Here is a 122,303-nt window from a genome sequence, read left to right as displayed (position 1 = left end):
AAAGAGTCAGATGCTGAAACAGCAGAGCCACCCAGGCGCCCCAATCTCATCAGTTCTGAAGGCTGGTAGGAAGACATTCCTCAAACACATTTGGATGAGATGTTAGATTTCATATGGACTTTGGGCAGAAAATAATTCTGTATAAATTGTTTTGCCCATGTCCTTAAACTACCCTTACTTCACAAAGACCTGAATCAAGATGGGATTGAGATGGTTTGGGCTTTTCTTTGTTTTTACACAGCTCAAAGTGCCAAGCAGGACTCGAGTTTACCAAAAATCTGTTTGTCAGTGAACTTTTTCTATGACTGTCTCCTGGGTAAAGTGGACCAAAAGCTATCAGTAAATATTTACTAAATATTTGAAATACTACTCTGCTAATTTTAAATATTGAAAAAGAAATTTTCAGAGTAGAAGAGCTCCAGACTACCTAGCTGCTCTCTAAATCCTTAGGAATACCTGCAGAAGGTAAAGAATTTGTTGTTTCAGTTGTGTGGGTCTAACAACAAAATATTCTTTAGAGTCGGTATCTTCCGCACAGTTTGTCTTGTCTCTTTTTTTCCCTTAAGATATATTTATTTATGGGAGGGGGAGGAAGGGAGAGAGAATCTCAAGCAGACTCCCTGCTGAGTGCAGAGCCTAGCCGGGGCTTGATCCGAGGACCCTGAGACCATGACATGAGCCAAAACCCAGAGTTGGACGCTCAGCAGACTGAGCCCCTCCCCGGCGCCCCATCAGTTTGTCTTTTCCAATCGCCGTGCACATCACCGTATGCTCTTACAGGGAAAGCTGCTTGTCGGCTTTAGCTGACCTGTAGGCTTTTACATCCTAGGCGCCCACTGCAGACAGCGATGATTCGAGACGGCCTCATCTTCTGGCTGATTGATATTCTGAAGGACCCCGATTGCCTCTCGGACTACACACTGGAGTACTCGGTGGCCTTGCTCATGAACCTCTGCCTCAGGAGTGCAGGTCTCACAATCCCCTGTCCCTGGGCCCTCTGGCTTTGGTGTGGGGGAGGGAAGGGGAGGCCAGAGAGCCTGCCCCTCGAACCTGGAGGACTACCCAGCCTGATGCGGTGTGTCTTTAGTCTCCCTAACAGAAAACTGAAGCAGAAGTAGAGTGTAAAACATTTCCAACTAGTTATACAGCTGTTGAATCCCTGAAGCCAGATACCATTCTGGCCTTGGAAAAGAACATTTTCTCTGTATGCAGTGCCTGGATGAAGAGGAAATTAAGTTAGTTTACATTTTTCTTCATCTTCATTGTCTTATTCAAAGGTGGGAAGTTAAGGATTACGATCTATTGTATCCAAGGACAGAGAAATATTTTTCCAAGATTCTACAGGGCTAAGCTGGTGGCAGAGCGAGGATGTCAGCCTGTTCTCCACGCTTCTCACCACAGCCAGCTCTCCCACTTCACTCCCCCATGCGCATCTAGTCGTTTGCTCAATAAAGGGAGTGATCGCAGCTTTTCTAGAGGTTCTGTCCCGTGTACATGATTGGTTACCTGAGATGGAGGAAGCTTCTTTAGAAGAGGTGCCAAGTCCAGCCTGTGGCTCACCTTGGTCTGGGCAGCCCAAGTTTGGGGAGAAGCAGCTTATGTGGTTGAATAGCTCAGGAGTATTTGTGAAAAGCTTCTTTTCCTTTGGCTGCTTTGTAATCCAAACCATTCATGTGTTGTTGACTGAGTAAATGTGATTTCAACGTTTTCTTAGAGAACAGCATAGGTACGTATCTTAACATTTACCAGGTTCTAACCAGCTTTTCTTAGTATCATCAATTTATGATTTATTTGCAGTGGTTGTTATGATGTTTGAATTGGCTAGAATACCTGTGTGGTGTTTGCGATGGTGGTCTGTGCACCTGGGCAGCCGGGCACTGCTCTGTGATAGCCCAGGCTTCCACTGACCATCCTGAATAGCTCTGGGCTCTCAGAGCCACCATTGACTGAGCGCTGGGAATGCACGGCCTACACTGAGTCCCTTCCTTCCCTGAGAAGTCCCAGGAGGAAGAAACGGGGCCCACATTGACCAAATGACTCAGCCAGGGTCACACAGTTCATAAGCAGAGGAGCCAAGGTTTGAATTCAAGTCTGCCTGACCTGAAACGGTGCTTCTGCGTTTAGACGTGTCACGTTTTGTTTTATTGTTTCTTCTAAAGGGAAGAACATGTGTGCCAAAGTGGCGGGCCTGGTGCTGAAAGTTCTCTCGGATCTGCTTGGCCATGAGAACCACGAGGTACTAAGCCAGCGCTGCCAGCCCCGGGCTTGGGGGAGGCTGGCCCTGCTAGTCAGTGCACCCCCTCCTCCAGGTTCTGGAACTGGGAAGCTGGAGGTTGATTCCTGACCCCCATTTCCTATTGCCCTGCTGTCACTGGTCTGTGCCAGCTCCCTCCCAGGCCTTATTCTCCTTCTTGTCGCCTGCCCTGCTTCATTTTTCCCCCACGTTGACAGTCCCTGCGGTGGCACATGGCCTGCAAATTTAGTTACTGTTGTGTGTTGCATGTGTCATTGTGTCAATAGTATTGAGCTCTAGATCTCATTCTTTTCTTACCTTTTCACTGTGTTTTTGGAAATTTCCTGTGTTGCCTTGTATACATCTCATTCCTTAATCTTGCCGCTGCAGAAACAGCCCCTGTTCACGGCCCTCCCCTCAAGTCCCCTAGGCTTGTCCAGCTGCCTCCCTCCCTCAGCTGCCATAGGGGTCCTCAGTGACATCACCATGCTGGACCCCCAAGGGCCCCTGGGGTGCAGACATGCACGTCACCGCTGGCTTGCCCCGAGTGTCAGTGTTGGGTTGGGGGTCCTGCCACTCTGTCCCGCACAATGACTGTACCGGCTTCTGCTCTCCCCCATGTCCTCCCCAGCATGGTGGGATTTTCTGTGGTCTAGCCTGTGGGCCACAAGCCCTTTTAAAATAAAGTAGAGGTCTTGATAAACTAACTAACAGGATCTTCGAAATGGTGTGAGTATGCGGTCACCAGCTCTCTCCAGATGCCTGTACAGAAACCGTGGCATCACTTTGCACGTGAAGCCAAAGTCTCAACAGAAGCCTGACCTCTTTAGCCAGATCAGGTGCAGCAATGTCTTAGCAGGACAGGACTGAGGGCCACTGGGTCAGAGCGAGGCACTTAGCTGCGGACAGCTCCCCTTCTGTCCATCTCTCGCATATCTTCCATCCCCCAGGCCCACCAGCTCGGTGACCCGGGTGGCTTCAGCAAGTGAAGGGTTGGTGGTTGTTATGGTGTGTGCCATGCTTTTTATGTTTTTTAAATTAAGAACTCTTAACTACTTCTAGACTCTGTTTCCCATTTTATTCAACTAAAGCAATTGGAGCCTATACATAGGAAATATATTTAGTCTCTAATAGTAATGTTGGTTTTAAGTGTTGGAACCAGTATGTTACCTCTGAGGACAGAATAGACTGGAGGATTTAAATCTTGTCATAATTGTTACAAATGTATCTGCTTTGAAGATGAGTTAGAAAATCTACCTGAATGTATGTTAGAGCCTAGAAATTTGTTCACTTCACAAATAAATGCTACATACATGTGTCCTGTGTGAGGGAGTCATGATCACGAAAGACGAAAACCAGGAGCCATAAAGAAAAAGATGCACATATTTGACTCAGTGAACATTAAATTATTTTTATATGGAAATAGAGGCCATAGTAAGAGTCAATGGACAAATAATATAGCCTGAGGAGATATTTGCACATAGGATAAAAGTTTAATATCCATTATATATGAAGAGCTCCTATAAATTGATAAGTAAAAGACGTAAGAAAAGGATAGAGTACACACATGGGCTGTTCACAGAACAGTAAATCTTGATGACCTATAGACAAAGGCAAGATGTTTAATTTTGCTAATAGTCAGGAAAATAAAAGTAAGAACAACCATAAGATGCCTTTTTTCTCTTTACCCATTAGATTGGCAAAAATTAAGGGATAATAAAGTTCAGTGCTGGAAAAGAATGATGGGAATGGACCCTCCTCCATTAATGTGGAGAGTGTCACACAAAATCTACTCAAAGGGGAGTGCTCATTTATCCAGCACCTGCCATGTTCTGTGTCCTGTACGGCTTGATGTCAGGGTTACCTATGTGAGGAAAACATGGGGAGACATAAGTATAAATGCAAACATAGACTGAATCCAGTATGACAGCAGAGGGATATACAGGAGGCAGAGCAGGGTGTATGGTGTGGTGGAGAGCCCTGTAAGTAGGGTCAGATCAGTCTATACAGTGTAAACCTTATGGTGGCAGGAAGGGAAGGGCAGGGGGACATGATATTGAGGCCAGACCTTGAAGGAGCCTGTGTGCTGCACTAATAAGTTAGGACTTTCCAGGTAGGCTCTAGGGAAGGTTTCTGAGGTGTAGGAAGAGGGATGATTTGGCCCATGTTGTAGAATTATGGCAATGATATGATTGTTGGACTACGGTGTGAACATCAAAGAAAGAAGCCCTTTTGGAGATTCAGTGTCACCTAGGTCATGGATGATATCTGAGCAAGGACAGTGGCACTGTGTGTGGGAAAGAAGGGTTCCTATCAGAGGCAGCTTGGCGACTGAACCCTGGAAAGCAAAGGCGAGAGCAATCGATAATGACTCCAGCAGTGGTAGAAGCCTGAGTGATCAGCATGATGTTAGTTAAGTGGTGAAATAACAAGAGTGAGCTTTGAGAGCCAGTAATGAACTTGACTTTGAACTCTTAATTGTAGCTGTCACTGGGACATGCAAATGGAGATACCAGTCATTTGGAAACATGCATCCTGGAGCTCAGGAAGATGGGAAGGCTCACTCTCCTCATTAGCCAAATGATTCTTGAGTGGGGTGTTTGATCACGGAGTTGTACTGAATTTGAGAACTTGCAAATGACTGTTTTTTCTCCCTTTAAAGATACAGCCATATGTGAATGGAGCTCTGTACAGCATACTTTCTATTCCATCCATTCGTGAGGAAGCAAGAGCAATGGTAAGAATAAGGGCTTGAGCAGTTTGTAAGCTTCAGTGAGTGGTGCTGTTTGGAAGCCGTTAGAACAGGGAGCTCCTAGACCTGGCTCCGGGCCCCTTGGGCTGCGTGGCTCGCACAGCTTTGTGAACTCCTCGAAACGGTACGCCAGATACACATTTGCAGTTTTCTGGGGGAGAGAATCTGTAGCTTTTTTCAGATTCTTAAAGGATTCCTAACTCCTAAATCGAAAGAACTCCGGTATTAGAGGGGCACCTGGGTGGCTCAGTCAGTTAAGCGTCTGCCTTCTGCTCAGGTCATGATCCCAGAGTCCCAGTATTGAGCCCTACATCGGTCTCTCTACTCCCCTGACTCTCCCCCTTCTCATGCTCTCTCTCACTCTCTCTCAAATTAAAAAAAAAAAAAAAAAAAAAGTCTTAAAAAAATAAAGAACTACAGTGTTAGAGCGCGCTGGGATGGCTCAGTCGGTTGCGTGTCTGACTTTTGATCAGCTCCGGTCATGATCTCGCTCATGAGCCCATGTAGGGCTCCCTGCCCTGGGTGTGGAGCTTGAATAAGAGTCTGTCTCTCCCTCTGCCCCTGCCCTTGCTCTTGCTCATTCACTCGCTCGCTCGCTCTCTCTGGCAACAACAACAAAAAAACTACAGTGTTAAAAAGTTCCCAACAGGCTTATTTGGAAAGTTACAGACATTTTTAATGGTTCATTTTAATTTGGGGCTTTGGGAAAGCCTATCGATTTTATAGTAGGAGAAGCCTAGCAGGAAAATGGTGAAATGGAGTAAATCCCCACTGAAATGCATCCCCGGGATTCCTGGAGGGCCTGGGGCAGCTGTGAGAACCGGTGCTGGCCAGACACTTAACCCGTAGGCGCTCTGACAGCTGCTGAACGGGACAGAAACCCTACTAAAGATGATAGAACATCTATCTTGGTTGGCAAATAGTGAATTCAGTGTTTAATGTGTTTACATTAGTGTTTATATTGGAAGCATAAAACAAGCTTCAGGCGGTTAGCATCTTTGGTGATGACAAGTGTTTCTAGATCTAATCAGCAAAAGCGCTGGAGTTTTGTCCTTTTCCTGGTAATATGAAACCAGGTTAACAGGTTAAATGCTATGATGAAGAGATTAAATGTATTTCCACAGTCAAAACACAGGCCAAATTCAGTTGGATACCAATGAAACATGTTCCTTCACTTGATTTCGCTTACTCAGAAGAATTGCTAAATCTCCTAATTAGTCATCTAAAATCACATCAGCAGTTATGCCAGAGAGAAAAACTTAAATCAGAAAAATTCTTTGTGGTCACAGTAAACAATGGAACTTCATTGCCTATTGCTTTAAAAATAAATAAATAAAATCTGCTATCTCAATACAGAATGGGGAAAATAAACTTGAATAAGTTCTGCATTGTGGTCATTCCAGTGACAGGAATTGTCAACCAAGTCAGAAACAAGGAAGAAGACATGTAGGCTGAAGAAAAAGAAGGAACAGAGGTGATATGGATCAAGCAGCATGGAAGGCAGCATTGGAGGAAGGACATCTGGGGTGAGAGGCAGAGAAGGCAGGAAGCAACGGCAGTAAACAGACAGGGACCGCGTGGGGAGGGGAGACTCAGGGTTGTAGGATGTGAGAGTGTGACCCTTAGACCACAGAGAAAAGACCAGACCACAGAGAAAAAATGTGAAGGAAAGGGACAGTGCCTCAGAGACCTGGGAGATGATACCCAGAGGTCTCACACTTACGTAACTGGAGTCCCAGAAGAGGAGACAAGAGGAGAATATGACGTTACAAGAACTCTGTTTTTGCAACTGTGTAAAACATTTGTGTGCTGGTGGAAAGTGACCAAGAATACCTAAAAATTATATCAGTACCAAATGCTATTATGGTGGTCTCAAAATAATACCCCCCAAAGTGGAGAAAACGGTAAATGGGTGCACTGAGCCCCATTTGAACTTGAAGAGACTGCCAAGATCTGGGGTGAGAGAGCAGTTTAAGATTTTATTTATTTATTTGACAGAGATCACAAGCAGGCAGAGAGGCAGGCAGAGAGAGAGGAGGAAGCAGGCTCCCTGCTGAGCAGAGAGCCCGATGCGGGACTCGATCCCAGGACCCTGAGATCATGACCTGAGCCAAAGGCAGTGGCTTAACCCACTGAGCCACCCAGGCGCCCCGAGAAAGCAGTTTAGATCAGTAGGGCTGCCCTCGTGCCTACCCCAGAGCCTCTGGCATCCAGGGCTGGAGCAGTTGTCGGCCATGAAGCTCTTCTGTGGGGTTTAGACCCCAGCCAAACATTCTGCCCTGGGCTAGAGCAGACTGCTGCCCTCTTGGCACCCTCTTCCTCAATCCAACGTCTATCCAGAGTTGTTCATCCCTTCCAGACCACTCCTCTGGGTCTCCTCTGTGCGCTTATCTCTGCCCACCAGTTCAGTGTTACTGTTCTCAAAGATGATGCTGTCCTAAGCCTCTCCCTCTTTGTCACTTGCAACCTTGTTTATTCCCTTGGCTTCAGCCACCAGATCTCTCTTCCGAGCCACAAAACCCTTCCAAACACAGCAAGCACAATCTTAACCATTTATTGAGCATCTATTGTGTGCCAGCCGCTGGACTAAAGGCTGTTTTTTTAGGTATAACTCATGAACAGTGAAATGCACAGGCCTTCCATACAGAGGTCAGTGCATTAGACAAACATACACCTGTATAACTGATGCCTAATATACATTCTTTTTTTTAAAAAAAAGATTTTATTTATTTATTTGACAGAGAGAGATCACAAGTAGGCAGAGAGGCAGGCAGAGGGAGAGGGAGAAGCAGGCTCCCCGCTGAGCAAAGAGCCTGATGCGGGGCTCAATCCCAGGACCCTGAGATCATGACCTCAGCTGAAGGCAGAGGCTTAACCCACTGAGCCACCCAGGCGCCCCTACATTCTTTATCTTTTAAAAATGTCACATTAACTGGAGTTGCCACCCTTATTTTATAGTTGAGAACTATAGTTGAGGACTGAGCAAAACTAAGCAATTTGACCAAGGTCACACAGTTAGTTCATGAGGGAGCTCAGATACCTTCTATCTTAACCTTAACTTTCTAGAAGGTAATGCTCTGCTCTAGACAATGGGAATTCTCCGGGTTCAAAACTGCACTTGGCCCTTCTTTGATTCAGTTAGAGCTATTGATTCCAAACAGGCCTACATTAAAGGAGGGAAATAGTGCTCATCACCAAGAAGTCCAGGCATCAGCTTCAGGCAGAGCTTGATCAGAGTTCCCGTGTTAGTAGACCCATTTCTCTCTGCTTCCTGTGTTTTGGGGTCATTATGAGATACACGTTCCCCTTGTAGTGGCAAGAAGCCACACCAGCTCCAGCCACAAAACCTCCTTCACATCCCTCAAGGAAAGAGGAAGGAGGGGGGCCAGACACCTGTGCTCCAGTCAGTGACTTACCTCTACACTTCTGTGCAATTCTCTTAGTCAACATTGAATATTCTGACTTAAGCATTTTATAATAAAGTAAATAATGTACATTATGGTGACCTTGTAATTATTTTGATAGAAAAAGAACGATAGCTGTTTAAAAAGATTCTGCTTATTCATCTACTTCTCTACACATATAGTTTTACTTTTGATTTTGTCCCTAAAATCCAGAAGGAAGAGTATAAAGAAATCATAAGAAAGGAACCACCTCCCAAAACAACATAGTGCCCAAACTAAAGGGAATACTTATTTACACAGTAAAATTTTACAGGTGGTTTTTTTTTTTTCCACTTATTATCAGAGTGTAGTTGACATACAGTGTAATATTTGTTTCAGGTATACAATATAGTGATTCAACAAATTTATATGTTACCCAGCGCTCATCAAGATAAGGACAGCCACCATCTGTCACCATACAACGTCATTATAGCATTATTGATTATATTGTACTTTTTTTTTTTCCTAATCTTCATGACTATTTCCTTATTCTCTAACTGGAAGTCCGTACCTCTTAATCCCCTTCACCTATTTCACCCTTCCCTCTACCCACCTCCTCCTGACAACCCTCAATTCTCCGTACAATCGGCTTTTCTGTTGGCCAAATGTTTTATAATTAGGTTGGATAGTCAACCAAGAGGAAAATAATTCCACTGTGAATTGTAAAAAGAACAAAAAGAATGTTAATACTGAGCAGAGGAATTTTTATTGTGTCTATTCCTTCCCCCTCCCCCAAATAAAGGTTTTTAGTTTGGTTTGGTTTGGTTCTGATTAGGTGAAACTATTCCATTGGAAACTACTTTCACCCCATTTAAAAAAAAAAAAAAACCTGGGATATTAACTCTTACTCTCTCCAATGCCCATAGGGAATGGAGGACATCCTTCGCTGCTTCATCAAGGAAGGCAATGCTGAAATGGTCCGTCAGATCGAATTCATAATCAAGCAGCTTAATTCAGGTCTGTTCAATGCAAGAATCTGTGATTTATCTTTTGCAACTTTAACATGGGCTAAAAAGTTGCATGGGCTTTCTTAGAAGGCTTGTGTCCTGGAATTCATTCATGAAGCTGTAAGGGAGCCGGGGAGACCCAAGTGAACCCATGAAAGAAAGTTCGACCAGATAGTCAAGGCCAGTCTGTCCCAAGACCAGCAATCTCTCATCACACTTCAGGCTTATAGGCAACAGAAAGAATTCAAAAGCAATCACAAACGCCCTGCTCTAACCTTATGTTCTCTTTATGTGCACGTCCTCCTTTATTCTTCCCCCACCTTATAAGGCTTCCCTGGGGTCCCAGTGTCCGATAAGGAAAACAAACATCAGTCTCCCTAGCTCCGCTGCAGAAAAGGTCATTCTCCCGCATGCATTCATTCTTTGAAGAAAAATGTATATTGCCTACTGGCTCCATGGGAGGATATGATCCTCTTTCTCTCTGGCTTCCTCCAATGCCATGACAACCTACATCCCATAGTAAGCAGGAAAGGAAGGTGCAGGAAGGCTTGGATGGGACCAGGTTGGAGGGGAAGCTCTTTCTGGGGACCCCTGACACCTAGCCTGGCAGAAAGGACATTAGAGGCTTCCAAACAACAGGAAGCAGGTGGGAGAGCAGCCAATGAGGTGTGAAGCCTTGGCTCCCTTCAGGCTAGGGCCCATCTCCATTTGAACATCCTCTCCTGTGGCTCTTACAGAGCAAATGTGATTCATCCCAAATTCAGGTGAGCAAGGAATAGAACTTTATTTTCTGCAACAGAAAATAAAGTTTTGATTTTTTTTTAAGTTTTATTTATTTGTGAGAGAGCATGAGTGGAGGGAGGGGCAGAAGGAGTGGGAGAGAGAGAATCTTCCAGCAGACTCACTGCTGAGCACTGAGCCTGGCACAGGGCTCGATCCCAGGACCCTGAGATGACCTGAGGTGAAGTCAAGAGTCAGATGCTTAACTTAACCATCTGGGCCACCCAGGTGCCCCTGCAGTAGCTTCATTTCTGACTTCGAGCCCCAGTTCTGCCAGGCAGGCATATTTACAAAATAACACTAAAGAAAACCTGAACCTCAGTCGGGATTTGGGTAGGCAAACCTCCTTTGGGTAGGCAACAGTTTGGAAAGCGGGGTAAGGCAGCGAACATTGGTCCCTTTCTGCTCTGTGCTCATCAGCCATGCTGAGACCACCGTCCCAGGCCAGGGTTCCTCTGCGGCCTCAGGGTCACATCTGGGCTGCAAATCTTCTTCAGGGCTGACTCCGTGTTTCAGTATGTCAAGACACAGCCACTTCCATTTCTTTGTCAGTCTTCCCTCCTTCCTGGCAGCCCAGATACAGGGGAGGTCCCCCGTGCTCTCTGGCAAAACCGGCTCTTTCTCTTACGTAAATCCAGCCCTTGAGCCAGCATGCTGACGAGTGTGAAGAGGGAGGGTCATTTGGCACTTCCATGAGAGCTGTGCTTTGCCAAGAAGTTACTGCGGGGAGAGCTCAAGCTTTATAGACTTGGGTGTCCAGGAAAGGCCTGAGATACACCTGCTCTGTCAGTAAGTTCCAGTTTAAATAAAGAGTGTCAAAAGTACCAATCTTTTGATCTCAAGCACTTGAGTTATTCTGTATTCATGGGACAGTGGCCAGTCCCCAGAGACGATTACCTAGGGAGTCTGCTACTTTGAAACGAAATTAGAAAGTCCCTGAACATTCGGATGGAGGAGCAGACACACACTCACATACCTTGGGCTATGTGTCATGAGCAAGGAGTCAGACTGGACGAATGTACCAGCATGGTGAGGAAAGCTGGAGAGGGTCGGGCTGGAGTTCCCACCTAGTCCAGGCTTCGCCCTAAAGTGGACAGCAGCAGGAAAGTATGAATTAACAGCGTACTAGTTTAAGATATGTGAAATGGCATTGCCACAATCTTTATTTTTTGACTCTCTTAGCTTAGTATCCACTTGTAACATGTAAGTGGGTTTTCAGACATTCAAGCCCATCTCAGTTCTCTAGCACTATTGTCTTATAAAGTTTTAAGGTTTCCAAATACAAAACTTCTAGTATATTGTAGGAACCTCACCCCACAGGTGGGGAAGGACTGCTCTGGGGAAGCTTAGGGGAAAGCTGACCTGACAAGAAGAGATGACCGCCAGCAGCGACAGCAGGGAGGTTTGTCCCGAATACCAGCCCTCCACAAGGGGTCTGGCAGGGACAAACCAGTCATTGAAGAGAGGACGGGGCTGGGGCAGAGTCAGCTTCACCAACCGGGCCCGCCCCATGAGGAGACTAGCAGCTCCCCCACCATACCCCTTCATTCCCAGAGTGGGGGTGGCTGGGTTGTGCCGGAGCCCGGCAAGCCGTGCGGGAGGTGAGCAATGCGGGAGACTGGGCTGTTGCCCCCGTTGTGCCCGAGAGAAGAGCTGAGGTTTACAAGGTTCTCCAGTTCTCGGGACTGGATTGTTCTGGGAAGATGTTGCCTCAGATCCAATGGGCTCGGGGGAGCGGGTGTGTCCAACCCAGCCTGTGGCCTCGCAAAATGTCAAAGATTCTCTGTAAAAATGTGGGAGAGGGGGCACCTGGGTGGCTCAGTGGTTTAAAGCCTCTGCCTTCTGCTCAGGTCATGATCCCAGGGTCCTGGGATCGAGCCCCACGTCAGGCTCTCTGCTTAGTGAGGAGCCTGCCTCCTCCTCTCTCTCTGCCTGCCTCTCTGCCTACTTGTGATCTCTGTCTGTCAAATAAATAAATAAAAGTCTTTTTTAAAAATGTGGGAGAGGGCATTTCTGTATTTGCAAAGGTTTATAACTGATGAATAAGCCGCAAGCCCATTTTGAAAGGCACTTGCCTGATAGGTGTTTACCACAGCGGGGCAGAATCATGCTCCTTGCAGGGCGGGAGAGGAAGTTAGTGACCCAGCATTGGCTCCATTGCAGGAGGACGTGACTATACCCCATCTGCAAAGGGCTTTCCTTGACCACGGTGGGCCCGTGATGGGCAGGGAGGTGTGCGGGCCTCTCTGAGGTAGGAACAGGAGCCTGCATGCTGCCGTCCATGGTCCAGCGTATCAGTGGAGCCCTTCCCTTCAGAATGAGGGTCATGTCAAGGACGATAGGGTGTTACATATTCTCTCCTGTGAAATGGTTTGGGGGTTCAGCCTGGGTGAATCTGCCACCTTCATAGTATACTGAGCGACCTCTTCGAGAATCGCCTTTACCTCCTCTTTCCTCCAACTTCTATTTGACTTCCCAGCCTCTTCTCTCAGGCTTTCGTTACTTTTACATCATCTATTCAGTAAGTGAGTGATCATAAGGGAGATCCGGAGATCCATAAGGAATAAAGGGAGGAGTAAGCCCAGCACTTTGTTCTCCAAGGACTCACAATTCCCAGACAGTCCATAGGCCATTCATACATTGGGAAATACTGATTACCCCAAAGTGGCAAGCACTATCAGAGTACTGTCTGCCACAGTACCATATAGTACTTTCATCTACCACAGTACTGTGCTGTCTAGTACTATCTACCATAGTACCATCTAGTACTACCATCTACCACAATACTGTCTATTACTACTGTCTACCACAGTGCTGTCTAGTACTGCTGTCTACCACAGTGCTTTTAGTACTGTCTACCACAGTACTATCTGCTACTACTGTCTACCACAGTACTGTCTAGTACCATCTAGTACTACTATTATAGTGCTGTCTGGTAACACTATCTACCACAGTGCCATCTAGTACTGCTGTCTATCACAGTGCTGTCTAGTACTATCTACTGTAGTACCATCTAGTCCTATAGTCTACCACAGTACTAATACTACTGTTGACCACAGTACTGTCTACTACACTGTCTACCACTGTCTACACTGTCTACCACTGTCTACACTGTCTACTACTACTATCTACTATAATACTATCTAATATTGCTGTCTACCACAGTGCTATCTAGTATTATCTACCATAGTACCATCTAGTACTACCATCTACCACAATACTGTCTACTACTACTGTCTACCACAGTGCTGTGTGCTACTACTGTCTACCACAGTTCTGTCTAGTACTACTGTCTAGTACTACACTAGTACAGTGCTATCTAGAGAAAATGCTGAGTGTGTTCAGCAGAGAGAAAGAAGTAACTGCTCATTGAGGGATCAGAGAAGTCTTCATGGAGGAGAAGGTAACCAAATGTCTATGTAATACCTGCTGTGTACGTGGCCCTGGGCCAGATGGTATAGTCCCTGGGCCAGGTGGTGTGTAGTTATAAAATTCCCCCACCCACCCTGGGAAGTAGGTGGCCTGATACCTATTTCACTGATGAAGAAACAGAGGCTTATTCTTTCTCTGATTCCAGTGTGCTGTTATCCCCTTTATAAACTCTTCTACAGCCCATAGTGAATCATGGGAGCCTTCGGGAATCCTGCCTGCCATGGCTACTCTCCCGGCCTCGGTGGACAAATCATGGATTTAGAAATAGACTCAAGTCAAATCCCAACTCTGTCACTTGTGGGAATGTGACCATAAACAAATCCCTTATCCCCTCTATGCCTGTCTTTGCTGTGTGCTATAGAATGGGGATTAGAGTCAACAAAATCTTTGTAAGGAGTAAATAAACAACACAAGGCACAGTATCCAGCATGGTGCCTAGCAGTATTCGTTGACTTTCTTTCTTCTAAATTCTTCTCAAATTTGTATGCTAGCTTTTAACCTTTCTCATGCCACTGGCCATGCGTACTGGTACAAAGGGGGAGAGAGATTTAAGTTGCCTGAGATGATCCGAGTCTGTGGCTGTGTGGGCACCAGGAACCTGCCCGATTGTTCTGGTACCTCCTCATTCTCTTCTCTGTAGCAGCTGGAAGGGTTCTCGTGGCCAAGGCTCCGTGCTGTGTTTGCAGTTATTCATTCGTTTATTTTTTCTTTATTTAGAAGAGCTACTGGATGGTGTTCTTGAGTCTGACGATGATGAAGATGAAGATGATGAAGTAAGTAGGAGGCTCTTGACACCACATGAAAAACTTGGCCCAGACTACTGAGCTCTTCCTTGCCTTGAAGAGTTAGTCCAGAAAGGGAGATTTCAATCCTTGCTGCCTCATTTCTCGCAGCTCTGGGGGTTGGCTAGAACTCGGCTGGGTGGGTGTCTGCTGGTCTCACATAGGATGTCCTGGGGCTGCTTTCTGTGTCCAAGCTGGCCTCGCGTCCTCCATGGCCTCTCCACGTGGCCTGTCATCACTCAGCGGTCTCACCCACACTTCCTTCCCAGTTGGTGGCAAAGCTTCAGATCCTCTCCAGGCTCAGCGGTGTCAGAGCATCACTCCTTCCAGGTCCTGCTCAGGGCACATCCCTGGGGGATGGCAGTTAGACCCCACCAAGGCAAGGGTTCGAGATGGGAGCACTCACAGGTGGCTGCCCCTTGGGTGGGCTCGCTGCAGCCAGCACACAGACGCCGTGCTCCACAGCACTTGGGTGTCATGGGAAGTTCATAGACAACAGTTCTTCAGTGTGAATCTTGTGCCTCGAAGGGGCGTGAGCCTCCACTGGTCTTCCCCGTGGTTGGGAGTGCTGGGTGCAGAGGCTCCCTGTGAGAACCTCTAGGGTCAAAGGTTTGGTTCACTGGACTCCTTTAATTGCATTGTTTTCATATGGGTTTCCACAACTGTGACAAATCTGCTTGCCTGGTGTTTTAAAGCGCAAAGTTTCAGAACCAAAGTGGGCGAGTCTCATGAAGTAGTGTAGAAAATGGGGACTCCTACACTATAGACGGGTTTCCCAGCTGACAAGCTTTTTCCTTGTTTTTCCTTCAGACCTTGAAAAAACATGCACATGGCCCTCTCCAGTTCTCTGTAGGAGTGATTGGCTTACAGTCCTTCAATTAGTCCTGAAGTGAATGTGTGGAGGCTAGGTTTCTCCTCAGAGCTGTGGTCCCTCGGTCCCAAAGGTGTACAAAAGCCAGACTTTGTCCATCGGTGGCACCAGCTGGGGAAGAGAGTTCAGTTAGGAGCCCTCCACCAAAGTGGACAGTGGCCCGAAGGTCTGCCAGGGACAGTCCCTCACACAGGCAGTTTCCTGCCTGCCACTTTCTTCCTGACCTATAGGTGGCAGCAGCTGGTGCTCATGCTCAGTCCCCCTTTGTCCGGCAAGTGCAGCTCTGGACCTTGGCAGGGGGCTCCTGGCCAGCACCTTCTCTGGACACCCTTTCCACTCCTTACTTTGGGAAGGGAGGCCCAGAGAGGGGAGGGGACCAGCCTCAGGTCACACAAAGTCGTTGGCAGTAAAACTTGGTTTAGGACGGGGATTGGCAGGCTTTTTCTGCAAAGAGAAAAGTAGTAAATACTTTAGGCTTTGTAGGCTGCTGGGGTCTCTGTTCCAACCACTCAGCTCAGCAGTTGTAACACAGAGTAGCCATCAGCAATACACAAATGGACGAATGCAGCTGTGTTCCCAGAAAATTTTATTTATGGACACTAAAATTTGAATTCCAGTTGATTCTTACGCTTCACTAAACATTTGTTTTCAAATGTTTAAAGACGTAAAAATTACTCTCAGTTTGCTGGCCTTTCAAAAGCAGGCATAAAGGAGGGCACGTGATATAATGAGCACTGGGAGTCATGCAACTGATGAATCAGTCACTGACCTCTATTCTGAAACTAATACTACACTGTATGTTAATTAAGAATTTAAATAAAATAAAATTCGAAAAAAAACCAAAAGCATCTTGGCCTGTGGGCCATTGTTTGCCAGCTTCCAGAGGGAGCCCAGCTCCCCAACTCAGTCTTCTCAGGGCTGTGATAAGACCCCTGGTTTGTGTCTGGCCCTTCAGTACTGTTTTAAATTTTATTTTGAGTTACTGTCTTAATTATTTAATTCCAGTGAGTTTTTGTCGTTATGTCCAAAAGTTCCCCTCAAGATCTACTTTTCCTCCTCTTATGTTACCTCCTTGGGGTTTTGTGTTTGCTTTGGATTTTTTGTTTGTCTTGTTGCTGTTAACCCCTTTGTATTGTGAAGAAAAATTCATTTGATTCAACTATTCTGTTAATGATGGGAATTCAACTTTGGGAAATATCCCTGTGGAAACAATTATAGTCTACTAAAAATGAAGGAATATAGAGATCTTTTATTTATTTATTTATTTATTTATTTATTTATTTAAATATTTTATTTTTAAGTAATCTCTACACCCAGCGTGGGACTCGAACTCACAACACTGAGATCAAGAGTTGCATGTTCCACTAAGTCCGCCAGTGCTCCTTTTAATTGTCTGGACTTTTGGCTATCCTGTGCAGACTTTTATTTTAAGAGGCTAGTGTTTGAAAGTATTTGTTGTGATAACTAGAATTTTCAGAAGATTATAGGAGGAGTGTAGTCAGGAGATTGTAAGGAAAGGATCCAGCATTTGGGGCAGAACTTGACGCTTTGTGCTGAACTCTGGTCCACAGGTGCTGGACTTTGCCTCCCCTGTGACCCTGACAGCCCCACTGCAGAGATTAGCAAGGGCACCCTGGGGAAAGCTGAGCTGTCTGTGTTTCACTCAGCCTTCATCAAGGGTCAGTGTGACTTTTTAAATTGGAAAGAGAAAGGAAAGTGAAAGATGCCCAGACTTAGACTGTCGCTGTAGCGTGGCCACCACCTCCCAAACAAAATTATTTTCAAAGCCTCTGATCATATGTCATTTTGCTTAGCCATGTAAAATATTTTTTAATTTATTATTTAAACCCAAAACACAGATAAAGAGCCAGTGTTTTCAGGAAGCTGCTCAATGCTTCTCAAAATAAAATGTCTCTACTGGGGTGTGGCCAGAAGCCACATGGAGTTATGCTCATTTTGCCTTCTGTTGAGTTAACATTTGTGACTTGTGACTTGTGACTGCGGCCCTGGGTCCTGCCCCCCTAGAAACTCAAGAGAACCCCCATATGCAAAATCCAATTTTTCTCTCTTATTTCTAAAAATATAATGACTTGTCCTGATGTGCTGACGCTCAGTGAAGTCTGCTCTACATACATTTATATGCCAAAATAAAAAAGTGTAGAGTTAGAAACGTTTTTCCAACTTCAAGATTGTCTAGGGTATAATGTCACATAGGAAAAGGAAATCACAAAGTGAGGTGAGCACTATAATTCAGTTTCAGAAAAAAGACCCATAAATACACACCCTGATGAATGATGTGTGTGCCTCTGTATATGCGTAGCAGAAGGGCATGGAAAGTTACGAGCTCTCTTTGTTGACCCTGGCAACTACCTTGGGGGGGGGTAGGAGGAGGAAATGGAGGCGGGGGTGGCGGCGAGGCCTGGGTCAGCCAGAGAGAGCTGCCTGTGAAGTGACAAGTGAGCAGAGGGCGGCTGCTGAGCCCTTCTGAAGACGGATGGGGCAAAAGCCAAATTGAGTAGTTGGGGAGCAGGTGGGAAGTGGGAGAAGGTAGCCGGTGAGTATGTGCAGCTCTTCCCACAAATCCAGTTGTAAGCAAGACAGAGAGTGGGGTAGCGGCTAAGCAGGGCAGTTTTGTTCTGTTCTCCTCTAATCTGGGAGAGACCCAAGCAGGCTGAAATGCTGCTGAGAAGGGATCCAGCTGGGAGGGGAGAGAGGCAGGAAGACAGACAAAGGGTGGCATCAGAAGGACAGGGGTTTTCATTATTTTCACAATTGCTTCTTGTGCTCTCATGGCCCACAAGCCCCCAGACCTATTTAAACCTCCAGAGAAACAAAACCATCCTTAGATAAGCTTGGACGATACAGACAAGAATAGGCAGGTGACCATGACAGTGTAAGGGTTTGAACACATCTCACCATTAGACAATAATACAGTTTATTTTAGTATTAAGTGTATGTCATGTGTTCCCCCAAGAGCTGCCAGTAAATCACAGCGCTCAGAAACTGTGTTTCTACCACAAACGGCTTGTTTCCTTACGACAGTTTAGGGTGAGGTGTCCAGCTTATAAATGGAAAAGAAAGGCTTTCCTGTGCTGTTTGAGAAGACGGATTTTAAGACAAATATTCTCCCCTCTTAACAAAACAGGTGTACGTGCCAGGTGAGATCAGCCACCTGGTAAAGAGAAATTTACTCGCTGGTTGCCACGTAAGTGACAATCAAATACTCAGCAATTTCCTTCTCTGGAGATTTCTCAAACATAAGAGTCATTCGTTTATTTAGTCAACAAATATTTGAGCGCTTTGAAATAACATTATTCTAGGAAGTAATGGGGAGGGGATACAAAAGAAATCTAAAAGAATATAGGTGGCTTATAATACCTCCAAGAGTTTAAAATTTGGTTAAGCGAGAACATCGCTGGTGTGGTACGTGTGCTCACTTGTCTGCTCACAACAAGCCTGCGAGAGCTACTCTTCCTGGTCCCATTTCACAGATGGAGAAACAGAGGAAATCCATTAGCAAGGGCACCCCGGGGTTCGCACTACTAATAAGTAAGCAAAGGAGCTTGGAATTAAACCCAACTGGGCTGACTCGCCAGTCCACGCCATTAACCACTGCCTGGTTTTGTCTCTCATGAGACAGATGTGAATATGGAGAAACAGTTAACAAATGATAGAAAACGAGTATATGATACGGGAAGTACGTACAAATTCCGAGTACTGCGAGAGTCCTGGAACATGACTGTCTCAACAGGCCTTCCTAAGCCTAGGATGAAAGGGGAGAGGACTGGTTGGATGAAGAGGAGGGTACAGTCAGGAAAGCAGGAGAGGCATCTTCCAGGGAAGAGAGCATCATCTTACCATTTACTGCTCCTATAACCCACAACAGTGTGTGTATGTGCTTTCTTATTTTCCTTGTAAGATACATACACACATAGGGATACCTGGGTGGCTCAGTTGGTTAAGTGTCTGCCTTGGGCTCAGGTCATGACCTCAAGGTCCTGGGATCGAGCCCCGCATTGGGCTTCTTGCTCAGAGAGGAGTCTGCTCGCCCTGCTTGTGCTTTCTCTCTGTCAAATAAATAAGTAAAATCTTAAAAAAAAAAAAAAAGTATATATATATATATATATATACACAGTATACATGTAGGTGCAAATGTCCATGTATGTTTTCATCGATACTGGTTTTACAAAATGAGATAGCATAGATACAGATGCAAACACACACATACACAGTGTTGCCTTTTTTTCCTGTTAATATTTTCTGGAAATCCCTCTCTAAGTCAGCCAGCAGAACAAACTGATTCTTTTAAATGCCATACATAAATGTACAGTTTTCTAGACTTTTGCTTTGTCAGACAATCCTGCGTCAATATCTTTGTAAAGATACAAAGATGGTATCTTTGTACTTATGCACTTATGTACCCAGTGCTTTTATTTATATGGGCTTTTGTTGCTGGGTTGCAGTGTATTTGTGTTTTCAATCATAATAGATTTTTCCAGATTGTTCTTCAAAAAGGCTATAACAGTTCAGATTTCAATAAGAGTGGGGGAGGAGACTTTTCCCTCCATCTCCAACCAGTCGTGAGTGAAATCACTCTATTTTTGCTATTCTCTCAGTGAAAAAGTGCTGTCTCGTTATCTTAATTTGCATCTCCGCTGCATAGTATGAGTGTCTTTTATGTTCATTTTATTGGGTATTTGGATTGGCCATGCTGTAATTTCCTATTCATGGCCTTTCCCCATTTTTAAAATCGGGTTTGTCTTTCCATGTCACTTTCTGTGAATTCCCTGTTTACTACAGGTACAGGTCCTTTTTCACCTTCATTGCCCAAAACTGGAAGACGCATCTTTTATTCATTGCCGTATTTTTATTTATATCTTTTGCTAAAACTCTTTTGAATTTTTAAAAAGCTAAATAAATTGACTTCTTTTACAGTTTCTGGGTCTCTGTCCTGATTAAGGTTTCCCTGAACCTTAAATGTTATGTGTAGTCTCCTGGATTTTTTCCTAAGACTTTATTTTTTCATTTAAATTTTAATTATTAAATATGTATTTTTTTATTTTGGTTTGGTTTTTTAAAAAATGTTATTTAGATAGAGAGAGAGAGAGAATGAGAGAGCGCAGGAGCGGAGGGAGGAGCAGAGGAAGAGGGAAAGGGAGAAGGAATCTCCAGCAGACTCCCCACTGAAAAGGGAGTGGGACAATGCAGAGCTCAGTCCCACAATCCTGAGATCATGCATGACCTGAGGCAAATTCAAGGGTCAGACTGCTTAACCACCCAAGCCACCCAGGTGCCCTGACTGTTTCTTAAGTAAACTAAATATATCTCCAATATGGAAGTCAAACTCATAACACTGAGATCAAGAGTCTCGTGCTCCTCTGACTGAGCCAGCCAGCCACCCCAATTTTTAAATATTACATAGAAAAATGTATATAATATTTATGTGAGGCTTGAAGTAACTTCTGAAATTTTAGGTTTCAGAACATTTTTACATGGTTAAAAATTACTGAAGGGACACCTCAATAGCACAAGCAAGGGGAGTGGCACTCCCCTTGATTGTTTTCATATTTTAAACAACTCGAGTTTCTGAGGCAGAGGGAGAAGGTGAAACAGGGTCCCTGCTGAGTAAGGGGCCCAATGTGGGACTTGATCCCAGGACCCTGGGATCACGGCCTGAGCTGAAGGCAGATGCTTAAGGAACTCAGCAACCCAGGTGCCCCCAAATAGGATTTTTTTTTTTTAGATTTTACTTTATTTGAGAGAATGCAAGCAGAGCAAGCAAGAGAGAACATGGAGGGGAGGAGCAGAGGGAGAGGCAGAAGCAGAGTCCCCACTGAACAGGGAGCCTGATGCCAGGCTCCATCCCAGAACCCTGGGACCATCACCTGAGCTGAAGGCAGCCCTTAACTGACTGAGCCACCCGGGAGCCCCAGATATTTTTATAAAAAATATTACTTTCCCGGGACACCTGGGTGGCTCAGTGGGTTAAAGCCTCTGCTTTCAGCTCAGGGTCATGGTCTCAGGGTCCTGGGATCGAGCCCTATGTCGGGCTCTCTGCTCAGCAGGGAACCTGCTTCTTCCTCTCTCTCTGCCTGCCTCTCTGCCTACTTGTGATCTTTGTCTGTCAAATAAATAAATAAAATCTTTAAAAAAAAATATTACTTCCCCAAAAAATGTATTAAGAAGAGTGTAGCATTGTATTTTATTTTTGCAAATCTCTTTAATGTCTGGATTAGAAAATGGTTGGATTCTCAAATCCTCTTCTGGATTCCGTCTGTTGAAATATGTTATAGTTGAAAGGGATAGAGTATTTTTAGTAGCCTTTTTGCATAGACATTTTTTTCTTTGATACTACTTCAAAATTGGACAGGTGATAGTTTGTTAAAGGTTAGTTGCAACATAAATTCAAACACTAATACCAACAAATCTTTTTTATTTTTTTAAAATCTGTTAGTCTCTTTTGCATTTTGTTAATCTTATTTTCTGATTGTTCATTACTAGTGTATAGAAATACAATTGATTTTTATCTGTGACCTAAAACCTTACTGAACTCTTTTATTACCTCCAAGAAGCTTTGTTTTCTTTTGTTTCGTGATGGGTTCCTTAGGATTTTCTGCACACAATACCATGTCATCTGTGAATACAGATGATTTTATTTCTTCCTTTCCAGTCTAGATGTCTTTTATATTCTTTTTTTGCCTAAATTGCCCAGGCTACAACTTCTAGTACAGTGTTGAATACAAGTGGTTAGAGGGGACACCTTTGTCATTTTCCTGATCTTAGGGGGAAAGATTTCTGTCTTTTCTGTCGATTTCTGTCCAGTGGGATGTTAGTTGTAAATTCCTCACAGAGGCTCATTCTCAGGCTGAGACACTGCCCTTCTTTTCAGAGTTCGTCAAGTGTTGGGTTTTGCCAAATCTTTTTCCACGTTAAGATGATCGTGTGAGGTTTTTTTTCTTTCTTTCTGTTAACACAGTGAATGACATTGATTGTTTTCTTATTTTAAACAACTCGAGTTTCTGAGAAAAATCCTGCTTTATCTTGATTGATAATCCATCCCTTTTATATGTTGCTGTATTTGGTTTGCTAGTATTTTGTTGAGGATTTTTATATGTATATTCATAATAAATATTGGGCTACAGTTTGACTTCTCTTATGATGTCTTTAGTTTTTAATATTCACTTGAAATATAGATGACATACAATATCATACTTGTTTAAGGTATACAACGTAGTGATCAACAATTATATACACCTCTTGCTCTAGTTTTATATCAGGATAATACTGGCCTCATAATGTGAGTTGGAACATGTTCCTTCTATTTTCGGAAGAGTTTGTGAAGGGCTAGTATTAATTCTTCTTTAAACAAATGTTAGGCTTCACCAGTACAGCCTTCTGGACCTGGGTTTTTCTTTGTGGGAAGTTTTTTTTTATTACTGATTTGATCTCTTCACTTGTTATAGGTCTGTCTATCCAGATTTTTTTTTTTTTACTTCTTGTTGAATCACTTTCTATAATTTGTGTCTTTCTAGGAATTTGTTCACTCTGTCCAAGACATCTGATTTGTTGATTTGTGTACAGCTGTTCATAGTATTGCCTTCTGAACATTTATCTTTCTATGAGGTCAGAAATGTCCCACCTTTCATTCCTGATTTTAGTAATTTGAGTCTTCTCTCTTTTTCTTGGTCAGCACTGTGGACTGAATAGCGTCCTCTCATATTCTCGTACGGAAGCCCTGGCCCCCAGTGTGGCTGTATTTGAAGACAGGGTCTCTAAGGAAGTAATTTGGGTTTAAGGAAGTCATAGCTGATCAGATAGGATTAGTTCCCTTATGGCAAGAGGCATTATAGAACACTTTCACCACTGTGTGAGGACACAGGGAAGGTGGCTCTGTACAAGTCAGGAAGAAAGCTCTGCTCTCACCAGGGAGCAAAACAGCCCACACTCTGATCTTGAACTTCCCAGGCTCCAAAACTATCAGAAATACACTGCCGTTGGTTAAGCCATTCAATCTATGGTATTTTGTTATGGCAGCCTGAGCTGACTAAGACTGTCAGTCTAGCTAAAGTTTTGTCAATTTTGTTGGTCTTTCCAAGAACCAACTTTTTTTTTAAATTTTTTATTTTTTATAAACATATATTTTTAACCCCCAGGGTACAGGTATGTGAATCGCCAGGTTTACACACTTCACAGCACTCACCATAGCACATACCCTCCCCAATGTCCATAACCCCACCCCCCTTCTCCCAACACCCCTCTCCCCAGCAACCCTCAGTTTGTTTTGTGAGATTAAGAGTCACTTATGGTTTGTCTCCCTCCCAATCCCATCTTGTTTCATTTATTCTTCTCCTACCTCCTTAACCCCCCATGTTGCATCTCCACTTCTTCATATCAGGGAGATCATATGATAGTTGTCTTTCTCTGCTTGACTTATTTTGCTAAGCATGATACGCTCTAGTTCCATCCACGTCATTGCAAATGGCAAGATTTCATTTCTTTTGATGGCTGCATAGTATTCCATTGTATATATATATCACATCTTCTTTATCCATTCGTCTGTTGATGGACATCTAGGTTCTTTCCATAGTTTGGCTATTGTGGACATTGCTGCTATAAACATTTGGGTGCACGTGCCCCTTTGGATCACTACGTTTATATCTTTAGGGTAAATACCCAATAGTGCAATTGCTGGGTCATAGGGTAGTTCTATTTTCAACATTTTGAGGAACCTCCATGCTGTTTTCCAGAGTGGTTGCACCAGCTTGCATTCCCACCAACAGTACAGGAGGCCAAGAACCAACTTTTTATTTTGTTGATTTTCTTTGTTGTTTTTCTGTTCTCTGTTGTACTTATCTGTGCCCTAATCTTTATTATTTCCTTCCTTCTGCTTTTCTTTTTCTGGTTCCTTAAGGTGTAAAGTTAGGTTATAGACTTGAAAGCCTTTTTTTTTCTAATGTAGCATTAAATACAGACATTAAATATATACCACTCTAGCGGGGAGGATGTGATAGGTTTGCACCATTGGTGGGAATGCACACTGGTGCAGCCACTGTGGAGAACAGTACGGAGGGTCTTCAGAAAGTTAAAACTAGAATTACCATAGGATCCAATAATTGCACTTCTGGGTATTTAGCCAAAGACACAAAAACACTAGTTTGAAGGGATACATGTACTCCTATGTTTACTGCAGCATTATTTACAACAGCCAAGGTATGGAAGCAGCCCACATGTCCATCAAGTGATGAATGGATACAGAAGATGTGGTGTGTATATACATATATGTGTATACACACACACACATATAATGAAATATTATCCAGCCACATAAAAGAATGAAGTCTTGCCATTTACAAAGACACGGATGGAGATAGAGAGTATTATGCTAAGTGAAAGAAGTCAGTCAAAGAAAGACAAATACCTTCTGATTTTACTCATATGTGGAATTTAAGAAACAAAACAAATGAGCAAAGAGGAAAAAAGAGAGAGAAGCAAACCAAGAAACAGACTCTTAGCTAGAGAGAACAGAGGTGATGGGGATTAAGGAGCACACTTGTTGTGATGAGCACCGGGTTATATATGGAATAGTTCAGTCACTATATTGTACACCTGAAACTAAAGTTACACCATATGTTAACTAACTGGAATTTAAAGAAAACAGAAAAAAAGGGAGAGAGAGACAATGACACCTGACAGGTGCATGCCCAGCTTACCTAACATGGAATATGTGTCACCAGTGCTATAAATCTCCACCAGCGCTATAAATTTCCCTCCGAGTACTGATTTTGCTGCATCCCCTAGGTTTTGGAAAGTTGTGTTTTCATTTTCATTTATCTCAAAATATTTTCTACTTTTCCTTGTGATTTCTTCTTTGGCCCATTGGCTATATATAAGTGTGTTCTCAACAAGCCCTTGAGGACAAGGCTGTTGAGAACTGAACAAGATCTCAGATCAAATAAAGACAAGCCCGGTGAGAGGGGTTTCCAGGAGCTTACCAGATAGGTTAAATAACGACAGTTCTCTTGGAATGGGGCTTCTGGGGAACTCAAAGCCCATCTGCTCCCTCTAGGAACTGCTTGGCTGCTGCTTTTCACTTTGATTGCAAGACTAGTGGTTTTCAAGGAGCTGGAGAGAGAGAGGTAAAAGGGAAGTTTAAATGTGATAGCATTTGCTGTTTGTCCTGACAATTAGTTGTTGGGTTTTTTGTTTGTTTGTTTGTTTCTTGAAGAAGCACCCCTCAAATTGTCACAGACCATTGGTTAATTTCCAGAATTCTGAAAAATTTGATTTGGACAATCTTCGCCAGGGTTTTCCTCACTTTTTTAATGGAATGGATTTTCAAAAGTTCTCACTTCACAATTCCTGCTGACATCCTATTTGACTTTGAATAGCTCTTTTACCCAGGCATGATTTTGTATTTTCATACATTAATCATTTGAGAAATAAAGGTTTTTTGGTTTTGCATTCCTTCCAAATGTTGCTATATTTCATTATAAACCATCCAAGTATTTCATTAGTTAATATTGCCACTGATCTCATTAGAAAAGTCTTTAGTTATTGAAAAGCTATTAAACTCACAGTGGCAGGAACAATTTTTTTTTAATTTTGTTTTTGAACTCTTGAGAGTTCAAATTTTATTATTGGTAACAGATACTATCAGTTGTTTTCCTTAAAGTGACAAGCTCATCTCATTTAGTTTTGAGAAAATGTCTGCTAAACATCCAAGTCTGAAAACCCATAGTTTGTCTATCATTCTCTCAAGTAAAAATACTGTTCCTTGAAAAAATTGCCTAGATAGGCTTGCAACTCAGATAATCTTACAAATCTTTTTCAAGATAACCATCATGTACATCCCATTTTGTTACAGAGATGTTAAAAAGAGACAAGAGTTGAGTTTAATCAAATTCCTGCTGCTTCATCAAGGACTTTTTTTTTTTTTTTTTCTGACAGAACACATGCATGTATGAGCTGGAAGGCGGGGCAGAGAGAGAGAGAGAGAGAGAGACTCTTAAGCAGGCTCCATGCTCAGCATGGAGCCCAACTTGGTGCTTGATCCCACAACCCTGAGACCATGGCCTAAGCCAGAATCAAGGGTCAGACCCTCAACCTGCCTGAGCCAGGCAGGCCTCATCAAAGACATTCTTAAATGAAACTCTATCTACCATCTTTCTGTCATTGATCTGTCTACCACTTTTCTGTCTCTCCATCCATCTATCAATCTATCCATCTGTCTACCTATAGTTGCAGTGGAGAAGACAGTGACTGCTACTTGGGTTTGGTAGCACTGCCTGATTGACACTCAGGTCCCAGTGGTTTTACCCTCTGTTGTGTCTGTACCATCAGTGTAAATGTCAGCACAGTTGTTCCAGGATAAACCACAAAAGTCAATACCTTAAATATTTTATCTAGCAATTCTTGTTGCTTGTTGCCAAGCAACAACAACAACAAAACTTTATGCAAACAATCTTTGATGACTAGTTGCTGTTGATACTGGATAAAGAAACCAAATAGCAAGTCCAGGCATACTTCTGCGGATGATATATTTAACTCAGCATTCAGGTTTGCGCTTAATCTGTGCTTCAACAAGCTACTGTTTCATTGCAAAGTAGCATGTTGTGATTTCTTTTGTTAACCTTTTCAGCAGGCATTCAGCAGTATAAACTCCATGAGGCTAGTGTATATGTTTCTTCAGCCAAGACAATAATTGCCTGTCAGGATTCTTCAGTGGCTCTGTTTTTATTAATAATTTGGGTGGGGGGATAATTTTAGATTGGCAGAAAAAAATACAGAGTTCCCATATACTCATCACACAGCTTCAGTGGCTTTTTAATTTCTAGTTTGAAAGAAAGTTAAAACAAGTTTTTAGGTTTTGACTTTTAAAGAATTTATCACATCTCTGTTTAAATTTATCAGATCCTGCTTCTTTCAACTCACAATCATTGTTCTCAAAATTATACCTCAGCTTAATTGGCATTATAATATTATCCATAAAGATTTTATTCCATAGGACACAATAAGGCAACTTATTGATATCTATAAAACTGAGGGAAAGATAGCTTCTATATAATTCCATTTATTTGCTCAGCTTCTTTGGAAAACATCCCTTCCTTCCATGAGCAGAGAACTTCCTGATAAATCAGCTTCATTTTTCTCAGCATCTTTTCATATAAATGATACAGCTTTGGTTTGAGAAATGGGGTCCTCTGATCTTCCTTTTTAAGCCAATGATCTATCCTTACAAATACAAGAAAAAATACCATAAACAATGTTCTCTTAGGATAAATGATTCTTAAATTTTAAAATAACAGAGGTTTTTTTTGTTTGTTTTTAAATATTTCATTTATTTGAAAGACAGGGAGAGTGAATGCATGTATGCACACAAGTGGGAGCAAGGGGGAGGGCCAGAGGGAGAGGAAGAAGCAGACTTCCTGCTGAGCAGGGAGCCCAGTGTGGGCCTCAGTCCCAAGACCCTGGGATCATGACCTGAGCCAAAGGCAGACGCTCAACTGACTGAGCCACCCAGTTGCCCCTAAAATAACAGTTTTAGAGAAAACCTTAAAAATTAAAAAAGCTCCTGAAAAATTACAAAAATAGTATTCCAAAATAAAACAATAAGTGTACTCATAGTCTGTTTCCACAGAGGAGCAAGGAAAGATTTGATTTCAAAATAATAATATATTGAGAATAATATATTGAGTGATAATGAAATTATATCAGTTATAGTAAATGTAACCAAGATAGCTAGTACAAGAGAAGCACAAGAGAAGAACAGAAGACACTTATTTATATCCTAAACCTTAGAAGTTGCTAGAAAATATAATACTCAAACATACATTAGTTATCAGAGTGATACATATCATGTAGCCTCTAGAAAACTTCACTGTATCGTAAGAGAATGAGAGTTAAAAAGGCAAGTATTATTGCTATTGAAATAATTATATATTATTTTTATATCTTATAAATTATAGTGTATAAGTATATTGTAGTTGTGAACATGGCTTAGACTTCATACACTCTCTGAGGTTTTAAGGCCTCCAAAGTTTCCCCAGACCACACTCTGATAACCACTGGTTTACAGTTTTTTTTTTTTTTAAGATTTTTTATTTATTTATTTGACAGAGAGAAATCACAAGTAGTTGGAGAGGCAGGCAGAGAGAGAGAGAGAAGCAGGCTCCCTGCTGAGCAGAGAGCCTGATTCGGGACTCGATCCCAGGACCCTGAGATCATGACCTGAGCCGAAGGCAGCGGCTTAACCCACTGAGCCACCCAGGCGCCCCTGGTTTACAGTTTTGTACAATCTTTATGAGTTTAAGTATTACAGTTTACTTTTGACTTTATAAAATGGATACAAGGATTTTTCATCTCTTGCTAAGGGCTGGAATTTGTTTTGTTTTGTTTTACTCTGTCTTATCAAATCAATTCTTCTTTCCCCACGCATTCCTTATGGCCCAGTGACACTTGCACCCTCTTTCCTAAGGAAATGAAGCTGGTCAGGTGCAGGAAGGAGATGGCTAGTGGGCGGATCTGTGGTTGACCTCCTAACCCAGGTGGCTGCAGTCAACTCAGACCCAGTGGCCATCTCATGTTGCTGACTGCGACACAGACTTTTTCTTTTTTCAAAATCATATTTCCTACAACATTAATGCAGAAAACTGGGTCTTATTCCTTTAAAATAAAAGTTCATATAATTTTCAACATAGAACTCAATATAACACTCTTTTTAGATGCATTTTACCAAATCAAGACCCTGGGTAGAAACATTAGTATCCAAAGAAAGGTGGCAGGCAGTAGAACAGATCCTAGCTTTTATAACATCCGTGTATGTTATGATCACTAAGGAATAATTAAATTCAAATCACTTTTCACAGTTTCTGGAATATTCTAAGCCCTTGGTGAATGTTAGCTTTCATTATTATTGGCATGATGATTATGGTCATCGTCATTCGTATCTCTCCAGCATCAGCTCCAGGCCCACGAGGCCTTGCTGTGAAGAACCACATATACTGTTTCTGCACCCAGTGTCCCATCTCTGGCCCTTGTGGCTGTGTGGATGCCATAGAGGAGCCCTAGATAAGGATATAGCCTCAGGTGTTTTAAAATATAGTGTATTAATAGAAAATTTAACATTCAGTAAGGCTAACAGATCAGAAGACAGGTGTCTTTGAAAAGATAGCTTGTAATGTCCACAATAGCCAAACTATGGAAAGAGCCCAGATGCCCATCGACAGCTAAATGGCTAAAGAAGGTGTGATATATATATATATATATATAACTCAGCCACTCAAAAAAAATGAAATCTTGCTATTTGCAATGATGTGGATGGAACTAGAGGGTATTATGCTTAGCGAAATAAGTCAGAGAAAGATAGTTATCATATGCATATGATCTCACTCAAATGTGGAATTTACAATACAAAACAGAGGAGCATAGGAGAAGGGAGGGAAAAATAAAACAAGAGGAAATCAGAGGGGGAGACAAACCAAAGAGACCCTTAATCATAGGAAACAAACTGCGGGTTGCTGGAGGGGAGGGGGGTGAGGGATGGGGTAACTGGGTGATGGACATTAAGGAGGACATGTGATGTAGTGAGCACTGGGTGTTATATAAGACTGATGAATACTAACTCTACCTCCGAAACTAATAGTACACTATATGTTACTTAATTGAATCTAAATTTAGAGAAAAAAATAGCTTTTTACTCACAGTTCCCACGAGTCAAGGGCAGCTACATCCTGGGGGACTACACAGGGAGCATCAGGGTCAGTCGGAAGGCAGAGGGAGGGAAGGGAAGTGGAGCCCAGAGCATTTACTGTGGTTTCTGCAGGAAGGATGAGTGAAGTAGGTAAGCAGGTTTAGGATCCGCCAGTTTGAATAGTTTCCCTGAGCTCTACAGCCTAGGGGCTGTCCCTAGTTGTCTGGCACCTGGGCCTAGGGTGATGGGGGCAGGTGGGTAATAGTCCTGAGTGTGAGAGCCCGAGGCAGGAGAGGTTGGGCTGTGGCATGGGCTGTGGATTGGCTGGCTTGCCTTTGAAAGGTGTGTTTGCTAGCGAGTTGCTCACGGTCTGTAGGAATTGGCTAGGCCTGGGAGAGGCAGTCCTCTGAGGGTCAGCAAGGCCCCAGATGTCAGAGCATCAGATAGAGAAAACAGGAGATGTAGTTAATGCACAAGGCTTCCACAGTCTGGGTCTGCTGAACTTCTAGCCCCCTCTCCTTCTTCTCCCTGAAATGGACTCTCCAAGCACGGAGAAGATCTGGGGACATTACATGGTCTCAAAGCTCCCCACCCTCCGATTTCCCACTTCCAGCACCACCGCCATTGCAGCCACTCGGGGTTCCAGGCCTGGTACAGTTACCGCATCTGATTATACGATTCACCCTGTTATTCCCTTGTTATTCACCCTAACTGATAAAGGCTAGAGTCTTCCAAAAAGAACTTTTATTTAAAAACCAGAAGAAGAAACTTAGCAAATAAGAGAGGTATCAGTTAGGGTCCAGAGCTCCACTACAGAGTGGTGGTCATCAGGCAGAGGAGTGGTGTGAGCCCTGAGCCTAGGCCTCACCCAGCCCAGGATGGTTCACTTTGGCCTTGGCTGTGCAAAGCAGGAGAGCGGCATATGGCAGCCGGGCTGCGGGAAATGGAGAACCCCTGAATTGTCCCAGGCCGGGGAAGGGTACGAACAGTGCTGTGCCCCCAAGAAGATTCATCTGGCCTTGGTGTTCAAGGGAACTACAGATCCAGAAGGCTCAAAATTACTCAGCAGGCAGTATCTTTTGAGGAATTATCATGTGCCAGCCAGGACCAAGAGCTTTATAGGCATTTTTCCATTTATTCATCATACCTCTGCCATCAGGAAGGTTCTGTTATCAGCCCTACGTGTACTGGATGAGAAAACCCAAGCTTAGAGAGGCCCAGGAACTTGCTCAAGGTTGCAGGCATAGTTACTGGTCGAGCTGAGGCTTGAACCCAAACTGGTAGGACAGCCAGGGCCCTGACCCCCTTTCTGCTGTGCGCTTCAGTGGGGACAGGCCAGTGGCAGGAAGGTGCTCTGAGGGCAGCTCCTGTGGGCCAAACCCACCTGAGTGTGCCCTGCCTCGGTGTGTCATAAGGAGCTGAAGGCTGGGGTAACTTGTGGAGGATGGTAATGCCTTTAGCAGAATTGAGGCACACAGGCATATCCTGTGCAGGGTGAAACTTGGTTTTATTTATTTTTTTTTTTTTAAGATTTTATTTATTTGACAGACACAGATCACAAGTAGGCAGAGAGGCAGGCAGAGAGAGAGGAAGGGAAGCAGGCTCCTCCCCAAGCAAAGAGCCTGATGCGGGGCTTGATCCCAGGACCCTGGGATCATGACCTGAGCCAAAGGCAGAGGCTTTAACCCACTGAGCCACCCAGGCACCCCTGAAACTTGGTTTTAAATGTAGCAGTACATACCACGATCTAGCTACAACAGAAAGTGATGGGGTCTAGAACTAGTCCATTTCTACGCAGGTGTCCCTCAGGTGGCATTGCGTTCCACAGACAAAAGCATACTGTCGAGTGCCTGGGCCATGACCTCCTTTCTCTTCTGTCACCTTCCTGTACAACCTGCGAGATGGCAGACCCACCAGAAACTGCACCCTTCCAGAAAGTCTCCAGCAAGCTGCTCTCCATGAACCACCTCTGCTGGGCTGCCCACAGTGGTCAGCTTGCTGGGCCTGGTGCAGATGTGCTTTCTATTCCCCGTTACCTAATTAGCAGAGAAGTGTGTCTGTCTATGTGGGTATTACTGGCAGAGCCTTTCCTTTATTGAACCAAGTCAAGAAAGAAACCAGTGTTTCCCCATGAAGGCTTTTGCTTTTTTCTGGTTCTAAATTCATTCATTTCTCTAACACGGCTCCTGTGCGCTCAGACCTTGGCTGGGATGAACCACCCGACAGGCTGACTCATGGCTCCTGCCCTCATTTCCACTCTGGTTTCTATGGAAATAGACACCAGAAGGCCCAAAACAAGGTGAGGGCTTGGAGACATCTCATGATTCTGGGGCTTTCATAAACCCTATTTGTCCAACATCTGTTGCCATGGAAACAGATGCAGAGAGGGTCAACCAGGGCTCTACCACAGACTTTTTTTTATCTCTTATCTAATTTTTTTTTTTTTTTTTTTTTTTTTTTTTACAAATAATGAAACAGTGCATGGCTTTTTGCTATTATCACAGAGTTTTGGAATAATAGTATGTTACCTATAATGAGACATGTAGATTTCTAATCTTGACCTATTGGATAAATCCTTATGCTAAATACATACGCTCCTCATTATTTCATTTTATAATTTTTATTCAAGAAATAAGCTTGCTTTACTTACCCCATGAAATCACTATCACTCGGCATTCAAGAAACACTTAGCGTGTTGGGTCTGGGAGTGTGACCAGCAGACAAAATAGTGCCTGACCTTCCATGACTTCCAGCTTCACAGTTCAAGGCCTCTGTGCCCCAGGTAGTAACTGAGGCCCGCACCTGCATTCCTGGGGCTTGGTTGCAAGGGCTCAGGGTTGGTTTGGCTCCAGGTAAGCCAGATTCTGTCTAAATTCTCTGTATACATATGTTCTATGAAAGATTGAATACAGCTGCTCTGTAAAACATAGAAGTAGAGGCAATCTTCTGTGCACCACGCTCAATTGTGTAGAATGACAAGAGTACGGAACCAACAGTAAGCAGTTGCTGGGCCTGGTGTATTAATGATCTGTTGCTGAAAGCAGTCGAATGGCTGTCAGTCAAATCTTTAAAGAGAAAAGACAAGCAAACTCACCTGAAATAGAAAAAAACAGAAGCAAAGTGAAAGTCATTGTTGCTCTGTGGGAGCCACACTACAGAGAATTAGTTACACAATTCATTTAGTGACCAACTGTATGCTGCTGGGTGTTTTTTAAAAGATTTTGTTTTTTAAGTAATCTCTGCACAAAATATGGGGCTCGAACTCACAACCCTGAGATCAAGAGTCGCCCACTCCACTGATTGAGCCAGCCAGGCACCCCTGTGTGCTACTTTTTGGAAATTTATTTTGATATTATCTTTCATGATTAATTCACCTTTTTTTCCTAACTCATCTTTTGTCATTGCTGTTTATTCATACTGCCTTTTATTCTCCAGTAATGACCTTACAAGTGCCACCAAGGCAGGGACAGTGTCAGCCTGGCTCAGGGCGCCCCCACCACCTAGCATGACCCGTGGCACATGTAGGTGGCGGGACAGGGACCCACTGAGGGAGTAAGTGCTCTCAGCGGACAGTTGTGCAGGTGCTCACAGTCTCACTGCAGAGAATCCTCCAGAGGAATGTAATCAGACAGAGGCCCCTGCTCCAGGCCCAGGAGAATTTTCACAAAGTGCACATGCCTATTTGAACCCGCCAGCTCATTAGAATCCCCTTCTCAGCTCCTTAGAACCCCCATTCCAGCTGCCCCACTCAGTTTCCGGCTCTGTTGTTGAAATATATATAAATGGAATTATCCAGTATGATATCCTCTGAGTCTGGCTCATTTGCTTAATGTTAGATTTGGGGGCACACTAGATAGGCTTTGCTAACTGATACAAGGCATCCCAAACCTTAGTGGCCTAAAAAAGCCACAGTCATGATCCGGTGTTGGCTAGCCAGATGCTAAGCTGGTTTCACCCGGCCTCACTCCCAAGGCTGTGTCTGGCTGGAGGTCAGCTGGGCACAAGGGCCAGGGTGGTTTCACGGTCTGGCAGTTGGTGCTGGCAGAAGACCCCTTCCTCCTCCTCCTCTGTGTGGCCACCCCTCTGGTGAGCTCCCTGGGCCTCTTCACAGCATGGTGTCACCGAACTCCCAGAGGCTGATGGCAGATGCCGCCAGGCCTCATGAGGCCTTGGAACCATTGGGCCTCACTTCTGCCACAGCCTACTGGTCAGAGTCCCGGCCAGCCGCACCTAAAGGGATTAGGGATGAAGGTTCCACCCCCGCGGGGGAGGGTTTGCAGAGCACCCTGCAAACTGGAGTGCTTGCTGGAGTGGAGAGTTGCTGTGTTGGAACAATCCACCCCAGTGAGATTCATCTCCCAACAAACCATTTTAAGATAGCCTTTGTGCACTAAAACAAAATAACCTTTTGTGGTTTCACAAGACAGACAAACAAAAAGGGCAATAACCAAGAAGTTCTTTCCAAGTGAAGTCAAGAGTTTTTAGCTGTCTAAATGGACATTTTATTACCATCTAAACCTTACTAACATGGGAAAATCCAACCACCCATGACAGTCTCAATCTCACACTTTTCCACTTTTCCACTTTTCCTGGGGTTCACATTCAGTTGTAATTTCAGAAACTTCATTTTTTTCCCAATAATCAGAGAGCAGGGGTGTAAGGGGTAGATGAGTATCTTGTGTGTAGCCTGAGCTGAGTGCCTGGCCCACACCGTCTGTGGTCAGTGAGCGTAACTCTTCTGTTTTCTCTTGCGTCGTCCAAGTTGATCAAGCTTTGGGAACTTCCCAGAAGCAGACTCGGCAGGAATTCATCTACTTAACAAATGTTGGTCGAGCACCTACTATATGTCTGGGCCTATTCTGCATCCTTACTGATTTTTCTGTCCATTTCTCCTACCAATTATGAAACCAGAAATATAGAAGTCTCTGATTCTAATAGTGGATTTACCTGTTTTTCCTTTTAATTCTGTCAGTTTGGGGTCATCTAATTTAGAGTTCTCTTGTTTTAAGCCTCTATATTTGTAACTATTAGGTTGTCCCATAGCGTTGACCCCTTTGTTATTAAATAACCTCTTTGTCTTAGTGTCCCTTCACTGTTTGTCTGTCTGATATTCATATAGCCAGTTCCCTTATACACACTGTTGACCTGGTATATTGCTTTTTCCATTCTTCTACCTGCAACCTATTTGTGTCTTTAAATTTAAAGTGGTTTCTTGGGGTGCCTGGGTGGCTCAGTCGTTAAACATCTGCCTTCAGGTCAGCTCATGATCCCAGGGTGCTGGGATCGAGTCCCACATCGGGCTCCTTGCTCAGAGGGAAGCCTGTCTCTCCTTTTTCCTCTGCCTGCTGCTCCTCTTGCTTGTGCTTGCTCTCTCTGGAAAATAAACAAATAAAGTCTTAAAAAAAATTAAATTGCTTTCTCATAAGTCATGGGGATAAAAGTACAGCATAGGGAACATAGTCAATAATGCTATAATATAGTTATCATGGTGGGCACTTTATAATGTATATAATTGTTGAATCACTGAGTTGCATACCTGAAACTAATTTGATATTTTATGTGAATTGTACTTCAATTTTAAAACATTTGTTTAGGGGCACCTGGCTGGCTTAGTCAGTGGAGCATGCAGCTCTTAATCTCGAGGCCAAGAGTTCAAACCCCACATTAGGTATAAGAGATTACTTAAATAAACTTTAAAAATTTTTTCTTACTAAAAAAAGTGCTTCTCTGAGACAGGAGATTGACTCTGCTTTTTCATCCAGTCTAACAATCTCTGCTTTTGACTAGATTGTTTATTTAATGCTGAACAGTTTTATTGAGGTATAATTTACATAACATAAAATTCATCTTTTCCAAGTGTACAACTCGGTGATTTTTAATACATGTACAGGGCTGTACTACTAGTCCCACAATTCAGCCATAGAACATTTCCATCATCCCCATAGGTGGAATTTTTATCTACCTGTCCCCTCCCCACAAGCAGTTAATCAGTCTGCTTCCTGTCTGTATAGATTTGCCTTTACTGGACCTTTCTTTTCTTCCCTCCTTGCTTCCCTTCCCTTTCCCTGCCCTTTCCCTTTCCATCCACCCCTCCCTTCCTTTCTTCCTTTTCTTTTTTTCTTTCTTTCTGTCTTTCTTTCTTCATTTTCTTTTTGCTTTCTTTTTGTTTCTTCCTTCCTTCCTTTCTGTCTCTCTTTCTTTTTCTTCCTTTCTTTTTTCCTTCTTTCTTTTTTTCCTTCTCCTCTTTCTTTCTCTTTCTTTCAGAGCAAAAGGAGAGGAGAATGAATCTCAAGGAGGCTCACACCCAGCACAGAGCCAAGGCTCGATTTCATAACCCTGAGACCATGATGTGAGCCTAAATCAAGAGTTAGACACTAAACCAACTGAGCCATCTGGGCACCCCTGGACATTTCTAATAGTATGCAGTCTTTTGCATCTGGTAGCTTTCATTTAGTATGGTTTTGAGGTTTAGCCCTATTTAGAATGCAGCAGTAGTTCATTCCTTTCTGTGGGTAACTAGTATTGCGCTGCACAGATATACCCCTATGTATGGATCTGTTAGCTGGTGGATAGACATTTGCATTGTTTCCACTTTTTTCACCCTTATAAAAGTGCTGTGAACATTTGTGTACAAGTCCTTGTGTAGTGTTAGGTTTTCACTTCTCTTGGGTAGTAACTCAAGGGTGGAATTCCTGGGTCATTTGACACATTTATGTTTACCTGTTGATGGAATGGAACAGACTGTTCTTCAAAAATGGCCACGCCCGTTGTTACAGTCCCACCCGTTTCTCCACATCCTCCCCAATGTTTGTTGTTGTCTGTTGTTTTAGATATAGCTATACTAGTGGGCATGAACTGATATGACAATGTGTTTTTAATGTGTATTTTCCTAATAAGTAATGGCATTGAGCATCTTTTCATGTCCTTGCCCACTGTATTAGTCTGCTAGGGCTGCCATAACAGCCCTAGTTATTTAATACATGTACAGGGTTGTACTACTAGTACTACTAGCACCATAAACTAGTACCTTCAAACAGCAGAAGTGTCTTGTCCCACAGTTCTGGAGACTAGGAGTCCAAAGTTAGGGTGCCAGCAGGGCTGTGCTCCCTCAGGGCTCTTGGAGAGAATCTGTCCCAGGCCTTTCTCTTAGTTCCTTATGTGGCCAGAAGTCGTGGGCAGTCCTTGGCTTGTAGCTGCGTGCCTCCAGTCTCCACCTCCCTTGTCCTGTGGCACGCACACTTCCGCTGTCTTCACGTCGTCGTCTTAAAAGGACACCAGCCATATTGGATTCAGGGCCCGTCCTACTCCAGTATGACCTCATCTTCACTAATGACATCCACAACCACCCTATTTCAAGTTAGGGTCACCCTCTGAGTGTGTTGAGAAGCTGGAACTGGTATGTTGAATGAAGAATATACAGACTATGGTCCGCTGAACGAGGGGACACAAGCCACACATAGGCAGCTCCCTCAGTATCCGAGCTCCCACTTCGGGGAGGTGAAACCCATGGGGTTGTTTTGATTGAAGACACCATTTTAATACATACACACACACCCCAAGGAAGTAGAATCACCAGATTTATTGCTTAAAAACTCCAGAAACTGGAGAGCTGGGGGCAGGGTTGGGTTGGACACTGAGGCAATTCTCCATCCCAGGTCACTAGAGGGCAGGGGATAGAGAGCAGGTTTATAAGCACCTGTTACTTGTAAGGTGCTTGGAGCAGAGGTCACTAACTTTTCTCTGACTTAATTCTAAGTGGTTATTTTAAAAGATGCCTAGGAAAAGCAAAGCAGGAATTTATCACAGGAATCTTAAACTTGAGTCCTTATCTAAACGTCCAGACTCTGGGTATGAGTAGGGTTGTTATATTATAAGATACATAGGCTGCAACCTGGAAAATCAAACATGGTTCTCATCACACTGAGGTGTTGGGGGTTAGGACTGCCACGTATCTTTTGGGGATACACAGTTCATCCCATGACACTAACTATTCTTAGGGAATCTGCGGTGAAATATCGATTCAAATATTTTGCCCATTTTTAAAACTCGGTTGTCTTCTTATTGAATTGTGAGAATTCTTCATATATTCTGGATACAAGTCCTTTTTCTGATACGTGATTTGCAATTATTTTCTCCCAGTGTGTGGCTGGTCTTTTCATTTTATTTTATTGTTTCTTTTAATTCCAGTATTGTTAACATACAGTGTCATATTAGTTTCAGTTGTCCTGTCATTCCCTTTTCTTAATGGCATCTTTTGAAACACAACAGTTTTTATCTTAATAAAGTCAAATTTACTTTTTTTTTTTTTAATTGTTACATCTGAGGACTGATGACATTTTGGGAGAGCTAATGCTTCACTGTGGGGGCTGTCCTGTGTGTTCTGGCGTGTATCACAGCACCCGTCCCTTCTCCTCCTACCCCACTCCAGAGTAGGGATGATCAGAAATGTTTCCAGACATTGCTAAATGTCACCTGGGAGGGGGCAAAATCACCCCTAGTTGAAAACCATTGGCCTAAACCAACATTGCCAAGATTTTCTCCCGGGGTGCCCTCTAAGAGTATTGTAACTTTTAGCTCTTACATTTAGATCTAGGACCATTTTTAGTTCATTTTTATGTTTGGTGTGAGGTAAAGATCTAAATTTATCGTTTTGCATGTGACTCTCCAATTAGCCTCATACCATTTGTTGAAAAGATACGCTTTGACCTGTTGAACTACTTTGTCAAATTGTCCCTCCATGAAAAAAAAATCAGTTGGCATAAATAGTAGCATTTATTTCTGGGCTCTCATTTCTGTCCACTTGATGTCTGTCTGTCTTTGTCCTGACACCATATGGTTTTAGTCACTGTGGCTCTACAGTAGATTTTGAAATTTGACTCCTCCAGCTTTATTCTTTTTCAGAATTTTTAAATTTCTTTAATAGTCATTTGCATTTAATGTAATCATGGATCTACTTGGGTTTAATTCTGCTATTTGCTCTTTTCTGTGTATGTTTTCTTCTTATTCCTCTGTTCTCACCTTCTTCACTTGGGTTGCCTTTGGTATTCAAGGGGTATTTTTTTTTAAAGATTTTATTTATTTATTCGACAGACAGAGATCACAAGTAGGCAGAAAGGCAGGCAGAGAGATAGGAGGAAGCAGGCTCCCTGCTGAGCCGAGAGCCCGATGCAGGGCTCGGTCCCAGAACCCTGGGATCATGACCTGAGCCGATGGCAGAGGCTTTAACCCACTGAGCCACCCAGGCACCCCTCAACAGGTATTTTTTGGCATACCATTTTCATGACCCTTAGCTTTTTAGCTGTATTTGCCTTTTTCCTTTTAAGTTGGCTCTAGGGATTACTATATGCGTGTTTTACTTAACACGATCTACTTCTGGTCAATACTGTCTGTTTCTGGTAAAATAGAACTTTGCACCAATATGGCTCCATTTCTGTTCCTCTTTTGTGCTCTGTTGCCATATATACTATGTCTATATTTACTATCAACCCAGTGTTGTAACTCTTTGCTTTAAATAGTCACACGTCTTTTAAAGAAATTCGGGGAAAGAATCTATCTGTATCTCCACCCACATGTTTACCATTTCCAGAGCTCTTCACTCCTTCCGGTGTGAAGTTACCATCTGACGTCAGTTCCCTTTCACCTACAGCTCTGTCTTTTTAGCATTTCTGGTAGTTCAAGTCTGTTAACAAATTCTTCAACCATTATTTATTTATTCACATATTCTTTCTGCCGCTTTCTCTCCTCTCCTCCAAGAAATCCAACTACACATATTTTGGAATTCTTGATATTATCTGACAGATCCCTGAGACTTTCTTCATTTTTCTTCAGAGTTTTTTTTTTTTTTCTTTTTTTCTCTCTCTTCTTTGAGCCAGCTGTTCAGCTGTTCTGTTGCCCTATCTTACAGTTAAGTGACTCTTATGTCTAATGTGGAGCCCACCCACTGCATTTTTCATTTCCGTTATTACGCTTTTCAGTTCTGGAATTCCATTTGGTTCCTTTTTATAGTGTCCATTTGCCATTCAAGATTTCCTGGGGTTTTTGAACTCATTTTTAGCATATTTGCCTTTAGTTCCTGAGCATGCTTTTCTTTAATTCTTTAAACATTTTTCTGATAGCTGCTTTGGAGTCTTTGTCTGCGGAGTCCAACACCCAAGCCTCCTCACAGTTCGCTCTGTTGACGGCTTTGTTTTTCCCGAGTACTAGCCAGGCTTTTCTCTTTCTTCACAGCGTCTAGTAATGCCTTTGGTTGAAAACTAGGCCTTGTAGATAGTATGTTGTGGTGACTCTGGCTTGTGTTTTGTTCTCCTGGTGACTCTCCTTATGTTTTGTTCTGAGTGGTGGTGTTTTGTCGGCTTTAGCAAACAGCTAAGAGGCCTGGTCTCTGGGCAGTCTTGCTCCCCCATTCCACGCAGCCAATGGCGGCCCTGCTCACTGTTCCCCACCCTAGAGTACCCCCCCACCCCAGTCTCCCAACTTCATTGACCAGCCAGTCAGCGATATGGGCAAAGATTACGTTTACATACCTCAAGTCAGGAAGAATTTCCACCTGCTGCCACTTGAACCATGTGTAGCTTGAGGGATACATTTAAACTAGTAGAAAATGTGCAAGTTCACCCCACCCAGAGCTTTTCATTTTCTCTGGGCCCCCTGGGGTTTTCTGCCTGTGTCTGTGGTTTAGCAGTCAGTCAGGGATGCATGGAGGTTTTATTATCTCATTTTTTCTGTGGCTCTCTTGATTCTGGCTGCTCTGCTTGCTACCAGGTCACTCCTTCAGCTGGTAAAGCTGTGGGTTTTCACTGCTTGAAATAGATGGGAACTCCCCCCGGGCAAGTGGACCATAAATTCACCATCCTTGCCCAGCTGCCAGAGCGCTTCCCCGACGAGCAAACACTTCTCAAGTTGCTGACTGCCATCGGTCATTTTCTAGTGTTCTGAAATGATTGTTCTTAATAAATGTGTCACATTTTGTACTCAATTTTGGTAGAGGGGAATTGCCTGAGTGACACATGTTCCTCTGACCAAACATCACCAGGCACTGTTCTAGGCCCTTGGGATAGAGCAGTAAGTAAAATAGATACTCTGTCAGGAGAAATCAGACCTTAAGAGAACAAGCAGCTGGAACTATAATATGTCAGATGATAGTAAGTGCCTTGAAAAACACTCAAGTGGGAAGGCCACGAGGGGGTGAGCTCCGTGACATTGGGGACAGCAGACATCCAGGCCCTGAGGTAGAAGCATATTCAGGTGTTCTAGGAACAAGGAGAAATGTGGAGGGGAGAGGATAGGGACCAGAGAAGATACAAATGGTCAGATCACCTGGGGCCTTGAGAAGAACATGAGCTTTTATCCTAAGAGAGAAAGGAAGCTGTTAGGGATTTTGTGAGAAGTGACATCTTCACTCCTCTTGCCTTGAATGCAAGCACTGCTTCCCAGTGAGATCTAGAACAGCCAAGTGAACTCAGTCAGTCACTGATGGGGCTTGACATTCCTATACTCGAACTAAGCTCTGACACACCGAAACCAGGCAGCCCTCGAACCTCATGAATTCTGGGCTGAGGAGGCATTGAAGCTTTAAAAAAATCACCCAGGCCAGTTGCTAACTGTCCCTAGCGATAGCAGTGCTCAAGCCAATGTCTCACTCGTGATACATGTTCAGGTTATGCATCTAAGCCACATGTGGACACTAGCAGACCTTGAGGCCAGCAAAATTCACACACGCTCTTCAAACTGCTAAGTGATCTGCGATCCTTCCTTGACGCTCATACTTTGTCATCATCTTCCAGAAACTGGAGCTCATCGTTCTGAAAGTCACTTTCATCTTCCCATTCATTTCCTTTTCTGCTGCATACCCACACTTGAGGCTCATCTCCATGCCCTACTGACGGCCCAGGCCCTTCCCTTCCAGCCTTTCCAGCATGTGGCCACCAGACCACCTTCCCACAGCAGGGCTTAGGGGCACGCAGAGACATGAGCTCTTCATTTCAAATTGGGGAACGTTTTAATCTTTCCAGAAAGTACAGAAAATAATATAACAGACAGCTGTGGCTCTGTCCCTTCAGCCTCCAGCCCTCCCTTCCTCCCTAGCATCAACCACTGTCCCGAAGCTGGTGTATAAAATTTCAGGGAAGATTCTATTCTTTTATAATATTGTTATGTTTCCATAAAGCAAATACACTATTGTTTTTAAAACTTTTAATTTTACTTAAATGGCATGGTGCTCCATGAATCATTTACCAACTTGCTTTCTCCATTTCACATTATGTGTTAAGACCTATATGTGCCACCCGAGCTCATCTGTTTGACTGCCGTACGACCTGGATCTGTTTTCTCCTGAGGGATAGCAAGTCATCCTTGTGTTTTCCAAGGTGCAGAGAGGAATTTCCTCACACATGTAAATGCTTCTCTTGAGTGCACACCTGGACCTGGGCTTGTTGCATTGCAGGTTTACGAGTTCCTGTCCTGCTGCTTTCCTGGGTGGCTGAGCCCGTTCATACTCTCCCTTTTAAAAAAACATTTCTGTGCCCCCCAGCACCTAGAAAAATTAAATGGCTAATGGTGGCATTCAAAGCCCCACTCAGACACCAATCCACCTTTATCTCTTTTTTTAAGATTTTATTTATTTATCTATGAGAGAGAGAGAGCGTGAGTGGGGGAAGGGGCGGAGGGAGAGAGAAATCTGAAACGGACTCCGCGCTGAGCGCAGAGCCTGACTCTGGGCTTGATTTCATAATGGCCAGATGACGACCTGAATGGAAACCAAGGGTCAGACGCCCATTTGACTGAGCCTCCCTACCTTTATCTTATCTTTCAGATGACTAGATTTATTTCTCCATCTCTAAAAAGAAGGATAAATAGTCATTACGGAACCACTGTGAGATTAAGGAGTTCATCTGTGGTGCCTAATGGGCACACACAAAAATTACAGTTTCCTTTTCTTCTTTTCTGTCCAGTTAGTATCCACTTGCTCCTCCTTCTGGAGCTGTGCAGTGTAAGTCTTATCGAGAAGAGCTAGAGGGGGCAGGAGCAGGGGGAGGTGGGGACAGGAGCAGTGTGGGGGCAAAGCCAAGGCTAGGATGCTCTCTTACCTCCATAGGTGTCTCCTTAGCAGGTCAGTTTACTGTTGAGCTCACTGGGGTCTTGTGTCCAATTCTTGTCTTGTGTCAGGTGTGCTGCCCATATCCTCATTTCCAAGTCCAAGGTGACAGGGAACAGGTGGGGCCAACCACAGAAGCTCTCTGTACTCCCCCAGAGACTCTGAGAAATGACAGACCCTTTGCCGACTGTTGGACAGTGATTGGCTGAATCTAACTATCAAGAAAGTGGTTCAGGAACCAGACTGCCTGGGTTTGCGTCCTGCTGCCACACTTGCCAGCTGTGTGGGCTTGGGCAAATGGGTTAACCTCTCTAGGCCTCAGTGTCCTCATCTAGAAAGTAGGAATATAAATACCCAATCCTGGTTGCCAGGATTGAATGACATAATCCCGGTAAAATGCTAGTGTGGATTCAATGCTTGTGAGCTGGTTTTAATGTCGTAATTCAGAGCCAGGCTAGATCGGAGCAATCCAGAGTCTTCTAGAGTAGAGGTTCCTCCCATGTTGCCTGGCTGGAGCTGGAACTAGGGCCAGTGAGTGGGTGGCCAGGGTCGTGCTGGGGATGGGGCATGTAGAAAGCAAGAGGAAGAGAGTTGGTCTCCCTCATTGGGTGAAGGAAGGGAAGGGGGCTGTTGGCTGTGCAGACTTTCAGTAACAGCGGGCCCATGACGGTTTTCCTGGAAAACCGAGTATATTCAGTCAGATTCCCGCCTTCCATTCCCACCCCATCCTGCGGACTTGAGAAATACAAGAGGCTTACTTTTCAGATCTCCTTCATCTAGACTCGGTGAGGTCTTTTTTTTTTTTTTTTAAGATTTTATTTATTTATCAGAGAGAGAGGTGGGCAGAGAACGAGCACAGGCAGACAGAATGGCAGGCAGAGGCAGAGGGAGAAGCAGGCTCCCTGCTGAGCAAGGAGCCTGATGTCGGACTCGATCCCAGGACGCTGGGATCATGACCTGAGCCGAAGGCAGCTACTTAACCAACTGAGCCACCCAGGCGTCCCTCGGTGAGGTCTTTGAAGTTCATGTAGAAGTCCAAAACGTATGTGGTTTATAGAATAAGAGTTTTCCCTCATGACGTTTTTGCTGGCGCGTAAGAAAATTCCCTCATTATGTCAAGGGCATTCTCGAGTGGTGGTTTCTCGTTAGCTGGCCCTACCCCTGCTCACTCCTACGTGAAGGGCACACCCAGGCTTGGTCCCGGGGTCTGGTGTTCCCCGTAGCCCCCATCTCCCGAGCACACTCACAGGACCCCTGTTTAGGAGGAACTATGGTTCAGGTTACACGAGTCCTCTTGTCTGCATAAGACGTGGTCTCTAGACCCAGCTCTGCTGTTGGCTACTCTCTTTGACTTCTGGTCCCATGAAGCCTTTTAGTCTCTTCCATTGCTGCATGTTCCGAATTGCAGTACGCTTGCTTTTGACAACCGTGCCACCTTCTCCATACATCTTCACGTAGACTTCATAAAAAGTTTAAGCAAGCAGACTGCAGCTAAAGCAATGAATTACAAGCATCAGGGAAGGGGTGCCTGGGTGGCTCAGTCAGTTAAGCATCTACCTTTGGCTCAGGTCATGCATGATCCCAGGGTCCTGGGACCAAGCCCCACATCGGGCTCCCTGCTCAGCCTGCTTCTCCCTCTCTGCTGCTTCCCCCGCCTGCTTGTGCTCACTCTCTCATGGTGTGTCAAATAAATAAATAAAATCTTTTTTAAAAAATAAAAATGAAAAGAATCAGGAAAATAAAGGGTGTGGGGTTTTTGCTGGTTACTATCATGTGGTCAGTTTTGAACTGGACTGGTGGTCAGACCAGCTGTCCTTATCCTTATGCCTTCTGTGAATGAGGAAGCTGCAGTCTAGAACAGCTTCTCAGCATCACCATGAGTCCTCCAGGGTCCAGGACCCGCCTGCCCTGTGCTCCCGGGCACACGCTCAGAGCTGCGGACGTGGGAAGGATCCATGCCATGGGGAAATCTGTTGGTTATACTCCCTGCCAGCTCACCTCGGTCCACCCTTTCTCTCCCATGTGGAGTGTTTTTCCCTTATTTTTACAAAGAGTGATTGACAATTCAGTGTTCTGAGAAAGTGTCTCAAATTTAAACGGCTGGTAGAAGTCTTGTAATTGTTTCGAAGTGGAGAAAACACTCGATACTTTCACTTGTCGTATGTAAAACCACTTGAATACATTCTGCTCCCGGCGTTTTATCTGGAAGAATCTGAGTTTTCAAATGCATTTAGTGGTCAACCTTCGTTTTGTTTTCAGGCCAACTGCTTAGAATCTGGTTTGTCTGGAGTATTATGTATCTAAAGTCTCCGGTTAAGAATCTTGTCGTGTCATAAGATCACCAAGCTGCTGCGGGGAAGCTTCGAATTAGAACACTAAATTTGTCTCAGCTCAAGTGCCTTTTTTACGAGGCATTCTTAATTTCTGGAAGTAATCACTTATCACCAAGCTGTACCTTTAGTAATCTGATACACTCTGCTTGAGTACATAAAGACCAGTAATTTTAGTAAAATTCCTCCCAACAATGGTATTTAAAACCCACCCTTAGGAGGCATTTCTTCTTGAACCATTTCCTTATCCGTCACCTCCTTGCTTCACAGAGATTTCAAAATATGTTTCGTTTGGAATTCATAAGCAGCTGGGGAAAGTTAAGGTGGCTGGTGCTATTTTCACACAGTACCTTCTGGTCCCAGGGGCCACCGCGCTCAGCCACTTGCCCTTGAGCCTGGCGAGTAAAATTCTTCCCAGCTAAACCGGGGGAGGCTGTTGGTAAGTAGTTGCGTCTCTCCCAGGTGGACGGCATAAACTCTGATTTTCAAGAAATGTCTCCTAGGTTCGTCCATTTCAGAAAGTTCTTATACATCCTCAGTGGTTTTAATCCATTTGGCAGCAGCTATCAAAGCGGAGCAAGTGCCCCGCTATCAGCAAGCATCATTTCTGGTAGGCTCTCTGCTTACATTTCCCACCGCATCTAGTGCTTTCCTCTGCCTTCCCAATCCTCCCTCTGCACAGAGTTTCCCAAGTGCTGCTGGAAGCAGATTGAATAGTATTGAATTAAGCCCTTGCTTCTCTTTGTTACATTGCATTTTCCAACTCAACTCGTGCAGCTCATTTTACTTTTAGCTCTTTACATTTCAGAAGTCCTAACATGCCTCTGTTTCCCTTCCACTGATACCAGTGTCTCTTAGGAAAACCAGGGCTGTGACTTGTCTAGGTCTAGGCAGTATATGGCTTATCAAAATCAGAGAGCTTAAGCAATGTCCTCAGGCAACAAGTCAGGATTTTCAAGGCAGCAGCAAGATGAACTCATCCACTGGATGGAGAAACTGAGACACGCCGACAAGACCCCTGTCATTCCGAATGACACCCTCAGCAGAAAATTTTCCTAACCAAGAACTGACAATTGAATAATGATTTTCATATCCGTCTTCCTGCCTTCACGCGTTCTGCTCTAACATCGTATTCCTGCAAGCACCGAGTATCGTTCACGTGCTGTCCATAAGCAGCTGTGGCAAAGGAAGCCAATTCTCCAGGGGGTCAGCAGATAGGCCGTGGTGCCCTGGTGCTTTCTCTGGCCCTACATTCCCAGGAACCCTTGCGATTCGAGTTTCCTTTCATTAGCAGTTGTCCATATTAGAGACCAAATGCAGAAAACGCCCTGTGTTTTTAGACGTTAGGGAGGGCCTATTGGTTATCTAATTTCACTCTCAAGTAGTTGTAATTAAAAAAGAAAAAAAGAAAGAAAGCTCTAACTTGTTTTAACTTAAAAAAGAATATTGAATAAATATTTCAGTGAATTTCTTCCTAGTTTTGCAGTGAGTTAATAAATCAGGCTTTAACTTGGGTGAGAAGTACTCGCTAGTGGGTGCATAGTGTCTTCCAGACGTGCTTATTGTCCAGGGTAAGGAACGAACTCCGGCGGGCATTGGCTGAGGTGAGCCGGACTGATTATTTTTTCATCGAAATGGAATGTGGACATTTGTTTAGTTTTTTATGCTCCTGGCAGGAAAGTGATGTATCCCCAGTCCCTCCGTGAAACTGTGATTCATATGCCCATTTCCTGCCCGTGCCTCCAAGGCCTTGGCCCCTGAAAGGGGTTGAAATTCTACCCCTGCCACCCAGAGCTCCCTGTCACTCACTCTGACCACAGAGCCTGCCGCTTTTGTTCACAAAGAGCAGTCGTTTTCCTAAAATAATCCCATAATACACACACTATTTGATCACTGAGATGTTGGCATTTTAATAAACTAAATGCTAAGCCCACAGCCACACCATAGCTCATACCTAGCTGTACCGGGGCTGACCCCAGTCAGGGTCTCTCAGATAGCGTTACCAGGAAGGAGCCCCAAGTGAAATTTCAGGATGGCGGCTGCACAGGCCCTTGGCCGAGCTTCAGGCTCGGGGAAGCAGGGGAAGAAGGCGGCAGCAGCCGAGTCAGGATGGGGGGGTTTGTGTGCCTGTGAACCTGGTGTTCTAGCAGGACAAGGGCAGATTCTGTTTGGGATTCGATGGGATGGGAAGGAGAGGGATGAGACCAAGGGTTCCAGAATGCCACTGCGGCTCTGCTCTTTGCTCTCTGCACTGTTGAGCTCCATCTCAGCCTGGTGTGGGGGCCCTTGGGCCTCAGGAGACCCAATCCGATCAGCTGCGGCCTCCTCAGAGACAGTCTTCTCCACGGGTCCGAAGTGGCTGAGTCAGAAAGATCTGGGCAGAAAGGCGCTGCCCTCGGCTTTAAGTCTAGACTCCTGGCCTCCAGGCCAGCCTGTCACTGTGGACTGGCCACTCTCTCAGGCTCAGTCTCCGGGTGAGACAGAATAGGTGGAGAAAAAGGAATCTCCACGGAGCCATTGGGAGGGCTAAGACGCAGAGAACCACAGAAATCAGTGTAAGGGGGTTCCTCGGTGGGCCTGTGGTCAGAGCACTGTGTGCTGGTCTGGGGCCAGCCTCTCGGTCTCCTTCGGGGACCACCTAGAATAACCCAAACCCCCTTTTCTTGAGACAACCCGTGCTGGGTCGTACTGCGGCAGACAGCATTCATTATCCACCTGTGTGCTAAAGAGAGCTTGGGGACACAATCTGTCCTCCTGCAGCAGCCCTGCCCAGAGGCAGGCCCCACAGGAATGTGAGCCTTCGGATCCCTTGGAAACTGACTCGGGTAAATCAAATTCACAAACAACTGGGGCATCCAGAATGACGAGAAGTTAGTTTGAAAACAGGGACGGGGTACACGTGTTTGCAGAATAGAGCTTTCTCTTCCTGTTGGCAAGTTTAGAGGAGCCAAATTACAGGTTGTCGAGTGGGCAAGGAAATCAGGGGAAGGATTGGTTAGATGAGCTCAGGGACCCTTGGCACCAGGCCGGGGACACCCTTACACACTGAGGGCAGGACCAGCACTTTACCCCCTGCTTCCTCAGGGCCCCATTCTCCCTCTTTCTTACTTCCATAGCCAGCCGTCTCCCCGCATAGATACACTCTTTGCCTGGTTAGTACCTATCAGGGGAAGGGCTGGACTGTTTTGTACCGATCTTTATAATTTAACCTCAAAGGACAGCGTCCTCTCTGTAGTGTGGCAGAGAGTGGGAAAGAGGACTGCAGGTCCCCCTATCACCCTGTTCCATTCAGGGCTAACATCTTGCAAAGCCATAGTATAATATCACAGGCAGAACACGAACACTGAGATATTCAGGGTCCAGAGGATTTCCCTGGCCACCAGGATCCCTTTTATGGCCACACCCACTTCCCTCCCACCCCCATTTCCTCCGTAACCCCCCGCAACCACTAATCTGGTCTCCAGTTCCACAGTTCTGTCATTTCGAGAATGTGCATAAATGGAATCCTACAGGTTATAACCATGAGGAATGGCTTGTTTCCCATGACACAAGTCACCGGAGATGCCTCCAGGTTTGTGTGTGTGTGGGGCTCCTGGAATGGAGGTACCACGGTTCGTTTCATCTCTTGTTCCCTGTTTTGAGTCATTACAAGAAAAACCGCTGTCAACATTCACATACAGATTTTTATATGACGATCAGTTTCCCTTTCTCTGGGCTAGATGCCCAAGCGTAACTGCTGGGTCGTAGGTAGGTGCAGGCTTAGCTTTTGAAGAAACTGCCCAACTGTTTTCCAGAGTGGCTGGACAGTTTTGTGTGCCCACCGGTGACACAGGAGTGATCAGTTTCCCTGCATCCCCGTAAGCATTTCTTCTGTTAGCCTTTCTGACAGATGCGGGGTTATCTCGGTGTGGCCCGAATGTACATTCCCTGATGCCTGATGGTGTAGAACATCTGTACGTGCTTATTGGCCTCCCGTAGCTCCTCTTTAGTCCTTTCAGGTCTTTTGCCCATTTTCTAATTGGATTATTTTGACTTTTTAATGTTGGGTTTTGAGAACAGTTTTGTATGTCCTATCTATTTAGATACTAGTCCTTTGTCAGAAATATGGTTTCCAGATATTTTCTCCCAGTCTCTAGCCTTTTGTCCTCATCACAGGGTCTTTCAGCAGATTTTAAAATTCCAGTAAAATCCAATTTATCTAATTTTTCCTTTTATGGATTGTGCTTCTGGTGTCAAGTAGAAGAACTCTTTGCTTCCCCATGGATCCTGAAGATTTTCTCCTGTTTTTTCTAACAGTTGGATACTATTACATGTAAGTCCATGATCCATTTTGAATTAGTTTAAGCCAGGAGAATGAGAGAGAGGTCCATTTTTCTTTTCCTGTGCAGGTCCACTTGCTCTAGTGCCATTTGCCAAAAAGGCAATCCTTCCTTCACTGAATTGCTTTTGCACCATTGCCAAAAATCAGTTGGACAGGGGCGCCTGGGTGGCTCAGTGGTTTAAGCCTCTGCCTTCAGCTCGAGTCATGATCTCAGGGCCCTGGGATGGAGCCCCACATTGGGGGCTCTGCTCAGCAGGGAGTCTGCTTCCACCTCTCTCTCTCTCTCTCTCTCTGCCTGCCTCTCTGCCTACTTGTGATCTCTGTCTGTCAAATAAACAAACTAAAATATTTTTTTATTTTTATTTTTTTTAAAGATTTTATTTATTTATTTGACAGACAGAGATCACAGGTAGGCAGAGAGGCAGACAGAGAGAGAGGAGGGGAAGCAGGCTCCCTGCTGAGTAGAGAGCCCGATGCGGGGCTCCATCCCAGGACCCCAGGACCATGATCTGAGCGGAAGGCAGAGACTTTAGCCTACTGAGCCACCCAGGCACCCCTAAATCTTTTTTTTTAATCAGTTGGACATATTCATGTATGTGTGTTTTGAGGTTCTCTATTCTGTTCTGTTGATCTATATGTCTCTTCCTCTGCCAACCCCACTTAGTCTTTAAACCTGTAGCTATATAGTGAGTCTTGAAATCTGGTATACTGATTCTTCCCACCAGACTCTTTTTCAAACTTTTCTTAGCTATTCTAGTTCCTTTGCCCTTTCCACATAAATATTAGGATAATCTTGTATATATCTACAGAAAAATATTGTTGGTATTTTGATAGAAATTACATTAAATTCATATATCACTTTGAACAGAACTGATGTCTTAATTCTGTTGAGTCTTCCAATTCATGAGCAAGGTATGTCTTTTCATTTATTTAGATCTTCAGTTTCTTAATTCATTAGTGTTTTATAGTTCTCAGCATACAAGTCCTATACACATTTTGCCAGATTGATGCCTAAGTATTTTTTTATTTTTATTTTTGTGAACAATTATAAATGATGTATTTTCATTTCAGTGTCTTAAGTTCATCACTAGTACATAGAAATTGATTTTGTATATTTATCTTGTATCCTGTGACCTCCTGAACTCACTTAGTTCTAGGATTTTTGAGGGTTGATTTCTTGGGATTTCTACATGATTTCTACATAGACAACCATGGCATCTGCAGACAGAGACAGTTCTGTTTCTTCCTCTCTGATCTGTGTGCTTTTTATTCCCTTTTTTTTTTCTTTTTCTTGCTTTATTGCTCCAGCTAGAAGTTCTAGCACTGTGTTGAAAAGAATGGTGAAAGCAGGAATCCTTTGCCTTGTTCCCAGTCATAGGGGGGAAGCCTCCAGTCTTTCATCATCAAGTGTTATATTAGCTATAGCTCTTTATCAACTACCCCTCTGTTCCTATTTTTGTCATGAATGTTGCTGAACTTTTTATATAATCCATTTATATGATCACCCACTTATATGATCCATTTATATGATCATGTGATTTTTCTTCTTCACAAATATGTTAATCTTATGGATTAAAATATTTAAATTTTAGATATTGAACCAAACTTGCATCAGTGGAGCAAACCCCACTTATTAATGGCATATAATTCATTTAACATATTGATCTGTTGCTCTATTCTGTTTGTTAAGGTTTTGTTAAAGATTTTTCCCCCTTTTCTTTTAACTTGATTATTAAGGATTTTTGCATCTTTATTCATGAAGGACATTTGTCTGTATTTTTCTTTTTATGGTACTGTCTTTGTCTGGTTTGGGTAACATAAAAGTTTTATAAAATGAATTAAGAAGTATTCCTTCCTATTTTGCTTTCTTGAAGACATACAGACTTGGTGTTACTTTTTTAAAAGCTCAATAGAAGTCTCAAAGGGACACCATGTGGGCCTAGAGATTTCTTTTCAGGGAATTTTTAAATTATGAAGCAATTTCCTTCATAGTCATACTTTTAAGATTACTTGAATAGTCCTATATCACAATTTCATATTGAGAGGCTTGTGATAATTTGTGTGTTTTTTTGTTTTTTGGGTTTTTTTTTAAGATTTTATTTATTTATTTGACAGACAGAGATCACAAGTAGGCAGAGAGGGGGCAGGTAAGCAGGCTTCCCTGCTGAGCAGAGAACCCGATGTGGGGCTCAATCCCAGGACCCTGGGATCATGACCTGAGCCAAAGGCAGAGGCTTTGACCCACTGAGCCACCCAGGCACCCTGATAATTTGTGTTTTTATCGAAGTTGTCAAACCTATGTGTGTATAGTTATTCATAGTAATCCCTTACTCTTTTGATATCTACAGGATCTGTAGTGATATCTTCTGTTTTATTCCTGACATTGGCAATTTGTGTCTTCTACTTTTTTCTTTGTTGGTCTTGTTTGGGACTTGGCATTTTTATTGATTTTTTCAAAGAATCAGCTTTTTTTTTTTTTTTAAAGATATTATTTATTTATTTGACAGAGAGAGATTACAAGTAGGCAGAGAGGCAGGCAGAGAGAGAGGAGGAAGCAGGCTCCCTGCTGAGCAGAGAGCCCGATGCGGGACTCGATCCCAGGACCCTGAGATCATGACCTGAGCCGAAGGCAGCGGCTTAACCCACTGAGCCACCCAGGCGCCCCAAGAATCAGCTTTTTGTTTGACTGATTTTCTCTATGGTTTTTCTGCTTTCCTTTTCATTGATATCTGCTCTTCTCTTTATTGTTTCCTTCCTTTTGCTTGCTTTGAGTTTATTTTGTTCTTTTTCTGTGTTCTGGAGACCTATTTTTTCATTTGTTTCAAGAATGTTTGTAATTGCTCACTGAAGCCCTTTAAACTGCTTTAAAATCTGTGTCCGATAATTCTAGCAATTCTGTTGTCTTGATCTTGGCATCTACTGATTATCTCTTTCTGTTCAGTTTGAGAGCTCCCTAGTTCCTGGTGTGATGAGTGATTTTTTATTTAAACCCAGATATTTTGAGTATTTTAAGACTTTTGATCTAGGGCGCCTGGGTGGCTCACTTGGTTAAGTGTCTACCTTCAGCTCAGGTCATGATCTCAGGGACCTGAGATCCTGCTCCCTGCTCAGGCTCCCTGCTCCCTCTCTGCTTCTCCCTCTGCCTGCTGCTCCCCCTACTTGTACTCACACTCTCTCACTCTCTTTATCTCTGACAGATAATAAAGTCTTTTTAAAAAGAAGACGACTTTTGATCTAATTGAAAGATTTTGTTTAAGCTGGCTGCTTCTGACACAGCTCTGGCAGGGGGAGCAGGGCCTCCCCTAGAGGTCCAGGATTTCCACTCAGCCTCCGTTCACACACTTTGATGGTGGGGGGTGGAAGTATACTCCTTGTTACCACAGGGCAAGGATGGGAGTTCTGGATGCCTTCTAGGCCTCCTTAGTATCTCCCTAACCAGAACAGGTAGGAGCACCTCATTAGTATGGCCCACATTGCCATGCCTGACACCATAGGGGCATGGTGGGCAACGGTGAAGGCCTTGAATCTCCACCTGGACTCCTCTCACCCCACCGGAGCGTGGAGAGGAAGACATCTTGTTACCGCCTAGTGGAAGGCTAGGCTCTCCACATGGTCTCCACTCTCACCTGGGGATGGGGGACCTCATTACTGCCCAGCAGGGATGAAAGTCCCCTTTCTACTTGCTCTTCTCTCATATCATCCCAGCAGAGGTTGAGGTTGTGGCGGTGCCTGATGACAGCCTAGTGAGGGGAGAAGTTTGGGCTCCCTGAGGCCCTTGCTGGTATGATCGGGATAGCACCACGATATTATCTGTGGAGTCGGATTATTTTCTAAAACTTCTGTCATGCTGGTCTATCCTTTTCCTGGTCCTTTGGCTAGAGAGAGTAGGCTTTGGGCGGGGAGGGGGGGATGTTTTTGTCTGCACCATTCACGGAGCCGTGTTGCTAGCTTCTTCGGCTGCTAGCGTGGAATCTATAAGGAACAAAGGAAGCCCAGGGACCTCAGCACCTTTCATTCCTTGAGTCTTCAGCCACCTAGCCAGTCTGCCTCCTTCTCACCTTCTATCAGGATCCCTTCTGTTTATTTGTATCCATAATGCCCGGTGTTTGGGTTGTGTTTAGAAGAAGGAATAGGGAAAAGTCTACCCATTCCATCTTCCCAAGAGCAAAACAGCTCTTCTCTTTTTGATGAATCTTTTTTACTTGTTGACCGTAAACTACTAGAGAACAAGTTTTGAGTGTCCCATAAGGCCTGTGCGTGTGAAGGTACATAGTAGTTATTGGTAGGCTGACCTGGCTGTTCATATGGTACCTGGACCGCACAGAGGCAATTCTGAGAACTGGGACTAAGAGAGAGTGCTGGGTGTCTTATGGAACCTTTCCACACCTGTGGTCATGGAAGTGCTCCCTAGGTGCCCAGCTTCTAAAAGAGGGGGGCTGGCATTTTCCCTTCCATCTTCACGGAGAGGTTATAAACAAAGGACAGACTGCCCCCAAAGCCCTTGGAAATGCAAACCCATCAGTTGCGGGGTTGGGCGAAGGTCTTCTCTTTCCATGGCAGGTGCCCATGAGGGGAGCCACCTCTCCGGGAATGCATGGCCGGGGATCCAGGGCACTCACCCCATGTGTCCTTTGAAACAGGAGGACCATGACATTATGGAAGCTGATCTGGACAAAGACGAGCTGATCCAGCCGCAGCTTGGAGAGCTGTCAGGCGAGAAGCTTCTGACCACGGAGTACTTGGGAGTAAGTACCAAGTGAGGGGACAAGGGAGAAGTGGAAAGGAAAGATGGGTCATTGATGCGTTGAGCCCTTGCAATGACACATAATGGTTTCGTTTGGTCTGTTATAATCCTGTGTTTATGGGAGGTTTTGTGTTGGCCAGTTTGCCTGCACTGTGGTCCTAGCTACCCGCCCCAGAGCTGTTGGGGAACAGAAAGAGATCAGAATAGAACTAGAGGGCACAGGCCAGGAGCCTTCCTAGCATCTGAAGTGTACCCATCTTTAGTAGTAATCATCTGCCTGTCCAGCTTCTGAATTTTTATGTGCCTCATCTAGTAGAGGGGAAGAGTGCAACATTATTGGAAGTCGTCAGCACACACGTGAGGTTGCCCGACCAAGCGAAGGGTGAAGGGGGAGAGAGTGAGCGGCTGGGGATGGAGAGGAGGACCAGACGTCAGGAGGGGGAGCAAGAAGAGGGGCCTCTAAGAATGACAGAAGGTGAACAGTCAGAGAGGCTTGAAGAAAACCAGGAGATTGTAGTGCACTGGAAAACAGAAGGGAGGAGTGATTCGGGATGGACTGAGTGGTCAGTCCGAGCATCCAGGAGGCCTGTGGGGTCACACATTGCAGATGGGGCCATGATCAGAGCTCTGAGAACTCCCCACTGACTCATGCGCAGGCAGCTCTGAGAAGCACTAGTTACCACCCGTTAGCTAAGCAGGGGAGGGCATGAGTCAGGAGGGGGCTGCCGATGGCCCAGGAGAGGGTGCGTTGTGAGGGGCCTCCAGGGGTCTCATGAAACCATGATCAGAAGGCATGCCCGTGATCAGGTGGAAAGTTGGAGTGTGAGGTTTCTGAAGGGAGTAGCAACTGCAAGGGATTGGGGGCCAGTCAGGGCTGAAGCCCTGTGATGGACAGCAGAGGACACAGGAGCCAAGGCCATTGGCAATAAAAGGAGCTCCTGGAATTTTGAAGCTGGTGGTTGACTGGGTCTGTCACATGGACCCTGACATCTCAAATTAGTCAGGTTATTGTTGGAGGCGGAGGCCGGGAGCCAGTCTCTCGACGATCAGCCAGCAAATACAGTGACTGGCAAAGGGAAAGGATGTGGGTGCAGGTGGCCTGAGCTTTGTAGGAGTGACTGGAAGCAGAAAGTGCCTCCCCATCTCCGCTTCCTGGTGATGGGGAAACCTGGCACTGGTCTCCACGCTCACCTGCCCCGGTCGGTCTTCCTCACCTTTTGAGGAATTTCCAGGGACCTGGGCTGGAGTACATAATCTACTGGTAGAACTTGATGGTAGAGGACAGCCAGAGGCCCAGTTGGGGACCTTATAGGCAAGGGTTTAGGATTTTATCCAGCATGAGCTGGAGCAGGGGAGTGACTCGGTTTGATTTGTTTTAATATATGATCTTCTGTTTTCACTCTGGCTACATCATGGAGAATGGACTATAGCGGGTAGGAGTGAAAGAAGGGGAATGACCCAAGAAGGCTGGGCCGAGGGACACCTGGGTGGCTTAGTTAGTCCATTAAGTTTCTGCCTTCAGCTCAGGTCATGATCCCAGGGTTTTGGGATCAAGTCCCACATTGGGTTCCTTGTTCAGCAGGAAGCCTGCTTCTCCCTCTGCCTGCCACTCCCCCTGCTGTATGCACTCTCTCTCTCTCTCTCTCTGACAAATAAAGAAATTTTTTTTTAATTAAAAAAAAAAAGAAGAAGGCGGCGGCTGGGCTGAGGTGCCACCATTACCCGCACCCTCTGCCTTGCCTCTGGCTGTGGTCAAGTGCTTAGAATGTCTCCAGGATCGAAGGAGTCTAATGGACTGTGGAAGCTCTGTTTACATTAGGTCAGGGAAGGTTAGAAGTGAGGCGGTCCGGTTCCATGCCGTTGATGGGAGTCTGGAGCCCTGACAAGGCTTTGTTTCCCTTTGGAAGAACACTGGTTTTGTCAGGAAAGGACTGGGCTCCATTTGATAGGATGCACATTTATGAAAGGCAGACTCTCCTGCTTCATGGGCTGGAGATGAGAACAGAGGCGGCGAGTTGTTAGCAGGGGAGCTTCTTCGGAAGAGGGGGAGCAACAGCCATGAGGCACACAGCCGTGCGCTCTGGGGACTCCATGACAAATGCTTCCTAGGGCATTTGCATAAACTGGATGGCTTAAAACACCGGACACGTATCCTCTCACAGCTCTGGGGGCCAGGAGTCCAGAACCAAGATGTCTCCACAGCCAGGCCCCCTTCAAAGGCCCTGGGGAAGAAGCTCTCATGCTCCCACAACTTCTTGGGGTTCCACAGGTCCCTTGGCTTGTGGCTGTGTCCCTCCGGAGCTCTGCCTCCATGTCCGCAGGGCCTCCTTGCCTTCTCTCTTCCATCCCTTGAATGGACACCTGTCGTTGGGTCTAGGATAATCTACGACGCTCTCTTCGTCTCAGGATCCTTAATTACATCTGCAAAGACTGCAAAGAACGTCCTGTTCACGGGTTCTTGGGGTTAGAACACAGACATCTCTCTCAGGCCTCTCATCAACCCTCTGGACCAGGTCACCAGAGGATCTCACGGTAGAAGCAGTTTTAAAGTTTCATTAGAAGACTATGCGGCACAGTCATCACTGAGGGGCTGTGTACACCCCAGTGTCGCCGTCTGCGTCCGTTGTTCGCGCCCGGCCACCCTTGGTCACCTGGCCCCGATGTGGAACGGACAGCCTGCCAGTCTCTGGGCGGGGGCCACCAACTTCAGCGACGGTTGTCCCTTGCTGCGCGTACGCTTTGGGCAGGCAGAGCTCTGAGTTCACATCATCATGTCACCTTGTGCCAGCCGGGGAACCTGCTTGAGAAAGCAGACATCTCACTGGGGCCAAGTTCATGACTGCCGCCTCCTATTCAGATGCACCAGGTAGATGGTAGCTTTGTCGAGATCACTTGAAAGATGCAGATTTTTTTAAACATTGTATTATTTGACCATTCAGAAAGTTTTTATTTAATTCATGGCATTTGCCTAACACAAAGCAGAATGCCAAAAAATATAAGACCTAGCTGTCGCCTCCAAGTTTACAAAAGAACACACAGAACCAATGAAACCACGCTGTTGGCGAGGGATGCAGATGACCCAAGGAGGGAGGCATGGTGAGTGGCTCCGCAGAGACCCCTATGCAACAGAGCCCGCCCAGGGTTTTGCAAAGCCTCAGACCCCCTAGTGTGGCTCAAAGCTAGAGCCTAGGACCCGCCCCAGACCTCTTTACAGTAATCCCAGGAATCTGTTCCTGTTCACACCAGTGATTTGGAAACTGGCTTGGGGGTGGAAAGTGGTAACAGGGGGCAATGCAAGTCCCCTGCTGGGCATTCGTAGGCACACCCTTCCTTGAGAGGCCACACCCACGCCACCCCACTGCACCCCCCACCCCCTCCACGCCTGGGTCCTCACTGTCCCAAGTGTAAGTGTGGAGCTCCTGCACATTACAGAGTCCTGGCCTTGAAAAATGCTGCAGGCCACAGAGCTCAGAAAGCTGGCAACAAGAGAACAGGTCCCTTTTCCTAAGCTTGCCCAAGATTGGCAGTGGTCACATGAGATGTGCTGCTTACTCGTAATTCCGGGGAAAAGCAGCATGCCTTGTGTCTTCCTGAGGCCGTGACCGTCAGCAGGACAAGACTGATGATTTGCCAACTTCTCCTTGCTTGGTTATTTCTGAGGGTTTTTTTTTTGTATCGCCCATACTGTGCTGAATAATCATTTAATTCTTCCTAAAAGGAATGCCCTGATTTAAATAGCTTTGTCACCTTAGTTAAAGGGGCATAGATACTTATCATAGCATCTCAGTTTTTTGTTTTTATTTCAGAGTTTAAACTTATTGTTACCTTTAACAATAGTAACAGGCGTGTCTTAAGTTAGCAGAGCCCATGTCACAGGCCAAGCCCTGTGCTGACCACTTCACACATCTGACTCCCTGTAGTTTGCTGGGGAGGAGTTTTCTGTTTGTGTAGCATTTTCTAGACAGAATAGCTGAGGCTGAGGAAGGGTACGGAACATTCTCAAGTAGATTTGAGCCTGCTTGCCCTTGCTCTTTCCCACTAAGCTGTGCCACCTTCTGGAAGAGGTGTCGATTTTCCAGTGAGTTGCATTCTGTATTTGAAAACTGAGAGAAGTCCCACTGAGTGGTGTCTGTTGTATGCATAAACTCAGTTTGGAGGGGAACACTGACTGTAAAAGCTAATTACTCGCTTTTCACACTTTCTTCCCCCTGTCAAATGAAGGCCCAAATTCGTGCAGTTTTCCCTGGAGCCTTGTCTCCAGAGAATGTGTATATGCACATATGCCTGGGAATCTGCAACTCACCCCCCTCCTGCCCCCAGGGGTCCTAAAGCCGGAGTCTGGGCCATGGAGACTTTGCCACTGGGGCAGTGGACGCAGCTGGCTGGGTGCAAGGCTGGGCCCCTTGGGGGAAGTTGGGCTCCAGGTCTCGTCATCCCACTGTCCTCAGGGAGCACGAGGCGCTGGCAGCAAAAACCACAACCAGAGAAAGAAGAGCCTCAGTTTGCAATTTTTGCTTCTAGATCTTCTCTTTCAAATGTGTCTCCACTTTGGAGCTTTTTCCAATCACTTTCCAATCCGTTCTTCCTGTTCTGCCAAATGGTTGAAGACTCAGTGCCCTCCACAGAGCCAGAGAGCCGTTGGAACTAAAAGTCTATATTTCTTGTGTGTGAAAACACAACCAAACAAGCAGAGCGAAAAGATCCCCAACCCCCGAATATACTAAATGCGTTTCTTTTTCCGTTTATTTCTTAAGTTGCTTTTTAACATCTATTTATTTATTTATTTATTTATTTATTTACTTTAGATCTTTTTAATTTGAGAGCGAGAGAGAGAAAGAGCACAAGCAGTGGGAGTGGGAGAGGGAGAAGTAGGCCTCCTGCAAAGCAGGGAACCGGGTGTGGGGTGTGATTCCCGGACCCCAGGACCATGACCTGAGTTGAAGGCAGACACTTAACTGACAGAGCCACTCAGGTGCCCCCATTTATTTATTTTTAATTAATGTCTACACCAAACATGGGGCTCAAGCTCAGAACCCTGAGATTAAGAGTTGTATACTCTACCTCCTGAGCTACTTAGGCGCCCTGTGTATTCTTCTTTCTCATTACAAAAGAAATGCTCATTACTCAAAGTCAGAAGTAAACAGCACAAACAATCATAATAAGCACTGTTCCCTTTCATTTATCTCTGCGTTGTGTCTTTCCTTTATCAACTGCAAACAGCAGAGTCCTGCCTTATTAGTCTCACTGATGATACTGGGAGACATCAGACCCCAGGCTCTGTCCATGTCTTGCTACACCCTGCTGTCAGCATGAAGGGAAGACCCAGGTTTTGTGGGACCTCTGGTTTACAGGGCTTGGGAGGACTTTTTTTTTTTTTTTTTTTTAAAGATTTTATTTATTCAAGAGCAAGAGAGAGTACAAGCAGTGGGGAGGGAAAGAAAGAGAGGAAGAAGCAGGCTTCCTACTAAGCAGGGAGACCAATCTGGGACTTGATCCCAGGACCCTGAGATCATGACCTGAGCTGAAGGCAGAGGCCTAACCTACTGAGCCATCCAGGAGCCCCAAGTACGGGAAGTCTTCTTTAAATAAAGGACTACAAAGCTAGCTATGAAAGTGAACATCTACTTTAGAATGAGAAAATAAATCACAGTGAATTCAGATTTTAATAATCGACAGATACCACAAACAGAACAGTAGTATTTTTGTTAATTAGCTGCTTTGCACACCTCATAGGGGCTTTTTAAAATTTTTGTTTTATGCCTTTGATTGCCTCTACATAGATGACCATGAGTTTGTAACGTATTCTACAGAGAGAAAAAGAAATGAGTCCTTCTTGTAATGTATTTGATCACATTTAATCAAATTTGATCAAGATTAGAAAATCTAGCCTCACATTTAGTTTTTGATAGTGCTGTATACATTTTTAGGATTGTCGCTAAATTTGAGAACACCATCCTCAAGTTTCTTCCACAAATAAGCTGCAAGATTTGAAGCTATTTCTATTTTTCTTGCATGTTCATTATTCATAAATGTTCTGACAACATAGGGAATTCCTGGAAGCTCTTCCTACCCCAAGACGGCTAGTGACCGTTTGGCTGTGCCCCGAAGTGAGTGGGAATAAGATGAATATCAGAAAACCTGCATTAAATGTCATTTGGACTCAGCATAGGCTTACCTTAGTCCTAAATTCTAGCATCATGTCTCCAGCATGACGGGAAGTAGGACAAGGGAAGTCAGAGTAGGAAGAAACAGCAGAAGGGAAGTCAGAGGAGAAAAAAACAGTAGTAGTAAGTGCTTGCAATGAAAATATCCTACTTTTGCAAATGTTACAAAAACATGTGACCACACAAACACATTGCGAGGGCCCCTTCTGGGCCTTGAAGCTCCAGTTTCATGAGCCCTGCAGCAGGCCTGCCTCCGCACATCGCCCCTCATTCCCACGTGTTGCCTCTCAGTCATGAGGGGACCAGTGCAGCCCCTGGTACAGACCCATGAGAAAGTCAGGAAGAGGGCCACAGCTACTTCCTCAATAGTGCTTGTCCCCAAAGCTCCCACTGGTGACTCCACTCCATTCTTACAGTCAGAACTGCGTCACAGGACCCCTAGCTACAAGGGAGTCTGGGTAAGGGAGTATTTTTAAGTAGAAACATTTCTTTGCCAACAAAATCAGAGTACTGTTGGTCAAGAGAGACTAAATATTGGGTGGGCAGCAAACAGGGTCTGCTTCAGCTCCTGTATTATTCCTATGTAGGTGGTTGGATGGATGGATGGACTGAGAGATGATGGAATACCTATATTTTCTTATAAAAATTTATACTGTTTTATTAACATATCACAGTTTCCTTACGTGATTCACCAATCCTTGAAAACTAGTCAATGGGAAATAACATTTTTTGTCTAAATTGACATGTGTTGACCATCTTCTGCTACTGAATAAATTACATTCTGCTAAATCATCTGCTGCATTTTTTTAGTAGCAGAACGTTCTTTCAAACAAAAGCCCCATCTGTCACACAGATGAAGGCTGAGTCCGTCAGCCTTCAGCCACCAGTAAAGTGGCCTCCAGGAACCCTTTCTCTCCTCACTCCGGATAGCCCCTGAAGCGTTTCTATGGAATTCGGTAGAGTCACGGGTTGTTGGATGAGATAGCCTTTCAGATCTTTCCACCCCAAAAAGGCTGCTTTGAAACTGAGGGGCCAGAGAGGGGCGTGAGACCTCGTGGGCTACGTGGCTCACTCTGCAGGCACAACAAGTCATAAGATGAGCAGGAGGCAGGCCCACAGGGGGCGGCTGCTGTGAGACGCTGGGTGTGCCCAGCACAGTGCTGGGACCCTCACACTTACCCCTCTGCACCGAGGGTGTCTGGGTAACGGACCAGACATTCAGGCCCACAGGCCAGACTCGGTTTCTTCATCCCCTGGAGAGGCCAAATATCACCCACCTGAAGTTATTTCCTAGGCCTCTGAGGATCTAAGAAGATGGGATGACAGGGGCGCCTGGCTGTCTCCGTCGTAGAGCACACGACTCTTGATCTCGGGCTGTGAGTGCAAGCCCCACATTAGTTGCAGAGATTACTTTAAAAAAAAAAAAAAAGGAAATGGTATGGCTAACTGTGTTTTCCAAAGGCTGAAACACTCACACCTAAGTGTCCTCTAGGAAGGAGAAGGGAGGGTGAGCTCAGGAGGCGTGTGGGGTAGGGGACGAGGACGCTAGAAGGCATATGTTCCCCGTCTCCCCTTTTCCAGTATCTTAGGACCCACCTTCTGAGCTGTCTTTGGAAAGACTCGGGTGTTCTATCTGTCCTAATGGAGGGAGGAAGAGAAGCAGGGGTGTTCCTGGGGTGCGTTTGAGGATGGGATGAAAGGGACCTGCTCGCCTGATGAGCAGCACAGGCTGTAAATTTGAGCCTCGGTGCTGGACGGAGCAGTGTGACCAGAGGGGAGTAAGAGCAGCCAACAGTGTGGAGGGATTTCAGTGAAAATAGCCTTCTGTGGTGGTTCACACGAGAGCTACAGAGAGAGGCGGAACTGCATTTTAGTTCTTCCTTCTTCAAGTGCCATCTCCTCCCCAGAGGCTGAAGGCCTCACACGTTCTCTGTCCTCCGGCCCTGCTCCCCTTCCCCTGGCCTCCCCTCTGCCCTCTCCGCCCACTGTCCCTAGCTGGCAGCCGTCCCCACAGCACGGGGAGGCCCCTTTTTTCTTTTCCCTACCTCACACACTAGATTAACCCGAATAAGCTCTCAGCAAAAATCAGCTCATCAAAGATGTAATTCCAATTAAAAAAATTTTTTTTCTGGTTTGTTTTTGTTGTTGTATAAGCCAACTTTCTTATTTTTATTTTCAAGTAATTCTTGATTCACAGGAATTTGAAAAGATAATGTCAAGAGGTCCATAGCCCTTCCCTCGGTTTCCGTGGTGGGCCCGCTTGGCATGACCGAGCACCAGGTCACATGGGCGGCTCGCGCTGGGACCATCCAGATTCTGGTCCCATTTCCCCAGTAGTACAGTCATGTCTTCCGTAAACCATTTGTCTCAGTTGTGAACATAATCTAATCATATTACAGAACACTTGGAAAATAAAGGGGAGGAAAAAGTCCCTCCTGCTTCTGATATCCTGCCTCCGCCTGGATGCATTTTAGTGTTCATTTTTTCATAACCTAGTCTTTAGCATTATAAATAGCCACTTAATATTTCAAATGAATTTGCCATATTTCACTTATTTATTCCTCTCTTACCAGACACTTGATTATTCTAACTTTATAACAATTTTGTAACAAGCAACTTTATTTAACGTTTTCCATATTTTGGGTTCTTTCACTAGGGTTTAAACCCAAGGATGTGAACATTTTTATGACCCTCCTGATATAAAACACCAGATTACTTCCTACACTAATTAGAAATGACCCAGCATGCTGGGCCACTAACATTTCTGACTCCTGCCAGCCACAGGATCATTTCTTTAATGATCCTGTAATTGTTGAAAGATGATACCTTTTAGTTGTAGTTTCTTCTTTTTTTTTTTTTTTTTCTTTTTAAGATTTTATTTATTTATTTGACACAGAGAGAGAGAGAGGGAAAGAGCACACAGGCAGGGAGAGCAGCAGAGGGAGAGGGAGAAGCAGGCTCTCTGCAGAGGAAGGAGCCCAATGTGGGGCTCAATCCTAGGCCCCTGCAATCATGACCTGAGCCAAAGGCAGACGTTTAACGACTGAGCCACCCAGACACCCCGAAAGTTGTAGTTTCTAATTACTTGTGAAATTGATTGTTTTTTCTTTTATTTATCAGTGATCTTTCCTATTGTGTAACTTAGCTATTTGAATTCTTTGCTCAGTTGTCTCCTGTTTTACTTTTTGATATGTAAGAGCTACTTATCTAATAACAATCTTAACCTTTCATCAGTTAAATATGTGCAAATATTTCTTCCCAGTTGGTTGTTTACCTGTTCAGTTGGCTTATCTCTAATATATAAGTGGAAAAGTTTTATGAAACCAAATCTGCCTGTCTTTTTTCCCTTCTCACTTTCAAAACTCAGTCTTCCCGGAGATGTGATTATTACTGTATTGAAACTGTTTCTTCTCCTCTTTTCCATGGCCTGGTTTTTTTGTTTTTGTTTTTGTTTTTTAAATTTATACTGCTAAGTGGCCGAATGCAAACCTAAAGGAATTTTCCCCCAGTTTCTGCTTATTGGAATAATCCGTGTCATGATCCTTCCTCATTTATTTGCAAAGCCTCTTATTACTATAGATCAATGTATTACAGGTAGGAACTTCTCCTTCAAGATCAGCTTTCAAGTAGGTGGTATCTCCTCTTTCATTCCGCCAGATCATGACGAACACGGGGAAGGCGAGGCGGAAGGGCCTGGCCTGTGTGCAGCAGAGTGCCGACGAGCCCCTGCGCCGGCCTGTCACTCCTGGTGGCCACAGGACCGGGTACCCAGTGTAAGTCCGGGCTAACAGAGGCGGGATTTCTTTTCTTAAGCTTTGTTTTAACTGCAGTGTAAGATGTATGTCTTGAAAAACTCAAAATAAAACGTTCACATTGGAAAGCATTTATCTCTTTATTATTTATCTCTCGGGGATTTTTGAGGGGGAAAGACTTATCTCCCTCACCCCTGGCTTGCTTCTTCCAAAAATGAAATGGTTGGATTTTAGGATCTCCAGGTACTTCCAGCCCTAGCCCAGAAGAAGCCAGGTGTCAGCCAATGTAATTCAAAGGAAAGGACCAGAAGGAGCAGTGGTGGATCCACCCAACAGCCCCCCGGGTTGCTTTTGTTCTGCTGGGGTGGAGTGTCACAGATGAAGACACCAAATCCACTTATTTTTAGATAAACACACTTTCTAAAGCAAATCTACGCATGTTTAGCGGCCTAGCTTTCTTCATAGCCTTGCTCCTACCCCAATGATGTAACCAAAATTATAGTGGGGTTATCCAGAACCTTGGATCAACCTGGGGACCTAGGGACCAAATCCCTGTGGGCTCTTAGGGAGCCCCAGACCAGGCAGTCCAGCTGTCCAGAGAAAATGGCAGAGAGAAATAGGTACCTGCCAGGGGTTATAGAGAGCAGGAGAAAAACCTACAGATGTGGCCATAGAATAGTTCAGATGAACAGAACACATTTTACGGAGTTATCCCCTATAGCTGGGCAGTTGTTTCCAGTTTTACTCTATAGTAATTTGTAAGGAACAGCCAGGTGCCTGGGATACAGCCCCAAACAGAGCCTGGAAAGGGCTGCCCCCACGGAGCTCCATGCACGGTTGCTAGGGAGGCCGAGCCCCCCACACCCAGAGATCCTGCCAAGTGCTGTCGCCCACGTGGGACTTGACCATGGCCCACACCATGGACGGGTGATCTGTTTGATTTGGTTTCCAAACTAATCATCCCGTGCTTCACATTTCAAGGTTCTTATTTTAAATTGCTAATATGCATTTTTCTCTTAAAGTTGCTATCAGTATGCTTTAACTTAGCTTCCAGTTTGTGAACATTTTGCCACCTCTGTATCCTCTCAGTTTCCCTCTATGTGCATGATGTATAATTTACACACTTAAACTTTGTTTTGCTGAACCGTTTGAAAGAAGGTTGCAGACCTGCGGCACACGTCCCCCAAGGGCCAGGACATCCTGTACTTAACAATATCACACCTAAGAGAATTAACATTCACGTAACTTTATATAGTATATCAGTATTCCCTAGCTGTCCCCAAAATGTCCTTTATATCAGGTTTTGTGTTTGCTTGTTTGATTTGGAATATAGCCAACTGTCAACTACTAGTAAATCTAGTTTATATCTTTTTAGATGGAAGTGGTAACAGGAGCTGATAAAATTTATCTTGCTTAACATGGAATAGAGGATGTCAAATCATCATCTTTAAAAATTATTTCAAGATTATCTTTTAAAGTTCTTGAAACCCAGAGGGACAACCATGACATAAGGCTATTTCATTAGAAATAAGGATAAAGGGAATCTAATAAATATAAGATCTAACCAGTGGGCACCATCAATTCTGAGGTCAGGTGTTCTGCCTTGTGGAGAGGAAGAAGAGGACGTCTTTCCATGCCTGGAAGTGGTCCCTGCAAGGACTGAGAGGACCTCATTTTCCTGGAACTGGACCTTCCCAATCGCCCATGGCCACTCCCTCCGTTGGGCCAATTCTGCAAACATTTCTATCGCTTCTGTGTGCCAGGTGGCGTGCTAATTGCTAGGGAAACTAGAATCAATGAGATGTGATTTCTGTCCCCAGAAGCACACAGAGCCAGCCGCCTCCTGGGGGGAGAGCCATCATCAATGTCCTGTGGTCAGTGGATGGTAGCAGACGCTGGGTGCTCCCTGCACTCAGCAGAAAGTCAACTTTCAGGATCTTTAGTTGTTAAGATCCTATAAAAAGTGTCTGTGACTCCGCACAGCCAGCCAGCTCTGATCATCTGGTGTTGCCAGGAGTGTTGACCGAGAATCTCAGGGATCTTGGAGACACTGACCATACACACAACATACATTCGAGGTACTGGTACTTCTGGAGTTAGTAATCCTACTTCTAGGATTTGATGCCGAGAAGCAATCAGAAATTCACAGATATATATACATGGGCATTTGTTGCAGTGTTCTTAAGAAATCTAAATGGGGACACCTGGGTGGCTCAGTTGGCGAAGCATCCAGCCCTTGATTACAACTGAGGTCATAATCTCAGGGTCGTGAGATTGAGCCCCATATTGGGCTCCACACTGCACGTAGAGCCTGCTTAAGATTCTCTCTCTCTCTCTCTCCCTCTGCCCCTCTCTAAAAAAAATAAAGAAAACCTTACTTGCTAAAAAATAAATAAATAAATAAATGCCCAAAGTAGGAGGCTATTTACATAATTATATATTCATACAACACAGCATTGAAAATGACATTTTTGAAGAATGTTTAATACATGAGGAGAGCCTCACAGTATATTGCTAAGTGAAAAGGCAAATTTTTAAAAAAGATTTTATTTATTTGACAGACAGATCACAAGTAGGCAGAGAAGCAAACCGAAAGAGAGAGAGGGGAAAGCAGGCTCCCCGCTGAGCAGAGAGCCTGATGTGGGGCTCGATCCCAGGACCCTGGGATCATGACCCAAGCTGAAGGCAGAGGCTTTAACTCACTGAGCCACCCAGGCGCCCCTACTGCTTTTTTAATCAAGAAAAGAAAGATTGAGGGGCGCCTGGGTGGCTCAGTCATTAGGTGTCTGCCTTTGGCTCAGACCATTATCCTGGGATCAAACCCCACATCTGGCCCTGCTCAGCGGGAAGCCTGCTTCTCCCTCTCCCACTCCCCCTGCTTGTGTTCCCTCTCTCGCTGTGTCTGTCTGTCAAATAAATAAAACCTTAAAAAAAAAAAAAGATTGAAAATAAAAAGACGGTCACCCTGCACAGCTCAGGGCCCTCCCTCACCCCAGCATCCTATCTGTGCCCCCAACCCTCCCTCAGCCTATTTCCTCTGCAAACCGCACCCCCTCACCTCACCCCCTCTGTGGGTTCTGGATCCCTCCCCTCCGCCCACTGCCCAAACTTGGCGCCATCATTTAACACCTCATTTCCTCCACCTTCACCCTCCCCTCCTACTACTTTCCTTCCCCAGGCCTTCCTTCAGACAGACTCCCAGGTCCCCGGCCCCCCTTGGCCAGGGCCTCTCTGCCTGCTTCCCTGCCCCCTCCCCTCCCTTCGTGGCCCACGCGGTCCAGCAGTGACCTCAAGTTCCTCCTGCCACATCTATCCATGACCTTGCAGCTTCCTTTTTTTTTTTTTAATTAAAATCCAATTAGCCAACATCTAGAACATCATTTGTCTCAGCTGTAGCGTTCAGTAACTCATCAGTGGCAGTTTCCAACCCTAGAGGATGCTCAGAGTCTCTCTTGTGGTTGTTGTCACTGCCAACCCACCTCCTGGTCACCCTTCTACCCCCACACCCTGCTGCCAACCCACTACCCCTCTGCCAACTATAATGCCCCTTTTGTGGTCCCTACCCATCCCGCCTCTCCACGGGGTTTCCTTGTACGCTGCTGACACCCAGATTTCACTCTCTAGACTTGCCCCAAGCCCGAGGGGTGTCCCCACAACACCCCAAGTCAACACTTCCTAGGAGAACACCACTGTCTTCTGAGCCCCCTGCTTCAGGGAATGGCATTAACACCCCCAAACCCGTGATTCAGAAACCCACCCCGTGGCCTGCCAAGCCCTCTCCCTCTGCTCTCCCTGCTCTGCCCTCCCCTCTGCCCTCCAGAGCCATGTCTTCCCCCACAATGGTGCCCCCTGCCACTCTCTGTTTCTAGCACATTACCACAGAATGGCATTTCGGTGACTCCTGTTTCCCTCAGGGATCAAATCTAACAAAACCCTGGCTGACGGTTGACCCTGTCAGTTGACCCCCTCCCCTGCTCCCCAACACCCAACACCTCTGGCCTCAAAGCGCCCCAGGACACCCTTTCCCCTCTAGCCCAGAGTTTTTGTGGTGCCTTAAATCTTTCTGTAACAATGCAGCATTTTGTTTGTTTCCGCTTCTGTATCTGCCTCATGATGTTACTTACCTCTGTTGGAAAATTTTCCCTCCTTTGGCCCCAGGCAGCCCTAGCTCAGAGTTCTGGCCTGGCTGAAAGCCACACACACACACACACACACACACACACACACACACACACACAGCCTTTCCTGCCCTTTAGGGTGGCTTAGCTGTCTTTGCCGCTGGAACTGACATTCAAGAACAGCTATCTCCTAGGGCCCAACCCTGGGCAGAGGGCCACAGGCCCACCCCGCCGTGTCTCCCACCAAGCCCTCGCTGGGCAGGTGGCTGGTGTCTCCTTGATGAAGAGAAGTGAACTCTGGGCCCACCTGGAGAGCCTTCCTCAGGATCTGCTGTCAAGGCTGAACGAGGAGCTACTGTCCATCCCGCCATCTCCCGACTGGCCCAGGCCCCCTGTCTCCGGCTCCCGGCCTGGGGGTCCAGCACAATGAGGTGCCCAGTCTGTGTCTGCTGCATGAATGGGTGCTGGCAGGCGTGCGGGCACCATTCAGCGGGTGATGCGGAGAGAAGGCTCCCAGGCCTGGGCCTGCCTAACTCTTCCTGTCATGGCTGACATGACATGTCATGTCTTTCCTGACTGCATTCGTCCCTTCGCTCCTCCTCCAAGGAAAAACCAGAAGATTGGTGCCTTGAATTGTTTGGTTGAAATGTCATATTCCCATGTCCCCCAAATCCAGAAGATCTCATTTGTGTGTTATGACATGAAGCCATATATCCCTGTAAATGAATAGGAGCTAACAGGATACTTTCTAATTTCTGCCAATGCCCTCAAATATGTTTAATGTCTGCTAGGAATTTCAGGTACTTCTACTTCCTTGTGTTCTGTGTTGCCGCTCAGTAGTCAGCAAATACCTCCTGGCTATCTGTATTTATTTGCTGTTTCTCATTTTTTTTTCTCCAGACTGGAAGACTGTCCCATTTCTCCCAAGATGACCCAGCGCTCCCGAAACGGCAGCCTCCCATCCCTGATAAGCGCCCACCGTCCTGTCTACAATGGTGCTCAGACCGGTGCTTCCGAGTCTGGCATCTCTGCTTCAGGTAAGAAGCAACGCGGGGGCTGGGAGGCAGCTCAGGGGGGCTGATGATGCCCAGAATCAGAATCAAAGGAAGCAGCTGCAGTTAGAGACCCATAAAGTCCTCAGCCTCGCACCTGATCTCCCGCCACTGCGCTGCGTCACACGGGCCCACAGGCCCACAGGCCCACAACCACACAGCCACGCATGACTGCCGGCTTTTCCTCTAAACCCCCTTGTCTCAAAGCACCATGTGTGCTGCCCACGTCCACAGATGAGTCGGGCAAGATTTCTGCTCAGGAAAGCTGCGTTCGATGTGCAATTTCAAAATAGTCATCTCAAAAAAACGGACATTCCTGAGCTAGACTTTGGTGCATCCAGCTCGGGTGTTGAGGCAGTCGGCCACCTGTTCAAGGGCTGGTCTGAGACAGAAACGCGCCAGGAGAAGCCAGGAGAAACGGCCGCAAGAGCCAAAACATTTTGAAACATCTCATTGAATTCCCCGGAGACTGATGGGGAATAAAAGGATTTTGTTAGACACCAGAAAAAAAATAGATGTGCTTTGAATCAGAAACGTACAAAGTATTTTTTTTTCAATTCACAAGAGGAAATTAAAAGGATATGAGCAGGCCAGATAAGGCTAATCTCCATTGAAAGAGGAAAAACAACAGAGGAGCAGGTCAGATTCTGGGATGAGAAACATCAAACTTCTATAATCTGCTCACTGTTGGATTCCAGCGCTTCCAAGCCTGGTTCAAAGCAGAAGGCTGGTCACAGACCAGAGGACAGCCCAGTTGTTGAGTCTGGGGGACGGTCTCCTGGTTAGGCACAGTTTAGAGGTTTCGCCAACTGGGCTCATGTGTTATTAGAGCTGTAAACATTAATACGCCTTCACTGAAAGGTGATTAAGCTCCACCATCTGTCCAGAAATTTCTGCTGCCAGGATGGAGGTTTTAGGTGGTCTAATTACCTTTGCCGATTTAACCAAATGCCATTGAGTTAAAAGGTGATTTCAAGCTCTATAGACCTGGACTTCCCAAAAGTTGCATTTAGGGTAATTTATTTATCAGGTACATCCTTGCTTTACCAAAGCGACCACCAGGACGATCCTCCATCTGACACCAATTCTCAGTATGGTCTTGTGTTTTGGAAAGATTTAGCATGGATTACCTATAGGAGGGAGGTATTTGAGGTTGCCACAGATGGAGTAGCTGCGTGGCAACTGGTTTTCCTGGAGATGGTGATGTCATTGTTATTTTCAAGAATAATTCGTGAGGTAATTTGTCAGGTAGCCCTGACAAAGTCAAGGTGCTGGCCAATCCTGGTTCCTGACGTGAAAACAGTGAGCAGCCTTGGTGATCAGCAGTCCTCTACATGGGCCACCTGGAGGCAGGGCAGCCGCTTGGCCCAAGTTGCTGAATGCTGAGACCATATTCCCTATGTCCCCTCCTCCTGCATGTTTCCTCTCTACTTAGGCCTGGCTGGGACCCCCTGCCCAACTCTGTCTATCAACTCCCCACCACGCCCCACCTCAGTGGGCCCCAAACTAGCTGCCTTCACTCTACCAGCCAAAAACCAGCCATATTAACCTCTCTCCCCAGCCCTGCCCAGCCTGCACTCAGCCTCAAGACAGCCCTCACTCACCTCCTGGTCTTGTTGCTGCCATCACTCCCTCTTCTGATCCAGCCTCTACATGAGGATGGAAAGCAAGTAGGCTTGGGCTTATGTGCTTAGAATGCGCATAACCAGAGTTGAGACTAGTTCTGAGGCTGCCTCTAGGCTCAGCAAATATAAGACGGCCTGAGAGGAAGAGGACAGTGGTGGGCCAAGTGGCCTCGTTGTCTTCTGTGATATTCCCTCCTGTCAAAAGCCTAGAGCTATGTGGCGCCTGGGTGGCTCAGTTGGCTGGGCCATTGCCTTCAGCTCAGGTCATGATCCCAGAACTGTGGGATCAAGTCCCATGTCGGACTTCCCCTCCTCTGCAGGGAGCCTGCTTCTGCCTCTCCCTCTGCTTGTGCTCTCTCTGTCAAATAAATAAATAAAATCTTAAAAAAAAAAAAAAAAAAAGCCTAGAGCTGACTTCCTGTGGACCCTTCCATCCATATGGTCCTGCTTCTCTGGCCTTTTTTCCCACTTCTGTGTTCTCGCTCTCCTGTCCCCCCATCCCAGTCTGGCCTCACCCAGCTACTCCTCAGAGGCCCCTCACATGTGACTTGCAACTGAGTCTAGCCCCCTGGCCTGCGCTCGTGCTGGGAACTCCTGCCCCACCTCAGACCCAATGAGAAGCTGCCACGGTGGCCTCCAGCCTGTTTGCTCAGGAAGCTCTTCACACCTCTGCATTCGGTCAGTGTGAAGGTGAAATCTTGTGATGAGGAAACTGTGGGGCCCCCCAACCACTTGATCAGTTGACTGCGGGGCCAGAAAGTACATTCTTTTTAAGCAGAGGACTTTAGCCCCACGGAGCCAAAATGAAATAGCTCCCAAAAGGAAAAAGCCAAGAATGTGCCTTCGAATCTTGTCAGACACTGGCCTCAAGAAAGTTAGTCTCATTCCCCCATCAACTGGGGCTATCTTGGATATCAAAGTCCTATGCTTTGTCAGTGGCCTGGACTGAAAATGCCCAGCCCTGTCAGAAATGGATCCACAGGTGAGGAAGCAGTACACTTCGTCCCAGGAAGCCTCCAGGACGTGCACACAGCTGCTGGGTCCCCCCAGTCCCCAGCTTCCAGTGGTGGGAGCTCTGAAGGCCAGCACTGTGACATGTAGTGGAGAGAGAGGGAAGGGGAATAGGGGTGACTACTCTTTGGAGACAGAACCGAAAAGACGCCAGAGGGTTTCAGGAGAACTCAGCATAGCTCCTCCTCTCTCCTGCCAGGGGGCTTTCCCGCCCACCCCCTAACCTGGCCCTCTGCCCACACCCACCTGGGAAAGCTCCTGATCCTGGGGGACTGTCTGTCCCTGGGCTCCATTCCCTGGCATGGGATTTTCTCTGTGTGTTGCCCAGCACACAACCATACACCTAAATGCTATCTCCTGGGCCCGATTAGAATCCCATGGAGCAGAGCGCACAGACAAGCAGGCCAGTGTCCACTGGACATCAGTTGAGAGACATCTCCATTTCCAGTTCCAGCTCAAGGAGGAGACTGTCTGGTATGGTTTGTAAATAAAGCCACCCATTGGGTTCCATTCCGGAAACAGATTCCCTATTCTAGTAAGACCATTACCTAGGAGTCCAAACTGCAAAGAGGAGATTATATTTAAGATAAAGTAGAGGCCACGTTGCAAAGGAAGCAGGGAGATTTTTAAGAGCTGAAAGGAGCTTGGGTTAAGGAAGCAGCAAATCTGGACTTTAGTCACAGAATGGTTCTGGCATGGCGTGGACCCCTTTGGCTGGAGAAAGAGAAGAGAAGTGGGGCCAGAGAGAAGGGGGTCATGGCATTTGAAATCCAGAAGAGGCTCTAGGCAGAGCTCCCTGACCAGTCCTAGGGAACTTCTCTGTCACTCCCCTGTGAAGGTCTACACGATGACCCCGTCCTTGGCCTTGATGTCTGTAGGATCCCTGCAGGGAATGAGGGCCATTCCTGCCCCTGTGGGTGGGCTGAGGGATTCAGGCCTGAAGAGGCCTGGGGTAGCTCAGGGGGAAAAGAGCCCCACCCCGGGATTGCTGAATTAGGTAGATAAAAATACAGGACATCCCAGGGGAACCTGGGTAGCTCCACTGGTTAAGCATCTGACTCTGGATCTCAGCACAGGTGTTGATCTTGGAGTTGTGCATCTGAGAGGCCAGGGGGGCCAGGAGAAGTAACGGGGCTGGAGGTCTCTGCTTCCCAGTGCTGGTGTGCTCCAGCTGGACCACTCACGCTGCACCGCCAGGTTGTAAGTCCACCAAGTGGCCCCCTGGAAAGTTCTCAGGCTGTGCAAGGAAGCAAGTCCTCATCCGTCAGCTCCAGGGAGCTATCAGGAGCTAGCCTGCGCACGTGCTTTTCTTGGCTTTTTGGTCTAGCTCAATAAGGAACATCCTCAAGGAGGTTCCAGAAGCAGAGTTGACTGAACTCTCTCTCCTCCCCAGCCACCAGGGGCATCAGGCCAGGAGAATGGTTGCCAGCAGGACCTCAGGGAGAGGTTCGCCTGTCCTCCGCAGAAGTCCCCAGCCAGGCCCCAGGCGGTGGAGCAACCACCAGGTAAAGATGGAGGTTGTCCCAGGAGGGCTCTCTCTGGTCCAGCCTCGGACTTTGATCTCAAAGGAGTATTTCTCCGGGGCCTGAAGCCCTGTAGGGGGGTGGGGGGTGGGGGTGAGGTCATCACACCTGTTAACCTCAGAGCCCAAGGGGAGGCACCTGCCCCCTGGGTATTACCAGTTTTCAGACCGGAAGGAGAAGAAACTCATAAACATGCCCAAGGGACTTGTTTTAAGAACTGCAGGCTGAACACATTCATGGGGACCAGTGATTTGTAGTGACCTGTGAACAGTGTCCGATCCCAACTATTTGTTTTTGGAGAAGGTGGGATGGAGGGGAAAGACGGCGAACAGGATTAGTGAAATGGTTTGGCTCCGATGTCACCCTCCTAAACGAGAAACTGGATCCCACACAGAAAAAAAGGTATTTTCTCTTCCTCTGCACCAAATGAATGCGGCCTGGCCTCTGAGAGGTCACTTGGGGGTTCTTTAGGAGCTAGGAAGTCTGGATCTCCTTTCAGATCTGAGGCAGACCGCTCAGGGAGAGGGGCCTAGCCAGGGTGTCAGACCCAAGTCCAGGGCTAGGCTCCCCGGCTGCCCCCCCGCCACTTCCTTCTGGCCACGCGGTGTCCTGCAGCCGGAGTCGTTCCAAGATGGCGAAGCCAACCTCCTGCACGAAAGCCGTGGACCCTAGCCGGGTTTCCCATGGTGACACGCTCAGAGTCCCTGAATTAGAGGGGTTTTGCCTCCTCTAATCCTGTGCCTCCGCCTTCCTGTAGAACTGGGAAGTGTTGGCACAAGTGTGTCTGTGGCAAGCAGGACCCTGGCCGCTGGGGTGATGGCTGACCTTGGTCCCACCCGGAGCACTGTGGAACAAAACGACTGCCTCCCAGACCCCTGAGACCTGCAGCTCTTTTCCCCTCACGGTATGCAGGGCCCAACAGAACCTGCCCACTGGGCCTCCCCTAACTCAGGCCTGGCTGCCCTCCTTGCCAGCTCCACAGAGGGAAGCCACAGAAACAGCAGTTCCTGCTGAGTTTCAAGCCGCAGGAGCCCCTAGCTGCCAAGGCCGCCCCTGGACAGGCAGAAGGCCTAGCAGAGCGGGTTCCCACAGGGCAGCAAGTCCAAGAGGGGGCTGCAGCTTCTCCCCCTCTCCTAGCAGGCAGCAACCCCTAGCCTGCCTTTCCCATGCGGCTAGGCAGAGGCACTGCATACCAAGGCAGTCGGAGCTCCCAGGGGGCAGCAGAGCTCTGTGGGGTGGAGCCAGAGGACTTTGGGACCTGGACTGGGGTGGGGGAGGGGGGTCCCCTGACCAGCTGGGGACCCAGGGAGCCACCTCCCCCACCTGGCAGAATGGCTAAAGCTGTGCCCCGGGATTGGAAGTGCCCGAGGCCCACAGGCTGGCCCACAGGTCAGGGGTTCTCTGGCTCTTGGCATCCTCCTGAAGTAGGGGGGCTCAAAAGGAGAGACCTTGGAGGGCTGGGCCAGAGCTGAGGCTGGGCCCCTGCCGCGTTTGCCCTCTGCGCCCAGGTCGGGACCCAGAAACAGTCCCCCGTCTCAGCCAGGCCACACCTGCCCTCCCACCACAAGCACCGGGTCTGTGGCCTTCCTGAAAGGCAGAATTCATTTCTGAGGCTTACTAGAGACAGTCCTCTCTCCCCAGAGCAAGTGTTTTCAGAGCAGGGGACCCCCAAAGGCCCTCCTGAGAAACATTCCTCCTGGTGACACCAGTGGAGTGACCCAATTGGCCCTCCAAGGTCCTGCTGGCACAAATCCCCCGTGGGGTTTGATCCATGGGTGCTCTTGCTCTAATGGCTGTCATGTGAATTCACCTCTTATTTTAAGTCTGGGAGGAGTGGGGTGGGTTCTGTTTGAAGAAGAGGAGGATGGAAAGGGAAGAAGGAGACAGCTGGTCCCCCACCTTGCCTCCCCTCTGGCTATGTGACCACCACCTGCCACATTCCCTGAGTGCATCCCGCTGTCCTAAAAGATAAGGGCCATGGGGAGGGTGTCTGTCCCCTTGTCCCCACCTGGCACTGAGCAGGCTCTCAAAATCTCTGGTGGATGAATCAGGAGAAAGGGAGAGAGAATGGCTCTCTGCGTGGCTTGAGTGGGGGACGTTTGTCCCTCCGCTTTCCCCAGCTCCTCTCTCTCTCTGTCCTTAGAGTGAGGACAGCCCCTTGCCCCAGGAGACGCGCCAGTGGGTGGGCGCTGCTTGACTGACTGCCTGTTTCCCATGGAAGGCCCTGGAGCTGCGGGTGTGGGGAAATGGTGGGTTGAAGGATACTCTCTTCGTTTAACCCCAGAGAGGAGGTGGTTTGAAGACAACCGAAGCTCCAGCTCCACTCCACCGGCTTCCAGTCCCTGGTCTTGCTGGGAAATTGCCTTCCTAAAAGGCAGAGGGTTAAAGCTTCAGGCCCCGTGAGCCCACTGCCTCCATCCCCCTCCACATACCCAAGTGTTCCTGTTCCCGTGTTCCCTGTCTGCTTCTCAGAGTCCTTACCATCGAGCAGCTCGAGAACCATTGTGTTAAGCAGGGCCCTGCAGAGAGGAGCCCGCCCGACCGGCTGGCAGGCATTGGCCTGGCTGGTGCCTCCCTCTGTCCCAGGGAGCCACGGGGGAGCAGGTTCCCAGATCCAGGCCCGGGCCCAGCTCAGAAACAGGGTCAGAGTTTCTGTTGTGCCACCAACAGGAAATGACTCTTCAGCAAGTATTATGGCTTTTAGAACGTGAAAAAGAGAGATTTTACATATATCTAGGTATGCTTTATCTCCCCGCATTTGTCCCCAGAGGGCATGCGGCAGCTGTGAGGACCCCTCCAGTGCCTCCCACTATAAAAGAAACTGGAAACTGAGAACAAGCAAGTCAGGGGAATGAAGACAGGAGCCTGGCGTGTTCACGTGCACAAACACGTGCGTACGCTCGCACACACGTGAACTGTTGGCTGGTGTGTGTATTTGCCTTCATCCGGTGTCACCCCACGCCTTGCTGCTTTCTGGGCTGTGGTGTAGCGTGGACGAAATCTCCATGGCTGTGACCAAGACCCCTTGGCGAGCCCCGACGAGCAGTTCTCTGAGGGGACCCCAGAGCACACGCCATCTGTACCTTCCTGCAGACAATGGTCCCAGAGAGCTGAAGGGACACAGGGTCCCCCGCCCTGGGGAACACTCAGCTGGGAGATGATGACTCAGCAGCATTCCAAACACAAGTACAGATTAAATATCTCCAGAAGCCTCTGATTGCTCTTCCCCTCCACACAATGCTCCCATTGATGAGCTGAGATCATCTCCGTGGGCCCGGCCTCTCTAATAAATAATTCGTCTATCTTGCAGGCCACCTCCCAGTTTACCCATACCGTGAAGTTTACCTACTATTCAGCACCATTATTCCCATCGCAATTGACTTCCCCCTATCACAGGTCATTGCCGTCCTGAATCTCCTGTCCACGTGCTTTTCCTGCCCTGCCCTAATCCGGCCTCATTCCTCCTAAACCATCACCATTTCCTGGCTCTGGCCCCCTGCTGCTCAGACTGCTGAGCTCACCCTTTGAGGGGCCTGGGGGCCCAGAGGCCACACTGGCCAGCCCCCCCCCCCACCCCGCCTCACATGGTCCTCATCCCTACAGGAGTCAGGAGCAGTGATCAGCACCTTCAGTCAACAGCACCACCTGCTGCAGCAGCCTCCCACATGGTTTGGGCTCCACCAAGCCAAGGAGGGGCTCTTTGGTGCCCTCCAGCCCCAGAGAAGGAGCCAGAAGGAGCCCCTGTCTGAGGGTGCTCTTCTCCCCAGCAGCAAGGTTACCATGGCCAAACAAAGGTCATGCCCAGAGCCAAGAAGAGGCTGATTTTGAAGGTGTACTAGTCAGGGTTCTCCAGAGAAAGAGAATTAACAGGGAGGGGGTGGGCAGGAGGGGGTGGTTGTAAGGATTTGGCTCACATGATTGTAGACACTTGGCCAGTCCAAACTCTACAGGGTAGGCCCACAAGCTAGAGACCCAGGGAAGAGTTGCAATTGAAGTCCAAAGGCAGTCTTCTGGCACCATTCCTTCCTACTCAGAGGAGAGCGATCTTTGACTCTTCGTGCCCTCAACTGATTAGATGATACCCACCCACACTGCGGAGGTCAATGTACTGTGCTCACGATCCCCCTATTTAACTGTTAATCTCATCCAAAAAACACCTGCACATAAGTATCCAGAATCACGTTTGACCGGATATTTAGGCATCGTGGCCCAACAAAGTTGATTCATAAAATGAACGCACACACATAAGAGTTTTCATAACACATCGCCAAACCGCTCTCCCAAAGGTTGGAGCCCTTTTCTGGTTGCCTGGGGGTCGGGAGATTATAGATTCCTAGCCCTGCGACCCAGACCTTTTCTCCCTTCACTTCTTACCCACTCACCTCAGCATCCCCCATCCCCACAAGCTGACCTTGCTGCCCCTTGGCTCTAAGGCCCCGTGCAGTGAAGCTGCCCAACCGTCCCAGGCCTTCCCAGCTAGCTCCTTCAAATCTGGCCTCCCTGTCCCCATGACTCTGTGATGGACATCACTGGTGACCCAAGACTACCACCATGGCCAGACTTCCCTGAGAAGTCTGTGCTAGTTTCTCATAGTGATTCCTTCTTGAAATGTAAGAGGGCTATGTTTTAACTGACTGAGCCCCCCAGGTGACCCCAATAAGGCTAATTTTAAAATGGTCAAGATGGTAACTTTTTTTCTCTTGGAATTACTTTTATTTTTTAATTTTTTAAATTTAAATTCAATTAATTAACATATAGCATATTATTAATTTCAGAGGTAGAGTTCAGTGATTCATCAGTGGCATCGAACACCCATTGCTCATTCCATCATGTGCCCTCCTTAATGTCCATCACCCAGTTATCCCACACTCCCGCCCCTTCCCCTCCAGCAGCCCTGTTTGTTTCCTATGATTAAGAGTCTCTTATGGTTTGTGTCCCTCTCTGATTTCGTCTTCTTTTACTTTCCTCCTCCCTCCCCCTGTTTTGTTTCTTAAGGGCCATGTATGAGTAATAATCAACTGCTATAACAAAAATCAAAACATCAAAATTAGAATAGCAAAACAGGGGGGAAAGGTCATTTGAACCACATAATATTAAAAGAAAACTACCTTGGGGCACCTGGATGGCTCAGTCAGTAGAGCACAAGGCTCTTGATCCTGGTCTAGTGAGTTCAAGCCCCAGGCTGGGCATAGAGCTTACTTACTCACATACATACATATGTACATTGTTTTAAATAAAGAAAAATCATTTTAAACTTTAATAAAATGCTGTAGGGTTAAATCTCCCACATCATTTTTCTTTTCTTTGTTTTTTAAAGATTTTATTTATTTATTAAAGTATGAAAGAGAGCACTAGCAAGGGGACGAGTATCCTTTTCAATCTGGTATCTAAGATTTCCTGCCTAGGGCCGCCTGGGTGGCTCAGTTAAGTGGCTGACTCCAGATTTCGACTCAGGTCATGATCTCAGGGTCCTGGCATCGAGCCCCACGTTGGGCTCCACGCTCAGCAGGAATCTGCTTCAGGATTCTCCCTCTCCCTCAGTTTCTGCCCCCACCCCCGGCCTGCTTGCTCACTCTCTCTCTCTAAAATAAATAAATCTTTTTTTTTTTAATTTATTCATTTGAGAGAGAGAGATAGAAAAAGCATGAGTAGGTGGAGGGGCAGAGGGAGAAGCAGGCTCCCCACTGAGCAGAAAGCCCAACTCAGGACTCAATCCTAAGATCATGACCCAAGCTGAAGGCAGACACTTAACCACCTGAGCCACTCAGGTACCCTTAAAATAAATAAATCTTTTAAAAAAATAAATAAATAAGAGATGCCCTAGTGGCTCAGCTGAGCAGACCCGAGCGTCTGCCTTCAGCTCAGGTCACGATCCCAGGGTCCTGGGATTGAGCCCCACATTGGGCTTCCTGGCCAGCGGGGAGCCTGCTTCTCCCTCTCTCTGTTGCTCCCCCTGCTTGTGCTCATTCTCTCTCTCTGTGTCAAATAAATGAAATATTTTTAAAATAAATAAATAATCAACTAATTTTTAAAAAAGGAGATTTCCTACTTAAAGTATGGGCACTTTTTATGCCACTTTTCTCCTAAATTTGAATTTGGACATTTTTCAGATGTTTAAGTTTTATTTTTCTAATGATTAAAATATTCTCCCTGTAAAAAAAGAAGGGAGGGAGGAAAAGAGGGTAGGAAGGAGGGAAGGAAGGGGCATATGGAAATATAGAATTGATTCAAATAAGAAATTTCAGTTTCAGGGCACCTGGGTGGCTCCGTGGGTTAAAGCCTCTGCCTTCGGCTCAGGTCATGATCCCAGGGTCCTGGGATCGAGCCCCACATCTAGCTCTCTGCTTAGCAGGGAGCCTATTTCCCCCTCTCTCATCCTGCCTCTCTACCTACTTGTGATATCTGTCAAATAAATAAATAAAATCTTTTAAAAAAGGAAAGAAAGAAAGAAATTCCAGTTTCCTTCCAGGTCCCACTCCCCAGAGTCAAAACCCCCATTTAAGGGGCCTACGATTGACCTCAGCACAGCCTCCCTTGCAAAATCATCACAGCTATTTGAGAGACAGGTGGGGAAACTGAGGCTCTCCAAAGGTCGGCATACTTGCATACGTTCAGTCACTAGCTGGAGGTTCGCAGAGCCGGACTGAGGGTCTGGGCCCTCCCAGGGAGCATAACCCCTGCCCCCCGCACCTGCCTCCACTTCCCACTCTGTGTGTGCACACAGATGCACAGGCATGCTCCCCACACCGTTCACCGAGGGGGCCTGACTCACTCTCCTAGCTCAACAGCTGTTTGGTGCACACCAACTGTATGAAGCCCACGGACTAAGGGACCCGCTTAGGGCAGGGGAGACGGACCTGCCATAGACAGAGCGCATGCCCAGCTGCTAGCTGAGCCGATGTGTCCAGTGAATGTGTCCATTCACTGGGGATGGCAACCCCGAGTGACAGCCTGGGACTCTGGTCTTTGGAGTTACAGTCAGGAAAATGGGCGTGTAGATAGCAGGGACCCCAGAAGTCGAGGTGGGAGCAAGGTGTAGACAGCTCCATGACAGCCATACAGCAAAGGGCTGGGCAGGGGGGAATCCCACAGAGCCAGGCCCCCACTCCTAGGACTTCTTGTCTAACGGTGCAAAGCTGAGGGTGCCAGCTCCAAGACTAGCCCACCGCATCTCTGGGAGGCCACCCTTCGGGGCTGGCAGCCTGGTGGTATATGGAGAAGAGCTGGCTAGGAGATCCCACTGGGCTCAGATCTTGGCCTCACAACCTGCGCGTTACGCGTGTGGCCTTGGGAAAGTTCACAAACGTGGGGCCTCAGTTTCTCCATCCGAAAAATGGGGAAGTAATGCCTGGCCCCCCCACCACCCACAGGAGTGTTTGGGGGCTAAATGTCACCCTCTTTGCGTGGCCCTGGCCACCACATCTAAAATTAGTTTTCTATTGCTGCTCTAACAAATGACCTCAAGCGTAGAAACCTGAACAGACAAAGGTATGGCCTCACAGTCCAGTTGGTCAGAAGCCCCACACCGCTCTCATGGGGCTGGAATAGAAGTGTGCACAGGACACACAGCTTCCCGAGTTCCATGGGAAAATCTTTTCTCTGCCTTTTCCGGCTTCTGGAGGCCGCCTGCCTTCTTTGACTCCCGGCCCCTTCCACCGTCTTCAAAGCCAGGCAGGCAGGCATCTCTGTGCCCTTCTTCACAGTCATGCTCCCTTCTCTCTCTTCTTCTGCCCCCTCTCCCACTTTTCCTTTTTGTGATTTTATTTGTCAGAGAGAGGGAGAGAGAGCACAAGGAGGGGGAGCAGCAGGCAGAGGGGGAAGGGGCTCCCCACTGAGCAAGGAACCCGATGTGGGACTCGATCCCAGGACCCTGGGATCATGACCTGAGCCAAAGGCAGATGCTTTACCAACTGAGCCACCCAGGTGGCCCTCCCTCTCCCACTTTTAAGGACCCTCCTGGTTTCCGTGGGCTCACCCTGATAGTCTAAACTCCCTGTGGCAAAGTCAGAAGATTTGCAACCTCTGTTCCACCGCAGTTACATTCTCCTTTGTCATAAAAGGTCCCAGGGAGTAGGTAGGACAGAATGGGGGACAGTTACTCTGCCAGCCACACCTTCCCTGGCCATCCTACCTCACACTTCAAGAATCCCCCAGGCTCCCAGTCCCCCTTCTCGGCTTCATCTCCTCCGTAGCCTTCGTAGCCTTTAATTCCCCTTTTTTTTTTTTTTTTTTAATCTTCCTCCTCCTGTAGAGTGTGTGTTCCCTGGGGGCAGGGATGTATGCCCCCGGGTGCCCTGCCCTACCCCACCCCTACCCTGTGCCCAGGGCCATGCCTGTCTGGCCTCTTGGTGCTCAGACAGGGAGTTCCTTCCTTCTCCTGCGACTCCCCTAAGTATGCAGTAGCCCTGACTATAGACTGTGTGTTTCCTTCCAGGGAATTTACATCAGCCTTCCCCTGCGAGCCCCGGACCCCCAGCACCCCGGCAATCCTGGACCTGAACCCACCCAAGGCCAAGGCATCCACTCTGGCCCCTCGGTTCTCTCCATGCGGCCCCCAGCAGGCCAGCCGCCCTGGCTCCGTGTTGTCCTCCACCAGGGGCTCACAGAGTAAGTCAGACCAGAGGGCAGGGCGCTGTGTTTGTCTGGGCCCCACAGGCGAAAGGGAAAGCCAGGGCCCTCGCCAGTGTCTCCTCCTGCCCTAGAAACCAGTTCTCCACTCATCTTCCCATGTATGCCATTGCCATGAGCCTTGGGGGCTCACACACAGCCCAGCAGATGGGGACCATCTCTGGGCAGTGTCACTCAGAGCAAAGACTCCCCCACCTCTGTGGTTGCCCCTGGAATCTGGACCTGCCTTCCAGTGGGGGGCAGCCAACAGCTACTCAGGCAGCCTGGAAACCAAACCCGAGCAGGTGCCTTGGAGGCGGCACCCCAGTGACTGAGGGTAGGGGGGCCCTGGGGGCCTCCCTCCTGCCATTTTAGACACTGGAGAGACCACTTCCTCTCTCTATCTCCTCCTAGCCTGGGCCAGTTGGCCACCTCCTCCACTCCACAGCTGAGCCTGGACCTTTCTAAAGAGTCTTAACTAAAAATAAGGGAGAGAGGCCTGGCTGGTATAGTCAGAGGAGAACACGACCCTCGATCTCAGGGTCGTAGGTTCGAGCCCCAGGCTGGATGTAGTGATTACTTAAAAATAAAATGTTTTTAAAATAAATAAATAAAAGAAATCAAAATAAAGGAAAACAAAAGTGAAAAAGAGGATGTCAAGCAACAAAAAAATCTGTCACACTCAGGATATATGCATTTCTGCCACTGTACTGCCCCACACTCTCCCTGCCCCCATCATTTCCTGCCAAAGCCCCGGGCATTCTGGTCAACCCGAGACCTGCTGGGCTAGCCATGTGGTTAATGGGCCGTGCCTGGAAAGCCGGCCCAGCCCTCCCTCTTCTCCGGAGCCTCTCTGGGGGTTAACACGGAGCCACGCCCCAGCCCCTGCTACCCTCCCTGCCGTCCCCAGCAGCAGTGCAGCTCCTGCTGCTGCTTCACACGGGCCGAAGGAAACCCCCGCAGGTGCCAGGAGCTCATGGCCGGAGAGAGGTGGCCGGGCCCAGCCCTGGCGGGCAGTAACTGCAGCAGCAACAGCCGGGACCCTGCGGGCTCCCCCGGGCCCTGCCCGTGCCTGATAGCTCAGCTAGCAGCAGACCCGTGTCCCATGGCCTCGACAAACAACAAAACCATTGCCCGAAAACTCAGCGAGTACCCCCCGCCAAGCTGCCTGCTTCCTGGGAGGAAAGAGCATGGCCACGTGAGGCGTGTCCGGGCCGCAGAGCCAGTGACCTGGGGGAAGGGAAGGTTCTCTGTATTCTGTCTGCACAGAGCCAGCTGAAAGAAGGGCCTATACGAGACAGAGGGGACTCTGTGCGGATGCCGCCTCCGTGCTGGCAGCTGGCGCTGGCTTTTCTTCTCCAGGGAGCCCATCTTACAGGAAGTGAGGACAGTTCCTTCCCCGGTGTCACCATCCCGTTGCCTGAGAACCAGCCAGCTTCCCCCTCTGGCCCAGCAGGCAGCTGCAGGTGACAGATGTGGAGAGACAGTGGTCCACAAGCCCCCAGGTGGCTTCGGGACCTGAGGCAAGGCTGGCTGTCCCGGCAGTCCCCTCCACGGGCTCCTGTCTCTGCCCATCTCAGGTTGTCCCCTCACGCACAGAGGAACGTGGCTGGTAGGCAGCATGAACCCCACCAGTGAGCTCTTCACCTCAGGAGCCTGTGCAGAGGAGGGGGCGGCACCTGAAAACCCAGCCAGGGAAGGCAGGGGCAGACTAGGCCTCGTTGAAACCAGCACTCCTCTCTCCAGTCAGCTGGGAGAAAAACTGTGGGGACTTAGGACAAGGGACACCCATCCTCAAGCCATATTCCGGAGCACCAGATCGGTTGTTCTCGTCCTCTTTTGAAATCTGGTAAGACTGTGATCTAGTCCCAGATACAGCTTGGAAGCCACAGCTGCTCTCGATCTTCTGCACACGTGTTTTAAAGTCCTCCTAGGGCTGACCGTGTAACCCACTTTCCTCTAGTAAGATTGTAAACACAAGAAGCTCCGATGGCAAAATGACTAGTCCCCATTGGGGAGGATTGTGCTGGCCCCTTGCGGAGGGTGACGTCAGAGCCCGTGTCCTAGGACAGAGCCAGCAATGTCACCCAAGCGAGGAGCAGGATCTGACCTCTCCTGAAATAGGAGTATTTGAAATAAAAGTATCAATATTTAGATGGTACTTGGGTGTGGTATGGGCTGTGTGTGTGTGTGTGAATAAAATTGGGTATTATCCCCCAGGCACTCCGTCTGCCCTGACTATGCCCTTAGTGAAGACATCTTTGTGGTCCAACAGGACAAAAATAGAAGATAAGCATTGCATTTTCCAGTGGCCTCCTCACTCCTCAAAAAAGCCAGCAGAGGGGGTAGACCGAAGAACATTAGAGCAGGCAAGTGGCCGGGTCACCCCCAAGATGTCTGTAAACCCATCAGAGGCTAGGACCCTGGGTTAATCTTGTGAGCTCTTGGCAGTAGCACCAAGGGCGGGGCGCGTGAGAACTCTGTGGTTCTGAGACTGGCCCGGAGGCCACATCCAGATTCTCTAGAAATGTCTCCCCTCTGTGTTCCTGGGGAAGAAAGCTGTGGAGAGCAAGGCCCTACCTTCTTCTTGGGAATGTCCACCTCCAGGCTCTCTCCACCTCCTGACTAAGAGAAAATGTCAAGGCTTATCTCCAGTACCTGTGGACAAGGTCACACAGGGAAAGCAGATGGGGTCACTCCGTGGTGAGACTTTAAAGAGTGGCTTCAGATGAACAGCAGGGAAACGTGATGGAAAAATCTCTCCTGGTCTCCCCAGTAAATCCACTCCCTTTCAGATTCCTCAGATGCCGCTGACTGGCACGGCCTTTCCCGTCTCCAGAACTCTGGAAGGACAAGAAGAGGAATGGGTTCCCCTCGTCTCCATGGTATCAAGGCAACTGTTGTTTCTCCCCCAGACCTACAGATGGGCTAAAAACCTGATTTGTAAACGTCTGACCATTTCGGGAGAAGAAAAAAGTCTGTTAGAGATTTGGGAAGTAGCCAGCTCTGTGTCAGACGACACTGAAATCACCAGGTACAGCCCGAGTGGTTCTCCGGGCTGAGTAAATACCGCCCCGTCTCCACACCACGCCCTGGGAGACTCCTCTCACCGGCACACGCGTCCACATCCCCAGGCTGATGGCCAGCAAGAACCTTGGTAAAACACCAGCAGCTTCTTCATAAACATCCCGGCTGTCTGCTGGCCTCGCTGAGTTGGCTGGGGTCACACATGAACATGACCTACAGGAGAGAATCAAGGACATGAGTAAATGCAGATGGTTTCAAAGGTCATCTGGACATCTGGTCGTACAGCCGGCTCCTAGGATTTGCCCATGAAACCCACCCAGGGAGCCACGGTGGAGAGCCTGTGGAAATTTTGAGAATGGTGGGCCCTCGGGAAGATCCCTTCTTCCCCCGGAAGCTGACCGCAGCTCTCCAGGTTCCTGGCCCCCTAATCTCTCCTGAGTAGAACTCGATCTCATTTTGCTTCCTTCACAGCAAGGTGTCAATGCCTGACAACAGCTTAAATTATGACCCTTGGTGGGAATATAATAGACAGGTGGATGTTTGAGATCCAGTCAGATCCCAGAGGTCAATCATTCAGTAGATTAGGAAGGATTTAGCCCAAATCAAAAGAAGTAAACCAGAAGCAAAGGCACAGATAGGATTAATGCATAAATTCCATGACAAACTTTTTAAATTAAAACAAGAGCTGACCCTGTGCTTATAGGATCTTACCTTGCTTGCCAAATCCTAATCCTGGCCCCAATTCCAATAAAACTTTTTTTTACAGAAATGGGCAGCCAGTTCACCGAATTGATTTCTCTAATATTGCGTTAAAATATCTCTTGTCTTGATTCCTAAGTTTCGGGATACTACCTTCCATTTTGTGTGCAAGGTGAATGCCCCACTTGCCTTACCCGCATCCTGGCCCAGGATCGAGGGAGGTCCTCCTGGGCCCCTGGCAGTGTGCCAATGACCCAGCCTCACAGCCAGATGGCTGGCCTGCCTGCCCGTTGGGCCATCTTCATCTGTCCACATACCGTTTGTGGTGCATTGGGCTGAGGAGTGGTTCGCTTTGCTTTGCACATAACAAACTACACCCAAAACACGTGGCTTAAAACAACTTATTAGCTTTATGGTTATGTGGCTCTGCGATGGGGCTGGACTCCAGTGGGTGCTTCTGTTGTGTTTGGCTGGACCCAGATGTGTGTCTGTGCTCAGAAGGCCATCGAGGGCCTCGCTCGTCTGACAGCCAGCTGTTGGCTGGGTTCTGAGTTGTCCTCCGCGAGGCCTCTCGTCCCGCAGCAGCCGGCTGGCCTGGGCGCCTTCCCCGGTGGCCTCAGGATTCTGGCTGCAGGGAGAGAGACATGAAGCCCCAGGGCTGCTCGGGGGTTTCTACCTGCACCGTGTTTACTCTTCTCCCATTGGCCAAAGCTGGTCACACGACCAAGGCCAACAGTCCGTGCAGCGAGATGAGACTACGGGGCCACTGAGCGAACCCAGGGCCCGACCCAGACAACGCACGACGTCAAAGCATTCAGAATTTTACCTCGCTGCTCAGAACCAAGACTTTCAGGGTGGTTTTCCGCCCCCATGGTGTGACATTTTGATTCAGTTCAGCAAACAGCCTCTGGAACCACTCTGTGCTGGGACGCGGAGTGTTGCGATTTTGTGGGAATCCCATTTGCTTGGTGGGGCTTCCACCGGCAGGAGCAAGTGAAGTGGGGGAGGCTGTCTCTCACAGGTCCTCTTGCCTCGACAGCCCCCTCCCTGGGGAGGTGGTCATGGCTGGGTGCAGGCGGAGTAGGAGCTGCAGCACTATAGGGCTGGCGGGGGGGAGTGTTTCCTAGGGTTCCTGGGTTAAGGCCAGGCTGGTCAATCCAAACCAGATAGAGCGGGGGTAGGGGAGAGGGGGAGGGCTTGGTAAGCTCTGCAGGGGTCTTATCTAAGGGGCACACCAGCTGAGGAGCTGAGAAGCAGGAGATGCCAGGGCCTTGGGGAATCATATCTTATAAGCTTCTGCCTTGGTGGACTTCCTGGAGGAGGTGGTGGTGCTGAGAGAAAGTCAGGCCTCCAGCAGCCTACACCAAGTGCCCTGTTGAAGAAGGTGGAGGAAGTGGGAGTGTGCATGGGCTCACAGAGGAGGGCACTAGAATCCCAAGGAGACCAACTCCCCCATCACAGCAAAGGAGGCCAAGCCAGGCTGGGCCTCTCTGAGCAGCAGCCCGATGACAGGCTGTGGTCAGCATCTCGCCATGGGGTGCAAACAGGAACCGGGGTCCACTCCCCACGCCTGCCTCGCCAGGTCTCCAGGGGCTTGCAGGGCGGGAGTTACCCTTGAGCCTCCAGACTGAGCTGGGAGCCCCTTTCCTTCTCCCTGGGGCTGCTGGAATGTGCCTGCCTGTGGCCCCATTCCCCTTCTGCGGGGGGTGGGGGGGGAGGCGCCCCCCAGGAAGAGGCGGCAGTGGCTCTGGCTGGCCTAGGTGGGACCCCTGGTGGCAGTTGTCTCCAACCCATGCCTGGACCTTTTCTGCTTATCTGGGCTAATAAATCCCTCCCCACTCCGTTTTTTTGTTTTTGTTTTTGTTTTTCCTTCTAATGATTCTTGATGTTGGATGTCCCTAGTCGCCCAAACACCTGCAAATGAAGCCATGGCCGGCGCTCCCAGGTTGGGTTGGGTGTCTGCCTTCCAAAGGCACCTTCCATCAGAGCCCAGGTGTGACTCCTGTGTGTGGAGCAGGCATCCCCCCCCCACACACACACACCCCACACGTGCTGCTTACCCCAGCCAGTAGGAAGTATGTCAGCGCTGGCAACTCTGTCTTCCCTCCATCCTGGGGAAACCCCGTGTGGCTGGGTCCCTTCTGATGCTTTAGCAACAAACCCTTATCTCACGAAGTTCCAGACCATTCCATCCTTCACGCTTGTAAGAACAACTTTCCACCTTCATTGTTACCGCAAAACGGTCTGTGACACGTATAAATCTAAGACTGAGAAGGGACAAGGGAGGGGACCTGGGGACCAGATGGCCGGGGAATCCGCAATGGCCACAAAGGCCTGACAAACGGTGACTGCACAGAGCCACACTGGTGGTCAGATCAGCCTGGGCTGTGCTGGGAGACTAGACTCACCCTGCAGCCTCTGTCATGAGGGGTCAGGTCTCCTGAGGATTCTGAGGTCACCACGAGACAGGAGCAGCTAGCTGCAGGCCAAAGAAACTGGACCAAAAAGTTCACGATTATAGATAACAGTTAAATACAACTTCTCAGAAACCGTCTGGCCCAGGCATGAAATATATCACCATCTTCTTCCTACACAGTCAGGTGCCTAATTAAAAACAACAACTGACTAAGGGAGGGACAGGCAGCTACTGAAATCTGCCCCACCTGGAACGGCTCTGGTTTCTCCCCTCTGTACCCCAGAGCAGGTGCCCCAGCCCCCTGCCCTCACTCAAGCCCCAGTCGGTGGGCCGCTGCAGCCTCAAACCCAGGACCGGGTTTTCTGTTCTTTGTTGGTTCTTTAACACCTATAACCAGTGACTCCCACACACACACCTGAAGGGACCATCCCATGTTAAGGAAAGATCCTGGGTCCCAGTCTCCAGAATCACGGGTGCCCTGGCTCTGCCCTTTCTTGCTCCTGCCCTTCATCTCATCCACTCCCTGACCTGCTTCCTTCCAGCCCCTCCCCTCTCACCTACCCAGGGCTCAATTCCAGTCTCCAATCGAAAGTTCTAGAAGGGAGGGCTCCAGGGACTCCACCTGTAGACAAGAGGGTCTAAGTAGAGAGGAGGGGAGGCCTCCTAGCCTGCACTCCTCCTCCTTTCTGGGTGCTTCTGGCTCCATTAAGTCTTGGAAGAGAGACATTCCCCCATGTCTAAGGACCGCCTCAGACGGAGACCAAACTGGGTTTTAGAACTATAGTCCATGATCAGGCAAAAGCGCAGTGAGCCGCAAATCCAGAGAGAAGCTCCCAAAGGAAAAATGATCCCATTGGGGGTCCTTTCCCCATGTTGGTGGGAAGAGCAGGAGAAGGTAGGAGAATGGAGATGTGGCCTCCCTTGGCCCTGAAACTCCTCTGGAAGTGGACTGGCTTAGCCTCCACAGGGAGCCAGGGCTGTTAATGGATGTCTGTCACTGAAAGCTTCCTTGGTCAGGCAGGTTGGGGTGTGCAGATGTCTCCTCCCCAAGCAGGCTTACCTCAGAGGGGGTGGGGCAGTCAGCACCACACTCCTGCTTTGCCTGGTCCACAGAAACTGCTCCCACGGCCTCACCCTTTACAAACCTCGAAGCTTGCACCTAAGGACAGCCAGGAGGCCCCCCCAGGCGGTCAGCAGCCCACAGCCCAGACACCTTTCCGGTACACGGCACCCCTGGTTCTGTACCCAGCTCTCTTGGAGTGCTGGAGTGGGTCCCAGCTCCCCAGGGTTCATCTCGCCCCCTCTTCCCTCACTGCCTGTCGCTGGGTGACTTTGAACTTTGTGTACATCTCACCTCTCCGCCCCCAGACACCATCTTATCAGTTCCTTATCCTCAGCCCAGGAAGGGTCTCCCACAAGGAGCAGAGCAGCTTGAGGTCTCCAGTGGGGCAGGTGCACAGCCCCTGAAACGTGGGTCCCCCTTTGCATTACTACTTTCTGGGCAGAGTCCCCGTTTCTGAGACCCTGCCCTGTGGGGGGTGAGGGAAGCAAGACCGTGGTGTGCGGGTGGATGTGAGGACGAAGCCGACCCCCAGCTGAGATCAGGGAGGCCCATGCCTTCAAGGAAGGAAGGCGCTGCAGGCTGCTGGGGAGAGGTTGGCCCCCAGAAGATACATGGCCAAGTTTCTCCAGCTCCTGCCTCCATCTTCCTGGTGGCTCTTCTCTGCCCAGAACTCTGCCTGCCCTTCCCCAGCCCATCCCCTATCCTCCTGGGACCTCTGCTGGGACATTAACCCACAGGAGGATTTTTCCTGTCCCTCTCTGTCCTTCCTTCCCCAGATCCTTCAGCGTCCCTGTCACTGTGAACTCCCAGAGGGTAGGGAGGGCGGGGCTGCTCCGGACAGGGTCCTGTCTGTCCAGTTAGGGAGGGTGGGCTGGGTACCAGAGCTACAGAGCTCAATTCCAGCCCCCGTCCTGAGCGCCCCACACTCTACAGCGACTCCCAGCTGTGGCCGCTGCTGGGAGCCCACTGCCTTCCCCCCAGACCACAGCTTCCCTTAGGGACCCTGTGCATAGCTGATCCCTTGTTCCCTTTAACAGCTTTACGGAGGTATCACTCCAGGCACTGGTAGAGTGTGTGATTTTTTTTTTAAATTTTATTTATTTATTTGACAGAGAGAGAGAGACAGAGAAAGAGATATCATAAGTAGGCAGAGAGGCAGGCAGAGAGAGAGGAAGAAGCAGGCTCCCTGCTGAGCAGGGAGCCTGATGCGGGGCTTGATCCCAGGACCCTGAGATCATGACCTGAGCCAAAGGCGGAGGCTTAAACCACTGAGCCACCCAGGTGTCCCATGACTCTTGATTTCAGGGTCGTGCATACAAGGCCCAGGTCGGGAAAGGAGCCTAGTTAAAAAAAATAAATACACAGCAGCTTTCCTGTGGTATCACGAAAGGGTACAACGTGATAAACTTTGGTAGATGGGAGCACCCATGAAACCATCACAAGCAACGGAGTGAACAACCCACCACCCCCAATAATCTCTGTGGCCTCTTTTTTTTTTTTTTTTTAAGATTTTATTTATTTGAGGGAGTGTACAAGTGAGCACAGGCAAGGGGAGAGGGAGAAGCAGACTCCCCGCTGAGCAGGGAGCCCAGGAGCATGAGATCGTGACCTGGGCTTAAGGTAGACACTTAACCAACTGAGCCACCCAAGCACCCTCTCCGTGGCCTCTCCTGTAATCTCCCCCTTCCGCCTCTCCCCCATCGAGAGGCAACTTACTTTTCTGTCGTTATAGATCTGTTTGCATTTTCTAGAATTTTATGTATATAATGTAATCTCACAGTATGGGTTTCTTCTTTTTTTCAAGCTTCTTAGTTTGAGATCATGCTTAGTTTCGAGCATGCTTAGTTTGAGATTATCCCCCTGCGGCATCTATCACTAACTTTGCCCTTCTTATTCTTGAGTATGACTGCATTATCTAGACCATCACGGGAGTATGACTGCATTGTCTAGACAATCACGGGTATATTTATCTCCTACAAATAAAGCTGTTGTGAGCCTTCACATCTACATCCTCGTATGGACACATCTCTCTTTGGGAAATACTTAGGAGTGGAATGGCTGGGTCAGGGGTAGGTATATATTTAACTTACTGAGAAACTGTCCGACTGGGGACACCTGGCAGGAGGACTCAGTCGGTTAAGCACCCAACACCTGATCTGGACTCAGGTCATGATCTCAGGGTTCTGGGATCGAACCCCACGTCGGGCTCTCTGCTTAGCGGGGAGCCTGCCTCCCCCTCTCTCTCTGCCTGCCTCTCTGCCTACTTGCAATCTCTCTCTCTGTCAAATAAATAAATAAAATCTTTAAAAAAAAAAAAAAAGCTTTAAAAAAAAAGAAATGAAGAGAAGAAAATGTCCAACTGTTGTCCAAAGTGGACGCCCCCATGTCCACTCCCACCACCAATGTTGTAGTTTCAGGTGCTCTGTATCCTCAACAACACTTGAGAAGGCCGGTCTTGTATGTAATTCAGACATTCTGTTAGATGTGTCTCTCCATGATCTCCGTTCACTACTCCCTAGCGACGGTGGTGAACATCTTTCATGTGATCACTTGCCATCTGTAGACCTCTCCTAGTCAGAAATCCATTCTAATCTTTTGCTCATTTTTTAAAAATTTTGAGTTCTTTGTTTCCTAATTATCACATTTGAGGGTTCTTTCTGTGCTCAACACACAAGTTCTTTATCAGAAACCTGCTTTGCAAAGAGTTTCTCCTAGTTTATGTTCATTCTTTTCCAAATGTCTTTCAAAGAGTGGAAGTTAAGTTTGTTGAAGTCCAGCTTATCAGATTTTTCCTTTTATGGATCCTGCTTTTGGTCTTGCAGCTAAGAAATGTTCATTCCCATCCCAGGGCCTGGCAGTCAGCCTGTATGCCCTCGTTGCTCAATCAGTGCTTGTGAAAAGCAGAGCCAGGGAGGGGGAGGACAGCAGGCTGAAGAGCTTTGGCCCCAGAAGTAGATTCTGGAAAACTTGGCTTCAGGAAGCTGCTAAGGATCCACTGGGAATAACAACCAAAACATGCGGGTGGTACCTTGAGATTTTCTAGAAGGAACCGAGGGGGACCAGGTTGAAGCTACAGTTGGGCACCTGGAACAGGGAATTGGGCAACTTGGGGACTCAGATGTCACTATCTCCCGCCATTCAGTGAAAACTGGCATTTCCCCCTTTCCCCTCTTTTCTCCCCCAGCTTTATTGAAGTATAATTGATATTGTAAAATTGTAAAATATTTAAAGCATACATCACTGGGGCACCTGGGTGGCTCCAACGGTTAAGGGTCCAAATCTTGGTTACAGCGCAGGTCATGATCTCAGGGTCCGGAGATCCAGTCCCACATTGGGCTCCGCGCTGAACCAAGAGCCTGCTTAAGATTCTTTCTCTCCCTCTGCTCCTCCCTCCCCACCCAGCTCGCGAGCTCTCTCTCTCTCTCTCTCTCTCTAAATAAAAAATAGGGGTACGTGGAGGGTTCAGTCAGTTAAGAGTTTACTTTCACCTCAGGTCATGATCCACGGTCTCTGGGATCAAGCCTGTTTTTCCTCCTCTCTCTGCCGGAAGCTCCTCCTGCTTGTGTTCTCTCTCTCTTTCTCTCAAATAAATAAATAAATATAATCTTTTTAATAAATAAATAAATGAAATTAAGTGTATATCATGATGATTTCGTATTGGTAGACCTCGGGAAAGGCTTACCCCCATCTAGTGAATTAACAACATTCATCAGCTCATGTATTTATTTTTTTGGTGAGAACGTTTATATTCTACTGTCTTAGCACATGTCAGTTACACAATATAGTGTTATCCACTATCATCACCACGTTACACATTAGATCTTCAGACCTTATTCATCGGACAGCTGGAAGTTTACCAACCTCTGCCTATTGCCTCCAGTCCCCAGGCCCTGGCAACCACTTTTCTATCTGTTTCTGAGGGTTGGTTTTTTGTTTGTTTGTTTGTTTGTTTGTTTTTAAGAATTCACATATTGGATGCCTGGGTGGTGTCCTCTTTTTAATTTTTTAAAAAGATTTTACTTATCCATTTGAGAGAGAGAGCACACAAGTAGAGGAAAGGGGCAGACTCCCCACTGAGCAGGGATCCTGACATGGAGCTCAAACCCAGAACCCTGGGGTCATGACCAGAATCAAAAACAGATGCCTAACAACTGAGCCACACCGGTACCCCCCGTGTGCCCTTCATCAGGCTTAAACTCACAACCCCAAGATCAAAAGTCACGTGCTCCACCTACTGAACCAGCCAGGTCCCCCACAGTATTTTCACAGTAGCTAAGCCAATTTCCATTCCCACCCAACTGCACGACGGTCCCCTTCTCTCCAAATCCTCACCAGTCCTTGTTATCTCTTGTCTTTCGATGATAGCCATTCTAACAGGTAGGAGGTGATAATTCATTACGGTTTGTTTTTCCCTTCCCTGATGATTAGTGAAGTTGACCCCACTGGGGAAAAGTCTATTCAGTTCCTTTGCCCATTTTAGCCAGATTTTTTTGCTATTGAGTTGTAGGAGTTCTTTATATATTTTGGATATTAACCTCTTACCAGATACAGAATTTGCCAGTATTTTCTCCTATTTCACAGGTTGCCTTTTCAGTGTTGGTTGTTTCTTTTGCTGTGCAGAAGCTTTCTGGTGTGATGGAGTCCAGCTTTGTTTAATTTTCTTTTGTTGCCTTTCCTTTGATGTTAAGTTCAAAAAAATCCAAAAAATTGTCAAGACTAATGTTGAGAAAATTACCCCCTATGTTTTTTCTAGAGGCTTTATGGTTTCAGGTTGTAATTCGTTCAAGTCTTTAATCCATTTTGAGTTGACTTCTGGTACAATGTAAGATGAGCGTCTAGTTTCATTCCTTTGCATGAGAACATTCGGTTTCCCCAACACTATTTATTGAAGAGATTATCCTTTCCCCATTGTATAGTCTTGGCTCTTTTATTGTAAATTAATTGACCATACACACATGGGTTTATTTCTGGGCTCTCTATTCTGCTCCATTGAGCTACATGTCTGTTTTTATGCCAATACCATATTCTTTTGATTCCTATCACTTTGTAACATAGTTTGAAATCAGGAGGGGTGATGCCTCCAGCTCTGTTCTTCTTTCTCAGGATTGCTTTGGCATTTTAGGGTCTTTTATAGTTCCATACAAATTTTGCTGTTGCTTTTCCTATTTCTATGAAAAATGCCATTGGGATTTTGATAGTAGAGACTTCGGTCAGGGGTAGGGGGAAGCCAGTTAAGAACTCTTTCTTTGTTAGCTATAGTCTGATGGGTCTCTGGGATACAAGTCCTGTATGTTTTCGGAGCTTGGTGTTTTGGGGACCCACCCTTCAGGTGGAAGTCTCAACAGTTAGGGTGCTAGATGTTAGTTCAAACCACATGGCTCCTCAGGGAGAAGCTGGAGTTGTAAGTTCCTTCTCAATTGTCACTGTGCCAGCGGTGAGGTATATAATGAGAGTGTGTCTCAGACCTTCCTGCTTTTTCAGTGTAGATATTTTGTTGTTCCCCTGATGTGTGCTTACTGCTCAGCTTGTCTCAGAACTTCCTTCAGAGGGAATGCTCATGTGTAGCTGGAGAGTCAGTGTGTCCATGGGAGGGGGTGAGTTCAGGAGTCTCCTAGGTCGCCATCTTGGACCAGAACAGACCCTGCGTCTTTTGATCTGCCAGACTTTACAAGCTTTGACCAAGCCACATAAAAAGTTTTCAGATAACTCACTCCTCCCTGGCTTCTATGCACCGGCTTCCTCCCCACTGACCTCAGCCAGGCTGTGGGGAAGGACGGGATCCGACTTGGCAAGGAAGGGGCAAAGCCAGCCCCTACAGACCATGAGGTCCCAGAGGGCCTGTCCCTCCCACACTCTGCTGTCCTCAAGCCTGTGGTGGCAGCCGTCTCAAGTCTGAGGGGCCCTGTCTCCTATCTGACTGGGATGACAGCCGTGGCATTCGTTAGGAGCCCTTGGTTGTGCATGACAAAAAACACCAATAAAAAATTATTGGCACCTGTAACCCAATCAGGGGAGGTAGTATCTGTCACACTGGGTCTTGGGGCCTGTACTATCTTCCTAATGCTGCTGCAAGAAAATGACCACAAACTCCGTGGCTCAAAACAGTGCAGATTTATCCTCTCATGCTCTAGAGATTGGAAGCCTGGGTTGGCTCAGCTAGTTTCTCTGCTCAGGATCTTACAAGGTCAAAAGCAAGGTGATTGCCATCTGGGCTCTTATTGGGAGGCTCTGGGAAAAATCTGCTTCTGAGCTCATTCAGCCTTGGGGCAGAATACAGGTGCTTGTGGCTGTGGGACTGACGTCCTCGTATCCTTGCTGCTGGCTGTCAGCTGGGGACTTTGGCTGGGGGCTGGCCTTGGCCCCCGGAGACCCCACTCTGGTCTCTGGGCTGCAAGGGGCTCCCTAGATTTCAGAGCCAGTACAGGCATATGCCAAATCTCGCTGAGGCCCAGAAGCTCCCCAACTTTGCTTTCTACTGCCTGTAGAAAGGTTCTCTACTTCCAAGGGCCCTTGTGATTAGATCAGGCCCATCTGGTAACAGACTAATCACCCTGTTTCAAGGTCCATAAACTTACATCTGCATCCTTCTTGCCTGTCATTACCCAGATAATGACAGAGTCACAGGTTCTGGGGATTAGGGTGTGCGTATCTTTAAGGAAGGGGCTCTATTTTGCGGACAAGCAGGCCTCTAGAACCATGGTTCTGGCCCCATTAGACTCTGTTTCTGTTTCGCTCTGTGGGTGGTTTGTCCTCTCCTGCTGATGAGTGAAGGGGGCATGGGGTGCACATGACACATTGCCCAAAATGTTGAGTTGCACCCTCAAAATCCCCACAGTCAGAAGGGAGGTGCCCCTCTCCTCGTTCCACTGTGAAACTCCTGAAGGGACAGCCCTCATTGGCCCAGTGCAGGTCATAGGCTCATCCCCGGGACTGAGCCCACCCTTGGGCCAAGAAGAGGCTTCAGGGATGGTGACAGGCCCAGCCTGGTTGTGAGCTCACCCCAAAACTAAATGGGGACGTCTGTCACCAAAAGAAGGGATGGGTGCTGGGCATAAAACCCAGAACTGCTTTTGTGCCCATCATCACGTGCGGCAGACTCGAGGAACCCTTCAGGTTGCCTGGCTCGGCCACCATGAGGTCGTCCCATGCCATCCCATGAGGTACACTCGGTTACCAACCCTCTTCCCCCGAGACTGCGGTCCGACTCCACTGTTCACCAGCAGGCTGAGCTTTCTCTGCACCTCAGCTGTTCCCTTGGTAAAATGGGAATGAGAACAGTCTGTGCTTAGAGTGTTTGGCACAGGGGAAGGGGCAGCCAGGAGGAGGTGTGAGGAGGCCTGTGACCAGAAGCCGAGCGTCGCAGGCCCCTCTGGCTCTCCTGCCCCAGTGGTAGGGACACCAGGCCCTCCGGCTTCCCAGCAGACACAGGCAGGCGCAGGGCTGCCCAGAATGCACCTGGCCAGGCTCTGGGCCATGAAAAGGCAGCCATTCAAGGCTGGCTTGGACAGGAGCCGGGTGACGAGAGACAGGGAGCCCTGTGCTCCGGAGAGGAAGGAGGCCTCTGCGTGGCCTCCCCGTGGGGCCGTGCTGCCAGGCTGGGAGGGCAGGCAGGCTCTGGGGAAGGGGAGGTGCCGGGGAAGGAAGACTAAGCTAGTGTTTGAGGCCGAGGGGCTGAAAGGAGGCAGTGTGTGCCCAAGCAGACCGCCTGGCGGGTGGGGATGTGAGTCACTGGTGGCCAGGGGGGAGGGGCCGCCCAGCTGCCCAGGACAAGGGGGCACGACGCCCACCTGTGTGTGAATGCATGTCAGTGTGCATTCCAACATGTGTGCTGGGGGCGGGGCTGGGGCTTTGCACAACTGGCTGGGATGCCTCGCTGGGAGAGGCACATCCAGTCATCCTCCGAATATGACCGAGGCAAGACGGCGGTCCGGCCAGGGTCTCCTCCAGGTGGCCGATGCAAGCGATTCTTTCCCCGGGCTATTCAACAGATAGGTGTCAGTGCCTCCCCTCCCCGCCCCTGTGCTGCCAGGGAAACAGGGCTTTCTCCTGCTCTTCATCGTGTCCAGTTTGGTGGGACAGATGGAGGAGGGACAGACAGATGTGATGCCAGCCAAGAGAGGGGACATTTGAGCTGGGTTTTGAAAGATGAACAAAAATTCACTCAGTTCAGAAGGAGGGATGCATTTGAGCGAAAGGCTGGATCTCAGGAAATGGGAGAAGGCAGGATGGCTGGAAAGGGGTTGGGGGTAGATGTGGGTGGTATCTAGGGCCTGTGGGCAGTGCCCAGAGGCTCCTGGAGGTAGGGATGGGCACAGACTTGAGGACCCTGGGGCAGATCAAAAGAGGCCATTTGTGGATACTCTAGAACCTGCCTAGTCCCGAGCCTGTTCCCAGGGGCCCGTCAGGTAGGGTTTTGCTGGTAGCAGATGAGGTGGTCAGGGAAGGCCCCTCCTGCCTGGGGAAAACCTTGGGCCTGTGTGTGAATGTGGGTGAAGGTATGTGTCTTTCTAGGTATGTCTCTCTGTGTGCTGAGTATCTGTGTATGTATGACCGTGGGTATGTCTAAGGGCGTGTGTGTGTATGTGCGTGTGTGTGTGCATGTGCTCGCACATCTCTAGAAATGTGAATCTCTGTGGGGGGTGTCTATATCTTCTGGGTGTACGTGCATCTTGTGTGTGTATAAATATGAGTGTGATGTGTGCATGTCCCTGAATTCACATGCTTCTGAGGGAATGTGTCTGTGTGTAGGAGTGTCATGTGTGTGTGTGTGTGTATGTGTGTGTGTTCCTGGGTCTGTGTCATCCATATGCTGGGGTTGCTCTGCTATGAGTTTGCATTTGTCCGTGTCTATGAAAGAAAGTGTGTGTTTCTCTGTGTGTGTGTCTCCCACACCCTTCTGATGGGAGCCTGGGTGTGGCCCAACTGGCCTGGTGAGAGCATCTGCCCGTCCTGCCTAGCCTCCCCTCTCCTACTTCTCCCAAGACTGCCCAGATCCTTGTTCCTGGGCCTTGCTGAACTCTGGCTCCTCTTTCCAGCTGCTCAGCTCTACCTTCACCTGACTGGCTCCCACACCCCCAAAGCTATGGGTGGCCTTGGCTGCCCCCAGACCAACCAGCAGAGGCCCAAACAAAGGAAAAGGGCCAGAGAGTGGTCAGCCCTCCACTGGCCAACCTTGGGGTGCCTCCCATCCAGGAGAGAAGATTTGTCAGGAAAACATGTGGGAATATTTCCCACACAGCCACCCACCCCTTTCTTCTTCCTTCTGGGGCTCTTGGTCTTAGGGCTTTGTTTTGGAGGGCAATTTCAAGGACCAGTGGGGATTTGGCATGAGTGGGGGGACTGGCCCTGCGTCCCTTCCCCTGCTTTCTTGATCACAGCAGCGGCCTTTGAGGGATCAGCCCCCTCCAGGGAGTTTCTGTGGGACGGCTAGTCTCAGGGCCCTGCCCCAACCAGCACAGGGAACACCCAGGCCTAGCCAGTCATCATACCCAGACACGAGTACCAGCCCAGGTCTGGCCACGTGACTGAGGCAAGACCAATGAGAGTCTTTTCTCTGGGAATTGAGAAGTTCGGAGGAAAAAATCTCTTTCCTCTTGGACCCTCAAGATGGAGTGATAGATGCCCGAGGCCATCAGCACACCTGCTCTTCTCCTCCTCATGGACGGAGCCTCTGGCTGTAGAAGAGCCAAGAGATAGGTGGACTATCCAGGGGCATGGGTTGTGGAGAGAGAACAAGAGAGAGCAAGAGACAAGGGTTTCCTGTCACAGGACCAAATACATTTATTTTGCTTGAGCTGCTGTGAGTCAGGCTTCTGTCACTCACACCTGGTAGAGCCCTAGATAATTCTTGCATCAGGATTGACAGGCACCTGCACTTGGGTGCACAGAAACCCCTTGCCTGAGGCTAAACACTCCTCACTGTCTCTCCCCCAGAGGCTGTGCCACTTTTTCCTTCTCTTGCCAACCTCACAAACCCGCCCCTGCTTCCTCAGCTGCCAACTGCTTGACTGGGAAAGTGAATTTGTCACCTCTCCCCCACTCTGTCCCCACTTTCCTCCATAGCTGCTTCCCAATCCTGTCCCTTCTCTGCCCCTTGCCCACTGCTGACCAAAAGAGCTGGAATGGGAGGGCTCAGCGCCAGCAGATCCCAGACCTTCCTCCATCTTCCCACCTCTCTGCTAGCTTCCTCTTGGTCTCTCTCCTTCTTCTTGGCGCTGTGTCCTCCTGACTGGGCAGTTCTTCCCAGGGTGCCCTGCAAGGGGGTCATTCTCTGCAGGGGAGGTGGGGGGCATCCCTGACCCAGAGGTCAGAGTAGATGGCAGGCCTCCCCCGACAGTTCCTCACCAGACGGCCGGTTACAATGAAATCAGTGCTACCCCACTTAAAGCCTCAGTTCTGAGCACGAAACAGATTTCCCACCAGAGTCTCACTCTCCGTCCTATGCGGGAAAGCTTCTCTCTGGGTGGATTCGAGGCCGTGATGGATAAAGACGGGGCAACCCTCCAGTCAGGTCATTGTGTGGGACATCCAGGACCAGTGAGAGAAAGTTCCGGACCCAAGGTACTGCTCTGTTGGGTTGCTGGACTGGTTCAGGGAGAGGGAGCTGTGCAGTCTTTCTTGCCAAGCACACATCTTCAGGGACACTCTTTTCCCTAAAGAGGGACTTCTGACACTCCACTGCCAATGAATAGGCCCTCTGCGAGTGTAGATGGCCATGCAGTGAAGCCCCAGCCATGGCTGCCCAAGTCTTGTAACTGCCCTGGAGTGTAGGCGTCTCCTCAGGGTCTTTAAATACCAAACTTGAGTTCTGTCCCACACTCACCAACATGGTGGGTCTGCTCTGACATGACTACAGCCAACAGCAAATCTCTACCTCTCGGCCACCACCCGGCTCACACCTGGCATCCCAGTGCTCTGGGCCCCAGTCAGCCCCACTCTGGCCTGTCAAAGGCTGACCCGGGGCAACCTCTGGCCTTCCAGACGTCTCCCCACAGCCACCCACCCCCAGGCCACCCCTTCCCCGTGAAAGCCCACACTGTGTTAGGGTCAAAGCAGCAGGATCTGGATTCCAACCCATTCTCAGGGTGGTGGGGCAGCTCTAAGAGAAAATGGGGCGAGGGATGGAGAGAGGGACAGGGGACAGGAACAAGGGAGCAGGGATAGAAAGGGGGAGAGAAGGTGCCCAGGAGGTGTGGGGAAGGTGGGGACACTGAGCGGTGGGGAGCGTCTAGGCAGAAGGAGAGTTCCCTCTCCCAGGGCAGCCCATCAGCCTGAGAGGAAGAGGGGATAACCAGTGCCAGGGACCTCTAAGCCACCAGGGCTTGGGACTGGTGGCCTACCCAGCTACTCTTCCTGTTCCTCCGCCCTCCCTCCAGGCTCCAGACCCTCCTCTCCTGACTCCCAACCCACCCCCCATTTCCCCCACCTCCTGGGATGCGAGGGCCTGCCCTTATGGGCAGGGATGAATTCCAGCCCCACCACCCCAGTCCTCAGGGCCCTTGCTCAACCACCCCAGCTAGGGCTAGAGATAATAATGAGCAGGAATCCACTGGGCTCTGCCTGCAGGCGGGATAGGTGGCAGGAGCCAGACCGGCGCTCCTGATAGGACAGGGCCCTGCCGAGCACCCTGCGGAGGGGGGAACCTGTCAGAGTGACAGTGAAAGCAGCCCAGGGTCCCGCCTGGCCCCCACATGCCCCACCCCCACACCGCAGTCAGGGGCTGAGTACTTAATTTTCATCCATTTGCCCAGGTCCAGATCAAATGAGCCCATGAGGACAACCAGCTCCTCTCAGGGGACCCAATTCCCCCAGTAAACACTCAGCTGGCTGTTAGTGGCTTCCCCCTTTTACCTTCTTGTCCTGGTGGGTTCTGGGGCCCCTCGCCTGGGCCAAATGTTGACAATCAACATCAACAGCAGCCCACCTCTCCTAACGCCACCATGTAGGAGACACTAATCTACGCACTTTGAGTGCATCATCCCACGTCACCCTGTAGCGGCAGGAAACTGAGGTCTCGAGGGGATAAGCCACCTGCCCCTACTGACAGCCCGGAAATGCAGAGCCCTGACCCAACCCCCAGGCCAGCCCAGGCCCCTAGAGGCTCCAGTCTGGGCTCCAAACCCCTTCCTGGGGCAGTGGTGTCTGCTCCTCCCTGGCACCTGAGGAAACCCCAAAGCTTCCAGGTCAGGGGTCAGTGCTGAGGTCCCTTGAGATCCCTTAAGAGGGTCCCTTGAGAGGTCCCCAGCCAGGCAGCCCTGTCCCTCTCTCCAGGCCATGCTTGCAGGGTGAAGGGGGAGAACCCAGAAACCTGGGCAGTGGAGTGGAGTGCCAGGGCCAGCTGGGACAGGTGGCCTATGGGGGTGCAAGTGGCCCTCAGGGGCAGGCAGCAAAGCCAAGGGGGGCTTTTGTCTACTGCTCAGACCTTCCTCCAGGCCTTGTACTTGGAAAGGGCCATTAGAAAGAGCACTGGCCCCAGGGTTCTTCTCTGGAATCTTACAGGGAAGAACTTTCACTTTCCCTGAGCAGAGCCTACAACATCCCAGCAAATTCTTAGTGCATCTTGGGTTTTTCCTCCCCTTCCAAGGGGCCCCTCAGCCTTAAAGAAAGAGTTGAGGAGGGGCGCCTGGGTGGCTCAGTGGGTTAAAGCCTCTGCCTTCAGCTCAGGTCATGATCCCAGGGTCCTGGGATCACCCCCCCCCCACCTCTACCCTCCCCCCCCCCCCCCCCCCCCCCCCCGCATCAGGCTCTCTGCTCAGCAGGGAGCCTGCTTCCCCCTCTTCCTCTGCCTGCCTCTCTGCCTACTTGTGATCTCTGTCTGTCAAACAAATAAATAAAATCTTTAAAATAAAAAGAAAAAGAGTTGAGGAAGCTCCTCACCTCAGGCTTAGGGTCCTGGAGCCCAGCTCCACAGGAGAAGCTTCATTAGGCTTCTACCACTGGCCTCTACATTCAGGGACCTCCTGACCTCCCGAGGCACCTCAACAGGAAAATACCTCCCTGTCACTGCTGTCCTCCAAGGGCTTAGGGCCTGCCTCTGGAGTCAGGCAGGCCTCCTGGCTTTGTTTACTATGATACCTGGCCCACAGGGCTTTCCCACTCTGGGCACCTCTATTTCCTCCTCTGTAAGGTAAGAATAATAAATGTATGTGCCTCTAGGATTAAGTGATTCATGGTTGAGCCTAGAATCAGGCTCTGCATATTGTAACTCTTTGATGAATGCTAGCTTTTATTTCTTGGACTGTGAAATGCTTTCCATTTCAACTCTCTGGGCATTTTTGAGGTCCTCCTATCAGCTCAGTGATGGGACCTGGACCTGGAACAAAACTACAACAGACACATGGACAACTAGCCAGATCAACGGAGGTTTTTACCAGTTAGAGGATTCTGGAAGTCACCTGTATAGAAACACCTACCACCTCAGACCCTGCTGGGCCAAGGTTGTTGTACATCTGCTTGAGCTCACTCCCCAGGAAGGGCTGGGTCCCGCACACATGTAAGCAGATTAATAAAGGCTGAGGACAAAACGGGTTTGAGTGAAATATTTGCTGATGGTTGAAAAGAGAGGAGGTCACAGCCAGGCAAGCCAGCCTTCCCTTAGTAGTGAGGAGGGCCTCGGGCTCGTTTCCAGAGAAGGCTTCCAGAGCTGTGGCTCCTGACACGGGCAGCCCGGCCTCCTGGGGGCCTCTTGCCCCAGGGACATTGCTCCCCCCAGTCCCTCTTCCTGTAGACCAGCCCTAGGTAGCTGGCCCAAGGTCCCCAACAGCTGAATGTAGTAGGGAGGTCTGCCTGGGAAGGGGGGAAAGGAAGAAGGCAAAGGAAAGCAGAAAGGGAAAAGCAAGCCCTGTCCTCCTCTGCCTCCCCCACTACCGAAGAAAAGTCCCGAATGGGACCAGAGGGAGATGGTGGGGACCTGGGGGCCCCTGGAAGGTGGGCGGTGAGTGGTCTCCCGGCTCACAGGCGTCCAGAGGGACGGACGACCACAGGGAAGCTCCGCAGAGCAAACCCAGTAGTCGGGGACGGAAGCAACCCTCGCGGGCTCCGAAGTTTAGACTGGGCCACGCCGGATCGGGCCTCGGGTTCCGCCTCCGCGAAATGGGCCACTGGCCACAGAGGGGAGGGCGGGCGGTGCGGCAGAGGGGTGGGACGGCCGGTCGCGCGGCCGAGGGGTGAGAGGGCGGGAGCGCCGAAAGGGTTAACGCACCTGGGCCGCCGCGGCCCCTCCCGGCCCCTCCTCCGGCCGCGGGGAAGAGGAAAGTCGCGGCGGGGGCGCGGCCGGGCCTTCGCTCCCGCCCGCCTCGTCCCGGTCCCCGCCCGCCGTCCCCGAGCCGCGGCACCCAGAGCTGCGACCCGCGCGCCCCGCTCCGCCGCCGCCCCGGCCCGGGCCGCCATGTCTCTGTGGTGAGTGGGGGCTCGGCCGGGCGGTCGGGCGGGGGGCCAGGGCGGGGGGCGCGGGGACACCCGTCTTCCACCCCCCGAGGTCGGGGGCACTCACGGGCGCGGGGGGCGCCGGGCCGCTGCCGGGGACCGGAGGATGATGCCGCGCTCGGTGCTCCGGGGCTGGCCTCAGTTTCCCGGGACTGACCGGCTCGGCGGCGGCGGCCGGGATGCCCAGCGGGGAGAAGCGCCCGAACCAGCCGGACGGGGCTGGGTGGGGATCCCGCGGGGCCCGTGCGCGCTGCCCTCGCCGGCGGCCCCTCGGCTCCCCCGGGCCCGGGCCCCTCGGCACCCGGTTCCCACGCGGGACTCCGATCTTTGGGGACCCAAGGGCTCTCCGGGAAGCTGGGTCCCGTCCCCCATTCCGAGGACCTCCTGCGTCCTGGGCGACCCCCGTCCTCTACCACACCCGCGAGGGGCTCTCCTTTCTCCAGGGGAGCGAGAGCCTCCGGTCCCCCCACCACTCCCCCTCTCCCTTTCTCCTTCCTCCGCGGCGGGACTTTTGTCCTACAAATGGAGTAGGGCGGTGCAGGTGGACCGGCCTGGAGCGGAGGGACACCTCCGCCGCATCCAACTCCCCTGGGGTGACCCCCCCTCACTTCCTCCAGTCTGGACCTCCCTAACTGGGGGGAAGGGGTGATTCGCTCAAACCCCCAGGAGACCCTGACCCCGGAATAGTCTACTCCCCTTTGGGAGGGTCGAGTTTCCGTTTCCAAACCACCCCACTCCAGCACCTGGGATGACCCAGTCTTCCCCCAACCGCATACATGGGGAATCCCTGGGACCCCATGGGAAAATGTCGGCTCCAGGGGACTCCACATTCACTTGCCCTGGGTGCCTGCACCTTAAACCAGCCAGTCCTGTGGGCCACCCCAGGCTTCTCCGGAGTCCCTGTGACGTACTTTGCAGTCTCTTTCTTCTGTTAGACCGGCCCTGCAGCTCCCCCCTGGGGGTCCGGGCTGTCTCCTTGGCCTGGTCCGGTGAGGCCACATTTCTAGCCTGCCTCTTCTACAATAGCCCCCAGCCCCTGTGTCTCAGCAAGAGAGACCCGGGCTGAAGGCCTGGCCACCTCCAGAGTGTGAGCTGAGGACACAGGGTCCTCGGGAGCCCCCCCTCCCCGCTGCCTCTGCCCTGGGTCTGCCAGCACCTCCTGCAAAAGGCTTTAATTTCTTCTTCTGAAATAGGTGTGGTAGGGGGGTATCTGGGCAAAGAGGGTCCCTGAAAAATAAAATCCGAATGTGTCCCCTTCCCATGTAGAACTGGGGGAACTTCTCTCTCCAAGCGGATGTTAAGACAGTGGGGCCCGGTGTCAGTCGTGCCAGGAGCCGCCTGCCCCCTTCTCAGGCCTCCATCAGCCATGTGGGCAGTTTTGCATTGGGTTGGACGGATGGGATGGAAGGAGAAGGGACAGGCTTCTTCGGGTCCCACGTTAAAGACTGTCCCCAGTGTCCCCCCAGGTTATTGAGCTCCACAGCTGTAGAGCAAGTCCTGTGTCTGCCTCTCCCAATGTTTCCCCCAGCCCAAGTTTCACCCCAAAGCTTCACCCCAGTGGTTCACCAGGTTTGGACAGGGAAATGAAAGCAAACAGGGTGGCTTGCTGGGGTTGGGGAACAAGCAGAAATCTCCACCAGAGGTCGTCCTCAGAGACTCACCGCATTCCCAGGACTACACACCCACTGGGAGCAGGACTCCTGAGATAGTGCTCTCACTCCTTGTTATCCTCATTGAGGGGGAAAAAGAAATCACGGTTTGTAGACTGTAAGGGGGACCCACTCAGAGTCATTTTGCTTATACATGGGTCCGGGGGTCCTGGCAAGGAGGCAGGGCAGGGAGGGAGAGGAAGCAGGCCTCTCCTCTAACCACTGGGGGGTCACATGACTTGAGTCTGTGCCCCCCCCCCCCCAGCTCCCAACAAGTCACAGGGTACTTATCCTTTCCTCTCTCCTCCCTGCCACCCTCTGTCCCCACCCCTCTGTCCCCACCCCACCCCCCCGCCCTGCCCCCAGGAAGAAAACAGTCTACAAGAGCGTGTGCCTGTCCCTGGCCTTGCTTGTGGCCGTAACAGTATTCCAGCGCAGTCTAACCCCCCACCAGTTTCTACAAGAGCCCCCACCGCCCACCCGGGAGCCACAGAAGGCCCAGAACCCCAGTGGACACCTGGTGAACCCCAACAGCTTCTGGAAGAACCCCAAGGATGTGGCTGCACCCACGCCCATGGCCCCGCGAGGGCCCCAGACTTGGGACATCAGCACCACTAACTGCTCAGCCAACGTCAACCTGACCCACCAGCCCTGGTTCCAGGGCCTGGAGCCCCATTTCCGGCAGTTTCTGACCTACCGGCACTGCCGCTACTTCCCCATGCTGCTGAACCACCCGGAGAAGTGCCGTGGCACTGTCTACCTGCTGGTGGTGGTCAAGTCGGTCATCACGCAGCACGACCGCCGCGAGGCCATCCGCCAGACCTGGGGCCTGGAGCAGGAGCTGGGGAGCCGCGGCGCTGTGCGCACCCTCTTCCTGCTGGGCACGGCCTCCAAGCAAGAGGAGCGCGCCCACTACCAGCAGCTGCTGGCCTACGAGGACCGGCTGTACGGCGACATCCTGCAGTGGGACTTCCTGGACAGCTTCTTCAACCTGACCCTCAAGGAGATCCACTTCCTCAAGTGGTTTGACATCTACTGCCCCCACGTCCAGTTCATCTTCAAGGGCGACGACGACGTCTTTGTCAACCCCACCAACCTGCTGGAGTTTCTGGCCGACCGGCAGCCGCAGGAGGACCTGTTCGTGGGTGATGTCCTGCAGCACGCCCGGCCCATCCGCAAGAAAGACAACAAGTACTACATCCCCGGGGTCCTGTACAGCAAGCCCAGCTACCCTCCGTACGCGGGCGGGGGCGGCTTCCTCATGGCCGGCGGCCTGGCCCGGCGCCTGCACCGCGCCTGCGACACGCTGGAGCTGTACCCCATCGACGACGTCTTCCTGGGCATGTGTCTGGAGGTGCTGAGCGTGCAGCCCACGGCCCACGAGGGCTTCAAGACTTTCGGCATCTCCCGGAACCGCAACAGCCGCATGAACAAAGAGCCCTGCTTCTTCCGCTCCATGCTGGTGGTGCACAAGCTGCTGCCGGCGGAGCTGCTGGCCATGTGGGGGCTGGTGCACGGCAACCTCACCTGCGCCCGCAAGCTACAGGTGCTCTGACGGGCTGGAGCTGCAGTGTCCGGGGCAGAGATCGTGGTTCCCTGCCCCCCACCCCGCGCAGGGAGGTGGGGTGGGGGAGCATGGGGCTTTGCGGGCCCCTGGGTGTGATGGGGCGCGGTAAGCCAGAAGGGGCCCTCACTGCGTGGACCTTACCCAGAAAGTAGTCCTTCCCCGCCTGTGGAAGGTCATCTTGGGAGCAAGGTCGGTGGCCTCTGGTAGCCCTCCTAACCTGGGTTCTCTGCTGGGCTCCCTGTGACCTGGGGGGAGGCCCTGGTGACCTCTGAAGGAATCCCGTGCTCAGGTACCCGGGTTAGGCCTGGCCCTGGATGGGACAGGGGTGGCCCTCTCGTCTTCACAGAGAAGATTCTCCACCTCCCATGAAATGCCTCAGTCTCCCCCACGGGCCCAGGCAGCCCTTTCAGGAGAAGCTCAACCCTGTGCAGGCTCACAGGCCCCTCCCCTGCCCCCCCCCCCCCCACACTGCAGCCCAAGCCCCTGGGCCTCCAGGAGATGGAAGCTCGAAAGGCCTTAGGCAACAACTCCCCTCCCCTCCCCCCACGGCCACCACAAGACCTGCCTGGAGTTGCTGCTTGTCTCTGCTCACAGGAGGGTTTGCTCCCGGCTGTGTTCTGTGATGCTTCATCCACCCCATCTGGAAGCGCGGCTGGCCGCCCTGACTACCTCAGCAATGCTCTGAACCTCCCGATGGGCTGCAGCGCCCCCTCCCCAAACCGGGGCCAGAGAGCAGTGCTCCAGCCCCTTCGGTCCTGGTGCTGCCCAGCCCTCCTACAGACAGGTGCGGTGCCCCTGAGGCCTGGCTCCCCACCCGGAAACCAGCCGGTTTGGCCCTGGAGATGGACATTCCTCTATTACTGTGAAGTCTTATTTATGAAGAATTTGGAGGGAGAGAGTGCCAGGCTTGGGGAGATGGTGGTGTTCCTTCTCTCCCTTCCTCATTCCAGCAAGATATCACCTCCGCGGCCATTCACCTCCCACCCAGCGCACCCCCACGCCTGTTCCAGTCCCCCTCCGGAACCCTGCCCTCCCTGCCTGCCTACTTCTCCAGGGCCTGAGCAGACCAGCGTGGGCCCCTGTAAAGGGATGGAGTGAACCCTCAGGCGTCCTTGGGCATGGGCGCAAAAGGACGCCCTCTCACATCAGTGGGGAGGCACCGAGGAAAAGATTGAGGGATCCACTCTACTTTCTCAATAAAAGGGGGCTGGTTTTTTTCTGGTGTGCGACTTTCTGTCACCATCTCCATCAGAGAGAGTCTGGGGCCGGGGTTACCAGAGATTTCTGAAGACACAACTTGTTCCTTGCTTTTGGCCGGTGGGTGCACAAGGACACCTTGAAGAGCTTTAGAGGGATGTGGATGCCAGGATTAAAGCAGACACCACAGGGGCCAGAGTGTGGAGAGCTGCACCCCAGAGGAGACGGTGTAGGGGAGAAACAGGGCAGCTAACCGTGCATTTCCGGGGAGCCTGATGTTACAGTGGGTGGGGGTGGGTTCCCTGATGTCCCTTCAGTCAACCTGGAAGCGTTGACAAACTTGACAAGAAGCACCGAAACAGCAGCTCAGTGGGGTCCAGGGCTGGGAGTCGCAGGGGACTGCCATGTCTGGGGAGCCTTGGCCTAAGTTGCTCACCTCCAGCATGAGGAGAACAGCTATCTCAGAAGAGTCACTGGGGCCAGAGTGAGCAAGCCAGCAGCTCCCTGCCTGTGCCCAGCTCGAGGCATCATGGAGTAGAGCAGATTCCCCCAGATGTCTACACTGGGTCTCTCCTTCAGGGAAGTGAAAGGAAGGGCTGGGTCCTCATATAATCTTAGAGGGCAGAAGGGGGCCTGAGACTAAATGGCAGGGGGTCCAGGGTCAGTGCTGGGTTCAGCTGTGCCCTGAGAGATGAACAGGGAAGCAGAAGGGAGGACTTCTCATACAAAGGCTGGAGGAGGCAGGTGCAAGGCTGAATCGGAAAAGAGCTCCTCCCCATGGGTGGGGGGTCATGGGAGGGTGTTTGGGCCCCGGTGTGAGAAGGGACAGGAGCCCCTGAGGGAGGCAGGGCCTGTGAGACCTTCTGGTTTTCAGGCAGGTGTTCAGACTTGATCCTGAGAGAGCAACGGGGCAAGGAGCAGGGGCCCTGGGTGTGCACCCCCTTCCTCGGGGCTCACTGGGGTGTCTCCAGCTGGGCCCCATGAACTAGGAGCTCTCAGCAGAGAGACTGCACATTCCCAGCATGGAAACTGCCTCAGCCTCAGCACCAGGCCCCATGGGCAGCCTTGCTCCCAAGTCCATTTCAGATCTCAGGGCCCAGACCTGGGCTGACAGAGCTGGCAGAGGGGTGGGGTGCTGGCATTAGCTCCCCTGAAGGAAGGGAGGAAGGTCAGGGAGCCCACCGAAGGCCACCCATGTAACTGGCACCCCCAGCACAGGGTGGAGAGCAGGCTTCAGCCCTGGGCCTGACGCCTCACCTCCGTCTTAAAGGAGGAGTGGCACTCCCATGGTAGACGGGGCAGGACGGTTCCCAGGCCAGGAACATGTGCAACAGCCCAGAAGTGAGTGAGAACACTGGGACATCAGGAGAAGCGCCTGCTGCCTGGTGTGGACAGTGTAGAGATGGCCAGGGATGGGTTGTCCTGGTAAAAAGGTTCGGCTGGCTAAAGCTTAGGATGCCTTCTGCAGGCCCTGAGGACTCATCCCAGCTTTCAGAGCCAGAAACAAGATCAGATGGGAACCCTAGAAACATGCCCTTGACCCTTATGGGGCATGGGGAGGTGGCCAGTCCCAGGCCCAGGAACATCAGCTGGGAACTTGGAACATGAGCCCAAGTCCTCCCCACCACTCTCCCTGGTTCTTCTCCCTGGGAACAGGGCTTCACAAAAGAAGGGGCTAGTGACTGGGAAAATTGTGGAGACCCTTTCACCCAGCTGGCCCTCGTTTCCTCTGTCTGTCTGGGAGTCTAACCTGGCTGCCTCCAAGGAGGGTGACCTTGGACTTTCTAAGGGCTGCTCCTGATCATTTTAGGAAACAGACACAAAGGCCTTTCAGGTCTTACAATCTTGCTTCCCAGTAACAATGATGGCAATGGCCATTTTATGGAACTTACTCAATTTGCCTGGCATTTCACATGTGGCACGGGCATGACCTTCACTGAGGGCACAAACACAGATCTATTTTAATGTTTCTCATTGGGTGTTGGAGTCCGAGTCCCTCCTGTACCCCTGTTGGCAGAAAACTGAAGTAGAATATGATGCTCCAAGGGGCACCTGGACGGCTCAGTGGATTAAAGCCTCTGCCATTGGCTCAGGTCATAAGCCCAGTGTCCTGGGATCGAGCCCCACTTTGGGCTCTCTGCTCAGCGGGGAGCCTGCTTCCTCCTGTCTCTCTGTCTGCCTCTCTGCCTACTTGTGATCTGTGTCAAATAAATAAATAAATAATCTTAAAAGGGAAAAAAATATGATACTCCAAAATATGTCTTTTTGGCATGAGAATTATCTTGAGCTGGTTATTTTTAAGAAACAGCAGACGCAGGAGAAGCTCTGAAAACTGAGTTAGATGTGACCTTTTTTTTTTTTTTAAGATTTTATTTATTTATTTAACAGAGATCACAAGTGGGCAGAGAGGCAGGTGGGGGTGGGGGCTGGGGAACAGGCTCCCTGCTGAGGACAGAGCTAGATGCACTGGACTCAATCCCAGACCCTGAGATCATAACCTGAGCCGAAAGCAGAGACTTAACCCACTGAGCCACCCAGGTGCCCCTAGATGTAACCCTTTTGTAAGGGACATTGAAACTTGTAAAAGAAATCTCCATTTGGGTCTCCTTCTCTATGCGGGGAAGAGGAGGATGGGGAAGCATCAGTGCAGAAGGCAGGGTCTGAAATCCCATAAGTGACTACCCCCCCAACACACATACACACACACACACACACACACACACACACACTCCACCCCAACATCCACCCATCAATGGTGGCTTCCTCCATTTTACAGAGTTTGACTGTTTTCCTGGGTATCACCCATGCATACAGCAGGTATACATGTCGCTAAGCGTCTGTCTTTTAGTCCAGGGAGGTCTCAGAAAAATTATTTTTTCTGCCTCTTGGAGCCCACTCACTACCAAACTGTACTGAACTTCAAGGGCTTCCAAAGTGCCAAGTCCACATGTCTGGCAACTCAGGAAAGCCTGGGATCCGCCCTCTTCAGCTGTTGCCTGTCGGTCCACACGGTGGCGCTGTGGAACGTGGGCCGGCGCAGTTCCGCGCGTTCTTAGAGGCTGCCTTTCGGGCACAAGCTGTAGAGGGGCCCACAATTCACACACAAAGAGGTCCTTCTCTTAACCATGACATTAAATTTTAGTCCATCCTCAACCTGATCCTGGGGAGCAGGCTGACAGGGAGATGGGTCTCAAAGGCCCTGGGCTTCGAATAGAAGCCACCAGCTCTGCCTTCCAAAGGGGTGTACCGGAGGGGTAGCCATGGGTGCCACAGAAGACCACTCAAAGAACCCTAGCCTGAACAAAGAAAGCCAGTTTCCAAGTGAGATACTCTATCCAGTCAGGCTGGGAAGCAGCGGGGAGGGAAGCTTCTGGAACCCCCTTATATGCCACAGTCAAGTGAAGAAACAGAGGCTCCCAGAAGAAGGGTCCCACAGCTACATTCTGACAGGGCAGGACTTGAACTTTAAGTCTGTGCTCCTTAACCCGTCAATCTACAGTCTCCCAAGAGCTGCAAGCTCTCCTTTTTCCCTCAGTAGTAACTTCCGGGTGTATTTGTGGATTTTTGCTCCTAGGCCCAAAGAGTAGAAACATGTTACATCCAGTGACTGATTTGAAATCTAATAGTTTGGTGTTTGGGGGAGCCCAGCAGTATTAGCACTGTAAAGAAAAAAAAATTTTTTTTTCCAGATAGTTACTTAAAATATTACAAAGAAAAACTTGTTTCAAAAATACACTGAGCTTTAAAGCACAACCTCCAAGCTGTCTGCTCCTAGCCCAGTTCATTCTCTGTGAGCTATTGTACACCTTTTTAAAATGGCAGGTTCTGGTGGCTAGAGAAACAGGTGGCCCCAGGAGCTGCTAGTGACTTCTCCCCCTTCTGTGGAAAAACCAGTTTTGCCTCCGCTTGGAATTCAATTCCTTCACTCCATATAAATTTGTGCCTTTTAACATCTCCTGTGAACCTGCTGTTGCATCTGCTTGCCCTCAGGTGAATAAAATACATTTTACCTCAAGGTCATTTTTTTTTTATCTGTACAAATTAGAACATTTAAATCTTTCTTAAGATTCTTTTAACAATTGTTTTTATATCAAAACGAACACAGACATATAATGGGGTGGAATGCCATTTTTACATGTATTTCTACGACAAAATTCGCCTCCTGGGACCAATTTTACACCTTGCAGGCGAGGCCACGCACGGAGCTCAGTCCCTTCCGACGGGACGCAAGCCCCACACCTCGACTCAAGTCCCTGAGGAAAAGCTCCCCGCGGAGCTTTGAAAAATGCCCTCTTCCAGGCCCGCACCCAGGCTGGTTACTTGAGACCCTCCGGAGGGGGCGCGAGTCCAACCATTTTAAACAACGTCCCCCGCTGCTCGGGCGAGCGGCCCAGCGGGGAACCCGCGGCCCGGGCGCGGATTTACTGACCCAGTAGGGCAGCAGGGGACCTATCAGGAATGTCCTCGGGCTTTGTTTTAATCCGAATCTAGCAGGAATGCCGGGAATTCTTGCCCCCGCCCCTAGGCTGGGCAGCTGCCCCCCGAGGGCTTGTAATCTCGGTTCCGGAAGGAGGTGCTGGAAGGCGCGGGCGTCCGAGGTTGGTCAGCCTGATCGGCGCCTCAGAGGCTATCCCTGAACTGCCCGGGGCTTTAGTGGGGACAGTCGCAATTTGCCGTCGGGGCGAGGCGGGGCGAGGAGGGGCGGAGCGGGGCGGGGCAGTGGGGGGGATGCGGGGCGGAGGGTGGTGAGTGGTGGTAGAATCCGCCGAATCCCGGGGGTCTGGCGCGGCGCACCTGCAGACCCGCAGCTCTGCCGCGGTGGAGGACGAGGTGGGGGCGGCGCCCTTCCCTCTCGGAGCCTGATCTGGGTGGGGCCCCGCAGGGACCGAGAGCGCCGGACCGGGCCGGAGGGCCAGAGGGAGTCTTCGCATCCCCGGCTGTCCCGAGAGAGGGCGGGGAGCGCCCCCTACTGACCACGTAGGAGAGCGTGGCGATAGGAGGGGAGGGAGGATTGGAGCTGGTTTTGTGGAAATCTGTAACTTGCCTTACTGGGACCCCAAATCCCCACCAAACTGTTTAACAGGAATTGTTTGCTGGTAGTGAGATTCCCTGGGGTTTGTTCTTTTCTTTTGGCTTATCTGTATAAGGCTTTTTTTTTTTTTTTTTAACTTCAAGATTTATTTATTCTAGAGAGAAAAAGTGCGAGCATTCGAGCAGGGCTAGGGGCAGAGGGGGAGGGAGACAAGCCGACTCCCCTCTGAGCGGAAATCCAGAATCAGACTTAACCCGGGTGCCCCTGTACAAGGCTCTCTACCATGAGCGTGTCTCACCAAGCTGAGAGGCACAGTTGAGGAGGCAGAAGTGTGCCAACATCCGGACAGATACGTGGTGGCTTCAAGGTCCTCTGGGCCACCTTAGGGAGGCTCTTTTCGGCTCTTGCTTTACCCACTGAGGAGATGAGTGCAGCCCCTCTCGGTTGACGGAAATCGCTGGCCTCCCCACCCTCCAGGGCCTTCTGAGGTCTGAACTTGAAGTTCTTGGATAATCAGGGCAGAGTTTGCTGTCTTTGTCATTATTTAGCGTCTGAGCCCTTTCAGACAGGATTCAGTACTCTAATTTTTATATTAAAGCTAACACTGGGTATAACCAGAGTTGGTCAGGGTATGTTTGGTTGCAAGTGACATAAAATTCATCTCAAATCAAACACCATGGGCCTCCTGTGGCAGGCTTCGTCTGATCTGGCTGCTCAGCCCGGAGAGACAAGGATAGTGGCCCCTTGCTGAAGCAGGGCCACCCTAGGTGATCCCAAGAGATTGCACTCAAGCCACTGGGCGGCCAAAACTCAGCACTGCTGCCCCCAAAAGCCAGGCCTGTGGTCTGGGAAGAGGAGGCAGGTCACCAAACAGCTGACCATCCACGACAGCCACCTGTAGCTAACTAAAACCAGCTCCAGGTGAAACACAGGACTCCCATCAGCCCCGCTCACCTAGACCTGATCTAACGTTTCTTGCTGGATTTGTTTTATGTAATTTAAAGCTGTGCTGTTTGGCACTTGAAAAATAGAAGTTTCTCATAAAATGTATCTTGTATCACGAGGAGCCATTATGCAGGACAGTATGCCTATCTCTCTCTCTCTCTCACGCACACACACACACACACACACACACCCTGCCCCAGACATCCCGCCTGCTCCCCAGGAACCTGTGCTTGTGATGAGACATTGCCCCTATAATTCTGTTGCACCGTATGGCCCAGTGGACCTTAAGACTGGGTGATTATTCAGGTGAGCCTAATCTAATCCCATAGCCCTTCAAAGCAGGGAGCTTTCCCTGGCCAGGGGCAGAAGGAGAAGTCAGAGTGATTGAAAGCTGGCAGAGGATTCCAGATGCCATTGCAGACTTAAAGATGGAAGGGCTAAGTGACCAAGAATGGGGGCAGCTTCCAGAAGCTGAGAGCAGCCCCTGGTGGCGAGCCAGCAAGGAAACGGGGACTTTGGTCCAAAAATTGCAAGGAGCTGAATTCTGCCAGTAACAGAAATAAGCTTGAGGCTGAAGCCCGAGTTTCAGATGAGAATGCAACGAGCCAACACCTTGACTGCGGCATGAGCAGAGGACCTGGACATCCTGCACCAGTCCAGCTGTTGCCCAAAACACAAAAGTAGTGAGAGTCTGTCACATACTAAATAGTGTGATTTTTTTTTAAAGTGTGATTAAATACACGGCCCAGAATAAAGTCAACGGACAAAAAGATACCAAAGATGCCACACTTTTTTTTTTTTTGAACAATTTTTTTTTTTAAGATTTTATTTATTTATTTGACAGAGAGAAATCACAAGTAGACAGAGAGGCAGGCAGAGAGAGAGGAAGGGAAGCAGGCTCCCTGCTGAGCAGAAAGCCCGATGCGGGACTCAATCCCAGGACCCTGAGATCATGACCTGAGCCAAAGGCAGCAGCTTAACCCACTGAGCCACCCAGGCGCCCCCCAAAGATGCCACGCTTTCATGAATAAGATTGAATCAAAGATCCGTACGGAACTCTGTACCATGCACAGCCTTTACCTTCCTTCTGCACATGAAACTTTCACCACGTATGTGTATTAAGAGGAAAGAAAACACATAATAAAGAAAAAATAATAATAATAAAAGAAAGAAAACACCAAATTTTCTCCAAAGCAGAAATTTGACAGACTGAACGCTAGGTCCGCGATACAATAAACCAGAAAATACCCACAAAAAGTAAAGCAAACAAGAATACTGACAAGAAGAGATGGTCAGGGGGAGAAGAACAATGATAACAATTCTAGCCTCTTTCTTAAGTAACTGTCAAGTCAAAAAGAAAATAGAGGGGCACCTGGGTGGCTCAGTCGGTTAAGTGTCTGCCTTCGGCTTAGGTCATGATCTCCAGGTCCTGAATCAAGTCCCACTTTAAGCTCCCTGTTCACAGGAAGTCTGCTTCTGTTTGTCTGTCTCTCTCTCTCTGTCCCTCTGCCTCTCCCCACTGCTCGTTCTCTCTCTCAAATAAATAAATAAAATCTTTAAAAAAATTTTTAAAAGAGAAAATAGAAACTATAATGGCTGATTGTTTTGAATTAGGAATACCATATCATTATGGGATAATACCAACTTATCTCACTATGATTTCAAAGGTGTTAAGTGTCAGGACTTGGTCCAAAAGCAGTGACTGTTAAATACTGTAAAATTTAACAGCTTTAGATGCATTCATTTTTGTAAGAAAAATATAATATAAATAACTGATCTAACATTTCAACTCAAAATTTCAGGGAGAGAACTGTAAAACAGACTCAAGCAAAGCCAGAAGAAGGAAATCATAGAAGCATTGTAAAGATGAAAGTTAAATTTGGTGAATGTGAAAGCAGTAAAATTGATAAAGAAATCCAAAAGTAGATTTTTTAAAAAGATTTATTTGTTTATTTATTTATTAAAGATTTTCTTTATTTATTTGACAGACAGGGATCACAAGTAGGCAGAGAAGGGTGGGGAAGCAGGCTCCCTGCTGAGCAGAGAGCCCGATGCGGGACTCAATTCCAGGACCCTGAGATCATGACCTGAGCTGAAGGCAGCGGCTTAACCCACTGAGCCACCCAGGCACCCCCTAAGGCAGATTCTTTTTTTTTTTTTTTTAAAGATTTTATTTATTTATTTGACAGAGAGAAATCACAAGTAGACTGAGAGGCAGGCAGAGAGAGAGAGAGGGAAGCAGACTCCCTGCCGAGCAGAGAGCCCGATGCTGGACTCGATCCCAGGACCCTGAGATCATGACCTGAGCCGAAGGCAGCGGCTTAACCCACTGAGCCACCCAGGTGCCCCAAAGCTAGATTCTTTCTTTTTTTTTTTTTTTTTTTTAAGATTTTATTTATTTATTTGACAGACAGAGATCACAAGTAGGCAGAGAGGCAGGCAGAGAGAGAGAGAGGAGGAAGCAGGCTCTCCGCCCAGCAGAGAGCCCAATGTGGGGCTCGATCCCAGGACCCCGGGATCATGACCTAAGCTGAAGGCAGAGGCTTTAACCCACTGAGCCACCCAGGTGCCCCACAAAGGTAGAGTCTTAAACAACAAAAAAAGAAAGCACTGGTTCTATGCCAAATTTAATAAAAGGTGAGAAAATTCAAATATAATTAGCAAGTTGAGGTAATTAATGCAGATTATAATGTAAAGTTAGAAGAATTACAATGCCCATAGAAATATGTGAATAGATTTTTAAATCTTGTTGAAAACTATGGTTCAAAGTAATAAAAGAAACAGATTCAAAAAACCAAAAATCCTTATGTTCCCACAAGTGAGGAAGAACTTGAAAGCATCATCAAAGAATCAACTTCCCAGAGTCTCTGGGATCCTTTGGGCAGTAAGTTCTTTCAGACTCCAAAGAAACAAGTCGCTCCAGCCTAGGTAAGCCATGGCAAAGGACAAACTCCCCAACTCCTTGTATGAAGTTAGTATAAGCTGGTTGCCAAACCCAGCAGAAAGGGCATGGCTGCCTGGCCCGGGACTCCTACAGGCTGCACACAGTCAGAGAAGCCCCATCTATGGGGTGCCTGGGTGGCTCAGTTGTTGGACGTCTGCCTTTGGCTCAGGTCATGATCCCGGGGTCCTGGGATCGAGCCTCATGTCAGGCTCCCTGCCAAGTAGAATGCCTCTCCCACTCCCCCTGCTTGTATGCCCTCTCTTGCCATCTCTCTCTTTGTCAACTAAATAAATAAAATCTTAAAAAAAAAAAAAAAAAAAAAAAGAACCCCTGTCCTGCTCCTGAACTTGAACTACCAGGTACTTGCTTTCCCATTTGTCCCTAAATCCTCTTGATCAATAGTCCTCCTTATCCAGGGAAGACCCAGCCTTCACTTTATCTCTGGGGCCCCCAAGGGGCTGGTGTTCTGGACCATTCTCACCAAAGCTGGATTTTCTAGCTGTCTTCCTCGAGACTCTTATTGACTTAAACACAGCTAACCTATTCACCCTCCTCCCTATGCCCACAGTGCCACAGAGTGCCTCTGACTCTCCAGCAACTCCTGGGCATTGCTGACAGGCTATGGACCAGAAGGCTCCCTTGGGGACCTTCTGCAAGCTAGGGTTGCCACTGTTGGGTCTCTGCTAGAGAGAGTGGACTACCCATCCAAATGGGTAAAATCTCCACCCAAGAAGGCTCACAAAGTACGTCAAAGAAAACTAGGTCAAGAAAAAAAGAACTTTTCCTGGATGTAACAGATCTCTAGAGCTTCAGGCATGGCTGGGTCCAGGTGCTTAAATGATTGTTGTTTTTTTTTCACCTGTTAGCTTTTCTTTTCTTTTTTTTTTTTTTTTGAAGATTCATTTATTTATTTATTTGACAGACAGAGATCACAAGTAGGCAGAGAGGCAGGCAAAGAGAGGAGGAAGCAGGCTCCTCGCTGCGAGGAGAGCCCGATGTGGGGCTTGATCCCAGGACCCTGAGGCCATGTCCTGAGCCAAAGGCAGAGGTTTTAACCCACTGAGCCACCCAGGTACCCCCCTGTTAGCTTTTCTTTTCTCTAAGTCGATTTGATTCTCTAGCAGGGAGCTTCAGACTTAGGTAGTCTTTCCAGATCATACTCCCAAAAGTTAAAAAAAAAAAAAAAAAAAAAAAAAGTAAACAGAAGAAGAAAGCTTTCATGACACAAGAGAAGTTATTTTAGACCTTCAGCTATTTCCTGTAATTTATGCCCTTTTCACCCAAACACCCTTCTTGCAGAACTTCCTAGGAGGTGTCAGAATTACAAGAAAGACAGAAAACTTAAAAAAAAAAAAAAAAAAAAGACAAAACCTCAGTAGTTAAGGATTTACAAGGAATGCAAAAACTAACTTTCTCTACCAGGCCAGGGATTAGCGTTACCATACTAGAGACAATCAGTGGTAAAACTCCCAGTGCTGTTTCAGAGGTAAGCAAGGCCCTGCATTCCTTACCCACATAAGGACCCCAAGACCCCGTCCAGTTTATTCCAGCTCTTCGCTCTTGGAGCTTGCCCATAGCCCCTTCTCCTTGTCCAACTGTTACCTCTGCCCAAAGAAGAGGTAAAATCTCCACCCAAGAAGGCTCACAAAGTCATTAACACAACATCCTATGTGTATGCACGTTTCCTTAAGACGCATGCACGACCTTGTGCCGGCCTCCACCCACGATGACAAAGCTTTCCTTTCTAAACATTCATCCTTCACCCCTGCTCCAGGAGTCACGGCTTGGGAAGCTATTCCCCCTCCTCATCTCCTTATTTGCGGCAAATAGTTGTTCCTTTCTGTGTGACAGCTCCTTATAGTGTAGCCCACCCGTACTTCCCCAAGGAGCCAAAATACATTAGTTTAGTTACAAAATGAGTATCTTTGTGATATTTCTGGCAAAAACTCAAGGAGAGATCCTCATGAGGCTGGCACGTGTCATAAGCCTAAGCCAGAAGCAATGTTTATGGTGAAGAGAATGCAGTCCGCTGAGCAGGACATCACTGAGGACTGGGGGAAAGGCAGAGGTGAGCAGGGAGCCCGCCCTGGGACTGGATCCCAGGACTCTGGATTGCAGGCTGAGTCCAAAGCAGATGTTTAACCAACTGAGTCACCCAGGCGCCCCAGCACCAATAGATATGTTTTAAATGGAAAATCAAGGGAGAGAATCAAGCATGTGTTCTGTCTCTGTGGTAAGAACTGTACCTCAGGATAACCAAAGAGTCTGGGAGAAAAAGTTCCTTATAGACTTCTAGCTAATAAATAAGGAACAAATAGTAGAATTAGAATATCATGATTTTGTGAGTCATGAAAAAATGGATCTAATATGATCATCAGCAGCTGTCTAAACTAAGGAAACGCCGGTGGGGCTGCCTACAATGGCTAGATCAGGCGGGCTAGCAACAGCTGACCCCACTGATGGATCTTGATATCCTAAGAGAGACAACCAGGTGGGGTGTCTCTGCGTGTGATGCGGTAGGGAGTGTCCATCCAAATGCTGTTCAGGTTTGCTTCGCCCCTTAGGACTGCAACAGGCATTCCCCCAGCCGCTGAAGTGCAGTCTGGTCTGCAGCTGATACCTGGATCCCTTCCTGCAAGTGTCCATGGGTTGTACTCCTGCCCCAAGACAGGACAATGAGAGGGTACAAAAGCCCCGCCCATCGCCTCCCTCCAGAATACTCTGGGGGTTGTCCCAGCGCGAGAGCTCCCATGGGCACTGAGATTTCTATCCTAGCTGCATCCCTGCCCAGCTGCTCCTCTGTCACCTCCCGCATCCCCCACTCCCATAGAGGCTCTGAGCCTGCAAGAAAAATGCAAAGAGGGAAGGAAAATTCACAGATTGAAAGAGACTCCAGGGCACCTGGGGGGCTCAGTGGGTTAAGCTGCGGCTCAGGTCATGATCTCAGGGTCCTGGGATCGAGTCCCGCATTGGGCTCTCTGCTCAGCAGGGAGCCTGCTTCCTCCTCTCTCTCTCTCTCTGCCTGCCTCTCTGCCTACTTGTGATCTCTCTCTGTCAAATAAATAAATAAAACAAACAAATAAATAAATAAATGGATAAATAAATAAATAAATAAATAAAAGAGACTCCAGAGCCATGTGTGGCTCCTTTGAATGTAGATTTGATAAGCCAAGTGAAAAAAAAAAAATTAGGGAAATCTGAGCACTGAATGTTTGATGATATCCAGGGATTAATGTTCAATTTCTACCATGTGATAAAAGCATTACTTTTTTTTTTTTTTAAAGAATCATTAACTTTTGGGACGCCTGGGTGGCTCAGTTGGTTGAGCAGCTGCCTTCGGCTCAGGTCATGATCCCAGCGTCCTGGTATCGAGTCCCACATCGGGCTCCTTGCTTGGCAGGGAGTCTGCTTCTCCCTCTGCGTCTGCCTGTGTTCACTCTCTCTCCCTCTCTCTCTCTGTCAAATAAATAAAATCTTTAAAAAAAAAAAAAGAATCATTAACTTTCAAAGATACAAATTGAAATATCTCAGACAAATCAATATAATGGAAATATATGGGTAAAATATTGAGGAAATTAGGAATATGGATGAAATAATATAATATTGGAAATATGTTTCATAATTTTCCAGGAGTTGGGAGAAGGAAGAAGGACAAATGAAACAAAGGTGGACAAAGCTGGGGGATGTGGGTTAGAAAGTTGATTATTCTGGTCTTTCTACTTTAACATATGCTTGACAATGTCCCTAATAACAGATTTTTTTCTTTTTTTACATTTCTTTTTCTTTTTAAAGATTTTATTTATTTATTCGACAGAGAGAGAGATCACAAGTAGGCAGAGAGAAAGGAGGAAGCAGGCTCCCTGCTGTACAGAGAGCCTGATGTGGGGCTCGATCCCGGGACTCTGAGATCATGAACCTGTGCCAAAGGCAGAGGCTTAACCCAGTGAGCCGCACAGGTGCCCTATAATGGACTTTTTTTAAAACATCAATTTCAGGGGGGCTCCTCGGTGGCTCAGTGGGTTAAAACCTCTGCCTTCGGCTCAGGTCATGATCTCAGGGTCCTGGGATGGAGCCCCGCACAGGGAGCCTGCTTCCTCCTCTCTCTGCCTGCCTCTCTGCCTACTTGTGATCTCTGTCTGTCAAATAAATAAATAAAATCTTTAAAAAAACAAAAACAAAAACAAAAACATCAATTTCAGGGACACCTGAGTGGCTCAGTCAGTTAATTGTTTGCCTTCGCCTTAGGTCATGATCCCAAGATCCTGGGATGGAGCCCCTCACTGATCTCCCTGCTCAGCGGGGAGCCTGCTTCTTCCTCTCCCTCTGCCTGCCGCTGCCCTCTTGTGCTCTCTCTCTCTCTCTTTCCCTCTCCCTGACAAATAAATAAAAATCTAGGGAAAAAACCACATTGATTTCAACTTAAAAGCTGCATCCTGTGTAATGGTAAAACACTAGGGTGCTTCTCATCATGATCAAGGGCAAAACACACGAGCACACCCACAATCATGACCTAACTAGGGCTGGAAGCTCACGAAACAATAAAACAGCCACGAGAAATATGACTAGTAAAAAGGAAATTGTATGATTTGAGGATGATGCAGTTGGCTACTCCAAAAAATCCAAACCAAGGGCAATATTTCAAATTTGTGACCGTGGAGCAATGAGGCTTGAATGCAAGATCAGCACTCATAGGAAGAACAGACATGTTTGTTTATATGTTAATAACAATCGATTAGATTATATAATGGTGGGAAAGACCCTATGAAAATAACCAGAAAAAAAAATATTAAAAGTAAAAAAAATGTTAAATAACTAGAGTTTAATTTTTTTTTCAAAGATTTACATATTTAGGGGTAACTGGGTGGCTCAGTCGTTAAGCATCTGCCTTCGGCTCAGGTCGTGATCCCAGGGTGCTGGGTTGGGGCCCCGTGTCCGGCTGCCTACTTGGCAGGAAGCCTGCTTCTCCCTCTCCCACTCCCCCTTCTTGTGTTCCCTCTCTCACTGTGTCTCTCTCTACCAAATAAATAAATAAAATCTTTAAAAAATTTATATATGTATTTGAGAGAGAGAG

The 122,303-nt window shown here is 48.5% G+C and overlaps 2 protein-coding genes across 2 annotated transcripts; both read left to right on the top strand.

Annotated features, from left to right (window-relative positions):
- Positions 1 to 833: 833 nt before the first annotated feature.
- On the top strand, positions 834 to 84,430 carry ARMC9 (armadillo repeat containing 9). The gene is made up of 11 exons (XM_082690685.1): positions 834 to 969; positions 2,160 to 2,236; positions 4,896 to 4,970; positions 9,295 to 9,385; positions 14,305 to 14,360; positions 54,314 to 54,418; positions 64,239 to 64,354; positions 69,352 to 69,488; positions 73,533 to 73,644; positions 82,097 to 82,269; positions 83,632 to 84,430. Exons 1-11 carry the CDS (start codon positions 849 to 851, stop codon positions 83,652 to 83,654), a joined length of 1,086 nt encoding a protein of 361 aa, XP_082546811.1. The 5' UTR covers positions 834 to 848; the 3' UTR covers positions 83,655 to 84,430.
- Positions 84,431 to 103,058: 18,628 nt separating this feature from the next.
- On the top strand, positions 103,059 to 108,336 carry B3GNT7 (UDP-GlcNAc:betaGal beta-1,3-N-acetylglucosaminyltransferase 7). The gene is made up of 2 exons (XM_082690682.1): positions 103,059 to 103,871; positions 105,914 to 108,336. The coding sequence occupies exons 1-2, from the start codon at positions 103,357 to 103,359 to the stop codon at positions 107,100 to 107,102; spliced, it is 1,704 nt and encodes a 567-aa protein (XP_082546808.1). The 5' UTR covers positions 103,059 to 103,356; the 3' UTR covers positions 107,103 to 108,336.
- The last annotated feature ends 13,967 nt before the right edge of the window (positions 108,337 to 122,303 follow it).

This window comes from Mustela nivalis (genome assembly GCF_964662115.1).
Source record: "Mustela nivalis genome assembly, chromosome: 11".
NCBI lineage: Eukaryota > Metazoa > Chordata > Mammalia > Carnivora > Mustelidae > Mustela > Mustela nivalis.
Note: the sequence above shows the minus strand (reverse complement) of the source record. Positions and strands in the feature narration are given on the sequence as shown.

Coding starts and splice junctions, on each gene's coding strand:
- B3GNT7 (XM_082690682.1), top strand. CDS start 103,357: ATGGGACCAGAGGGAGATGGTGGGGACCTGGGGGCCCCTGGAAGGTGG. Junction 103,872..105,913: donor CGGGCCGCCATGTCTCTGTG/GTGAGTGGGGGC, acceptor CCCTGCCCCCAG/GAAGAAAACAGTCTACAAGA.
- ARMC9 (XM_082690685.1), top strand. CDS start 849: ATGATTCGAGACGGCCTCATCTTCTGGCTGATTGATATTCTGAAGGAC. Junction 64,355..69,351: donor CACAGGACCGGGTACCCAGT/GTAAGTCCGGGC, acceptor TTTTTTCTCCAG/ACTGGAAGACTGTCCCATTT. Junction 73,645..82,096: donor GGCGGTGGAGCAACCACCAG/GTAAAGATGGAG, acceptor GTTTCCTTCCAG/GGAATTTACATCAGCCTTCC.